This window comes from Phyllobates terribilis, unplaced genomic scaffold (genome assembly GCF_046119375.1).
Source record: "Phyllobates terribilis strain yellow unplaced genomic scaffold, ASM4611937v1 Scaffold_71__1_contigs__length_7168151, whole genome shotgun sequence".
In the NCBI taxonomy this organism is placed as follows: domain Eukaryota; kingdom Metazoa; phylum Chordata; class Amphibia; order Anura; family Dendrobatidae; genus Phyllobates; species Phyllobates terribilis.
Genome location: NW_027362831.1, coordinates 1,199,110 through 1,343,288, shown reverse-complemented (window position 1 = coordinate 1,343,288; position 144,179 = coordinate 1,199,110). Strand labels below are relative to the sequence as shown.

The window sequence follows — 144,179 nt, the reverse complement described above, 5'->3', positions numbered from 1 at the left end:
ATGCTACAAAGACTGTGTGCCAGATAGAGGGGACCTATCAAAATAATAGTGTCCCATAGAAAGTAGTAAAGACCCCACTGTGCTACCTAGCAAGTAATAACGTCAGATATGCTCTTAAGAAAGTTTCAATATCTGAAGTGTTCCCTCCAAGCAACAAATACCGTTGAGAATCCCCTTTAAGTAATAATGCCCCCTTAAAGCCACAATCAAACTACACCCAACTACAAAGTTCTTCTTCAAGTCTATGGAAGATGATTTCGGGGTGGTGAAAGAAGAAATTTCTGATGATGCACCCATTTAAAAGAAATAATGTCCTGAGTGCCCCCATAGCACCCTGTATATTGTATGATAGTCCCACAGCTCACTACACACTGTATGATGGTCCCCACAGCTCCCTATACACTGCATGATGGTCCCCACAGCTCCCTAGACACTGTATGATGGTCCCCACAGCTCCCTACGCACTGTATGATGATCCCCATAGCTCCCTATACCCTGTATGATGGTCCCCACAGCTCCGTGTGCACTGCATAATGGTCCCCACAACTCCCTATGCCCTGTATGATGGTACTGACAGTTCCATATGCACTGTATCATGGGCCCCACATCTCCCTACGCTCTGTGTGATGGTCCCCACAGCTCCCTATGCACTGTATGATGGTCCCCACAGCTCCCTATGCACTGTATGATGGTACCCACAGCTCCATATGCACTGGTAACATGGTCCCCACAGCTCCCTATGCTCTGTATGATGGTCCCCACAGCTCCCTATACACTGTATGATGGTCCCCACAGCTCCCAACACACTGTATGATGGTCCCCACAGCTCCTTAGATACTGTACGATGGTCCCCACAGCTCCCTAGACACTATATGATGGTCCCCACAGCTTCATACACACTGTATGATTGTCCCCACAGCTCCTTAGATACTGGATGAGGGTCCCCACAGCTCCCTAGACACTGTATGATGATCCCAACAGCTCCCCCATGCACTGTATGATGGTCCCCACAGCTCACTATGCATTGCATAATGGTCCCCACAGCTCTCTATGCTCTGTATGATGGTCCCCATAGCTCCCTATGCCATGTATGATGGAACCCACAGCTCCCTATGCACTGTATGATGGTCCCCACAGCTATCTACGCTCTGTATGATGGAACCCACAGCTCTCTACGCTCCGTATGATGGAACCCACAGCTCACTATGCACTGTATGATGGTCCCCACAGCTCCCTACACACTGTATGATGGTCCCCACAGCTCCTTAGACACTGTATGAGGGTCCCCACAGCTCCCTAGACACTGTATGATGGTCCCCACAGCTCCCTATGCTCTGTATGATGGTCCCCACAGCTCCCTATGGTCTGTATGATGGTCCCCACAGCTCCCTACGCTCTGTATGATGGTCCCCACAGTGCCCTATGCACTGTATGATGGTCTTCACAGCTCCCAATGCATTGTATGATGGTCTCCACAGCTCCCTATGCATTGTATGATGGTCCTCATAGCTCTCTACGCACTGTATGAAGGTCCCCGCAGCTCCTTATGCACTGAATGATGGTCCCCACGGCTCCTTATACACTGTATGACGGTCCCCACGGCTCCTTATGTACTGTATGATGGTCCCCGCAGCTCCCTACGCTCGGTATGATGGTCCCCACAGCTCCCTATACACTGCATAATGGTCCCCACAGCTCCCTATGCCCTGTATGATGGTCCCCACATCTCCCTATGCACTGTATGATGGTCCCTACAGCTCTCTACGCTCTGTATGATAGTCCCCACGGCTCCTTATACACTGTATGATGGTCCCCTCAGCTCCTTATACACGGTATGATGGTCCCCACAGCTCCTTATGTACTGTATGATAGTCCCCACAACTCCCTATGCACTGTATGATGGTCCCCACAACTCCCTATGCACTGCATAATGGTCCCCACAGCTCCCTACGCACGGCATAATGGTCCCCACAGCTCCCTACGCACTGCATAATGGTCCCCACAGCTCCCTATGCATTGTCTGATGGTCCCCACATATCCCTATGCACTGTATGATGGTCCCCACAACTACCTATGCACTGCATAATGGTCCCCACAGCTCCCTATGCACTGCATAATGGTCCCCACAGCTCCCTATGCACTGTATGATGGTCTCCACAGCTCCTTCTACACAGTATGATGGTCACCACAGCTCCCTATACACTGTATGATGGTCCCCACAGCTCCCTATGCACTGTATGATGGTCTCCACAGGTCCCTATGCATTGTCTGATGGTCCCCACAGCTCCCTATGCACTGTATGATGGTCTCTACAACTCCCTATGCACTGTATGATGGTCTCTACAACTCCCTATATCCTGTATAATGGTCCTCACAGCTCCCTATGCACTGTGTGATGGTCCCCACAGCTGCTTATGCACTGTATGATGGTCTCTACAACTCCTTATAACTGGCATGATGGTCCCTACAACTCCCTATATCCTGTATAATGGCCCTCACAGCCCCATATATACAGTACTGTATGATGGCCCCCGCAGCCCAATATATACTGTATGATGGCCCCCATACCCACTTGTACACTATATTATGGCCCCTACAGCTCCCTTTATACTGTATAATGGCCCCACAGCCCCTTATAAACTGTATTCTGGCACCCACTCCCCATTTTATATAATATGATGGCCTCACTGCCCCTTATATATAGCATGATGACTCCCATAGCCCCTTATAGTATGATGGCACCCACACCCCTTATATATACAGCTGCATCTCACTAAATTAGAATATCAGCAAAAAGTTTATTTATTTTAGTTCTTCAATGCTGAAAATGAAACTCATATATTATATAAAGTCATTACAATCAAAGTGATCTATTTCACGTGTTTATTTCTGTTAATGTTGATGATTATGGCCAGGGGCGCACATAGAAATCATGAGACCCCATAGCAGAAGCTCTAATTGGACCCCCCCCACCAAAAAAATAAAGAAATATTTGTCTGTGTCACAGAAGAGCCGATCTCACAACTTTCCAGCCTTTACTTCGATTTTCTCATTTTCCTCCTACTGAAGTCCTAGATCCCTCTTTCATTGCCCCCATGAAGTATGATGCCAATAAAAGTGCCCCCAAACACAGTATGATACCCCCATGGTGCATTCCTCCACATTAGCCTCTACATGAACAGTATAATGACCTTATTGTACCCCACTTCAACTCCCAAGGCAAAGTATGGTGACCCTAACACAGTATGATTCCCCCAACTGTGACTCCCATACAGCCCCCCATACAGTATAATGGGCCTACATACAGTATAATGGCCCACACTAGCCCTCCAAACAGTATAATGGCCCCACACAGCCCTCCAAACAGTATAATGGGCCTACATACAGTATAATGGCCCACACTAGCCCTCCAAACAGTATAATGGGCCTACACAGCCCTCCAAACAGTATGATGGACCCCACACAAACCTTCACACCGTATAATTGCTTTCATACAGTATAATGGGGCCCCCACATAGCCCTCAAAATATCATAATGGCCCCACATAGACTTCCATATAGTATAATATGCCACCCATAATCCTCCATATAGTATAATGCACCCTCCAAAATCCTCCATATAGTATAATGCACACCCCATAATCCTCCATATAGTATAATGCATCCCCCATAATCCTCCATATAGTATAATGAACTTCCCATGGTCCTCGATAGAATATAATGCACTCCCCATAGTCCTCCATACAGTATATTTCACACCCCAAAGGGCAAAATGCAGCCCCCATATAGTATAATGCACCACACAGTCCTGCAGTATTATGGGCACCACGTACTCACTGATTTTAAAATACTGTATGTTTTAAATAAGACGACCCGAGTATAAGCCGAGGCCCCTAATTTTACCACAAAAAAACTGGGAAAAAGTATTGAGTTGAGTATAAGCCTAGGGTAGGAAAGGCAGCAGCTACTGGAAAATTTCACCATCCTGGTATGTATGGCACCCCTCATCACCAATCCTGGTATGTATGGCACCCCTCATCCCCCAATCCTGGTACATATGGCACCCCTCATCCCCCAATCCTGGTATGCGTGGCCCCCTCATCCCCCAATCCTGGTATGTGTGGCCTCCTCATCCCCCAATCCTGGTATGTGTGGCCTCCTCATCCCCCAATCTTGGTATGTGTGGCCTCCTCATCCCCCAATCCCGGTATGTGTGGCCTCCTCATCCCCCAATCCTGGAATGTGTGGCCTCCTCATCCCCCAATCCTGGTATGTGTGGCCTTCTCATCCCCCAATCCCCTGGTGTGTGTGGACCCCTCAACCCCCAATCCTGGTATGCATGGCCCCCTCATCCCCCAATCCTGGTATGTGGGGCCTCCTCACCCCCCAATCCTGGTATGTGTGGCCCCATCACTGCACACTGTCTGTCATCACTGTATTCCTGTGACTGCCAGCCTGTTGCTAGTGTTCATAGGAGACCGTGATTTCTGCTATATATAGCAATGCTGTATATAGCACAAGCAATCAGATTGCAGGTTCAAGCCCCCTAAAGAGACGAACAAATACAGTGAAAAGTAAAAAAAAAAAATCAAAAAAGTATAAAAGTTCAAATCATCCCAGTTTTCCCCCCATTAAAAATTAAGAATTATAAAACATTTTAAAAAATACACATATTTGGTATCGCTGCGTTTGTAAAAGTCAGATCCATCAAAATATAAAATAAATTAATCCATTTAGTAAACGGCGTAACTAGAACATTAAATAAAATGCCAGAATTACAGATTTTCAGTCGTTGCAACAAGAAAAAAATAAATAATAACAGGCAATCAAAACATTGTATATACCCCAAAATGATATCAATATAACCATCAGTTTGTGGTGCAAAAAACTAGCCCTCACGCAGCCCCATTCCCGAAACATGGAAACGCCGCGGCTTTCAGATCTCGGAAAGTGGCGACACAAGAAAATTATTTTTACAAATTTCTGAATTTTTTTTTCATCACTTAAATATAAATGATATAAATCGTCACTTAAGTAGAAGAGATGAAGCTTTACTACCTCCTGCTCCAGCTCCAGCACTTCACCGCTGCCGCTGATCTTTAGTCACTGGCTTCAAGGGTGACATCATGACTGCAGCTCTGCAGCCAATCACTTGGCTCAGTGGCCACGCTGACAGAGCTTCTAAGCTCAGTGATTGGCTGCAGCAATGATGTGTGCTGAAGTTGAGCCATCACCCCTGCAGCCTGTCACAATAGAGCACAGGAAGCGCTGAAGATCCAGAGCTGGAGCAGCAGGAGAAAGTAAAGCTCTGTGTGTTTTCTCTACCACTGGGAACCTCCTATATATTACATAAAAACATTCCTGAAAACCCCTTTAATCTGACTTTATAGAAAAAGTCTATATCCGGCTACTGTCCTCCCCTCATGAATCACAAAATATGCCAAGTGTGAACAACTCCTGTCCCCAAATGAGGACTTGCAGGCGATCAGTTGATAGTCGGGGGTCCGGCAGTGAACCCCCTCAGCAATCAGCTGTTTTTTGCTGGACGTAGCGGCCTCTCCAGGACACATGTGGTATTACATGGAGCTCTTTCAGAATAATATGTAATATGTAATACATGATATCTTGAAGTCTTCCAGAAGAAGATATTGGCAGACAGGTAATGACTTATTACCTACCAGCCATTGTCTCTTTATCACTCGCTAGTTCTTATACACATTTGAATGATTTCACATCTTCGTTGGAAGCCGTATTAGGAACCTCCATCGCAGATTTTATCATATAGGACGAGTTCTCAGCCAACAGCTATTTGGCCATTGTTCACATTACGTAAGCCTATGTTATATACAGCAATATGCAGCAGGATACACGAGATCCAGGGAAATATCCAATCGCCAGAAATGGGGTCATCCCCCAATCCTGGTATGTGTGGCCTCCTCACCCCCCAATCCTGGTATGTGTGGCCCCATCACTGCACACACAAAAAATAAACACTTATACTCGCCTTCCTTCCTCACCTCTGCTCCAGAGCTGCTGTGTTCTGTCTGCCAGCAGCTCATGTTGGTATCTGAGCAGCGCGCACTCTCAGTTGTCGAGGTGAGCTGCTGCTGCTGCTGCCAGCATATTCACTCCTCTCCACGCCGGGACTATGAGCGTTGACAAGCGTGAATATGCGTTCTCTTTAGTAGCGGGCACTGTAAGCAGGAGCCATGGCTCAGCGCTCCTCCGTGCCCGCTACTAAAGAGAATGAATATTCCCTCTTCTCCACGCCCATGGAAGTGGAGAAGAGGTAATATTCATGTCCCTTTAGCAGCGGGCACACGTGGTAGCTACAGCAGCCGCTACTGAGTGTGCCCGCTCCTCCGCCGCCGCAACCTTCCACCCCCCAATACTCACCTATCCTCCTCGCTGCCCCGAGGCTCACGGGCCCCATAGCAGTGGTGTGGCCTGCCACCATTGGTGGTACGCCACTGATTATGGCTTACAGCCAATGAAATCACAAAAGTCATTATCTCAGTAAATTAAAATACTTCATAACATCAGCTTTAAAAATGTTTTTAAAATCCAAAATGTTGTCCTACTGAAATGTATGTTCAGTAAATGCACTCAATACTTGGTCAGGGCTCCTTTTGCATCAATTACTGCATCAATGCGGCGTGGCATGGAGGCGATCAGCCTGTGGCACTGCTGAGGTGTTATGGAAGCCCAGGTGGCTTTGATAGCAGCCTTCAGCTCGTCTGCTTTGTTGGGTTTGGTGTCTCTCATCTTCCTCTTGACAATACCCCATAGATTCTCTATGGGGTTAAGGTCATGTGAGTTTGCTGACCAATTAAGCACAGTGATACAGTTGTTTTTAAACCAGGTATTGGTACTTTTGGCAGTGTGAACAGGAGCCAAGTCCTGCTGGAGAATGAAATTTCCATCTCCAAAATGCTTGTGGGCAGAGGGAAGCATGAAATGCTGTAAAATGTCCTGGTAGACGGCTGCGCTGACTTTGGTCTTGATAAAACACAGTGGACCTACACCAGCAGATGACATGGCTCTCCAAACCATCACTGATAGTGGAAACTTCACACTAGACCTCCAGCAGCTTGGATTGTGGCCTCTCCACTCTTCCTCCAGACTCTGGGACCTTGATTTCCAAAGGAAAATTGGAACTCTGGGACCTTGTGGATGGTGTCAATGACTGCCTTCTTGGCATTTGTCAAGTCAGCAGTCTTCCCCATGATTGTGGAGCCTACTGAAACAGACTATTGGACATTTTTAAACACTTAAGAAGCCGTTTCAGGTGTTTTTTGTTAATTATTCTAATTTACTGAGATAATGACTTTAGTGTTTTCATTGGCTGTAAGCCATAATCATCAACATTAACAGAAATAAACACTAGAAATAGATCACTCTGTCTGTAATGACTCTATATAATATATGAGTTTCACTTTTTGTATTGAAGAATTGAAATAAATTAACTTTTTGATGATATTCTAATTTAGTGAGATGCACCTGCATATGATGACTGTTGCCCCCAGTGGAATATATGCGGTGTCTATTTTGGGATATTTTAGTACACCCATGATGATACTATAGACAGCCATTATACCTGGAATGGCCCCTTCCTTGCGTGCCTTGCTTTTTTTGGCTTACATGTCTAACAATCACATATGTGTTGTGTCCCTTCCCCCATCATCCTATTTTTCTATTGCTGAATAAATATGATAGATTTTATACTCCCTGGACTCCTTTGATGGTCTTTTACCCTGCGGGGTTTTCTCTCATATATGGACTCACTGTGTGGTGGTGATGGTGGAGGACATTGTGTAGCAGGATCATTTTGGCCTTGTATAGTAGTAATTTTGGTAATATTGGTCTTTGTATAGTGTATTTTAGATTAGTAACAGTGGTATACTGTAATTATATATGTATAAATCCTCTTTTAAGTGGCAGGGAGGTTATATGAGGAAACATGTACTTTGGGGCTGGGGTCCCTGATCTCTTAGGACCCCAGCAACGCTCCTGCACTGGGGAAAAGCAGGGTCTGGAGACCACTTTAATATGATCATTTTATGGATATGACGCCAAAGAAACTAATGAAGAGCTTTGCAAAGTGCCATAATTTTCACAATTCTGAAAACAAATTGTAAGTTTAGTTCCACTATAAGTGATGTTAATTCTGTTATGAGAGCTAACCTTCTGAGACAATTTATCACTGCGCTGTGTGAATTGTCACATTAAGCTTTGCTACATCTATACATAGTGAAGCTCAGGGTCAAAATGCTGCAGGTCCCATCTCTTCTACAGAACAATCCCATGGAAATAAAGCTGATCATTTTATCAGACGGGATCATTAGAACTTACCTGGTTGGATCCTTTGTTTCTGGTGGTTTCTTTCCCAGGTCGTCATTAAGGCCCTTTACAATAAGCTCCAAAAACTCATCGGACTTTCTGAATCTTTCAAGCGTTTTCTCCATCACAGAAAGGACAGAAAGGAGGCGCTTATCCTGGCAGAAGAGAATCACAGATATGTTGTTCTACATCTTCCAGATGTTTGGATTTATCTACAGACTAATGATTAATCTCGCATGAAGAATGATAATATTATAACAGATCACAATTTTTAGGTAAAATTTTTCAATTTTAAAAAAATATATATAGCAATTACATTATTCTGACAAGACCAATTTTTGTTTTTTTTCCTCCCCTTTTTCCCCAAAAATATAACTTTGTTTTTTCATTAACATAGACGGAGGGCTTGTGTTTTGTGGGACTAGTTGTTGTTTGGAATGAGAACATTCAATTTAGCACATAAAGTATTGAAAAATGGGGAAACAATCAAAGTAAGGTTATTATTTTTGTTTGTTTGGGTTTTTTTTATGAACATTTAAAAAAAAATGTGGTTTGTGAGACCATTTTCATCTTGCGAAGATCTAATTTTTTAAAATGATCCCATTGATGGAGTTGTCGGCTTTTTCTTGTGGAGAGATCAGTAGTTACAAGTTTCTGATTGCATTTTTGGGAGGGAAGTAGAGAGACCCAAAAACCACAACCACAACAATGGCACTTTACTGTCCTTTACAGCATTGACCCGACGTGTAATAGATTTATATATAATGAAAGATTGTACTTATGTCAGTGCAGCAGAAACAAATATTGCTTTATGCTTTGGCCAGAAAACCGCAGAACCTTAAGCAGAAAATGACATGAATGAGAACATCTGCCCGGCTTGTACCGGATCCGGGGGTGTTACGTACAAGGCGAAGTTCCCAGAATAAGGATTTGCTTCATTTTGGTGCAGAGTTTCTAGTAGTTTCTGGTTACTACTGTTACAGGCAGATGCCGTCTGCATAATACAGCCAGCACCGCCTCAACCCCTCCATGCATGTGGACCCCGGCACAAACACTCAGGCACATCCTTTTATACTAAGACATTAATAATTCTACAATTATCACACACAACTTATATACAGAAACCGCCCAACCGTCCCCGATCCAATGGGACTGTCCGGCTGTCGCTGGAGGTCGGGGCTATGTCCTGACGAGCTGTGTTCTGTCAGGACAGTCCGTGTAGTACAAGAACGTCTCATGCCGTGCTGCTGTGATCGCTCCTGGAGAGGGGCAGCATCCGCTCTGCACGCCTCGTACACGCCCTGCTCCGCTCCGTACACCTCGTACACGCCCGGCTCCGCTCCGCACGCCTCGTATACGCCAGGCTCCGCACCGTACACCTCGTACACACCCGGCTCCGCTCCGTACGCCTCGTACGCGAGCGGCTCCGCTCCGCACGCCTCGTACACACGCGGCTCCGCTCCGTACACACACGGCTCCGCTCCGTACACCTCGTACACGCGCGTCTCCGCTCCGTACGCCTCGTACACGCGCGGCTCCGCTCCCTACGCCTCGTACACGCGCGGCTCCGCTCCCTACGCCTCGTACACGCGCGGCTCCGCTCCCTACGCCTCGTACACGCTCGACTCCGCTCCGTACGCCTCGTACACGCGCGGCTCCGCTCCGTACGCCTCGTACACGCTCGACTCCGCTCAGTACGCCTCGTACACGCGCGGCTCCGCTCCCTACGCCTCGTACACGCGCGGCTCCGCTCCCTACGCCTCGTACACGCTCGACTCCGCTCCGTACGCCTCGTACACGCGCGGCTCCGCTCAGTACGCCTCGTACACGCTCGACTCCGCTCAGTACGCCTCGTACACCTCGTACACGCGCGGCTCCGCTCCGCACGCCTCGTACACGCTCGACTCCGCTCAGTACGCCTCGTACACGCGCGGCTCCGCTCCCTACGCCTCGTACACGCGCGGCTCCGCTCCCTACGCCTCGTACACGCGCGGCTCCGCTCCCTACGCCTCGTACACGCGCGGCTCCGCTCCCTACGCCTCGTACACGCTCGACTCCGCTCCGTACGCCTCGTACACGCGCGGCTCCGCTCCGTACGCCTCGTACACGCTCGACTCCGCTCAGTACGCCTCGTACACGCGCGGCTCCGCTCCCTACGCCTCGTACACGCGCGGCTCCGCTCCCTACGCCTCGTACACGCTCGACTCCGCTCCGTACGCCTCGTACACGCGCGGCTCCGCTCAGTACGCCTCGTACACGCTCGACTCCGCTCAGTACGCCTCGTACACCTCGTACACGCGCGGCTCCGCTCCGCACGCCTCGTACACGCTCGACTCCGCTCAGTACGCCTCGTACACGCGCGGCTCCGCTCCGCACGCCTCGTACACGCGCGGCTCCGCTCCGCACGCCTCGTACACGCGCGGCTCCGCTCCGCACGCCTCGTACACGCGCGGCTCCGCTCCGCACGCCTCGTACACGCGCGGCTCCGCTCCGTACACCTCGTACACACGCGGCTCCGCTCCGTACACCTCGTACACACGCGGCTCTGCTCCGTACACCTCGTACACACACGGCTCTGCTCCGTACACCTCGTACACGCGGCTCTGCTCCGTACACCTCGTACACACGCGGCTCCGCTCCGTACACCTCGTACACGCGGCTCTGCTCCGTACACCTCGTACACGCGCGGCTCCGCTCCGTACACCTCGTACACACGCGGCTCCGCTCCGTACACCTCGTACACACGCGGCTCTGCTCCGTACACCTCGTACACACGCGGCTCTGCTCCGTACACCTCGTACACACGCGGCTCTGCTCCGTACACCTCGTACACACACGGCTCCGCTCCGTACACCTCGTACACACGCGGTTCTGCTCCGTACACCTCGTACACACGCGGTTCTGCTCCGTACACCTCGTACACACGCGGTTCTGCTCCGTACACCTCGTACACACGCGGTTCTGCTCCGTACACCTCGTACACACACGGCTCTGCTCCGTACACCTCGTACACACGCGGCTCTGCTCCGTACACCTCGTACACACGCGGCTCTGCTACATCCACACTGTAAACCCCTCCTGACCCCACACATAAACTTCAGCTCATCCAGCACCATGACAACCAGCACAGCAGAGTCCTGCATCCACTGAGGCCCCTGATCATGTGACCCCTGACTCCTCCCCTCCTGTGACCTCATCACAGCTCCTGTGCGCACAGAGCAGCCATATATGTGGTGGCGGCTCTGCAGGTGGAGGTATGTGGAGACCCCCATTACTGGGCGCAGGGGTCATTAACCCCTTCAGCACCGAGACTCTTTTGGGGTCTTGTGTTGCCCCTTTATAAGAATCATAAGGTTTTTGTTCTGTTTCCTGTAATAGATACATACGACCCAACTATGGAGACAGGAAGGGAGGAAACGTATTGTTCTCATAGTACAGGACCCCTTTACTGCCCCCACAGTGTAATGCCCCCATTATGCACCTTATGCAGGATGTATGATGCCCCCACACAGTGTAATGCCCCCATTATGCCCCTTATGCGGGATGTATGATGCCCCCACACAGTGCAATGCCCCCATTATGCCCCTTATGCAGTATGTATGATGCCCCCACACAGTGTAATGCCCCCATTATGCCCCTTATAGAGGATGTATGATGCCCCCACAGTGTAATGCCCCCATTATACCCCTTATGCAGGATGTATGATGCCCCCACACAGTGTAATGCCCCCATTATGCCCCTTATGCAGGATGTATAATGCCCCCACACAGTGTAATGCCCCCATTATGCCCCTTATGCAGGATGTTTGATGCACCACAGTGTAATGCCCCCATTATGCCCCTTATGCAGTATGTATGATGCCCCCACACAGTGTAATGCCCCCATTATACCCCTTATACAGTATGTATGATGCCCCCACACAGTGTAATGCCCCCATTATACCCCTTATGCAGGATGTATGATGCCTCCACACAGTGTAATGCCCCCATTATGCCCCTTATACAGGATGTATGATGCCCCCATACAGTGTAATGCCCCTATTATGCCCCTTATGCAGGATGTATGATGCCCCCACAGTGTAATGCCCCCATTATGCCCCTTATGCAGGATGTATGATGCCCCCACACAGTGTAATGTCTCCATTATGCCCGTTATGCAGGATGTATGATGCCCCCAAAGTGTAATGCCCCCATTGTGCCCCTTATACAGTATGTATGATGCCTCCACAGTGTAATGCCCCCATTGTGCTCCTTATACAGGATGTATGATGCCCCCACAGTGTAATGCCCCCATTATGCTCCTTATACCGTATGTATGATGCCCCCACAGTGTAATGCCCCCATTATGCCCCTTATCCAGGATGTATGATGCCCTCCACAGCGTAATGCCCCTTATGCAGGATGTATGATGCCACCGCACAGTGTAATGCCCCCATTATGTCCCTTATGCAGGATGTGTGATGCCCCCACAGTGTGATGCCACCATTATGTCCCTTATGCAGGATGTGTGATGCCCCCACAGTGTAATGACCCCATTATGCCCCTTATGCAGGATGTATGATGCCCCCACACAGTATAATGCCCCCATTATGCTCCTTATGCAGTATGCATGATGCCCCCCACAGTGTAATGCCCCCATTATGCCCCTTATGCAGGATGTATGATGCCCCCATACAGTGTAATGCCCCTTATGCAGTATGCATGATGCCCCCCACAGTGTAATGCCCCCATTATGCCCCTTATGCAGGATGTATGATGCCCCCATACAGTGTAATGCCCCTTATGCAGGATGTGTGATGCCCCCACAGTGTAATGACCCCATTATGCCCCTTATGCAGGATGTATGATGCCCCCACACAGTATAATGCCCCCATTATGCTCCTTATGCAGTATGCATGATGCCCCCCACAGTGTAATGCCCCCATTATGCCCCTTATGCAGGATGTATGATGCCCCCATACAGTGTAATGCCCCTTATGCAGGATGTATGATGCCCCCCACAGTGTAATGCCCCTTATGCAGGATGTATGATGCCCCCACACAGTGTAATGCCCCCATTATGCCCCTTATGTAGTATGTATGATGCCCCCACACAGTGTAATGCCCCTTATGCAGTATGTATGATGCCCCCACACATTGTAATGTCCCCATTATGCCCCTGTAATCAGGTGACAGGATACAACGCACAGGTAAACAGAAACCCTTTAATCGTATATTACTTTACTGAAAAGGGTGATGGTCCGGGCACATATAGGCCATTATGTTCTCCCACGTGGAACACATATCTACGGCCATGCGCAGTCACAGGTACGAGTGGCGCGGCAGCAATCACTTTATCCGGCGTTTCAGTGTAAAGTGCGTCACTTCCTGACATGCACACTAGGGGATGGACATTATCGGACCTCTAGTTCATGAGAAGTAGCGCAGGCGCAGTACATTATTATAGACAGACTGCATTCTATATATCCTATGACAATTCACTTCTAGGAGGGGGAATGGGTCTCCTAGTCTGGGGAGGGGTTTTGGATGAATTGGGGTATTTAAACATGGACACCTGGCTATTAGGCACACTATGCTGAACATCATGAATTATCATCGCTGTATCAAGCCTCCTGATGAAGCTGTTGGGGAAACGCACTGAGGCGGATTATTGAACCGTTCTCTGATGACTATCATACCCTTTCCTTTATATATACCCTGAGATATATCTGGTCCTATTTAATGTATCAGTGTATTTTTTTGATATATGTCAGAGTTAACTAGGGCTTCTGAGGTACAGCCACCAGTGAGCAGGGGCACCATTGTCGTTCCTTAGGGTTGTAACCTCCGCGGCTAGGCAGTATCTGCTTTGATTAGGTACAGGATAGGGTACAGTAGTGACTGTATCAATTATTCAGCAGCATCATTGTTTACATCTGTTTGTATACATCCACAGAAAGCCATTGAGCTTGTAATTTTGCTAGTTTTAAGTATATATATATTGTTAGTCCAGTTTTCAATACATATATTTAAAAAGGGTTTAATTTATTTTAGGGGGGTTTTCCCACAGTATTGCCCCCTTCACACACAACATGGTACCATCCACCCCACCGACTACCCCACAACTAATGAATAAATACTCACTGAGCCCCATTCTTGGTGCAGATACTAATGAACCCAGGACCTATGAGATATTTACCACACAATAGTTGGCAGGGGCGTATCATCCATGGTGGAAGCCCTTGCGGCCTGTATGGTGCCCATGAATTGAGATGGCTCGGCACCGAGCATGCTCTCCTTACCCATCATCACAATTTCAGTGATATTCACTTTCCCATGATGGGGATACCATTGAATAGAATAGTAAATCAGGGAGTTGAAAGCTTGCCGATCCACCATTCATCTTTCGCCTGTGAGTCTGAGACTCCGTGCACTGCAGGCACAATGGCGTCACTACATCACACCTGTAGTATGGCACCTCAGTACTCACACTGCACAGACCGGAGCAGCGCATCTCAGGAAAGGGGTTGGTTGAGTAATGTGTGTGTTTTTTTTTTAATATCAGTAATTGTGGGGGCCATCTTACTGTGTGGGAGCCCTCATTCTGGGCTAGATGGGCACACATGAGAATAATATCCTGGTGATGAGTCAGATCAGGGATAAGTAAGTGAGAAATACAGACATTCAGTCCATCTGGTTGCAGACTTGAATTGATATGGTGTTGTGTGCAGGAGGGAGATATCAGATAGTATGTTCTGAAGGAAAGCAAAGATATAAGTGGGAATCTGGATTCCAGGCAGGGAGCGTAGCGGAGACAAAGAGCAGGACAAGGTCCTTAGCTCGGGCCAGGATGCCTGCTTAGATGGTACAGAACTTTGCCCTGAGTGAACAGTAGGTCTAATTAAAGGAGATTAACCCCATTACGTTCAGTGACGGGGATAGCCCGTCATGGCCAGGTGCTAGTTCGTGCACCAGGATGGGTTATCCCCTCACAGCATGGTCTCACAAGTATTCTACAAAGGTATAATGTACTGCAATGCTAGTGCATTGCAATACATTATACCTGTGAAAAAAGTGAAATTACCATATCGGGACTAAGTAAAAAAAATATTGTAAAAAAAAAATGTTAAAAATAATAGTAAAATATATTACACTAATAAATACACATTTTTATGTAAAAAAAAAATAAACAAAAAAAGTAAACATATTTGGTATCGCTGTGTCCAGAATGACCAGTGTCACACTAGTTAACCCCTTCAGTGAATAGCGTAAAGCCTTTTCATCATACTGCTGGAATAAAACGCGATCAAAAAAACAGATGTAAATAAAAATGGTATCGCTGAAAACGTCATCTTGTCTCATAAAAATCAAGCTGCCATACAGCTCCATCAGCCGAAAAATTAAAAAGTTACAGCTCTCAGCATACAGCGATGTCAAGATAAAAACTTTTATAGAATAAATAATTATGTAAAAGCGCAAAAACATAAAAAAAATTACATAAATGAGGTATCGCTATAATCGTACTGACCCGAAGAATAAAGCTGCCTTCTCAGTTTTACCACACAAGTAACGACAAAAAAAAAACAATTCCTGAATTGCTGGTTTTAGTTCATTCTGCCTCCCCAAAAATCAGAATAGAAAGCAATCAAAAATGTAATTTGCCCGAAAATTGTACCAATAAAAACGTCAACTTGTCCCTCAAAAAACAAGCCCATACATTCTCTGTCGGCAGAAATATGGAAAAATTATAGCTCTCAAAATATGGCAATGCAAAGACTAGTTTTTGCAAAAAAAACCATTTTTTAGTGTGTGGCAGCAGCCAATCATAAAACCCAATATAAGTCTGGTATCACTGTAATCGCACCGACCAAAGAATAAAGTCGCCCAATTACTTACATTGCACAAGGAACAGCGTAAAAAATAAATAAAACCAATTATTCACCTGCTGTTGATTTGTTCATTCTGCCTTCCAAAGATCGCACTAATGCTCAGTCACACATTCATCCTGCACTCTGTGCTGAGCGCTTACACCGGGGTTTCGGTGTAAATCTCTGAAATAAATAATTCAGACAGAACCACCAATGGAAGATTCCCTGTAATGAGGCAGATGGAGGCACTGTGGACGTCGTCTGACCTATGATTTGGCGGTGTCCTTTTTAGCCGTAGATAAAAGCACGGTCAGCCACAGATTTGTGCACCTCTGAAAAGAAGGACAACGCTGAAAAGAAAAAAAATACAGTAATTCCCCAGAGTAACTCTGCTGCCTCATCTCATTATAGTGAATGGATCTCTCGGGGATTTCATCTGAATCACATCATTCTGAGATTTAGATGGAAACCCCAAAGTAAGTGCTCAGCGTAGAGCTGGATAAATGTGATCCAAAATGTTATGTAAAATATTCCCAATTAAAGCTTCACATAAAAAGCCCCCACTCAGGTCCGTCATGTGTTAATGGAATTATAGGGAGCTTCCACCTTACTGTTAGTACAAAGGCTCTGGAAAAGCGAAATGTCTTCTTGCCCCCCAAAAGAAATTCAGCAAATTCTGCGCTCCCAAATCCCCCCTCCCTTCTGAGCACCACAGTGTGTTTTAACCTCATTTAGCGTCCACATGTTTGGCAGAGCAGTTTCTGCTCTTCTAGCACTTAGGGGCTCTGTATATGGAGTCCGCAAACTATTTTAGGAAAATCTGCCCTCCAGCAGGCAAATAGCTCTGTCCCTCCCAAGTCTCACTGTGTGGCTAAGCCGTACTGTACAGCCACATATGAGGTATTGCCACGTTCAGCAGAAAGTGTGTGACACATTTTGGTGCCATTTTTTTTTTTCCAATTTCCCCATGCGAAAATGTAAAATCTGGGGCTAAAACAAAATATTTATGGTAAAAATGTAATTATTTTTTCCTTCACTGCCCAATGGTATAAAATTCTGTGATATACCTGTGGTGTCAATGTGATAACTGCACCCTTAGATGAATTCATTGAGAGGTGTAGTTTGTAAAATGAGGTCACTTATGGGGGATTCTGCTGTCTTGGCACCTCAGGGGCTCTGCCAATGTCACATGGCATACTCAAACCATTCCAGCAAAATTTGAACTCCAAAATGGCGCTTCTTCCCTTCTGAGTTTTGCACTGTGCCTCAAAGGTAGTTTTCGACCACACATTGTATATTGGTGAACTGAGGAGAAATTGCACAACAACTTTTGAGGTCCATTTTTTCATGTTACCCTTGTGATAGTAAAAAATTTGGGACTAAAAGATCATTTTTGTAGAAAAAAATAGACTTTACATTTTCACAGCTCTACGTTATAAACTTCTGTGAAGCACCTGGGGGTTCAAGGTGTTCACCACACATCTAAATATTCCTTGAGGGGTCTAGTTTCCAAAATGGTGTCACTTGTGGTATGTTTCCACTGTTTAGGCACCTCTTTTAGAACTTTAAAACTGCTATCGTTAAGGGGCTTTATTCCCTCATTGCCGTTTTAAAACTGCAATTGGGAATAAAGGAATATTGCCACCCGGCGGTGGCAATTCTCGTGGGTGTCAGCTGTATCGGCCCCGGACGGTTTTGCAACCGATCAGGGCCGAGTAAACCCTTAAATACAGCTGTCAATTGCGACAGCAGTATTTAAGTTGTCACAAGACCCCCTTTGTAACCATGAGACCCCCGCGATGGAAATTGCCGGTCACGATGGTTACCATGGTACCCTGAGGTCATGTGATGACCTCAGGGTACGGTGGCCTTTGAGATCCCGCTTTAAGCTGACTACACTACACTAGTACTACAGTGCATGAGACCAGTGATAAAAATAAAAATTATACATGTCCCACAGTGAAAAAAGAAAAAAACGCACACGTGACAAAAAGCTGTTTCGCCATTCAAAACACAGCGTTTGTGATAAAACAAAAATAAACAAAAAAGTACACATAAAATTGATATCTCCGCGTCCGGAACGGCCCGCTCTATAAAACTGCCACATTATTTATTCCGTTTGGCAAACACCATAAAAAAAAAAGCCAAAAACTTTACTTTTTCATCATACTGACTCACAAAAAAGTGAATTAAAAGCAATCAAAAAGTTATGTAAAAAAAATGGTAAAAGTGAAAACGCCAAACTGCAAAAAACAAGCCCTAAAACAGCTCATTCGGCAAAAAAATAAAAGTTACAGCTCTCAGAATATAGCGACAAAAAATCTAGTATTTTATTAAAAAAAACATTTTTCCTGTGTGATGGCACTAAAAGCTTAAAAAAATATATACAGTATATATAAATCTGGTATCGCTGTAATCGCACCGACCCGAAGAATAATCTGCCTTATCACTTTTACCACACGGAAAACGGCGAAAAAATAAAAATAAGAACTATTCTTGTACTGCTGTCTATTTGTTCATTCTACCTTACAAAAATCGGAATAAGGCTCAACTCACATTTATCCTGTGCTCTCCACTGAGCGCTTACGTCTAGGTTTCTGTGTTAATTCCCCAATACCACGATTCAGACCAAACCCCAGACGGACCCACTTACTTATGAGGCTGATGGAGTCACTTTGGACTGGTCTCTGATCCAGGGTGTCCCATTATTTAGGACGTCTTTTTAGCGCACAAGTGTGGGCAACCACAGATCTTTGCACGCCTAAAAAGATGGAGACTACCGGAGCAGATGCCTAGCAGAGCCCAAAGTGTCTCCATCTGCGTCGTTATGGTGGGTGGGTCTATTGGGGGTTTCGTCTGTATCGCATTTTCGTGGAATTTACATGGAAACCCCATGGTAAGTGCTCAGCGTTGAACACAAGAATGTGATCCCAGCCTTATTCTGGAAGCGATCAAAAGATTTTATGCGTCCCAAAATGTTACCAATAAAACCCCCTAATTTATCCATACATAACCAGACTCAGGTCCTTCATCTGTCACTGAAACTATATGGGGTTCCCACGTTACTTGTAGAACAAACTGAAAAGCGACATGGCTCCCTCCCCCCTCAAATTAAATCCAGTGGCCAGATTCTGCTCTCCCAAATCAAAATGCCCCTCCTTCTGAGCCCCACTGTGCCTAAACCCCAATAAGCAGCCACATGTTTGGCATTGTTATAGTGGGAAGAGAGCACTTGACAGTTTACGGGCCGCGTATCGCCAGAAGCACAAGCTGGGCACAATGTATGGGGGCGCTACAATATATGGGGGCACATTGTGTTGGCACTAATCTGGCAGTTTTGCAATTCTCCAAAAAAAAAAAGCCTGGCATGGATGTTACAAAATAGTCACTGCAGCCGTAGATGAATTCATTGAGAGGTGCAATTTCTACAATGGGGTTACTTTGGGGGTTTTTCTGCTGTTCTAACACCTTCAGAGCTCCGAAAATGTCGCCCGCAAACTATTCTAGCTAAATCTGTGCTCCAAAAGCCAAATAGCTCCTTCCTTCTCAGCCCTGACGTGTGGCCTAAAAGTAATTTCTGACGACATAGGGGGCATCACCGCGTTCGGAAGAAATTGTGCAATAAATTATGGCGTCCAGTTTCACCTATTAACCCTTGTGTACCTGAAAATTTGCAGCAAATACAATAATTATATTTTTACCACTAAAATGTCATATTTCCATGTTTCAGTGTTATAAAATTCTGTGAGGCACCTATGAGTTCAAAATACTCACTACACCCCTAAATGAATTCCTTAGGCAGTGAAGCTTCAAATATGGGGTCACCTGGGGGGGGGGTTCTGCTGTTTTCGCATGTCGGGTGCTTTCCAAATGCGACATGGCATTCACAATTTATTCCAGACAAATAGTTCTCTTTCCTTTCCTAGCCCTGCCATGTGCCCAGACCGAAATTGTTGACCACATATGCTGTATCATCGCGTTCGGGAGAAATTGCGTAACAAATTATGTTGTCCATTTTCACCTATTATCCATTGTGAAAATTACAAATTTGAGGCTAAAACAATGTTTTTGTGAAAAAAAAATTAAAATTTTCCATATGACGACCTAATGTTATCAAATTCTGTGTAGTACCTGTGGGTTCAAAATGCTCACTACACCCCTGGATAAAATCCTTGAGGGGTCTAGTTTTCAAAATGAGATCACTTGTTGGGGGTTTCCACTGTTTAGGCACATCAGGGGCTCTCCAAACGCGACATGACACCCGCAGACCATTCCATCAAAGTCTGCATTCCAAAACGTCACTCATTCCTTCTGAGCCCTGCTGGGCACCCAAACAATAGTTTCCTCTATATATGGGGTATCAGCGTACTCATATGAGATTGAGCAACAAATTTTGGGCTCCAATTTCTCCTGTTAACCTTGTGAAAACAAAAAATTTGGGACTACAATTACATTTTTGTGGAAAAAATAGAATTTTTTATTTTCACCGCTCTACGCTCTAAACTTCTGTGAAGTACCTGGGGGTTAAATGTGATCCCCACATATCTAGATACAGTCCTTGAGGGGTGTAGTTTCCAAAATGGGGGCAGTTGTGGGGGGTTTCCATTATTTAGGCACATCAAGGGCTTTCCAAACGCGACATGGTGTCCGCTCTTATTTCCAGACATTTTTGCTTTCAAAAAGTCAAACAATGTTCCTTCCCTTCCGAGTCCTGCCGTGCGCCTAGACAGTGGTTTTCCCCCACATATGGGATATCAGCATGCTCAGAAGAAATTGCACCACAAATTTTGTGGTCCATTTTCTATTGTTACCCTTGTGAAAATAAAAAAATGTGGGTCTGAAGTAAAATTTTTGTGAAAAAAGTAAAATGTTTATTTTTTCCTTTCATGTTGCTTCAGTTCCTGTGAAGCATGTGACATAATGCTCTGATTTAAGGGCATAAATTCAAAGTTTGAAAATTGCCAAATTTTCGCCAAATTTTCATTTTTTTTTTACAAATACGAGGGGCGATCCAAAAGTAATGATAATCAATACTAAACACAATGAATATAGTCAAAAAAATTTTTTTTTCTACATAGTCTCCTAACAAGTCTATACATTTAGTTCATCTCTTTTCTAAACTTAGAATTCCCTTCGAAAAAAATTCTTGATCTTGACCCTCAAAAAAATCCCCAACAGCGGTTATCACGTCAAATTTCTTGCCCCGGAGGTGTTCCTTGAGCCGAGGAAAGAGAAAGAAGTCACTGGGGGCTAGATCTGGCGAATAGGGGGGGTGTTCCACCAGTTCAAAGCCCGCTTCTTGAATGGTAGCCATGGCAACTGCAGCTTTGTGAGCCGGCGCGTTATCTTGATGAAACAGCACTCCAGCCCACAGTTTGCCATGCCTTTTCTCCTTGATAGCCTCCCGCAATCATCTTATTTGTTCTGCGTAGTAGGAGCCCTTAATAGTGGCTCCCTTCTCCAAATAGTCCACCATAATAATTCCTTCAGCGTCCCAAAAAACGGACGCCATAACCTTCCCTGCTGAGCTTGACACTTTGAATTTCTTCGGCGTCGGTTCATTGGCTCGTTTCCATGTCATCGATTGTTGTTTCATTTCGGGATCAAAGTGGTGGATCCAGGTCTTGTCCATGGTCAAAAATGTGACAAAAAATTATCCTTGTTTGCTTGGAACTTTTCGAGATTTGCTATTGAAATGTCAACTTGTTTCTTCTTTTGCTCGTCGGTTAACATTTTTGGCACCCAACGCGCAGAGACCTTCCTCATATGCAATTCTTTTGCAAGGATTCTTTGAATACTGCCATATGAGATCCCTGTGACCTCAGCTACATGCCTGATAGTCACTCTTCGATCGGCCAATACAACTTCTTCAACTTTTTTTCACGTTTTCTTCAACTTTTTTCACCTTTTCTTCATTGAGGGACGTGGATAGGCGTTCATCTTCCGTCGATGTTCTTCCCAGCTTAAATTCCTTGGCCCAGCGTGCAACTGTAGAATATGGAGGAGAAGAGTCCCCCAATGTTTCCACCAAGTCGCTGTGTATGTCTTTGGTAGTCATTTTTTTCAAGCAGAGGTATTTGATGACAGCTCTGAGCTCGTTTTCTTCCATTTTGATGTTCACTCCTCGGCAGTTCCTATTCAAATGAATGTAGCTCCTGGGAATCGTGGCCTATTTAAGTGATTTTTTTTTCCTGGACTAGTGGGTACCTAAGAGAGAAGAAAACATTTTATTTTAATTTCTGTGTGCAATAGAAATAACCGATTATCATTACTTTTGGATCGCCCCTCGTAAATGCAGATCATATCGAATAAATTTTACCACTATTGTGAAGTACAATATGTCACTAAAAACAATCTCAGAATCAGTGGGATCCATTTAAGCGTTCCAGAGATATTGCCTCATAAGGTGACACTGGTCAGAATTGTAAAATTTGGCTTGATCATTAAGGTCAAAATTGGCTCCGTCATTAAGAGTCATTAACAACTCTCCTTAGTTCGATCATACAACATACAAGCCTCTGATTGCTCAGATGATGCACTGTACTTCTGTAGTGCCGTATATTATCCCTGCTCATCAATGTAATACTAACGGCCCCATACACATGAAATAAGTGTTGGCTGAACGGTCATTTGGCAGACGGCTATCTCTCCTAACTCCCCCATACACACAAGTATTCCAGCTTTCTTGTGATCTGTATGAGAGAGTCACCCCCAGACTCCTCTAGCGGAGGATTATCTACAGGAAGAAAAAACGGATTAGCCTATGAAATTCAGGATGCCAGATCCTTTTCTGCCCTGACCTCATCTGTCGGGAGGCCCCCAAATACATTATATAGTCAACCAAACCCCCGAAATCAGTGCTTTCATGCAACTTTAGTCTAATGTGTATGTGGATGTTACTTTTTAACTTATTGGACGCTGCCTCTGGCCCGGCCTAATTGACTTTTGTACATTGCAGGCCCAGACACCATTATTGGTCATTTAAGTATCTTAGTAACTAGACAGCCCTATCAAGTACTTGGGGGAGGAGGGGCATTCAGCTGAACTCTGTCAAACCTTAGATGCCATGTTTGCTTTAACCCCTCCTTGCACATAGCGTGCTGGAGGAAACTTAACGGTTTTAATTCACTGACGCCAATAGCCTCAGGGAAACATATCTCCCGTCCAGCACTTTACCAGTGACTTTGTCACATATCCCCCTCCCCTGCACAAAGCCGGGGATTTTGGCACCTTCACTTGCTAAACAGGGAAATCTAGACAGGGCATCTTCGTTTCCATGTAGTTTCCTGGGCCTGTGCTCTACCTGAAAATTAAAGTCGTGGGAGTGCTAGGAACCACCTAGTTACCCGGGCATTGATCCCCTTTCTTTCCCTCATCCATCTCAGGGGTGCATGGCCTGTCACTAGCTTGAATTTTCGGCCTAACAGATAGTATCTTAGGGTCTCAATGGCCCATTTGATGGCCAGGCACACCTTGTCTATGATGGCATAGTTCTTTTCACAGGAGGAGAGTTTCCTACTCAGGAATAGGACTGGATGTTCGTCCCCATCTATTTCCTGGGATAACACAGCTCCCAAACCGACCTCGGAGGCATCAGTCTGAACCACGAACTCCTTAGTGAAGTCAGGTGCTACTAAGACTGGCTGCTTACATAGGGCGAGCTTCAACTCCTGGAATGCCATCTCCGCTAGTGTTGAGCGAATTTGTTCGGCATTTCAGTTTCAGATTCGTGTTCCGGCTTGTTCGCGCCAAAAAATCGGCTCCGCCCATGAACATCCCTGATTTGCCACGCTGTCACGCCGATAACATCTGCATGACAGCGTGGCAAATCAGGGATGTTCATGGGCGGAGCCGATTTTTTGGCGCGAACAAGCCGGAACCCGAACACAAACCCAAAATTGGAATGCCGAACAAGTTTGCTCAACACTAATCTCCGCTTCAGGGGAACACTTCGCCATCGATGTTTTCGTCCCTTTAAGAAGATCAGTCAGGGAGACGGTTATCATGGGGAAATTTGGGATTAATCACCGATAATACCCTACAATTCTCAGAAACGAATGAACTTGCTTCTTGGAACTCTGTTGCGGGCAGTTATGGATAGCCTCCATCTTCTTTACTTGCAGCTTTATTTTACCCCTTCCGACAACGTAGCCCAAGTATTTTGCCTCTTTCTTCCCAATGGTGCACTTCTTTGGGTTTATTGTAAACCCTGCTTTCCTAAGCACATCCCGTACCGCCTGGACCTTCTGTAAATGACTTCCTCAATCCTGGCTGAAGATTACGATGTCATCCAGGTAAGCTGCAGCGTACTTCTTATGAGAGACTAGGATCCGGTCCATGGCCCTCTGTAAGGTAGCTGGGGCTCCCTGCAGACCGAATGGCATCCTGGTGTACTGAAAGCACCCTTAATGAGTAGAGAAGGCTGTTTTCTCCTTGGCACTTGGGGGAAAAGAGAATCTGCCAGCACCCTTTCGTTAGGTCCAGGGTTGTGATATTGAGAGGCTAGGGACAGCCAGATATAAGCTCATCGACGCAGGGCATCGGATACGTGTTGAACTTGACACCTCATACAGCTTCCTGTAATCATTACAGAACCGCCATTTTATATCTGGCTTCGGCACCAGGACAATGGGGCTGGACCAACCGCTCTTTGACTCCTTGATGACGCCCAGGCTCAACATTCTCCTCACCTCTTAAGGAATGCGATTCACCCTTGCATGAAGCTCTGTCAGGATTTCATGTTCATCCACCTGCGTACAACCTGGCAACTATGAAAACAGGTTCTGGTTCCGCTGAAGTAGCTCTCGGCACTATTGCTTCTGGGCCGGTGATAGTGTCTCTGCCACTGTGGCATCCTCGACTCGGGCTTCAGGATGGGCCCCCAGGCACGTAGCTTTCACTGGCTCCCTATCTCGCCAAGGTTTAAGCAGGTTAACGGGGATATACCTGATATGACTTCCTTCTTCCTGGTTGGTGGACCTTGTAGTTGACGTCACTCAATTTTTCCACCACCTTTTATGGCCCTTGCCACTTGCCAGGAATTTACTTTCCACCGTAGGGATCAACGCCAACACCCGGTCTCCAGGGCTAACTTGTCTCAGTCTCGCTGACCTATTATAGACCCTTGCCTGGGCCTCTAGGGCTTAAAGGAGGCTTTCTCTTACAATCGGCATCACCCTCACGATCCAGTCTTGCATGTGGGCCACATGCTCGATGATGCTCCAATGGGGTGTTACCTCTGCTTTCCAGGTCTCTTTCGCAATGTCCAATAGTCCCCGAGGGTGTCGTCCATAAATCAACTCGAAGGGTGAGAACCCAGTAGAGGCCTGGTGATCTTCCCTAATGGAGAATAGCAGGTAGGGGAGTAGGCAATCCCAGGCTCCTCCATCTTTCTCCACGACCTTTTCAAGCATGGACTTTAAGGTCTTGTTAAACCTCTCCACCAGGCTGTCCGTCTGCGGATGGTGCATTGCGTAATCTGTAGAGCCTTACACCACTCCCTCATCACCTTCAACACGAAAAGAGTTCCCTGGTCTGTCAGGATCTCCTTTGGCAGGCCCGTCCAGGAGAAGATGTGTACCAGCTCTCGGGCTATGCTCCTGGCAGAACAGTTTCCCAATGGTACCGTCTTTCGGTACGGTGTTGCATAGTCCAGCACAACCAATATGTATTGGTGACCCCTGGCAGACTTAACTATTGGCCCTACAAGGTCCATGGCAGTTCGGTGAAACGGGATCTCTATAATGGGTAACGGAACCAGGGGACTCCAGAAGTCAGACACGGGAGCAGTTAGCTGACAAGTAGTGTAAGACCGGCAGAAATTTAACAATGTCTCGGTGACACCCAGGCCAGTAGAACCTTTGCAAGACCCGCTCTTGGGTTTTGCCTACTCCCAGATGCCCCCCTAAGACATGCGAATTGGACAAATCTAATACCCTATGTCTATAGGGACCCGGCACCAACAACTGCTCTATCACTTCCCCTCTTGGTTTAGTGACCCGATAAAGCAGCTCGTCATTTAAGGTTAAATATGAGAACCTGGTGTCAGCCCCCGGGTCTTTGGCAACCCCATTTATTACAGTCACATTGTCAAATGCACCTTTTAACGTAAGATCCTGCATTTGCGCTGTACCAAAATTCCCCCCACAAACCCCCAGTTCAGGAATCTCATCCTCATGGGTCGCTGTCTCATCCTCGTCACCAGCCAGGACACACAGGGGGAACTCATCTTACTCTGGCTGTAATGGTGATTCTTCGTGGACAAACCGGATCCGGTCTGAGCTAGTGGGCACCCCTGCCTTTCCCCACAAGTCCCAGAACAGCCAGAATCCTGCCCGATTATAACCAGGTGTAACAAGCCCTCAACCACCCCAACCTCACAGTTAGTTTTTATTGTCACTCGGGCAACGGGGTAGTCCTTGGCATCCCCGTGGATACAGCGGACGCCCACGTACTTCCCTGCGATCAACTGGTGGGGAAGTGTAGCCTTTACCAGGGTCACCAAACTTCCGGAGTCTAGGAGTCCCGACACTAACACACCATTTATTGTTACGGTACACGACTGGGGCCACTCACAGGGCTGATAGTCCACACTGCAGGTGGGGTAGGCATTGTATGAGCAGCGTCTTCCTATGCTGCACTCCATCTGCTCAGAGGACAACTGGCAGCTATGTGTCCTGGACCGCGACACCTCCAGCAGATCATGTCTTTCCCAGTGGCCTTTGGCAGCCCCTCAGCAACCCCTTGGGACCTTAGATACCAGGTGGTCGAGAGGACCCTATCTACAAGGCTGACCAGGTCATTCGCATTCCGGGGGTCTCCCTGGGCAACCCAGGTCTGCCTGGGCCTAGGTAGGGAGTGCACAAATCTGTCCATGACAACCCGCTCGACCATCTGGGCTGGAGTGGAGGACTCCGGCTACAACCACTTCTGCACAAGATGGAGGAGATCGAACATTTGGGAGTGAGGGGGTTTATCACCGCAATACGCCCAGTGGTATTTTTTTGAGTTTAATATACTCCTGGGCATCCTGCACGGCCATGTCGTAATAAGCCTTTTGGGGCTCACCATTCAGATAGGGGGCCAACACCTCCGACCACTGCCCCGGCGGTAGCTTCTCCCGCTCTTCCACCCGCTCAAACACAGTCAAAAATGCCTCCACATCATCGCCCGGGGTGATTTATTTTGCATGGCGCGCCTTACCACTTTCCGGATGCTCGAGTCATCACCTGGAGTTGGGGGAGGGGCTGTCGGCCTTCCACGAACCACCTCTGCTAGCAATTCCATAAGGTGCTGCTGTCAGAGCTGGTCCTGTTGGTGCTGCTTCTGCTGTTGGTGGATCTGTTGCAATAGTAGCTTGCTTGTCTCCTGCTGTGCTATCACAAGATGCTTGACCAGGTCCTCCATACTGTCGGTCTTCATTTCCTGATTTATGGCCGCCTTTACCCAGGACATGTGGTTTGTCCTCATCCGTTACACGTGCCTCCTGGGGATCTTGCCCGCACTTCTACCGCCACCTGTGGTAGATTACTTACTTGGCTGCACACGGAGGTAGACACAGATACGCCGTCTCTTTAAATCTTTGGTTGATTTATTATAATTCTGCATAAACCAAACTTTAGTCCATAAAAATAAACATAGCTGGCTGAGCAAAACAGGAAAACAAAGCAAAAATGGTAACACATAGAACATTGTCCTTGGAGTAACAGGAATTCGTCTGCTGAGAGTTCAGCAACTTTGCATGGTTCAAACACAAGCTTACTTCTCCAGACATTGAACTCTGAATGCCTCAGCTGGCCAAGTGTTTAAACCTCCCCCAGACCACACCCTGGGGAGGAGATATGGAGAACAACCTCCCGCCCGCTCTATTGTGGTTCTCATAGAAACATGCCCTTTGGAAATGGAGATTTAACCCCTCCTTGCACATAGCGTGCTGGAGGAAACTTAATGGTTTTAATTCACTGATGCCAATAGCCTCAGGGAAACATATCTACCCTCCAGCACTTTACACAGTGTTAAAAAGTAACTTTTTACATGTTTTTTTTTTCTTTTTACAAGAATTGTTGGTGCCAATTTTTTTTTTTTTAATATATTCTTTTTTATGTATTTTTTTTGTAATATAGGAAAGCCTAAGCCCAGAAATAAACCCCATAAAACACTGTACATGGAGACTTTGGTATCAAATAACTCCTGTCTTGGTGTTCTTACAAACAAGCTTTTATAAATGCCTCAAACTTCTGAGTGTGAATCAGACCTGAGATCTAACGAGATAAAAGATTACAGTCCGGGGAAGACAAGAAACATATAGACGGCCGGAGGTGATGTAATCCGTGACGGACTCTGGCCAAATACGTTTATAGAGCCTTAGTAGAAGATGAATATGTCGTCCTCATCATGAAGTAGTTATTTCTCATGTCGTGTAATGAATATCTCCTGCAGTATTGCTAATGCTGATTCGGTAAATGAGAAGAGAATTAGCAATAAGGAAGATGAGTCTTTGAGAAAGGTATTCAGCTGCCGACTCCGAGGAAGAAACTGCTTGTTGTCTGTAGCCTAAAATATATAGTTTTTATTACTAGATGTAAAGAAGAAAACTAAATACTGTAAAAAAAAATAAATCTCAAATGTTTCCCTTTATTATCTCCAGTAATTGTATTATTACACAGGATTTTTATGACTTTACATTGGCTCATCATCTTCTCATTCAGGTCTCTACAATATCAGATCCTCTCAGTGAATATCTTCTACATAAGAGAATTTTCCTGATTTACCCATCAAACATGGATATGAACAGAGACAAGATGGCTGAGAAAATATTACACCTCACCCTAGAGATCCTCTTCCGGCTTACTGGAGAGGTGAGAGATTCTGATGATGTCACATTACATCATTCTTATCTATGGAAATAACAGATGGACAGAACTGGAGAGGTGAGGACTCTGGAAATGTCTGGAGTGAGATTTATTAATGTGTCTCTCCATAACCAGGATTACACAGTAGTGAAGAAGACCTCTAGTGAGCGCTGTCAGGACCCTGTGTCTGAGGGATGGGGAAGACCCCTGAGCCCAATCACGGGGCCTCCACCTCACCTCCTGATACATGATGACATCAATGACCAGAAGATACTAGAACTCACCTACAAGATGATTGAGCTGCTGACTGGAGAGGTGATACTGCTGGGAATGCTGGGACATTTTATAGTAAAGCTATCAAGGGATCGGGGGATGACGGTATCATTGTATGTGTCAGGTTCCTATAAGGTGTCAGGACGTCACCGTCTATTTCTCCATGGAGGAGTGGAAGTATTTAGAAAGACACATAGATCTGTACAAGGACATCATGGTGGAGGTTCCCCAGCCCCTCACATCACCAGGTAATAGACAGGACTAAATACACACGGCCTATAATTATCTGTATGTAAAGAATGAATTCAATCCCTGTATGTGTTTCCTCCAGATCTATCCAGTAAGAGGACAACACCAGAGAGATGTCCCCGTCCTCTTCTTCCTCAGGACTGTAAACAAGAAGATCCCAATGTTCCTCAGGATCATCAGGTAGATGGAGAGAAGGTGTCATGAGATATCCCCTATGATGTGTAGACGGCTGTGAAGGTCTTGTGCTCAGTCTTGTTTTATCCACCAGTATTATATGTTTTATACTTGTGTAACGAGAACGGTGGAGATGGCAGGATTATATTTATATAAATATTTGTTTCAGGGTGAAGATCTGACCCATATTATTACTACAGGGACATATGTGAGAGGTGGTGAGCGGTGTAAAAAGGAGATTCCTACATATGACTACCCAGGTGAGTAGTAACCACTAAATGCAGAGAAGTCACAGATTCTTCTCAGTCACCGGCTGTGGCTGGTTTACCAATCATGTAGTCCGGCCATGTCACAAACGTGTGATCACCATTTTGTATCTAGACCAAAACATTCTCCTCCACGAAAAACTTTTTAAATGACTTTGGGCATTGAAACCCCTTTTCTATAGAACTTGCAACTTGGAAGATCCACCTACCCCCTGGGATTAGATGATGCTGACCGTTACCTGTCCAGATCTGTAAACTACAAAGCCAAAAGGCAGTGTACGTAGAAAGTGCTGACAAGTTAGAAAATCACTCACAGAAAAATATTATGATGGGTCTGTAAGAGAAAGCGGAGGGTAATGATGCTGTTGGCTTCCTAGAACCCTGATAACTTATTACACTGTGTGCAGAATTATTAGGCAAATGCATATTTTGATCACATGATACTTTTTATACATGTTGTCCTACTCCAAGCTGCATAGGCTTGAGAGCCAACTACCAATTAAGTAAATCTGGTGATGTGCATCTCTGTAATGAGGAGGGGTGTTGACTAATGACATCAACACCCTATATAAGGTGTGCTTAATTATTAGGCAACTTCCTTTCCTTTGGCAAAATGGGTCAGAAGAGAGATTTGACGGGCTCTGAAAAGTCCAAAACTGTGAGATGTCTTGCAGAGGGATGCAGCAGTTTTGAAATTTCCAAACTTTTGAAGCGTGATCACAGAACAATCAAAGTTTCATGGCAAATAGCCAACAGGGTCACAAGAAGCAAAAAAAAAAAAGGTGCAAAATAACTGCCCATGAATTGAGGAAAATCAAGCGTGAAGCTGCCAAGATGCCATTCGCCACAAGTTTTGCCATATTTCAGAGCTGCAACGTTACTGGAGTATCAAAAAGCACAAGGTGTGTGATACTCAGGGACATGGCCGAGGAAAGGAAGGCTGAAAAGCGACCACCTTTGAACAAGAAACATAAAATAAAACGTCAAGAATGGGCCAAGAAATATCTTAAGACTGATTTTTCAAAGGTTTTATGGACTGATGAAATGAGAGTGACTCTTGATGGGCCAGATGGATGGGCCAGAGGCTGGATCAGTAAAGGGCAGAGAGCTCCACTCCGACTCAGACGCCAGCAAGGTGGAGGTGGGGTACTGGTATAGGCTGGTATCATCAAAGATGAACTTGTGGGACCTTTTCGGGTTGAGGATGGAGTGAAGCTCAACTCCCAGACCTACTGCCAGTTTCTGGAAGACAACTTCTTCAAGCAGTGGAACAGGAAGAAGTCGATATCGTTCAAGAAAAAGATGATTTTCATGCAGGACAATGCTCCATCACATGCATCCAACTACTCCACAGCGTGGCTGGCCAGTAAAGGTCTAAAAGAAGAAAAAATAATGACATGGCCCCCTTGTTCACCTGATCTGAACCCCATAGAGAACCTGTGGTCCATCATAAAATGTGAGATCTACATCGAGGGAAAACAGTACACCTCTCAGAACAGTGTCTGGGAGGCTGTGGTGGCTGCTGCACGCAATGTTGATCGAAAACAGATCAAGTAACTGACAGAATCTATGGATGGAGGCTGTTGAGTGTCATCATAAAGAAAGGTGGCTATATTCATCACTAATTATTTTTGTTTTTGCATGTCAGAAATGTTTATTTCTAAATTTTGTGCACTGATATTGGTTTACCTGGTGAAAATAAACAAGTGAGATGGGATTATATTTGGTTTTTATTAAGTTGCCTAATAATTCTGTACAGTAATAGTTACCTGCAAAAACAGATATCCTCCTAAAATAGCCAAATCTAAAAAAAAAAACCACTCCAACTTCCAAAAATATTAAGCTTGGATATTTATGAGTCTTTTGGGTTGATTGAGAACATAGTTGTTGATCAATAATAAAAATAATCCTCTAAAATACAACTTGCCTAATAATTCTGCACACAGTGTAGATAAATCTGCTCATATGGTCCCTGCAAGACCAGGTCCAGTCTTTATGACCAAACCTCGCTATTATGACCGACAACATTTGCCCAAAATTTTGAAAATGTAGCAATTTTCAAGCTTTGAATCCTTGTGCCCTTAAATCGGAGAGTTAAAATCACAAAATAGTTAATAAATAACATTTTCCACATGTCTAATTTACATCAGCTCGATTTTTGAAGCTAAATCTTTTTTTCTGTTAGGGAGCTATAAGGGTTAAAAGTTAACCAAGTTCTAATTTTTCCACCAAAATTTACAAAACCATTTTTTAGGGACCACATCACATTTGAAGTCACTTTGAGGGGTCTATATGAAAGGAAATACCCAAAAGTGACACCATTCTAAAAACTGCACCCCTCAAGGTGCTCAAAACCACATACAAGAAGTTTATTAACCCTTCACATGCTTCACAGGAACTGAAGCAATGTGGAAGGAAAAAATGAACATTTAACTTTTCTTGATAAAATGCTTACTTCGGACGCAATTTTTTTATTTTCACAAGGGTAACAAGAAAAAATGGACCACAAAATTTGTTGTGCAATTTATCCTAAGCATGCCGATACTCCATATGTGGGGAAAACCACTGTTTGGGTGCACTTCAGAGCTCAGAAGGTAAGGCGTACAATTTACTTTGGTGCAAAATTGGCTGGAATCGAGAGCGGACGCCATGTTCCGTTTGGAGAGTCCCTGATGTGCCTAAACACTGGAAACACCCCACAAACCACAAGTGACCTCCTTTTGGAAACTAGACCCCTCAAAGAATCTATCTATATGTGGGGTGAGCACCTTGAACCGCCAGGTGCTTCACAGAAGTTTATAACGTAGAGCCGTGAAAATGAATCAAATTTTTTTCCTACAAAAATTTACTTTTAGCTCCAGTTTTTTTATTTTCACGAGGGTACCAGGAGAAAATGGACCCTTGAGTATGCTGATACCCCATATGTGGGGTAAAACTACGGTTTGGGCGCACAGCAGGGTTCGGAAGGGAAGGAGCACTGTTTGACTTTTTGAATGCAAAAATGGCTGTAATCGAGAGCATAAGTCATTTTGCGTTTGGAGAGCCCCTGGTGTGCCTTTTTGACGGTGTTCGCCAAATGGAATAAATAACGTGACAGTTTTATAGAGCGGGTCGTTCCGGATGTGGCGATACCAATTATGTGTACGTTTTTTGTTTAATTGCAAACGCTGCATTTTGAGTGGCGAAATGGATTTTAGTGATTTGTGTGCATTTTTTTGTGTTTTTTTTTTTTACATATTTTATTTCACTTTTTTTTTACTTTTTCACTAAGTCCCACTGTGGGACATGTGTAATTTTTACTTTGATCACTGGTCTCATACACTGCAGTACTCCTGTACTGCTGTGTATGAGACCTATCAGTGAGTCATTGACTGCACCTGTGAGATCCAGCTTACTGCTGGATCTCACAGGCCACCGTACGCTGGGATCATCACATGATCTCGGGGTACCCTGGTAACCATCGAGACCAATGATTCACATCGCGGGGGTCCGATGGTTACTAAGGGGATCTTGCGACCCCCTTGTAACCACTTAAATAGCGCTGTCACGATTGACAGCGGTATTTAAAGGGTTAATCGGCATCTAAACTGGCCGGGGCTGATACTACAGGATGTCAGCTGTCGTAGACCTGCACCGCTATAAACTTATGTCTCAGTGCAGTGAAAGAGCGGCACTGAGTCATAAGTACCCTTAACTTCCGCCGTAAAAATGTGTTACAGCTGTTGTTAAGGGTTAAACCAAATAACTTCAAACAGAATCGTGATAAAGTATACAAAAAACATTACACCTGTGCCATGATATATCTCTAAGCTGTGCCTGGCTGATGGCTGTAATATACAGTACAGACCAAAAGTTTGGACACACCTTCTCATTTAAAGATTTTTCTATATTTTCATGACTATGAAAATTGTACATTCACACTGAAGGCATCAAAACTATGAATTAACACATGTGGAATTATATACTTAACAAAAAAGTGTGAAACAACTGAAAATATGTCTTATATTCTAGGTTCTTCAAAGTAGCCACCTTTTGCTTTGATGACTGCTTTGCACACTCTTGGCATTCTCTTGATGAGCTTGTCGGCCCTTTTGCCTTCACTCTGCGTTCCAGCTCATCCCAAACCATCTCGATTGGGTTCTGGTCTGGTGACTGTGGAGGCCAGGTCATCTGGTGTAGCACCCCATCACTCTCCTTCTTGGCCAAAAAGCCCTTACACAGCCTGGAGGTGTGTTTGGGGTCATTGTCCTGTTGAAAAATAAATGATGGTCCAACTAAACGCAAACTGGATGGAATAGCATGCCGCTGCAAGATGCTGTGGTAGCCATGCTGGTTCAGTATGCTTTCAATTTTGAATAAATCCCCAACAGTGTCACCAGCAAAGCACCCCCACACCATCACACCTCCTCCTCCATGCTTCAAGGTGGGAACCAGGCATGTAGAGTCCATCCGTTCACCTTTTCTGCGCTGCACAAAGACACGGTGGTTGGAACCAAAGATCTCAAATTTGGACTCATCAGACCAAAGCACAGATTTCCACTGGTCTAATGTCCATTCCTTGCGTTCTTTAGCTCAAACAAGTCTCTTCTGCTCGTTGCCTGTCCTTAGCAGTGGTTTCCTAGCAGCTATTTTACCATGAAGGCCTGCTGCACAAAGTCTCCTCTTAACAGTTGTTGTAGAAATGTGTCTGCTGCTAGAACTCTGTGTGGCATTGACCTGGTCTCTAATCTGAGCTGCTGTTAACCTGCGATTTCTGAGGCTGGTGACTTGGATAAACTTATCCTCAGAAGCAGAGGTGACTCTTGGTCTTCCTTTCCTGGAGCGGTCCTCATGTGAGCCAGTTTCTTTGTAGCGCTTGATGGTGTTTGCAACTGCACTTGGGGACACTTTCAAAGTTTTCCCAATTTTTCGCACTGACTTACCTTCATTTCTTAAAGTAATGATGGCCACTCGTTTTTCTTTACTTAGCTGCTTTTTTCTTGCCATAATACAAATTCTAACAGTCTATTCAGTAGGACTATCAGCTGTGTATCCACCTGACTTCTGCACAACACAACTGATGGTCCCAACCCCATTTATAAGGCAAGAAATCCCACTTATTAAACCTGACAGGGCACACCTGTGAAGTGAAAACCATTTCCGGTGACTACCTCTTGAAGCTCATCAAGAGAATGCCAAGAGTGTGCAAAGCAGTCATCAAAGCAAAAGGTGGCTACTTTGAAGAACCTAGAATATAAGACATATTTTCAGTTGTTTCACACTTTTTTGTTAAGTAGATAATTCCACATGTGTTATTTCATAGTCTTGATGCCTTCAGTGTGAATGTACAATTTTCATAGTCATGAAAATACAGAAAAATCTTTAAATGAGAAGGTGTGTCCAAACTTTTGGTCTGTACTGTACATTTATTCACGCCTGCAGGAGATGTATTGGAATTGCTCTAGCCCTGAATTCATGGATTCAATCCACGTCATAAATTATATTATATTATCGATCCTAAGGAATTCAGATACAATCTCTCCTGAAATGGGAAGCACTAATACTTTCTTTACTCTTCTGGTCAGGACTCATAGTAGCTCCAACGGTCCACCATAAATGAGTGCAACTCTGGTTTAGTGTTAGAGTTCTCCCCCAAAACATACATTCTTGTTGGGGATATAACGTGTTTTTTTTTTTATTTTCCTATCACCCATGACAGCACCACAACAAGAGAGGGGATCTGCCCTTCAAGAACAGGAAACCTACAGAATAAAGGGGTGGCGCCTCTCCACCACCTCAGTTGGTTCCCTGTCCTTGAGGGGGAATTTTGTTAAAATGACGGCAGAAGAAAGAAGAGAGGATTATTCCCACACCTGGGCCAGTCGGTTTGTAACGGGGCACAGTCTCTGCTGTGGCCTGCATCAGGAAAATGGAAGCGCCGCGGTGGGTCCAAGGGGGCCTGTTCTGTCAGACGGGCGTGAGCAGCAGCCGCACCATTAGCTTTGATGGCCTGGCGGCCACGCATCCCGTTTGCGCAGGCGCAGTACACTACCCAGGAAATCGCGCCCTAAGACGCACACTGGCAAAAAGAAGTAGCGGAGACCAATGTCTTCTAGCATGTTTCCGGCTACCGTCTTGTACCAGGCTGCACATATGCAGGGCGCGCTAGAAAGCTGTGCCCTGATGACGAGCTTGCCAGAGGAGCGGAGGAGGTGTCCCTGAGCTGTAGCTGGTCCCCCATTTGAAATGGGGTCTGACCGCAGTATGAGTGTGGAACAGCAGCGGGCAGTCGCTTGAGCCTCCAGAAAGGAACAGTCTTGTGACTTGGTCCAGCCTCCGAATTTTGTACAGCTGGCGGTGAGTGATCTTCGTGAATGTTCACCTTGTTTATGGGGCCCTTTCTTTGTTATGGTTACTAGGAAAGGCTTAAGGAAGTTAGCGCAAAACTCAAAAATGGGTGAGTGTGCGCTCTGTATGACCTCATCTGGTGCTTAAATTTGACTTCAGGACGGAAGCTGGACCTCTAGGCTAAAGTTAGCCACATGTCTGGGCTGCACAGAGTCTCATGATCGGGCTTCAGAGTTTACCACAAAAATGAGGATCGATTTGCTCAGTAAATGTTAAAGTAACACTCAGAGGTTTGGACTGTTGTCCTCCAGTCTGTTTACTCCATCCATAGGACGGCACATTGTGTTAATACAGGACATGGTTTCTGTGAAGGTCTGTTGTCCAGCTGCGTCTCATCAGTTGGCTCCTTCGGGTGGGGCTAGTCTGACAATTGAGAATTATCACCCAAAGTAAAGGTTTATCCTTCATTCAGATGGATTACTCTTTTAATGAAAATCTGAGCGCCTAATAGCGCTTCATAGTGTCTCATAGCACTTCACAATGCCGCATAGCGCTTCATAGCACATCATAGTGCCTCATGGCACATCATAGCATAGCACTTCATTTGCGCTTCACAGTGCCTCATAGCGCATCATAGTGCTGCATAGCGCCTCATAGTGCTTCATAGTGCCTCGTGGCACATCATAGCATAGTGTATCATAGTGTTTCATGGCTCTTCATAGTGCCTCATGGCACTTCATAGTGCTTTATAGTGCCTCATGGCTATTCATAGCACCTCATGGCTTTTCATAGCGCCTCATGGCTCTTCATAGCGCCTCATGGCATATCATAGCGCCGCATAGCATATCATAACATAACATATAGTGCCTCATAGCATATAATAGTGCCTCAAGACACATCATAGTGCCTCATGGTGCCTAATAGTGCATTCATAGTGCCTCATAGCACCTGTTAGTACCTCATAGTGCCTCATAGCGCTTCACAGTGCCTGTTAGTACCTCACGGTGCTTCATAGTGCCCCTGTGCCTTGTAGTGCCTCGTTGCCTCATAGCTCATAGTCCCTCATTGTAAAGGTACTGGTTGCACAACTAAGTTTATGTCTGACAAAACCAAGTTCAGCCACTGTTAACTGTGCATGGCAAGCTTATAGAATTCAAGGGGAAAAATATTCTAGCCTCTATTTGAGACAGAGGGTGGCAGTATTCCTGGCTGATGCTCAGCTGACTCAGTGGAATGCTGGTTGGATGATGTCTTGGAAAAGGCAGGTGACAATAAGAGCGCTTCCTTAGTTTTGCAGGTCAATAATAAACCTTGTAGGGTTTCACTCTCAAAGGTAGGAGGCATCGCATAGTGCTCATACAGCCATTCTGGGTTTGGTCCAAACAAGTGCAGTTTTATTTCTTTTACAGGTTGCACGGAAGTCATAAATATAATATTTCTGGCCTTGTACAAGCGCTGACTAAATAGGACAGACCCTGACTACTCATATACAGCTCAGCTAGCCCAGCTTGATCAAACAAAACAGCATTTATCCAGGGCAACCACTGATGCTTGCATACTCCGCTCAGGTGGAGCCTGGCCTATATCTCTGTTTAGTTCCAAGACACATATAGTCTGCTCTGCTTTTCAGCAGTCTGACTAAGATGAATGCCTAGCCTGCTCTGGTGCTTAGCTCTTCAGGCGCCCTAATCAAGACCTGTAAAGCTATTATTTAACCCAGCTCTACCTGGGTTTACTACAACCGGAAAGGGCTGTACAGATTCTTGAGAGTTAGATCATTTGAAATTGACTCTATAAGATCTGCTATTAAATCTGTAGTGCCAGATTGCTATATAGTAGTCTAGCAATTAAAGAAGGTATACAATCAGGTTCCAATTCACATGAAACATCAAATTTCCTGAGGATCCTGGCATAAAATGAGGATTTAGGCTTTCAGTTTGTGTCCTTCCCTTCAGATGTCAATGAGCCTTAAGGCTTTATCGAGACTTATAGTAGTTAGGACAACTCTCATATTGAAGGAAGAGGCATTGGCAATAGGTTACCTCAACTATTTTGGGATTATGGGCAGATCCATTGAGTGCTGCAGAACTCGCTGGGCAGTGAGCCAGAGTTGTGGTCTCCCAAGGGAGAATAAGGAGTCCTGTTAAATGTCAAAATTAATAAGCAGTCTGGCCACAACTCTAAACAAGGCAATATTGCTGTTAATAACTCTAATCTCCTACATTCCATATGTAGCATGGTCACAGGTATATACCCGTGTGTTGCCTCTAAAGATCCGGTTCCTCTAACCTAAAGAAGCTTTAGGCAGTATATAAGAAAGCTCCATTCATCTATACATGGTCACCATGTAAAGATCTTGTCATACAACAGAGGAGCTTTAGCTTACATAAACCAGTATAGAGGAACTCGGCCAAGATCTCTAATGACACTGTCTAATCAGTTCGGATGGCGAAGTCTCACCTTTTATCTTTAACAGCACCTCATATAAAGGGGAAGAGAATTAAAAGTGGACATTTTGAGCTGTATACAGCTGAAACAGTGTCCAACCTTCAATGAAGTATGGAATTTGAAAGTGAGCTTTGGATCTAGGCCCATTTCCAGTCCAAAGATGGCACTCTGGGATCTGAATCCAGTGCTTACGGCTCTAACAAGCCTTCGCTTGAACACATGGATTCAAGGTCTTCACATTAAAGACTATTATCCCGGTGGCTCTGACTTGAGCATGGTAAGTTAGTGACATTCAAGCTTTTGTCGGTTAATCCTCTATTTATACAGATCCTAGAATATAGGCTGGTTCTGGAACCAGCCTATCTTCCCAAGATGGCTTCCAATTTCCAAAGAAATCAGGAAATTGTGCACCGGATGTCCCCATCAAGCAATATGTAAGGTTGTTATTCAGTCTTCACCTTGCACCTTCTAAAGACACTATAGGCTTGATCTGGAATCTTCTGCTGTCCTTTCCTTTAGGAAAAGGGTTCTACAGGCTGTGGTCCCACCCTAACGTTAAAGTTTCTCTGTAAATCTCTCGTTGTGGTGCTGTCATGGGTGATAGGATAACACTAAATTACTTACTGGTAATTTGTTTTTCCTGAGCCTATGACAGCATCCTTATATTCCCTTTCGTCACTGGTAGAGGATGATCACTTAATTTCCTTTGTGGTGTTTGATTCACGCGGTGTGTAGGAGGAAAAATCATGGGGTATATAACTATTAAGTAGTGTCCTCTCATACTCTGTAAACAACTGAGATGGTGGAGACATGCCGCCCTTTTATTCTGTAGGTTTCCTGTCCTTGAAGGGTGGATTCCCTCTCTCGTTGTGGGGCTGTCATGGGCTCAGGAAAATCACATTACCGGTAAGTAATTAGTGAGACACATACTCCAATTACCCGAGAGAGGTTTCACCACTAGTTACTCTTTTTTTTTTCAATAGATGTGTTATTGCCTATTGTCAGGAAAACTTGCCAGCCGGTGGGTGCCGCTCTCTGGCGCCCTCTTACCTCTCAGGTCAGTCAAGGTACTGCACCTAGAGTAAGTAGTGCCAGGAAGCCGCCACCAGCGGGGGAAGACACTGTTGGGTGTTATCCCTTACACGTCACCAATCCGTGACGCCACAATACAGGCACAACTCTCTGGCGCCCCCTCGCCTCTCAGGTCAGTCAAGGTACTGCACCTAGAGCGAGTGGTCGCCGGAGAAGCTGTCCTGTAGCCCACTGGGTATTTGAAGCCCTCTGCAGTGAGGGCGGTATATATATATTTCGCTGGCTGCTCCAGTAATATATATCCACACCTCCGACCGTCACTGCCAGCCTTCCTCAAATCCCCCAGATGGTATGCTGCCACCAGTTCTGGTTTGATACAGCCCGGTGTCAATGGACTTGTATCGGGTCAGGAACCAACCCGGTAGCGTTTATGGCTTCGGGGAGGAGAACGATTACAGAACAAAAGAAACAGAACTATTAAATTTTATATTTGATCCAAAAGGGAGGCAGTGTTTAGGAAAAATATATACATAAGGATGCTACAAAGGGGGCATTAAAATACATAAGCAGATACATAAAATAAAACAAGATAAAGAGTGAAAATTACTTACACTACACGATCACGGAGACGATTCAGTATAGTGGGAGGGGGGGTTCTCCAGATTGCTGTTATTGAACAGGACCCTTTGCGTATAATTCGTATTCCCCCCAGCAATGAGTGCTTCTGTCTTCCCCCTAGATTACTTTATACCTAAGGAGAGACCTGGCCACAAGCCCCTTGCGGTGACATCATGTGGGCCGGTCTTCAGCCTGTAGATTTTTATTAGAAATGCTGACTTTTGCGATAACTCATCACCCGTTAATCGCAGAAGCTCGCAACATACGCCATATTTTCCCTCATGATTTTATCTTTCTTTTGATATCACGTATCCCAGAGCTGCAGTCTACTATTCGGGTGTTTTTGCGCTGCAGCTCCCTGATTGTGATTACAGCCGTGGAAAAATACCTGCATATTCTGGGGCTGTTTTGGTCACTACCCATTTGGGTCTCGTTATTGTCGGACCTATGGAACTCATATTATTTCATAACTAATATCGGAGTCAGTGAGTCTGCAAATTCCCCTTTGAAGCTCGGGGAAGACCCTTCACAGTTACACACAAATTAGGGAAATCTGCATTTTAAGTACCTCCTGCGTCTTTCAGGGACAAGAGGCCTGCTTCCTAACGAAGTTTTCACACTTCTTCCCTGGCCGTGTGTGAATAACTATTTATCAGTCGTGCATTAATTGGGGCTTTTGTGCTGAGCGGAAAGGGAATAAGGGAGGGGGTTGAACATGTGTGTCACGCAGATGGAGGGACATTTTCCTGATATTAATATTTTATAATATTCCTGACACCTATAGTCAAAGTTTTGCCCATCATCCTTTAATCCCTCTACTTGGATCAGGACTTACACCGAGGCCCCTAGGCTTGGACTACGGTGTTGCCTGCTGTTCTGTGGAGTTTGATGACAAGAAGAATTGTCAGGTAGCTGAGTCAGAACCAGGAGGGTAGAGAAGATACAAAATCAGAAGACACAAGAGTAGTCGGTAAACGGTCTGGGATCACAAGAAAACACAAAATACACAAGCCGAAAGCTGAGTACAGAGGACTGAACCAGAGGAGAACAAGGCTGTATCTAAGAGCTTCCGGTAATATGCTTTGAGATTTAGTAGGGTGTGGTGCTTTCTGTTTGGGTTAAGTAAGGAGCTTATTTGACTTTGGAAGAGCAGATTTTTCTGGGTTGGTTCATGGAAGCCATGTTGCTTTTCAAGAGCCTAAGAGCCACTAATGATGTGGAAACCTTTGTTTTTCCATTGAAAGATGATGGACCTGAGTGAGGGCTTGCTTTTTGTGAGATGAATAGAAGGTTTTATTGGTATCATTTTTGTCTACATATCATTGTTTGGATTTTTATTCCATATTTGGGAGGCAGAATGAACAAACAGTTGAAAACCACGCTCTACTGGTTCATGCTATGAGGTTTTCTATTAGACTGTGCACTGTCATTGTCTTGGTGAATATTCATTATTTTTATATAACTTGCCATTTCTACCGATACTTTAAGTAAAAATGTTCAAAAATATAAATTTCAAGAATATTTTATTCAAAAATAATATTTTTTTTTTACTTAGCAGATGACTGTGCCAGGAGATCAGAGGGACAGCTGACATCCTCAATTTTCAAATCAGATGATCTTGATATCCCACAGGATATAATTGAAGTGAATCCCATTACTCCAGATATACCATCATCCCTTCACAGCAAAGATCTGTCTCATCCTTTGAAACAGGTCCTGTCTTCTGATTCATTACCGACTACTAAGGAAAATCAAAGTCACAAAATAAGCATTAAAAAACGAACTACTCCTAAAGCTAAGAAGCCATTTTCACTGTCAGAATATGGAAATAGCTTTCTCCTCGAAAAATCTTTTCTTAAACATCAAAAAATTCACACAGCAGAGAAAATATTTTCTTGTTTCAAGTGTAGGAAATGTTTTAACCAGAAATCAAATCTTGTTAGTCACCAGAGAACTCACACAGGGGAGAAGCCTTTTTCATGTTCAAAATGTGCAAAATGTTTTAACTGGAAATGGAGTCTTGTTCTACACCAGAGAACTCACACAGGGAAGATGCCTTTTTCATGTTCAGAATGTGGGAAATGTTTTAACCAGAAATCAAATTTTGTTAAGCACCAGAGAACTCACACAGGGAAAAGGCCTTTTTCCTGTTCAGAATGTGGAAAATGTTTTACACAGAAATCACATCTTGTTATACATCAGAGAACTCACACAGGGGAGAAGCCTTTTTCATGTTCAGAATGTGGGAAATGTTTTAACCGGAAATGGAGACTTGTTATACACCAGAGAACTCACACAGGGGAGAAGCCTTTTTCATGTTCAGAATGTGGGAAATGTTTTAACCGGAAATGGAGACTTGTTACACACCAAAGAACTCACACAGGGGAGAAGCTTTTTTCATGTTCAGAATGTGGGAAATGTTTTAACCAGAAATCAAATCTTGTTAGTCACCAGAGAACTCACACAGGGGAGAAGCCTTTTTCATGTTCAAAATGTGCGAAATGTTTTAACTGGAAATGGAGTCTTGTTCTACACCAGAGAACTCACACAGGGAAGATGCCTTTTTCATGTTCAGAATGTGGGAAATGTTTTAACCAGAGATCAAATTTTGTTAAGCACCAGAGAACTCACACGGGGGAAAAGCCTTTTTCATGTTCAGAATGTGGGAAATGTTTTAACCAGAAATCAGATGTGGTTAAGCACCAGCGAACTCACACAGGCGAAAAGCCTTTTTCCTGTTCAGAATGTGGAAAATGTTTTACACAGAAATCAACTCTTGTTATACATCAGAGAACTCACAAAGGGGAGAAGCCTTTTTCATGTTCAGAATGTGAAAAATGTTTTAGCCGGAAGTGGAGACTTGTTATACACCAGAGAACTCACACAGGGAAAATGCCTTTATCCTGTTCAGAATGTGGGAAATCTTTTAACCAGAAATCATTTCTTGTTACACATCAAAGAACTCACACAGGAGAGAAACCTTTCTCATGTTCAGAATGTGGGAAATGTTTTGCGACTACATCAAATCTTTTTAGTCACCAGAGAACTCACACAGGGGATAAGCCTTTTTCATGTTCAGAATGTGGGAAATGTTTTACAGAGAAGTCAAGTCTTATCAAACATCAGAGAATTCACACAGGGGAGAAGCCTTTTTCATGTTCAGTATGTGGGAAATGTTTTAACCAGAAAGCGCATCTTGATAGACATCAGAGAAGTCACACAGGAGAGAAGCCTTTTTTATATTCTTAATGTGGAAAAAGTTTTACTTGGAAAGACACACTTTTAGCAAGAAAAAAACTTGCTAATAAATGAGTGCGTCCTATAGACTGGAGGTAGCTTCCTATGACTGAGAACAATGAGACAATGTCCTTTCTGATCAGTGAGAGAACTGCTCTCTCGTCCGGCCCCACAGTTATCTAACTGATTGGTGCAGAGCAGGAAAGTAAGGTACCGGGACCTGCACAGAGGCTGCACATCCTTAGTGAGCAGCTGAAGAACCTTCCACCTGACTAGCTTAAAGACCTTTGAGATCATGTAACACTGTTTTACATATTTTCAAAATTGTCAGGTTCAGTTATGAAATGAGCCCTTTCTTAATGATTTTCACTTCCTGAATTCAAATTGCATGATAAAAAATTTTAGTTGTCTCTTGTTTCTATATCAAAGAGTTTTCCTTTTGTTGCTGCTTATTTATTTTTACTTTTATGCGTTATATATTATTAATGCATAAAAGTATCAGTACTTTGAAATATTATTTTTTGTAAATATACAGATGCTGAATATTTTATGACAGTTTTCTGATATTTATTTAGAGGAAACTTAGCAACAATTTGGATAACTAAAACATGTCTAAACACTATTGCGAATTATAAACAGTTGCAGAAATTGCTCTACAAAAATTAGTCCTCATTCAATGACAGCTCTTTTTTGCTTGTTTCTTGTACTCCTGCATCGGATCATCTCTTACAATTGTGCAGCAGTAATCTGCAAGGATTGATGCATTCATTTTTCCTTGATATCTTTTCTCCATAGCCACAATATCTTGGTTAAATCTCTCACTGTGCTCGTCGTTCACTTCTCCTCCTTCTCCTACAACAAATGAAGAAACTCCTCATCTTGAAGAAGCTTACGAATCTGAGGTCCAATAAAGACGACTCCTTTTATCTTTGCTTCACTTAAAATTGGAAATTTATTGATGAGATGCATGAATGCTTTTACATTTTTATCCATTGCCTTTAGAAAGTGCTTCAACAGGCCCAACTTGATAAGATTTTGTTACCACCATTACCTAGGTGGATCAACAACTTCTGGATGCAGGACAGTTTTACTCCCTTGCTGAAGTGAATGTCAGAGAGGCCGGTCTCTTTTATTGTAGTGATATTTTTTGCGCGACTATCCCACTTACACAGAAAGCAGCAATACTTTTGTATATCTGCCATGAAGACTAAGTAGGTGGGCAACCACCTTAACGGCATGTGAGAACAAGCAGATGGAGAAGCTCCTGTCGAGCATCTAGCTATTTATCAAATATAGGACCCAACGATCATCCTGAAAATAGCTATCTATCTATCTACCGGATAACTTTGCTCCAGGGAAAAACAAAATAACCAGGAAAAGCCACAGAAAGACAGCGAGAGAAGCAGGCTTTCAGCTCCAAAATGACACCACGCTTGACATGCTGGAGACAGATGGAGGAGGGAAGTGGTGGCCAGGCTGGAGCAATTTGCCCGCACACAAATACAGGTCTCAGCAGATGACAGTGACCTTATAGCAGCTACCCCGCACCTGTGCATGGCCTCCAGAGCAGAGAAGTTGGATGAGGGGGAGATGGGAGAGGGATCCAGATTGATGGAGGGTCGAAAACTGCATGTGACAGAGTACTCGCTGCCCCACGGTCTAATTTGTGCCATTGGGACATACAGGTACCTGAGGAACCTACTTTAAAAGATGTTTTCATGGCAGAGGTACATGGAGAGGATTTACAATCTGCTTTGAATGTACATTTTGGTGGTCTTAAAGCGCACCTGTCAACAGGATTGTGCTTAGTAAACCACATACACTGTAAGGTGGGCGCTGTTATAGTGAGTAAAATGATACCTTTGTTAATGAAATCCATCCAGCATTTTTTTTTATAATCTTTACTTTCATTTATGACATAATGATATGCATGTGCTCTCATTATGTATTCATGTATGCCTATCTCTGCCTTGTGACAGGTCACTGTGCTTTCAGTGACCTGCCTACTATTTTACATACTGACTGTGTAATTTGTGTCACAAAGTGAAATTTACATTCCCCAAAATGGCCACGGCGGCCAGCGCATGCGCAGTAGCATCTCTTGTTTGCCAAGAAATGCTACTGTGCATGCCACATTGCTTTTGGAAAAATAATTTGGGTGCAGCAATATGGCACCGCACATGCGCAGTAGCATCTCTCGGCAACCGAGCGGGGGCCATATTGCTGCAGGAAAATTTATTTTTCCTCTAGCAAAATGTTTTCGGGTACTGTCTGCAAATTGAGTTTTTGGTTCTGGCTTATATCCTAAGTTATGTGATAAGGCTCGTTAAAGGGTCACTATTGACTTTTAGAATTGCTACTTCCTGCAGGTGGCACTCGAGTTCTGGTCCTCTTCCTCTCTGAAGAGACAATTTGCACAGTCAGTACGTAAAATAGTAGGCAGATCACTGAAAGTACAGTGACCTGTCACAAGGCAGAGATAGGCATACATTAATAGGTAATGAGAGCACATGCATATCATTATGTCAGAAATGAAAGTAAAGATTATAAAAGAACCGCTGGACGGATTTCATCAACTGTACTCAGTATAACGGCACCCACCTGATAGTGTATGTGGTTTACTAAGCACAATCCTGCTGACAAGTGCGCTTTAAAGATGAGATAGCAGGTATACAACACAAACTGCAGAAAATAGAGCAGGGGGAGCGTCAGCGCCATTGAAGATCAGATTGCCTATAGAAGCAATGAGAGCAGCTTTGCAGCACAGCAAATATCAGCACTTCTGGCGAAAACAGATGACCTTGAAATAGATCCAGGCTCAGTAATATACCACTTATTGGTGTGCCTAAAAAACTAGAAGGCTCTTCTCCTACTGAATTCTTTGACAACTTGCTGAAATTAATAATAGGGCTTGAAACCTTAACCCACCCCTATAGGCTGTAGAATGAGTTCATAGTGTACCTGTAGCGCCCCGAGGGTTCAGTTTCTACAGGGGTATTGCCCCTCAACCAGAGGTGTGATATTCCACTCCCAGGTAAGGATGGAGTGTGGACCAGGGCTCAGTTAGCTGCATACACACACTCACCCCATTTCCGGGGGACAGCTCGACGGTGCTCCCATTTATGCAGGCACAACTGACCATGTCCCTGGCTGGAGTGAGGAGGGGGGAGAGAACCCAGTGATGTAGGAGCAGAAGGGGAAGGTTTCTGGAGCATAGTAAGGAGCTCATTGGGTGCAGGTCACCTGAGCTCAGACACAGAGAAGCAGATAAAAGGTGGGAGCCATCTTAGTCAGGAAATAAGAAGTCGAGTCTGCTCAGCCTGAGCTCAGCTCCACGAAGCAGGCCTAGAGAGAAGGCCGGGGCCAGAGAGGGGAAGAGACAGAGGAGTAGAAAGGCTCCAGAAACAAGAAGGCAGAAGGGACCCTAAGAGAGCAGAACGGACAGCAACCGTTGCAAACCCGCGTTATATCGGGTGAAGGGTCAGGCTGTGGAAGGGTACCGGATTCCCAAGTTGGTGGAGGTAAATCATCCCTCAGCCAAGAACCGGAGATCGTGATCATTTATTGGTGCGACCCCCCGCCAAACCTGCTAGAAAGGCACCATATAGGATAGCGGGAAGCGGAGGCTAACGCTTACCCGACACGGTCCACGGTAGTTGGACAGAAGTTTGGTCACTGGTGGGGCACGAGAGGCCAGAGAAAGGACAGAAGGGGGTCCTGTGCCATACTCCTGAATTGCCTGGGGGTTGACCCAGCTCCTCACCTGGTGGACGCAGCACGGCTTGGGCAGTCATTGCTGACAGAAGTGACATGGATAACAACTGTGAGTAAAAACCCTGGACTGCTCCATTGGACTTAGTGTGATCTTTGCTGCGCCTGCACCATCACCCCCAGCATCCACCTATACTGCCCTGAGGCTACACTCTTCCCGTGGGGAAGCACCCCTGTGCTGCACACCAACACCAGCCTCAGCGGTCTGCATTGCAGCGGCGGTTATCTCTGACTGCAATCCACGGGTGGCGTAGTCGGACATTCAAAACACTGATAAATAGATTGCCACAATTTGGTCTGACCACCCTGAGCCACGGGATCGGGTTGCCACTACTACCCCCATCAGCACCGTACACCAGAAGGCCCGGTTCCGGGTACCCCACGGCCCAGGGGGCGAGTCATACCGACCCGTCCTCTTCCTCCTGGGCTTCCACCAAGACTTGTGCTGGCTAAAATTGTACACTACCGGGACAAATATATTATCCTGCGGCAGGCAAGGGATCACCCAGCTCTAACGATTAATAGATCCAAAATCTAGATCTTTCCAGATTATTCTATAGAAGGGCCGAAACAAAGAGCCAGATTCCTTGATATCAAAAACATCTGAGAGATCTGCACGTTCTATATTCAATGATATACCCTGCCAAGTTAAGGGTGGTAGCCGGAGGTACTGCACACTTTTTTTCAAGATTCAAAAGAAGTCCTTCGCTAGCTGGATTTGAATGAGAGGCAAATACACCGGGATCAAATTTGGGATACTACAAGTTGAAGATCCTTTGGTACAAACCCTAATTCTTTAAAAACGCGATGATTCGTGAGTATATGGGAAGAAGTGTGTTGCTGCTTGTTGGACAGTTCTTTACAAATGTTTTTTTCCTCAGGTTCTATTATGATTATATCGCAGTTTTTATGCCTAATTGGGGTTGAATTATCCCCGAGGAGCCTTACATTCTAGGCGGGATTCTCCCATACGTTCAAAAGTGACCGAGCCACCATTTTTTCTACTTTAAAAGAGACCGCTATGGAAATACTTTGCCCAGTCTCTCACCTGGAAAAAAGGTGTTTTATATCTGCCTTTTGGGGTTGGGGTTTTATGGGGGTGGGGGTCTCTTTTTTTTTTTTTTTGGGTATGCTTTATATTGTTGACACTAGCTATGTAAAACGTAAATGCTCTGCTAATAGGATATTGGAAACAACATATGTACTACATTAAATATGGCGGGGTTGGTGAAATGAATTAGTTGGAATGTGAGGGGTCTTTCTTCTAGTGTTAAAAACGGCAATCTTTCAGTATCTTTAAACAGCAAAACCTGCTCTGATTTGTCTGCAAAAAACACATCTTACCTCTGAGAAACTTCATCTGCTAAACAAGAAGTGGTTACAGCCGACTATCACTCAACGCACTCTACTAGATATGTCACTAGATATGTTTGTTCTGTAAGTTACTTACTAAATCTCTATTACTAATCTCTATCTACATACCACCACTATATTCCAGGATAGTCATACATAAAATTCTCACTATTATTTCCGGCTTCTCGCAAACCCCCCTATATTATAATAGGGGACTTTAATAATATACTGGACTCTCAATGGGATAGAGGGAGGCATGAAGCTAAGAGGGTAGAAAGCAATTGTACCCCTTTTGGTCACTTACTTAAGGAGACAGTTATAATTGCTCTTTGGAGAGACCGTCCTCCTAATGTATACCAATACTCCTGCTTCTCATCCACGTTCTCCTCTTTGTGGAGAATGGATTTGTCTCTTGGAAATGAACTGATGCAGGGTCTTATATCTGACATCAGCTCCTGCCCAGAGCGCTCTCCCACTCTCCCATCATTCTCCTCTGTGTGTCCCTAAGCTTAATCTCCCAATGCAGTACAGACCCACAGGGAAATTAAACCCCTTTTGGTTGCAAGTTATAGACCTTGAGAAAATTGATGGAAAACTAAAGGAGTATCTTGTGATTAATAAAAATACAACTTCTATCTTTATATGTATGGGAAGCCATGAAGGTGAACCTTAGAGGTATTTTTATTAAATAAATTTCAGCAGCTAAATCCCGGACTAAGCAGCAGGATCCATTGGTGTTTCAGGAATTGGGAGATGCAGAGAGTACGATGATTACAGATCCAACGCCGGCTGCGCAAAACAGGCTGAAAGCAGCTCAGGACCTGCTGAATCAGGGAACATTGCAGCTGCAGGAAGGAAGAAGATGTTTCCCAAGATGCAATATTGTGAAGAGGGGGATAAAACAGGTCACTTATCTGTGATAGCTGCTGCCCAGAGGGACTCCGCCTTTATATACAGTCTGCAGACTAGGAGGATAATGTGGTACAGTCCACAGTGGACATACTGAAAGTGTTGGAGGAATACTATGCAAAGCTGTATACTTCTCAGGTTCAACCCTCAGAAGAACAGACCCAGACCTTCCTAGATAAAACTGAGCTCCCGGTCCTTTCCTTAAACTCTCGGAATTTATTAGATGAACTGCTTGATGTACAAGAACTAGAATGGGCACTGAGATCAATAGCCAACGATAAAGCACCGGGAATGGACGGTCTTCCAGTGGAAGTATATGAAAGATATAAGGAAGAATTACTACCAGTGTTATTGGAGGTATACAATTCCTGTTTTGGAGGAGGATCATTGCCCACGTCCATGCAGGAAAGCCATAATTATTGTGTTGCCTAAACAAGGCAAAGACGCCAGCTTGCTGGCATCCTATAGACCCATCTCACTTTTAACAGTAGACGTCAAACTTCTTGCTAACAGACTTTCAAAAGTGATCTCAATAATACACCCAGATTAGTCTGGGTTTATGTCCATTAAGTCCACCACTCCGAAAGCTTTATTTAATATGCAAGCTAGGGCTGATAATATTGGTCATTGAGTGATCCTGTCTTTGGACGCCGCTAAGGCCTTTGACAGTGTAGAATGACAATATTTGTGGTCTATGTTACAGCAGATGGGCTTTGGTGACAAATTTATAAAATGGTTGCAATTGCTTTATTCGATGCCAAAGGCCAAAATAAGAGCGAATGGCTGTCTAATCAATTTTTATTTCACAGAGGTACAAGACAAGGGGCCCCCTGTCTCCCTTATTGTTTGTAATAGTAATTGAACCTCTTGTGACAGTAATTAGTAAAACGTCTGAGATAAATAGATTTAAATATGGGATCAATATAGTGAAGTGAAGAAAACTGGAAAGGATAAAAATCGCAAATAGGGTCTTATCTGGTTAAAATTGTAGAGAGAACATGCGCAGCGGAGCTCACCTGGTTTGTTGTGTGCACACAACCACTGATAGAGCTGAAGGCTGCTGCAGACCCATGAGATTCAGAAGATAAAAACTGGAAACAAAGGGGTTAATCTGCTCTGCCGTTGAAGAAAAGTGAAGAGATGTAGAATCCAATGTGAGCGGTTTATTCGTCAACGCGTTTCAACGTTTTACAACTTCTTCATCAGGACAAACCACGATATAGTCACAATCAGCAGAAGCAGGAATATATAGACAAGGCGTTAAATAAAGGCGCTAAAAATGGGGTCAACAAGATCATATGAACACGACGTCACATTTATCCTGCAGGTCAAGAGTTGCCATTTACATGTTTATATAATATTGTAAAAATGATGACAAAACACAGTGTTACAGATGGTAGTAAATATGAGACAAACAACTAATGAAGTGAAGAAAGAAATATATAATAAAAATAAAATAAATGGAATTGAACTTGTCTTGGAGCTTTCTTTGACAATGAGGAGATATATGAATGGTCATGTGAAGCCACGCAAGTGTTTGGAATTTCTATTCGTACAAAAAACAATAAAAGAACATATAGAAATGTATTTATATAATGAGCATGATAATTATAGTTATAAATTAGGTATATATGAATATACATGAAAAACTGGAGAGAACGCGCCTATAATCATAGTATAAATAAATATAGTCGATGGAGAAGCGAAGAACTAGGATATTCACACACAAAAGCATGTGGTAACACTCCTAGCTGTATGTTCTGTACCATTAGTTCAGTATAAATACACTGCTCAAAAAAATAAAGGGGACACTCAAATAGCACATCCTAGATCTGAATGAATGAAATATTCTCATTGAATACTTTGTTCTGTACAAAGTTGAATGTGCTGACAACAAAATCACACAAAAATCATCAATGGAAATCAAATTTATTAACCAATGGAGGCCTGGATTTGGAGTCACCCCCAAAATTAAAGTGGAAAAACACACTACAGGCTGATCCAACTTTGATGTAATGTCCTTAAAACAAGTCAAAATGAGGCTGAGTATTGTGTGTGGCCTCCACGTGCCTGTATGACCTCCCTACAACGCCTGAGCATACTACTGATGAGATTGCGGATGGTCTCCTGTGGGATCTCCTCCCAGACCTGGACTAAAGCATCCGCCAACTCCTGGACAGTCTGTGGTGCAACGTGACGTTGGTGGATGGAGTGAGACATGATGTCCCAGATGTGCTCAATCGGATTCAGGTTTGGTGAACTGGCGGGCCAGTCCATAGCTTCAATGCCTCCATCTTGCAGGAACTACATGGAGGGCTGTGCGGCCCTTCAAAGAAAAGCCACCCCACACCATTACTGACCAACTGCCAAACCGGTCATGCTGAAGGATGTTGCAGGCAGCATATCGCTCTCCACGGCGTCTCCAGACTCTGTCACGTCTGTCACATGTGCTCAGTGTGAACCTGCTTTCATCTGTGACGAGCACAGGGCGCCAGTGGCGACTTTGCCAATTCTGGTGTTCTGTGGCAAATGCCAAGCGTCCTGCACGGTGTTGGGCTGTGAGTTATATTCTGTTGTTTAAGTGTTCCCTTTATGTTTTTGAGCAGTGTATATTTGTAAAATGACAATTGATGGGACGCACAAGTCAGTGGAGTACAGGAACCCCGGCTACTAGAGGATGATTAACAGCAGAGAGATGCTCGTGTAGAGGAGGTGAGATATAATGGAGGCTATGGTGGGAAAAATAATTCCCCCGGTCATCAGAGATCACTAGCGTGAGAAATCATACATGAGTGATTTTTATGATTTACTCCAAATAAATCCACAAGTTTTAACCTATTGTGTTTCACTCAACCCCTGATCGCACGAAACATCTGAACTTTTACCAATGATTTGGGAACTCGCCCTCCAACGGGAGCGCCTCTAGGAACCATTTGCCATTTTAGACCCAAACTGCTGGAATTGATCCAGGTAATAAAGTTATGTACATCAGTACTAGAGTTATCCCAGATGATGAACAGGTCATTGATATAGCGTTTATAGAAAATATTATTATTAAAATTAGTATAATTAAAAATATTCTCAAAAATCCCCATAAATAAATTAGCTTAAGTTGGTGCTACTTACGAGCCCATCACTGTACCATGAATCTGATTATATGTTTTTTCTAGGAAAGTAAAATAATTTTTTTCTGGATAAAAGAAAGCCCCATAAGAAAGTCAGGAGTGGGTGAAAAATTCTGAAGTAGTGCACGTGTTTCTATTATACTTTTCTTCTGACTGTTCCACTCCTTGGCTTGGCTTACAAATACCGAGGTAAAAAACTCACCAAGTACTCAACATGTGCACGTGGCCTTAGAGGCGAACTCAGTAAGAAGTAAGAATGAAGACCAGTCCTCCTGCTGAGCCGCAACAAAACACCTTAAAGTTTGTTCCAAAGATTGACTTGTCCTTTCTGTCTGACCGGTTTCAGGGTGGTAGGCACAGGAAAATGACAAGTCAATCTCCAGTTTTTTACAAAAAGCTCTCCAGAATTTGGAAACAAATTGCACTCTACTATCAGACAATATGTTAGGAGCAATTCCATGCAATCTCACAACATGCCAAACAACCTGAGTGTCTCGGCATTAGGTAACCCTGACAAGGGAACAAAATGAGCCTGTTTACTGAATCAGCCAACCACCATCCAAATAACCATGTTCCCACCAGAAAGAGGCAAATCCGTGATGAAATTCAAGGACAGATGAGTCCACTGTCTTTCTGGAATTGGCAATGGAGCCAATTTCCCGGCCGGCCGATTATGATAGACTTTAGCGTGTGCACAAACTTCACAGGCGGATACAAAATCTTCAAGATCATTATTCATAAATGGCCACCAAAAAACCTAGTAATAGCATTCCACATAGCTGTGACCTCAGGATGACCACTCAAGATGCAATAATGCAACTCCTGAAACAGATCCAATATTAGGTACACAGCTACAAATAATTTGGACCCAGAAGTGGTGGAAGGAGCCAACGATTGGACTTTAAGGATCTCAGCTTCCAAATCCGAGGATACAGCAGAAACCACAATATCCTTAGGAATAATGGAGGATGAAAGAGAAACTGAACTAAAACTGCGATATAGTATGTCAGCCTTCACATTCTTAGATCCTGGCCTAAAAGTGATAGAGAAGTTGAATCTAGTGAAAAATAAGGACCCTCTGGCCTGTCTAGGAGTTAGCTGTTTAGCTGAATATACGATCAATAAATGTTAAATTCTTCTGGTCAGTGACCACAGTGACTTTATGAACTGCCCCCTCGAGAAAATGTCTCCATTCCTTAAAGGCTAATTTAACAGAGAGTAACTCACAATTCCCAACAGCATACGAAAATGTTCTCGAGAAAAAAGCACATGGCCGCAAATTAGTCAGAGTTTGGCAACACCTGAGATAAAACAGCCCTGACCTCCGAATCATCCACCTCCAGAATGAATGGTTCTTGGAGATGGGGTTGGATTAGAACAGGAGCAGACATAAAACACTCTTTCAATTTTTCAAAAGCCCCAATAGCATCCGGTGGCAAAACCTTTAAATCCGCCCCCTTCTTCATTCGTTCTCAAAAGTCTTCCCCACTTTCTCTGGTCAGATCATGCTCGATGTAGCATAGTGTTCGGGTGTTGGCAGTCACATACTGTTACTTTACATGATGTGTCCCTCTCACATCTCCAGCCTTTGCTTTAGTCAAAGCTTCTAAATCTCTCCAGGTACAGTTATAGGTCACTCGTATCTCCTGTAGGGATCTGACAAATGCTGCCAGACTCTTTTCAGGGTTTGTGAGCTGTTTTAGCATGGAAAGCTGGACCCCTGGGCTCCATGTACGGTATTCAGTCACCCTAACCTCCCTTGTGTCACCCCTATCCCACACCAGTTTCAGTGTCTCAAAAGATGTCGAGGTCTCGCCCTACATCGTCTCCTGTATGTCCTGTCTGATCCAGGGTAGTAATTTTTGCAGCAGTGGTGGAGGAAGCGTCTAGTCCACGCTGTGGGGAATCTGTTTTTATGACACGGGTCTGGGTGTACAGTGGGTACATGTGGACAGTACGTCCAATATTTGTCGGGTATTCACCTTTTGCTGTCTTATGTCGAGGAGCACCACAGGCACAGCAAGTGTCTCTACAGTCTGGTTTCTGTTGTCCACAGTTCCAACATGTCCATCCTACAGGTCCATTGAACGAAGGAGGCACCTGAGGAGTAGCTCTGGCAACAAGACTACTCAGAGTGGTAGTCGGCTGAATTGTTTGGGGGTCATACACATGATAACAATACTTATTGCCTGTCTTAACTTCTTTGCAACCACCAATCAGCACATCCTTTGAAACTATCAACTAATTCTTGGCGGTGCCCTCCAAACCGTGATCTTTCAACCAACCACTATTATTCTCTATAAACCTTTCCCATTTAACTTCACTTATAACACCACTTGAAGGCATTCTGCTCCGTACACCTCGTACACACATGGCTCCGCTCCGTACACCTCGTACACACACGGCTTCGCTCCATACACGCACGGCTCCGCTCCGTACACCTCGTACACACCCGGCTCTGCTCCGTACACCTCGTACACGCGCGGCTCTGCTCCGTACACCTCGTACACGCGCTGCTCTGCTCCGTACACCTCGTACATGCGCGGCTCTGCTCCGTACACCTCGTACACACACGGCTCCGCTGCGTACACCTCGTACACACACGGCTCTGCTCCGTACGCCTCAGACACACACGGCTTTGCTCCCTACAGCTCGTACACACACGGCTCCGCTTCATACACACGCGGCTCCGCTCTGTACACCTCGTACACGTGCGGCTCCGCTCCGTACACACACGGCTCTGCTCTGTACACCTCGCACACACCCGGCTCTGCTTCGTACACCTCGTACACACGCGGCTCTGCTCCGTACGCCTCGTACACACGCGGCTCCGCTCCGTACGCCTCGTACACACGCGGCTCCGCTCCGTACGCCTCGTACACACGCGGCTCCGCTCCGTACGCCTCGTACACACGCGGCTCCGCTCCGTACGCCTCGTACACACGCGGCTCCGCTCCGTACACCTCGTACATACGCGGCTCCGCTCCGTACACCTCGTACACACGCGGCTCCGCTCCATACACCTCGTACACACACGGCTCCGCTCCGTACACCTCGTACACGCGGCTCCGCTCCGTACACCTCGTACACACACGGCTCCGCTCCGTACACCTCGTACACGTGGCTCCGCTCTGTACACCTCGTACACGCGCGGCTCCGCTCTGTACACGCACGGCTCCGCTCCGTACGCCTCATACACACGCGGCTCTGCTCCGTACACCTCGTACACACGCGGCTCCGCTCCGTACACCTCGTACACACGCGGCTCTGCCCCGTACACCTCGTACACACGCGGCTCCGCTCCGTACACCTCGTACACACGCGGCTCGGCTCCGTACACCTCGTACACACGCGGCTCGGCTCCGTACACCTCGTACACACGCGGCTCGGCTCCGTACACCTCGTACACACGCGGCTCCGCTCCATACACCTCGTACACACGCGGCTCCGCTCCGTACGCCTCCTACACGCTCGGCTCCGCTCCGTACGCCTCGTACACACGCGGCTCTGCTCCGTACACCTCGTACACACGCGGCTCTGCTCCGTACACCTCGTACACACGCGGCTCTGCTCCGTACACCTCGCACACACGCGGCTCTGCTCCGTACACCTCGTACACACGCGGCTCTGCTCCGTACACCTCGTACACACGCGGCTCTGCTCCGTACACCTCGTACACACGCGGCTCTGCTCCGTACACCTCGTACACACGCGGCTCTGCTCCGTACACCTCGTACACACGCGGCTCCGCTCCGTACACCTCGTACACGCGCGGTTCCGCTCCGTACACCTCGTACACGCGCGGCTCCGCTCCGTACACCTCGTACACACACGGCTCCGCTCCGTACACCTCGTACACACACGGCTCCGCTCCGTACACCTCGTACACGCGCGGCTCCGCTCCGTACACCTCGTACACGCGCGGCTCCGCTCCGTACACCTCGTACACGCGCGGCTCCGCTCCGTACACCTCGTACACGCGCGGCTCCGCTCCGTACACCTCGTACACACACGGCTCCGCTCCGTACACCTCGTACACACACGGCTCCGCTCCGTACACCTCGTACACACGCGGCTCCGCTCCGTGCACCTCGTACACACGCGGCTCTGCTCCGTACGCCTCGTACACACACGGCTCCGCTCCGTACACCTCATACACACACAGCTCTGCTACATCCACACTGTAAACCCCTCCTGACCCCACACATAAACTTCAGCTCATCCAGCACCATGACAACCAGCACAGCAGAGTCCTGCATCCACTGAGGCCCCTGATCATGTGACCCCTGACTCCTCCCCTCCTGTGACCTCATCACAGGTCCTGTGCGCACAGAGCAGCCATATATGTGGTGGCGGCTCTGCAGGTGGAGGTATGTGGAGATTCCCCATTACGTATTGTTCTCATTAGTGATGAGCGAGCGTGTATTGTTAACCCTTCGGTGAGCACGCTCGGGTGCTCGGCATCTATGTTAGTGCCGCTGAGGCTGCATGTGTCAGGGTTGTTAGACAGCTGTGACACATGCAGGGATTTCCTAACAAACAGACAATTCATCAGACATGGTTCCATTAACAGACACCTTGGCTGAGGGTATTGTATAAAGGGCTCTAATGAAGTGAATAATTGGACCCAGAAACCCAAACCTATTTAACATCGAGAAGACAAACGACCAATTGAATTGGTCAAACACCTTCTCAGCGTCAATTAAATGACATTTTATTGCATGAAATAAGTAATTGATCACCTACCAACCCGCAAGAATTCTGCCTCTCACAGACCTGTTAGTTTTTCTTTAGGAAGCCCTCCTACTCTGCACTCATTGTCTGTATTAATTGCATCTTGTTACATGTATAGAAGACATCTGTCCACACACTCAATCAATCACACTCCAACCTCTCCACCATGGCCAAGTCCAAAGAGCTGTGTAAGGACATCAGGGACAAAATTGTAGACCTGCACAAGGCTGGGATGGTGTCATGGGTGTGTCAGATGTGACAGTCACCCTGCAGGTGGTTGCAGGAGATATATTAATTTAGCATTACATACACCTTCTTAGATCTGTCTCACTCTAGGACCCAGCGGCTACCTCCCTCTTGCTAATTAACACCCTGGCCTGGGTGTTTAAATACTTTCAGTCTGCAATAGGGAGGCGCCGGTGATATTCACATGTTTCCTTGTGAAAGCTTGGAGCAGGTGCAGTCTGCTTACTTCCTCTCTGGAGCAAAGAGGACATGTGTGTTATCTCTCTGAAGTCGGCTCAAGCCAAGTTATTTTCCCCCATATCTGTCTACCTTGTTGTCTTTAGTGTTTAGTGGGGACTGACTAGTGCTCACCCCCCCCCCATTCCCTAGCCAGGGCCAAGCGCTAGGTAAATACAGGGGTAGATTCCTGTGCGGCGATTGGCGAACAACCAATATAGGGACAGTAGGGGAGACAGGGTGATGTCAGATCAGTCTAGGAGGTCTCCACTCCCCCCTTCCCCTAATCCCTTCGTGTTGTATTTAGTCTTTCCCTCACCTTGCGTGATATTATCACTGGCTGTGCACATTTAGAGACAAAAAATAACAACTGACATTTGGGTTTAATTGTGTGTTGTTTTTTTTCGTGTGTGGGTTTTTTTCCTTTCTCCTTAGTATGGGTTCTGTTGCAGAGCTTACAGAGTGGCTGCACGGTCTGTCTCTGGAGGTGAATGACCTCCGTTGTGAGGTTCAGCAACAGCATCAGCGGCTACAGGTCGCTAATGTGGGGGTCTCTTCAGGTAGGCCTGTCCAGCCTGAACCCAAGGTTGCCCTCTTGGACAGGTTTTCAAGAGGTAGGGACAAGTTTTTTTGTATTCAAGGAGGCCTGGAAACTGTATTTTATACTTCGTCCTTACTCCTCCGGAAGTGAGGAGCAACGAGTAGGAATTGTGATCTCACTGTTGCAGGTCCACGATCCTGGGCTTTTTCTTTACCGCAGGATTCGGTTTGTCTCCAGTCTGTGGAGGTTTTTTTTGGGGCCCTGGCCCTCATCTGTGATGACCCTGACTGAGTCGCCTTTGCTGAGTCTAGGCTACGTCGCCTTTAGCAGGGCAATCGGTCAGTGGAGATGTTTAGTTCTGAATTCCGTAGATGGGCAACGGATTCTAAATGGAATGACTCAGCCCTTAGAAGCCAATTTTGTGAAGGTCTTACTGAAAGATTGAAAGATGCCTTGGCAGTATATGAAACCCCTCAGTCCTTGGAGGCTACCATGTCATTGGCCATACTTCTTGATAGATGCCTTCGGGATAGATGGGTGAGACCACCTTCTTTTTTTTGTGGGAAAAAGGGACATTTTATTGGGACCTGTCCTTCAATTCCTAAACAAAAGGACATCTCACAGCAGAGAGGATTCTCTTAAAACATAACCTTTACTTATAAAACTTTATATCCTATATAGTCATTACTGACTCAACATAATCCCTTTTAAACTCGGGACACAAAAAGACTTGTTACAGATATTTACAGGATACAGTCTCCTGATGAATATATCCAGTCCTGACTGTTAAATAACATTAATCATAATCTAAAGTGCTATTGTGCAATATAGAAAGAAAATGTGTGGATCTCACCCATTTTGCATGTAGACTCCATCCGGGATTTTCTATCTGTCTCAGTTGATCTTTTTCTGAGGACTGATGCTGCCCCGTCGTGCCCGTGGTGTTAGCTCACGCCCTAACAAGGGCAGTACCCAAGTGCACCTTCTAACATATCCCACAAAAATCCCTCCCGACACATTTCTTTTTTCTTACAGAGAGTTCATCAGAGGAGTATGTTTAGAATTTTGGGGAAGGCACAAATAATGCAAAGAGAGAAGGTGATTCTGTGCCAATAAAGTGTCAAAGTGAGTAAAACAAAAAATTCAATGAGCCTCACAATGGTGAGTGTTCATTACAGTGGTGCAGAGTGCTGCCACCACTATTGTTCCAAAAAATGTATGGGGAGATAATCCCACACACTCACTTCCTGTATGTAAATAGGTTTACTTTCCCTCCTTTCCAGGGAGTCCTATGTCACTTCCTGGGCGGGCTTATATCTCTTTTATATTTTGGTTGCTATAATTCCAGGGTTTTTCTATATAAAACCCATTGCTTTTTCAAATACATTATCCCATAATAGTGCTCTCATCAGACTCATTCCATTTTGTCCACCTTATATGTATTCCCACTCTTTCAAAACATGTAATTTCCTGCAGCGCGGAGTCTCGCAATCACATGACACGGCTGGGTCACATGACAAAATCCCCACGATCACAGGCTGTGACTCACCCGATCGAATAATTTCCACCGATTGGCAAGCCGCGGCCACATCTGGCCTCGCAAAGATGCCATCCACCCCCTAGACCTTTGTTGCCTGCTGCCCACAGCTTCTGGGACCCGAGGAGCCCGACAAAGAAAGCTGCAGAAGCCTTACCGCTCGCCCCAGGTGGGTTTGCATTGTGACCCCCCCCACCGCCCCTCGCCATCTTGACCTGGCGTGCACGCAGACTTGCTCCCTGAGAGGAGCGCGGCCTGGACGACACATCCGCGTCTGCCTCCGGCTCCAACAACCGGCTGATCGCGCGGCTCGCTCGGCGGGAGTGACGGAGAGACGGGAGGGGCGACGCCATTGAAGAGCGGTGAGAGCTCCGGAGATCACGGAGGCCTGAGATTCCCTTCAGCCCCGTCGCCAGAGCAAAGGGAACCAGACTGGGGGCGTGGGACTTAAGCAGTGCTGGGGAGAAGTGGAGACTCCTGCGACTGAGGCTGCAGCTCTTCTATTAAAATTAGCACTACAGACTCTGGCCAAATCTGAGCAGGGCTGAAGAATAATTAAGGACACAGAGGCTGAGGCTGCTACTTTTATATATAAAACAATACAGCAGGCCCCAGTGTCACCTGGACACCCACTGATATTCTATCACCAGCCCACTGTTCTAGCCCCAATTGAGCCTGCAAGCTATGTCCTGGGACTGATGTCTTGTGCATCTTAGAGGCAATAGAGAGGCTGTGCATAGAGCTTTATTGCACACTAATATAATCTCTCACCCTAGTGGATTGTACAGCTTTTTATTCTCTATTTCTGGTGTACTACAACTCCCACCAGTAGGATCTACCAGTAATATATTCGGATTCTGACCATATAACACTGCCTGATAAGATATGTCGTATTAAACACCCCTAAACCAGCAGGTGGAGCCATCGCACCATAACTTGACAATATTCTCCTCTACAGAGCTTTCCAGTAACACTATGGGGAAGTCCAGTGTTAAGCCCCCTAAAAATGCATCTAAAGCTGTGAAATCCGTCACCCAAGCTGATGTTGACCAATTCTTAAGGAAACAGGGCACTACAACAGAATCAACAAAGACCGCCAAGTTCTTAGTTATGACAAACATAGACGATTCTGACTCTGAGGTGGAAAGTGACTCGGATGGAGAATGCTCAGATAAGGATTCCACGGTTACTCGCTCTTTCATAAAGCGAATATTGGCTAAAACCCTTGAACCAATTAGTCGAGAATTGGCAGAGATAAAAAATGACCTTACCCAACAGGGCCACAGGATGGAGACGCTTGAACAATCCCAAACTGCACTCTCACAACAAGCCAATGCGCTGCTTGACAACTTAAATGCTCATGAACGACAACTACATCTGATCCATAATACCCTGGAAGATCACGAGAATCAGGAGCGACGCAGCAATATTAGAATTAAAGGCCTTCCCGAATCTGTGGCATTTGAAGCTCTGGGCAAAGCTGCAGTAGAGATCTTCAGGGGCATACTTGCTGATGATGACCCCCGAGAAATCGAACTAATCCGGGTCCATAGGGCCCTCCGACCCAAACCGCCCCAAGGAGAGGCACCCCAAAATGTATTATGTCGCTTTTTGGATTACCGAGTTAAAGATCTGATCCTCCGCAGAGCAAGGGAACAACAGGAGATCTCCTATGAAGACACACGGATCCAGCTCTTTCAAGATCTGTCGGCTATCACTTTGAAAAAACGAAGGTTGTTGAAACCTTTCACGGATGCTATACTGCAGAGGGGTCACCGTTTCCGTTGGTTATTCCCCTTCGGAGTCCACGTGACAGCAAGAGACATGAAGATCGTCGCCAGATCATCTGCCGATGTTAAAGCTGCCTGCAAAACCCTTGACATAACTCTTGCATCCTACCGTGATCTGGAGACATTTCATTCTGCGACGCTGATTCAACCCTTTCCGAGCCCAATCCCTTGGCAACAAGCGACCCCGAAAACACAACGCGCGAGGAGAAAGTCAGCTAAATCTCCGACTCCTAAAAGGCCTGATGATATCACCTGAGCGGTTTTGACACTCGCTGCTGTCCCATCTCTTCGTCGGTCCTTTTCGGGACAATTGAGAAAGAGTAAACTGTTTTGTTTCTTTCTCCTGGACTCTGTTGGTCTCGGTCAAGGAATTCGGAAACAGGCTTCGACCTCTCCCCTTTTTTGAATTCCTAAGTATGTGGTTTGACTCATCATACCATTCCCCCCTTCAGGTCTTGGCCTCGCTATTTGTTACTCCACGTAACTCTTGTTATGCCATGCTCTACAAGGATGTTTTCGTTGAATATAAATTTGTAAGTTGGGCATGCTCCCCTAAACTGGCTACTAATGCCAATCATTATATATGTGGTTTGAATTTGAATCTGGAATTGTTATATATTGTTTTCAATCAACTAAACTAATACTTACCTTTTTCCATTTCTCTTTGATCTCTAGTCTTTCCTCCCCTCCTTCCCCTCTTCCTATTCCCTTCCATCTCCTAATCCCTATAGGCACAAATAGCTTCTTTCCACGGGAAGTGCCACCTGAGAAAGACCTATACCACCATGACAGACGCCGATAAGGTAATTACTTTTGCATCCTTAAACGCCCATGGTCTAAACTCGCCGAGCTCCAGACACCCAACACTGCATAGACTTAAAAAACAAAACGCGGATGTGCTATTCATCCAAGAGACCCATTTTAAACCCAACAGATTGCCAAACTTTGAGCGTTCACTCTATGACACATGGTACCATGCCACATCAACTCAATCTGGCTCGAGAGGAGTCTCCATTGCTATGCTGCGGGGAGTCCCATTCCAGTTCAGAGAATCCCTCGTAGATCCTCAAGGGCGCTACATATGTGTTAAGGGGTTACTCAGTGGGTCATTGGTAACCCTATGTAGCCTGTACACACCCAACAAAAAATTGGTTAAATGGTTAATATCGATTCTAAAAAAGATAGAGAGCTTTAGAGAGGGTGTTCTCTTGATTGGAGGAGACCTCAACATTGCTCTGGAACCTATGCTGGACACTTCCAAACAAAAAAGCGCCATCTCTTCTAGAGATCTAGTGAGACTGCGTACCACTCTTAATTCTATGCAGCTAATTGACTCATGGAGATACTTAAATCCCTCCGTACGAGATTACACTTTCTATTCCAATCCTCATAAATCCTACCACCGTATAGATTACATTTTTGTACCAAGATCGCTCCTGCCTAGACTTTCTACTTCAAATATAACCCCGAACGTTTATTCAGACCACGCCACTGTATTACTTTCAATAATTACAGCCGGAATGCGCTCAGGTCCCAGATCTTGGCAGATAAATGAAGCACTACTGGGCTTACCTGCTATCCAGGCGCGACTGAGTAATAAACTTCACCAATACTTCCAACAAAACGAAATAGAGGGGACCTCCCCCCAGACCCTTTGGGAAGCACATACAACTGTGCTAAGAGGCGAACTTATCTCCATTGCATCTTATTATAACAAAAGGAGACATCAAGAAGTCCAAAACTTATACGACGATATAGCATAGCTGGAGCTGAACCACAAAAAAACCAATGACAATATAACTTTGGCCACCATCACTAGTAAGAGACAAAAATTGAAAGATATTCTTAATGTCAGTTCGGTGAAAATGTATGCGTTGTGGAAAAACAGGACGTTTGTACATGGAGATAAGGCCTCCAAATTTATTTTATCCCGGCTCCGCAAAAGACAAGCCCGCACCCACATCCACTCCATTGTGAACTCCAGCGGTGTTACAGCACAGAACCCCACTCACATTGAGACGGCCTTTCTGGAATACTATTCACAGCTATATAATCTTCGCCCAAATGACACAGAAGCTCATGAGATACAGAGAAAGTCAGATACTGCTCACTTTCTGCGAACACTGAATCTCCCTGTATTAACAACATCTAAACAAAACAAACTATCTAAACCCTTCACACTAGAGGAACTTCAGTCCACCCTGTCGAGGTGCCCGAAAGGCAAAGCCCCTGGTCCAGATGGGTTCTCTGCGCAATACTACAAAACTTTCGCCCCTCTCCTCTTGCCCCATCTTCTGAAGATTTTTAATGAAACATTAGAGGGTCAACCCTTTCCACAAGAAATGCTCGAAGCCAAAATATCATTAATACATAAAGATGGCAAGGACCCGACCCTATGTGGCAGCTACTGACCTATATCCCTATTGAATGTTGACCTGAAACTGCTGGCCAGTATGTTTGCACGTAGAATTGCCGAGTTCTTGCCAAATCTTAATTCATTGAATCAAACTGGATTTGTGGACAGGAGAGAGGGAAAGGACAATACTCACAAAATTTTGCACCTTCTTCAATATGCCAAAGCCCACAAGATCCCTTTGGTACTACTGGGTACAGATGCTGAGAAAGCCTTCCACACGATGAACTGGATCTACTTGGAGGAGACACTTCTACGCTTCAGCTTACCACCTGCACTGGTTACTGCCATTATGGCTATGTATCATAACCCGACTGCACGCATCAAAATCAACGATTCCTTGTCAAACACATTCACCATACGCAATGGGACCAGACAAGGCTGCCCGTTGTCTCCACTGTTGTTTGTCTTGGCAATGGAACCTTTATTGATCTCAATACAAGAAAATCAGGGGATAGAGGGCATCAGAATACACAACTCACATTTTAAAACAGCAGCTTTTGCTGATGACCTTCTGGTCCTCTTAACCAATCCTCTAAAGGGTCTCCCTGCCTTGATGGCGCTGGTGGAGCAATATGGCAGTCTCTCTAATTTCAAAATAAACCTCTCCAAATCGGAAGCTCTGGACTTTCATGTCCCCACACATTCCCTAGCAAAACTGGAAAACTTATACCCATTCACTTGGCCTAAGACCCATATCACATACCTTGGGGTGAAGATAGGCAGAAGGGAGATTTATTTAAATTGAACTTTCCCCCTCTGCTTGACTCCACAGTAAATCTCATTAAGCAGTGGAGAGACTCTTATCTATCGTGGATGGGGAGGAAAATTATATATATATTGATTGATATATATCCCACAGGACACCATCCGCAACCTCATCAGGAGCATGCCCAGGCGTTGTAGGGAGTTCATACAGGCACGGGGAGGCAACACACAATGCTGATCCTCATTTTGACTTGTTTTAAGGACTTTACATCAAAGTTTGATCAGCCTGTAGTGTGTTTTTCCACTTTAATTTTGGGGGTGACTCACTAAAAAAACACACTACAGGCTGATCCAACTTTGATGTAATGTCCTTAAAACAAGTCAAAATGAGGCTCAGTATTGTGTGTGGCCTCCACGTGCCTGTATGGCCTCCCTACAATGCCTGGGCATGTTCCTGATGAGGTTGCGGATGGTCTCCTGTGGGATCACCTCCCAGACCTGGACTAAAGCATCCGCCATCTCCTGGACAGTCTGTGGTGCAACGTGACGTTTGTGGATGGAGCGAGACATGATGTACCAGATGTGCTCAATCGGATTCAGGTCTGGGGAACGGGCGGGCCAGTCCATAGCTTCAATGCCTTCATCTTGCAGCAACTGCTGACACACTCCAGCCACATGAGGTCTGGCATTGTCCTGCATTAGGAGGAACCCAGGGCCAACCGCACCAGCATCAGGTCTCACAAGGGGTCTGAGGATCTCATTTCGGTACCTAATGGCAGTCGGGCTACCTCTGGCGAGCACATGGAGGGCTGTGCGGCCCTCCAAAGAAATGCCACCCCACACCGTTACTGACCCACTGCCAAACGGGTCATGCTGAAGGATGTTGCAGGCAGCAGATCGCTCTCCACGGCGTCTCCAGACTCTGTCACGTCTGTCACATGTGCTCAGTGAACCTGCTTTCATCTGTGAAGAGCACAGGGCGCGAGTGGCGACTTTGCCAATCCTGGTGTTCTGTGGCAAATGCAAAGCGTCTTGCATGGTGTTGGGCTGTGAGCACAACCCCCATCTGTGGACGTCGGGCCCTCATACCACCCTCATGGAGTCGGTTTCTAACCGTTTGTGCGGACACATGCACATTTGTGGCCTGCTGGAGGTCATTTTGCAGGGCTCTGGCAGTGCTCCTCCTGTTCCTCCTTGAACAAAGGCAGAGGTAGCGGTCCTGCTGCTGGGTTGTTGCCCTCCTACGGCCCCCTCCATGTCTCCTGGTTTACTGGCCTGTCTCCTGGTAGCGCCTCCAGCCTTTGGACACTACGCTGACAGACACAGCAAACCTTCTTGCCACACCTCGCATTGATGTGCCATCCCGGATGAGCTGCACTACCTGAGCAACTTCTGTGGGTTGTAGAGTCCGTCTCATGCTACCACGAGTGTGAAAGCACAACCAACATTCAAAAGTGACCAAAACATCAGCCAGAAAGCATTGGTACTGAGATGTGGTCTGTGGTCCCCACCTGCAGAACCACTCCTTTATTGAGGGTGTCCTTATAATTGCCAATAATTTCCATCTATTGTCTATTCCATTTGCACAACAGCATGTGAAATTGATTGTCAATCAGTGTTGCTTCCTAAGTGGACAGTTTGATTTCACAGAAATCTGATTTACTAGGAGTTATATTCTGTTGTTTAAGTGTTCCCTTTATGTTTTTGAGCAGTGTATATTTTTTCGAGGGGCTCAATTTCAGCTATTGCTGTTGGATCTGTGATTTCTATCTACGTCACAGTGTATATGATGTGTATAGGATAACTGAGTATAAGAAAGTTGTTATGGACGTGACTTAACTAACATTGTGCAGTGAGTCTGGTCTCCGTATAGTGACAGATATTTCTTGTTGCAAAATCTGTGATATTTTTTCACTTTAAATCTTTTTTTAAACAACTCTCCTTCGTGCGATCATACAACTTACAAGCCTCTGATTGCTCAGTTGATACACCTCCGTACAGAAGAACAGTGCATCATCACTGCCTGTCAGTATAATACTAACGGCCCCATACACATGAGATAATTGTTGACTGATCAGTCATTTGGCAGACGGTTATCTCTCCCGACTCCCCCATGCACACAAATATTCCAGCTTCCCTGTGGTCTGGATGAGCGAGTCGACAGGATTATCTACAGGAAGAACAAAAGGATTCGTTTCTGAAATTCAGGATACCAGATCCTTCTCTGCCCTGACATCATCTGTCGATCGGCCCCAAAATACTTCATATAGTCGACCAAGCCCCCCGAAATCAGTGCTTTCATGCAACTTTAGTCTGGGTATGTGGGCGTTAAAATGTAACTTATTGGGTGCTGACTCCGGCCTAATAGACTTTCATACATTGCAGGCCCAGACACCATTATTAGTCATTTAAGTATCGTAGTAACTAGGCAGCCACATAATATCAAGTACTTGGGGGAGGAGGGGCACAGAGCCGGACTCTGTCACACCTTCTTAGATGCCATATTTGCTTTTGTCAGCAGCAAGTGGTTAAACTGCCAGGATTTTGTTGCAGCCGAACCTGTGCCATCTCTGCGGTGAACATCTATGTTCTGGTGCCTAAAAGTTGTTTGTTTGTTTTTTAAACAAATTAAAGTGTTAAAAAATAGCAATGTGTCTTACGCTTTTTGTATGGCTTCTTTTTACCAGAATTGTTGGTGCCAATTTTCTTTTGAAACATTTTAATATCTGCTTTTTTCTTGTAATATTGGAAAGCCTAATGCCAGAAATAAACCCCATAAAACACTGCACATGGAGACCTTGGTATCAAATAAGAACTGTCTGCGGTGTTTGTGCAAACAAAAAAGCTTTTATAAAAGCCTCAAACATCTGTGTCTTAATCAGACATGAGATCTAACGTGATAGAAGATTACAGTCCGGGGAAGACGGGAAACATTTATATAGACGGCCGGTGGTGATGTAGTCAGTCACTCTCTGGCCAAATATGTTTCTAGAGCCATAGTAGAAGATGAAGAAGTCGTCCTCCTCATGAAGTAGTTATTTCTCATGTCACGTGTAATGAATATCTCGTGCAGTATTACCAATGCCGATTCCAGTGTCGGTAAATGAGACAAGAATTAGCGTCACCAAAGATGAGTCTATGAGAAAACATATTCAGCTGCAGACTCTGAGGAAGAAACTACTTGTTGTCTGTGGTCTAAAATATGTAGATTTTATTACTAGATGTAAAGAATAAAACTAAGCACTGCAAAATAATAAATCTCATATTTTTTCCCTTATTATCTCCAGTAATTGTATTATTACACAGGATTTTTATTATGTTACATTGGCTCATCATCTTCTCATTCAGATCTCTACAATATTATATTCTCTCAGTGAAGATCTTCAATACAAGAGAATTTTCCTTATTGATCCATCAAAGATGGATATGGACAGAGACAAGATGGCGGAGAGGATATTACACCTCACCCTAGAGATCCTCTTCCGGCTTACTGGAGAGGTGAGAGATTCTGATGACGTCACATTACATCATTCTTATCTATGGGAATAACAGATGGACAGAACTGGAGAGGTGAGGACTCTGGAAATGTCTGGAGGGAGATTTATTAATATGTCTCTCCATAACCAGGATTACATAGTAGTGAAGGAGACCTCTAGTGAGCGCTGTCAGGACCCTGTGTCTGAGGGATGGAGAAGACCCCTGAGCCCAATCACAGGGCCTCCACCTCTTTCCCTGATGCATGAAGACATCAATGACTGGAAGATCCTAGAACTCACCTACAAGATGATTGAGCTGCTGACTGGAGAGGTGACACTGCTGGGAATGCTGGGACATTAAACAGTATCGCTATGAAGGGATCAGGGGGATGATGGTATCATTGTATGTGTTAGGTTCCTATAAGGTGTCAGGATGTCGCCGTCTATTTCTCCATGGAGGAGTGGGAGTATTTAGAAGGACACAAAGATCTGTACAAGGACGTCATGATGGAGGTTCCCCAGCCCCTCACATCACCAGGTAATAGACAGGACTAAATACACACGGCCTATAATTATCTGTATGTAAAGAATGAATTCAGTCCCTGTATGTGTTTCCTCCAGATCTATCCAGTAAGAGGACAACACCAGAGAGATGTCCCCGTCCTCTTCTTCCACAGGACTGTAAACAAGAAGATCCCAATGTTCCTCAGGATCATCAGGTACATGGAGATAAGGTGTCATGAGATCTCCCCTATGATGTGTAGACGGCTGTGAAGGTCTTGTGTTCAGTCTTGTTTTATCCACCAGTATTATATGTTTTCTATTTGTGTAATGAGAACGGTGGAGATGGCAGGATTAGAGCTGATCATAGATGGGACTTCTCCATCTGTCTGTGACTTTCACAATATTTGTTTCAGGGTGAAGATCTGACCCATATTAATACTACAGAGACATATGTGAGGGGTGATGAGCGGTGTAAAGAGGAGATTCCTACATATGACTACCCAGGTGAGTAGTAACCACTAAATACAGAGAAGTCACAGATTTTTCTCTGTCACCGGCTGTGGCTGTTTTTTCGGTAGTGTAGTCCGGCTGTATCACAATCTTTTGCCTCTAGACCACAACATTCTCCTCCACCCAAAACTGTTCAAATGAATTTGGACATTGAAAACCCTTTTCTAGAGACCTTTAAAACCTGGAGGATCCACCTACCCCCTGGGATTAGTCTCTTACCTGCTGACTCTTACCTGCCCATATCTGTAAATTACAAATTACAAAGCTAAATGACAGCGTACGTAGAATGTGCTGACAAGTTAGAAAAAAGTAGAAAATTACTTGAAGAAAAATATTATTGGACGTCTTAGAGAAAGCGGAGGGTAATGATGCTGTTGGCTTCCTAGGACTCTGCTATCTTATTGGATTAATCTACCTTCTGTCACTTCTGTGCTGCTGAATGTGCTCATATGGTCCCTACAAGACCAGGTCCAGTCTTTCTGGCCAAATTTTGCATTTAGGATCGACAATATTCAATGTGCAGTGAGGGCCAAGTGTTAATTTCTGTACAATAAGAACAGTCTCCTTTTTTTCTGACTTTTCAATTTCTCTTAAAAACCGACTAACTTCAAACAGGATTGCAATAAGCTATACAAAAAACATTACACCTGTGCCATGATATATCTCTAAGCTGTGCGTGGCTGATGGCTGTAATATACATTTATTCCCGCCTGCAGGAGATGTGTTGGCTCCAGCCCTGGTTTCATGGATTCACTCCACGTCATAAATTCCATTATGTTTTCGATCCTAAGGAATTCAGATTACTACACAATCTCTCCTGAAATGGGGGCGCTAATATTTTCTCTACTTTTCTGGTCAGCACTCATCATAGCTCCACTGGTCCACCATAAATGAGTGCAACTCCGGTTTAGTGTTGTACATACGTTGGTGTTTGGGATGTAACATATATTTTTATTCTTGTATTTTATTTACATGTTCATTCTGTATGATAGTTCATTTGTGGCGGGATTGGCCTAAATTATGTGAGTCTGTAACTACCTGGTAGTTACAGACTGAAGTTTTTTTTTTTATGGAAGAATACTGTTCAGCTTGATCATTTCAGTCGGTGTTATTATCTATAGTCACAGTTTTGCCCATTACTCTTTAACCCCTCCTAATGGATCTGGAGTTACACAGAGACCCCTAGGCTTGGGCCATAGTGTTACTTGCTGTTCTGTTGAGTGAGATGGGAATAATAGTCAGGTAACCGGGTCAGAACCAGGAGGTCAGAGAAAATACAAAATCAGAAGACACAAGAGTAGTCAGTAAACGGGCCGAGGTCACAACAGGAAACAAATACACAAGCCGGGAGCTGAGCACAGAGGACTGAACCAGAGGAGAACAAGGCTGTATGCTTCCAGCTTTAGTAGGGTGCGGTGCTTTCCAGTTGGCTGAAGCAGGGAGCAGATTACTGCAGCTGGACAGCACACACACCCATACTGCCAGACTGGATGGTACTACAGGTCCCAGGCACCCTTATCTTAGTGTCAGGACAGCGCCTGCACCGCGCAAAGTGAAAATTACAAATATGCCATTTTATTACCCAACACATAGTGCCCAGATTGTGCTCCAGGAGACCCACACCGTAAATTAAATGGGTTCTTCTCACTATAGTAATGCCAAATACATGGAGGCTGAATGTGGTTTGGGCGCACTGCAAGGCTCAGAAGCGAAGGGGGGATTTGACTTTGGGAGAGTGGATACTGCTGGATTGGTTTATGGAAGCCATGTTACCTTTCAAGAGCCTTTCAGCCACTAATAATGTGGAAACCTCTGTTTTTCCACTGACAGATGATGGACCTGAGTGGGGACTTGTTTTTTGTGAGATGAGTAGAAGTTTTTATTGGTATTATTTTTGCCTACATAACATTGTTTGGTGGCTTCTTATTCCATATTTGGGAGGGAGAATGAACAATCAGTTGGACACTACGATCCACTGGTTCATCCTATGAGGTTTTCTATTAGACTGTGAATGGTCATTTTGTTGGTGAATAATTCAATATTTTACATAAATTGCTATTTTTACATTTTGAGTAGAAATGTTAAAAAATATATAATTCGAGGATATTTTATTCAAAAATAATAATTGATTTTCTTCTTGGCAGATGACTGTACCAGGAGATCAGAGGGACAGCTGACATCTTCAATTTCTAAATCTAATGATCTTGAGATCCCACAGAATACAATTGAAGTGAATGCCATTACTCCAGATATACCATCATCCCTTCACAGCAAAGATCTGTCATCTGATCCTTTGAAACACGTCCTGTCTTCTGATACATTGCAGACTACTAAGGAAAATCAAAGTCACAAAATAAGCATTAAAAAACAAACTACTCCTAATTCAAAGAAGCCATTTTCACATTCAGAATATGGAAATGGTTTTCCCCTCGAAAAGTCTTTTCTTAAACATCAAAACGTTCACACAGCAGAGAATAGATTTTTTTGTTTCAAGTGTGGGAAATGTTTTAACCAGAAATCAAATCTTGTTAATCACCAGAGAAGTCACACAGGGGAGAAGCCATTTTCTTGTTCAGAATGTGGAAGATGCTTTACAGAGAAATCAGGTTTTATCGCACACCAGAGAACTCACTCAGGGGAGAAGCCTTTTCCATGCTCAGAATGTGGGAAATGTTTTCAACAGAAAGTGCATCTTGATAACCACCAGACAACCCACACAGGCGAGAAGCCATTTTCTTGTTCAAAATGTGGAAAATGTTTTACATTTAAATCAAGTTTTATCAGACATCAGAGAATTCACACAGGGGAGAAGCCTTTTTCCTGTTCTGAATGTGGGAAATGTTTTAACCAGACATCAGTTTTGATCAATCACCAGAGAACTCACACAGGGGAGAAGCCTTTTTCCTGTTCTGAATGTGGGAAATGTTTTAACCAGACATCAGTTTTGGTCAATCACCAGAGAACTCACACAAGGGAGAAGCCTTTTTCTTGTTCAGAATGTGGGAAATGTTTTACCCGTAAAGCGATTCTTGATAGCCATCAGAGAACCCACACAGGGGAGAAGCCTTTTTCCTGTTCAAAATGTGGGAAATGTTTTAACCAGAAATCAAATTTGGTCAATCACCAGAGAACTCACACAGGGGAGAAGCCTTTTTCCTGTTCAGAATGTGGAAAATGTTTTAACCAGAAATCAGATCTGGTTAAGCACCAGAGAGCTCACACAGGGTTGAAGCCTTTTTCTTGTTCAGAATGTGGGAAATGTTTTACCCGTAAATCAGATGTTGTTATACACCAGAGAACCCACACAGGGGAGAAGCCTTTTTTTTGTTCAGAATGTGGGAAATGTTTTACCCGTAAAGCGATTCTTGATGGCCACCAGAGAATCCACACAGGGGAGAAGCCTTTTTCATGTTCAAAATGTGGGAAATGTTTTAACCAGAAATCAAATTTGGTCAATCACCAGAGAACTCACACAGGGAAGAAACCTTTTTCCTGTTCAGAATGTGGAAAATGTTTTAATCAGAAATCAGATCTGGTTAAGCACCAGAGAACTCACACAGGGTTGAAGCCTTTTTCCTGTTCAGAATGTGGAAAATGTTTTGTGAACAAATTCTCACTTCTTCGTCACCAAAGTGCTCACACAAGTGAGAAGTAGTGATGAGCGAGCATGCTTTCCACTGCTCGGTACTCGCCCGAGCATCTCAGTAACGAGATGCTCGGAGCTCGCCGAGTACTTGCGCGATGCTCGGACGGATGCTCGGGTCCCCGTCCTGCATGTTTGGCGCTATTTAGAGTGCCAAACAACATGCAGGGAATGCCTGCCACTAACTGTAATGCCGCAGCCATGTTGGTTTGGGCATTACAGTGATTGCCCAAATCGATAGGAACAGTGCTCACAGTGAAACATGAAAAGCCGGCAATTCATCAGCGGCAGATATCGGTACCCGACAATTTAGAACAGAAAGAATAAAGCATCACTCATTGATTAGATAGATAGAAACATGTCAGTCACATATATATGAAGTACAGTGACAGTGTTGGTTACTGTATTTGTCATTTAGTTTTAAAATAAAGGATTTATAAAAAAAAAATTGTTGTGGGGTCCCCCGTAATTCTAGTCTCTAGCGGAGGTTAAGCAGATGGCTGGGGCAGATGTTTGAAGCCTGGGAAGGGGGTAATACCCACGGAGCTTCCCAGGCTACTAATATCAGCTCCCAGCTGAATACTTAGCCTTTACTGGCTATTAAAATGGGGGACCGAAAAAAAAATGACGTGGGGTCCCCCTATTTTAATAGTTAGCAAAGGCTAGGCAGACAGCTGGGGCTGATATTAATAGCCCAGGAACGGTGCCATAAATATTGGCCCCCTCCCAGCCTAGAAACACCAGCCCTCAGCCGCCCCAGAAATGGCGCATCCATACGATGTGCCAATTCTGGCACTTAGCCTCGCTCTTTCCACTGCCCTGTAGTGGTGGCAGTGGGGTAGTAATAGGGCTGGGGTTGATGTCAGCTTATAATGTTAGCTGACATCAAGCCCAGGTTAGTAATGGGGAGGCGTCTATAAGGCAAATGTAAGGCAAATGTAAAATAAAAACACCAACACCCAGAATAAAATCTTTTAATTGAAATAAACACACAATACTTTAATATTCTAAATTAAACTCTACTTACCATCGTACACATTCCAGCTGAATCCCATGTCTCCTGCAATAAAAGTAAAATAATAAACCAACCTCATCCTTACCTTTCCATGGTTCCCACGACGGCTCCAGCTCTGCTACATTCACATGACAGGCTGGATCGCAGCCGAACGCTGCTATCCAGCTTGTCATCCTTCAGAGACACTGCAGAGCGGAGGCATGCTTGCGCTCCACAGTGTCTCGCTGCGACGGCATCCAGATGAGCTGAGTTCATGTCCAATGAACTCGGCTCACCTCATGCACGTCACTGACAGCGTGGGAGAATTCTCCTGCACATGCGGTGCCAGCAAATGACATCATCCTATGGATGCGCCATTTCTGGGGCGGCTGAGGGCTGGTGTTTCTAGCCTGGGAGGGGGCCAATATTTATGGCACCCTTCCTGGGCTATTAATATCAGCCCCCAGCTGTCTGCCTAAGCTTTGCTAGCTATTAAAATAGGGGGACCCCATGTCATTTTTTTGGGGGGTCCCCCATTTTAATAGCCAGTAAAGGCTAGGTATTCAGCTGGGGGCTGATATTAGTAGCCTGGGAAGCTCCGTGGGTATTACCCCCTTTCCAGGCTTCAAACATCTGCCCCAGTCATCTGCTTAACCTCCGCTAGAGACTAGAATTACGGGGGACCCCACGCTAATTTTTTTTTATAAATCCTTTATTTTAAAACTAAATGACAAGTACAGTAACCAACACTATCACTGTACTCATTATATATATATGACTGACATGTTTCTTTCTATCTAATCTATGTGTGATGCTCTATTCTTTCTGTTCTAAATTGTCAGGTACCGATGTTATAACTGTATGCAGCTGCTGAATTGCCGGCTTTTTTAAAGAGAAGGGTGCGTGAAAATTGGAGGGCGCTAGTGTGTTCCGAGTGCCCTGCTATGTTTTTCATGCACCCTCCTATATACCCTGCCTGCCTGTCTGCCTATATATTCTGCCTGCCTGCCTGACATGTTTCATTGAGCACTGTTCCCATCAATTTTGGCAATTTTTTACCTTCTGCAGACCGCAGGGGGAACTGCCAGAAAAATGCTCGAGTTTCCCATAGACTTATATTGGGCTCGTTGCTCGGGTCGAGCACCCGAGTATCGCGATGTGCTCGGCCCGAGCTTCAAGCATCCGAGCATTTTAGTGCTCGCTCATCACTAGCGAGAAGCCATTTTCATGTTCTTAATGTGGGAAATGTTTTACACGGAAATCAACTCTTAATAAACTTCACAAAAGTCACATAGAGGGGAGAAGCCTTTTTCATTTTTAACCGAAAATTGTATCTTTTTAAAAAGGTTTTCCACTACTAGGACAACTCCTTCTCATTCTTCATGTTTGGCCTTGTTAAAATAAAAACACTTATACGCACCTCCCGTTCTGGCTCCATTCCATTGGTGTCACAACTCACTTTCCTGGGGCTCACATAAGGTTGTTACATCACACAATCCTGTCCCCAATCAACACCACCTTTGGATGTATTGAACATCAACAGGAAGGACATGGCCTGGACATAGCACCGAGAGAAGGCACACACTGAAAGCACTCTCTTCAGACCGTGTTCCTGGGGGAATTATAAGCAATTTACAGCCTCAAACATGACGTCTGATATGAGAAAGAAACACGAGATTAGAGGTCATCTGAGGTCCTCCACCTCCGTCAGCATGTCTGGTATGCAGCGTTTCTTATGGAAGGTCTTATCATCCTGCTCCGGAGCCATTACTGCCTCACCTCAGCGTGGAAAAAGAAGCAGTCTTAACCCTCATGATGCCAGACAGCTCCAGCCTGTAAGTCCTGCTCCAACTTCTCTCTTAGGCTGAGTTCTCACGATGCGTTTTTCATGCGTTTCCGCGGCGTTTTTGCAGTTGCGTAAACGCCGCGGAAACGCATGAAAAACGCATGGTAGAAGGGCAGCAATGTTCCCCAATGGAAATCCGCATGTGCTGTGCCCATGATGCGGATTTTTCCGCAGCGTAAACGCTGCGGTCAAAAATCCGCAGCATGTCAATTAATTTTGCGGAAACGCTGCTCTTTTGCCGCCATTGACTTGCATTAGACCGCATGGAATCCGCATCACTGTATATGTTGATGCGCTTTTCATGCGGTCTAATGTGCGGATGGTACCCGGGTGTGGATGAGAGGACTCTCATCCAGACCCAGGTACCATTAAAAAAAAAAAGAAGAAAATAAAAAATATATATATTCTCACCTTCTGACGGCCCGCGCTGCGTCCTGCCGGCTTCCCGCGCACTTCGCGGTTGAATGAAGGACCTTCGCTGACGTCAGAGTCATGTGACGGGTCACGTGACGCTGACGTCGGAAGGTCCTACAGTCTTCACTGCCGGCAGCCGGGACCGATGAAGCAGGACACCGGGGGCCATCAGATGGTAACGTATAGATTTATTTTTTATTTTTTGACATCACACACTATATAAATCCATGCCGGTTGCATGGATTTATATAGTGTGAAGTTGACAAGCACTTTCCAAGTGATGCTAAAATCGCTTGGGAAGCGCTTGTCAACCCGCATGCGGAAATGAAAGTGAAGACCGCTTCATTTCCGCATGTCCCTGGCAGGAAACCGCATGTACAATCCGCATGTACAATCCGCATGCGTTTTTTCCTGCCAGAGAGATGCAGAAACGCTCAGGAAAAAATCCTGAGCATTTCTGCATCGTGTGCACATACCCTTAATGTAGACTTCACAAGAAAACATCTCCACAAATCTCCCTGTACTCTCACCAAAGCCCCCATGCTGAGCAGTGCTTGCTTCACAGGGACATTTACCCCCCAGCCACAGGTTATTCTGATATGGGGAACAACATAACATATTAGGCAATCATGGCTCAGATCTGTCATTTACATCTTTTTCAATGTAAAAGAGGCCATTGTGATGAAAGCAGAGGAGTTGGATCCTGGTGATTTCAATGGAAAACGTATACAATTGCTCATAGACCTATCCTGAATGACACTTGCTAAAAGAAGGGTATTGAAACCACTACTTGATGCTCTATTGTAAAATGGCCTGATATACTCCTGTAGTACCCTTTCCAGCTACAGGTCCAAAAAATGGAACATTGAATACTTTGAAAGATCAAAGTGACGAGACCTTTCTGTGATGCCCTGGACATTCCATATATCTGACTGGCCACCTGCTCCACCATTGCCACAGAGAGTTCCAGCATGTCACAGAAGGTGTTCAATGGGTCAGGAACTTGATGGTGATGCAGCCAGATGGGAAAGGAACCTGCCAATCATATGAGCTCCTGAAATGAATCTGGTCTTCCCTGATGAGAGACAGTTTGCAGATACTTATTTCTTTAAGCATATAATTAGATATATCTAAATAGAGTATTTGGTGCCACTCTTCCACTATATAGAATGTCTAAGTTCATATAAGATCTTAGACCAGGATATAAGTTAAGTTCACATGATACTACTGTAATATCAGGCTGTATTACTTTACTCGCTATATATTCCATGGTTCCACCTAATAGGAATCCTAGGACTGAAAGTTTGACTTACGCCTGTAAAGACATCCCCCAGTTAGGGACTTGCATTGGGATCTGCTTGTTTTGCAATTTCCTACTGTTTTGATATATTCATTATCTATACTTCTTAGACACTGAGAGGTAGACGTTACTATCTACCGTCTATACTTCCTCCTTGCTCTTAATCTTTCTATCCTTGTTTCCCCCACCACCACCACTTCTTTTCATATAATATGGCACAACGCAAAACTTATTTATTAAATGTCAGAGGACTTAATGTTCCAGAGAAAAGAGCTCAAGTGTTGTATCATCTGCATAAACAGCACGTACATTTTCTTTTTCTTCAAGAGCACCACTTTAGATGCGATCATACACTTCAGTTTACTAACAGATATTATTCATTTTGGCGTCACAGTACAAATGCAGTTTTGAAGTCTAAGGTGCTGAGTATAGGCCGCCACAGATCACTGCCGCGTACTATTGTAGAAACACTGTCTGACACGGAGGGTACTGTATGTGTTTGTTAAGATTTCGATCTATTCCAAAATTTTGACTTTGGCAAACTTCTAGCTGCCTAATTGTGACCTAATTAAGACATGTCGTCATTACTTAAACAAACTACAACATTTTGCGGAGGACCTTATCATCATTGGAGGTGACTAATTTTTTCTTGGATCCTTCTTTAGACGCTTTCTTGGGCTGGAGTCACCAATCTAAATCACAATAAAAAGCTTTGCTAAATGTGCTCCGTTCTCTCCAACTGGTCGATGTATGAAGTATACTACATCCAGACTTAAAGGATTATATGTATTATTCTTCTTTACACAATATGCATAGCCATAGAGACTTTTCCTTAAAGAAGTTGCCTACTACTTTCACATTGATGTCCTCTCCACAGGGTAGGGCATCAATGTATGATCGGCCGGGGTCCTGTACACGGCACCCCCACCAATCAGTTGTTATGTGTGCCGGCGTCGGCCGGAAGTGCTTACCTGCGGCGCTTGGCAATCCATCTGTAGTAGCCACCGCGGGGTACTGTACATCCACCTCCCATTCAATTGAATGGGAGGTGGATGTGCAGTAACCAGCGCCGGCCACTACAACTTGACGGCCAAGCTCCGCAGATAAGGACTTCCCGCCAGCGGCCGCCGGCACCGATAACAGCTGATCGGCGGGGGTGCTGCGATACAGATAGGGCATCAATGTGAAAGTAGTGGACATCCCCTTTAATTAGCCATCACTTGCTTACATGGCAGCCTATATCTCTGATAGGGACTGCTATATGGTCAGATCATGGTCCTGTATATTGTAATCTGACTATACCTGACTCCACCAAGGCTTCAGCTGTTGGAACTTAAATGATAATCTGCTCAAAGACTGACTGTGTCTCAGACCTTCTTGAGACTATAGACTCCTTCAAATATGTGAGCATGATGAAAACACCTTACCATTTCAATTGGAAGCACTCAAATGCGTCCTCAAAGGGATAATAATAAAACATGGATCCAGGCTAAAAAGAGAAAGCAGCTAAAGTCTCCCATTTGCTTGAGTGGATTGATCTCCTTGACAAACAACATAAACGATCTGCTTCCCACCAGGTATACGCAGATTTGCTTAACACTAGAATGGAGCTAAAGTGGTTTCATGGATGAGGTATTTGTAAATATTGTGTAATTTCAGGGCACCTACTTATGGAAGGAACCAAGTAAAAGCTTCCATTCTCAGTACTAGATATGGGGCCTCCTCGAGAAAATGACTTAAAATGTCCTACACTAAAGTTAATATATAAGGTGTGGGATAGGGATAAAAATAGTCTAGGGATTGGAAAGTACTTTATGGCACAACTCTAACTTACCAGAGCTACAGAAACTAAAAGATGTTAGTAAGTGGAAGGATCGGGATATATGTTTGGTGTCACAACTCTTGAGGGATGGATTATTCAAGAACTTTGAACAAATAAAGGTAGATTTTAACCTTCTGCATAGGGTGTTTTATCAACATCTGCAGATACGTCATGAGTATAGTACACAACTAGAATAAACACCATACTGATTGACATCACCCAATAGATACCATTACTACATCGTTGGATACAAAAGGTCTAATATCCCTTATTTATAGGCAGTTACTGGCCCTACATTTGGATAAATATCCTTTAATAGTTAAGACAAAATGAGAAGAGGATGTGGGCCCCTTATCTGAGGAGCAATAGGGGAAATACTGGATTTGACACCGAAATTTTCATTGTCGGAGTCACAAGATTGTCCCGAATTCTTCTGATTCATAGGGTATATAGAACCCCAAGTATTTTATTTAAAATTGAAATACAAACGAATGACACATGTCCTAGATATGGTCAAAATGACGCCCACCTGATACATATGATGTGGGAATGTGTAAATATTGGCGACTACTGGAAGGGGGTGATCGCTCTTGTACTATCTGTATTTGGGATACAACTTCAGTTGGAACCTAAAATCTGTATCCTAGGACTCCTGGGAGAAGACGTAGATCCAGACTCCCATATGGCAGTAGATAGCTCCAGAATATTATTCCAAGCCAGAAAGTTGGCACTACATTGGATAGACAATTCTCCCCCAACGATAACAGAACTAAAATCCAGGATAAATAACACTCTATGCTTGGAAAGTGGATCTTATATTAAAGGAAAGCTCTCAAGAAATTCATACAAATATGGGAGCAATGGTTAATTACCCCAGGTATTGCTTCAGAAAACCTTCACAGAAATACTATACTGGATCGTTTGTCCATTTCCTTCCAGTAAACCAGGAATTTATATCCTTATACCCAAGGTGTCAGCAAATAATAATTGTCTCAGTCCACACAATTGCCTCTTCTTAGATATATTCATTTTCTTTTGATGTCTCAATAGGGGAAAAAAATAAACAGTCAGGAATATTTCAGATATTTATGTACAAATGTAAAATTACTATTCCAAAACATTGTACTATAGAGCAATATTGGGATTTATATCATTGTAAACCGGTTCTTGTATTGTTTACTGGTTTTTCTTTCTTTTTATTGTTTTTATCACAAAGTTTGTATAAGAAAAAAGAAATGTTGGTAATTCTTTGTTTTGTTCAATAAAAACAATCTGATCAAAAAAGAAAGGAGTGAAGGTCTTTAATAGATCAAATGTATAGAAAATGCCAAGATCACATGTGAAGGTACTCGTACGAATTCGAAGATAAATGTGGTCGCTCATTGGCAAGGAGGTTACACCCACTTGTCTAATGGACATACGTATCCAACATAAAAGGGGCACCCGGGCCAGAAATTCATAACCCCACTGACAGAGCTAAAGCATTTCGTTGCTGTTATAGCTCACTATATAGTATTCATGGACAATACCACGACATGCCACCTAATATTCTTGAAACAAAAATTGATAAATATATTATGGACACTGCCTTTCCTTCCTTACAGACCCCTGAGCAGGAGGTACTAGACAAAGCTTTCACTGAACAACAGATAGGAGAGGACATTAAATCATTCCCTATCGGGAAGAGCCCTGGGCCAGATGGATTCAATAATAGATTTTATAACATGTTTGCACCTCTGTTATTACAATTTTTAGGCAAAGTGTTCAATAATATCTCAGAAGACTCCCCCTTTTGCCCCAATCACTTAAGGCTCATATAACAGTTTTATCAAAGCCTGGAAAAGAACCAAATACCTGCCCTAATATTCATCCAATATCATTCATTAATATAGACGTCAAAATATTTTCTAAAATAATTACAACATGGTTCTCCCACTATATACATTCAATTGTTAGCAACGATCAGGTTGGCTTTGTTAGGGTAGAGAAGCTTGTGATAATACAGAGAAAACGTTGTTAATTTCACATGCAAAAAAACAGGGGATCCCAATGTGCCTTGTTTCTGTCAATGCTAAAAAAGTGTTCGACACAGTGCATTGGACTTTCTTGAAGAGCAACCTACCACAAATTGGGTTAGGCTCTTTCTTGTTATCTAAAATTCGATCCTTATACGCTGACCCTAAAGCGATAGGGTAAACCGCCTTCTAACTGACACCTTTTCTATTAAAAAAGAGACAAAGCAAGGGTGTCCCTTATCACCTCTCCTATACACATTGGTAATGGAACATTTCGCAGTAGCATTACACACAAATCCAGATATTAGTGGAGTTACTATAGACTCACATCACTATAAACTAGCTCTATACGCAGATGACTTGTTGCTCTGTTTCAAACCCAATTATCTAATTTCCTTCTATACTAAAGGATTTAAAAGAATTCGGCCATGTAAGCAATTTTAAAGCCAACTACTCTAAATCAGAAGCCATGAACATAACTTTTAACGCTGAACCGACACAATAACTAATTTCTAACTTCCCCTTAAAGTGGCAGAAAGATGCTAGAAAGTACCTGGGTATACAAATTCTGGGGAACTTGGATGATCTGTATCATTTAAATTATATCCTCCATCCTTGAACAAACGATTCAAAATCAAATTAATTAGAACTTAAAACCCTTGTCCTGGTTTGGTCGTTTTAATGTGATCAAAATTGGCATTTTACCAAATCTTCTTTATATATTCCAGACCGTTCCTGTCAGCTTTCCTCAGACCTTTTTCTCCCATCTAACAGCAAGTTTGTATGGGGAACATCGAGGCTTAGAATGTGTGTTACAATATTTTGTCGTCCCAAAGAATAAAATGGGGTACTAATCTGCCAGATCTAAAAAAAAATCCCATCAATCTTCGATTCTTATGAGAACAATGGACTGGTTTAGGTCTATGGAAAATAAGCAGTGGATGAAACTGGAAGAGGACCTCTCTCTCTGGACACTCCCATCTCAACCTTGGATTGGTAAAATACATGGAGAAACTAAACTATTAATAACACTCACTTTTTCCATACATGGGAGCAAGTCCTAATCTCATCATCTATATCACATAGGTTGGGTCCATTAACACCCTTGTTTGACAACCCAGATTTCCCACCTGCTTCAGGTGTGGCCTCATTTCTAATCTGGGCCAAATTTGATGGGGTTAGATTGAGACACGTTCTTATGGGATCAGGCTCTTTTCCATCCTTTACAAAACTTGGTGGCTCCTGACCAGGTAGGGGTCTATCCTGACCAGGTAGGGGTCTATCCTGTTTGGCTTATTTCCAGCTCAGGTCATTTAGAAATTCTCACATATTTCTGACTAGTATAAAGGATGAACTCACTCCGATTGAACCCTTAATCACTCAAGTAGGTCCTTGTACTAAACTTCTATCTTATATACACAAAACAACACAAATGGACACCAGCAATGACCTTCTACCCTTTACAGGGGTTGGGAGAAGGAATTGGGTAGTTAAATTTCAGAGGAGGATTGGCAAAAAACATTCATACTCTGCCACAAATTATCTATTGCCGTTCTCAGAAGAAAAACTAAAAGATTCTATCTACATGATACCGCTGTCCCACTATGCTACATAGGATGTTCCTCTCTGTGTCGGACTTGTTCTGGCGGTGTGCTGGTGAAGCTGAGTCTGTGTTACATATTAGGAGGAGGATTTTAATAAATTAGTGAACCAGGAAAAATGTCGGTGAGTGTTTATTCAAATTAAATATTTTTTTGTGTTTTTATTTTTGGTTACTGGGTCAGTAATGGGGTTGTCTGATGGACACCTCTCCATTACTAATACCAGGGCTTGATGCCAGCTGTGATTTTTGACAAATCACAGCTGTCATCAACTCCAAGATGCATTACACTGATTGTCAACGCATCAGGGCAATTGGGAAGAGCAAAGGCAAAAAGCCATATTTGGTGCATCTCATGTGCTGCTCCACTTCTGGTGCTGCTCCACTTCTGGTATGGCTAAGGGCTGGTATTTTTAGGCTGGGGATGGCCCCAATCTCCAGGGACCTTCCCAACCTGATAATATCAGCTCTCAGCTGTCTGCTCTCCCTTTGCTGGTTACAAAAAATAGGGGGACCCCATGCCGTTTTTTAAATTATTTATTAGGTTAAACAAGGCTAAACACCCTTTAGTTCCACATGAAAGGCTCTAAAGGCTGCAGATTTATGATATATAGGGGGTTGTGAGATTTTATATCTGCAGGACATCTATCTATTATCTATCATATATCGATATCTGTATATAAGATTGTTTTCTTAGTTTTGTAATCAGATTAAAGTTACATAGAGGATTATAGTAAGTAAAAGACGATGTTAATAACGTATTGTATATGGATGTGTAGCACCCCGAGGACTCGGCTGCTACAGGGGTAGTGCACCTCGAGCCAGAGGTGTGGTATTCCACTCCCGGGTAAGGATGGAGTGTGGGACTGAGCTCAGCTAGCTGCATGCACTACACTCATCCCATTTCCGGGGGACAGATCAATGGTACTCCCACTAGGTGAATGTGCAGGTACGACAGTGTCTGTCCCTGGCTGGAGTGGGAGGGGGGGTGGAACATCCCAGTAGTGTAGGGGCAGATAGGGGAGGGGCTCTGGGCATAGAGATAGGAGCCCATTGGGTGCTAGTCACCTGGGCTCACACATAGAGGGAGTATATATGGTGGGCACCATCTTAGGACAGGGTCAGTCAGTCAGTCAGTCTGAGGAGAAGCAGAGCAGAGGAGCTCAGCCAGGAGGGCTGACAGGGAGCTGTGGCTCCGGCTGGGCCCAGCTCCAGGGCCAAGCCTGCAGTGGAGAGTGAGGAGGAAGAAAGGCCCAGAGACGCAGAGCCAGAGGGAACCCTGAGATCCCACAAGTTACCGGGTGAAGGGTTGGCGGAAACGGGTACCGGAACCCAAACTGGTGGAGGCTAATGATCCTCAGCCAGGAACCGGAGGTCGTGGTCAAGTTTTGCCACGACCCTCACCATATCCACCAGGAAGGCACACCACGAGTAGGGTCAGGAAAGCCAGAGAAGGTTTAACCACCAAGAGGCCCGAGGGAGCCGGACAAAGGTGGATCCCTGGTGGGGACGGCCAGCAGAAAGAGAGAGAGGGGAGCTCAGGACCACGCTCCGGAACTGCCTGGGGGTTAGCCGAGTCCCGCACCTGGTGAACGCAGTATGGCTCGGGTGGTCACTCCCGGCCGAAGTGACTGAAGTACCATCTGTGAGTAAAAACCCTGAAACTGCACCATACGTTTTTGACTCTCCTTGCTCCACCATCACAACCTCCATCATCTACACCTGCTGCCCTGAGGCCATACCCCTCCCGTTGGGGGTTATACCATCCCCGCTGCACCATCCTTCCACCGGCCTCAGCGGTCTGCCCTGCAGCGGCAGCTCCAAAGCTGCATTCAACGGGTGGCGTAGTCATCCAACATCTACTGCTAATAGACTCGCCACTTAGTTTGACTCCCTGGGCACGGACCGGGTCACCGCCACGAGACTACTACCCCCATCTGATCCGGCTCCGGGTAAGCCCCCGTGCGCGCGATGCCGCACGACACAGAAGGCCCAGGGGCGCGTCAACTTTGGCGTAGTCGGCAGGATCACGTGCCCGCCACCACCGGGTACTGCGTGCCTGAAGAAAAGTTTATCTGTACCGTAAGAAGAAGTCTCCCGCCGGTTCCGGAGGGTCCCCGCCATCGGACGCCATCTCGGATCGTTTCCCGCCGTTTGCCCGCCATCTGCAGTCTTTTCCCGCCATCCACAGAGTTTCCCGCCATTGGGAGACGGTTCCCGCCATCTGAGAAGATTTCCCGCCCTGGCAGAGCGGACGCCATTATGGGCGTGCCAGAGGGTGGCAAGAGACTACCTCCCATCGTGGGCCTGGTCCCAGAAGAGCGCCAAAAGCAAAGACCGCCCCCACCAGCAGAGACTGCAATGATAGAGATGTCCATCAGCGTGGGGGGACTGCCCCTGGAACTGACAATCACCAAGTTGCCCCGGGACCACCCTCAGTGTGGGCGGATCAAGAACAAAAGAGTGAGGATGGGTGCAGCCTGGAGGAGTCTGGAGAGTTCGCACCCGGAGATGGAGGGAGAGTCAGGCAGCACCGACCCTGTGGTCAGGAGCCTGCTGCAGGCCGCCACCCCAGAAGGCCTGGTGGAGATTCTGGCACAGCTCCCCAAAGATCGGGAGCATGCACGGACCGCGCTGGAGGGCCTGGCTCGGAAGATGGCCCGAGTACAGCGAGAAGTACTAGCTGAGTGGAGCAGAGAGATGGCCCTGCAGGCTGGAACCCGCCAGCAAAGGACACCACCCGCAACGAGGAGCACGCCTGCCCCTGAAGCCGGTGCGGAAGGGATGAAGGCCGGAGACGACGCCGTGGAAGGAGCTGAAGAGACGGAGGCAGGTAAAGGGGACGTTACTACCCCAAGCCCAGCAACCGTAAGCCTGCCCCAGCTCCCCGTCGCAGAGCCCGAAATCCCACCGACCGTGCCCGTTGCTGCACCGCCACCGCTCCAGACTAGGCCTCAAGCAGGAGCCGCGGCCAAGCCCCCTGTGACGTCATGCGCCTCAACCTCGAGCGCGGCCAAGCAGGAGACGCCACCGGCCTGGTCGCAGGGCCGAGTACCCCCGGACGCCGCAGTTCCAACAGAGCCCTCTATCTCCACCAAGTCACTGGCCTGGTCGCAAGGTCGAGTACCCCCGGGCGCCGCCGTCTCCACAGTGCCCTTCACCTTTAAGGTGCCACCGGCCTGGTCACAAGGCCTGGTGAATCCGGGCGCCGCTGCCATCACCGCGCCCTCAACCCTCAAAGTCCTGCCCTTGGGTGAAGACCTGTTCGCCCAGCATGCTTGCCCGGATGGGCAGCCCTTTGAGTGGCCACCGGAGTACTACCATCCCCGACTCCGGAAGGAAGGGCCCCTGTGTGAGCCCCTGATCCCGGCTCCGGCACCCGCCAAGATCACCCCACTCCCGTTGGAGGAGGCGCAGTTCGCATGGGACCCCACTGGAGAAAACCTCATCGGCTTCACCCAAGAGACCCGGGCGGCCGCAGCCGAGCGTGCGGAGTGCTGCCGGCAACAACTGGAGGTCTTCGACAGGGAGCGGCGAGAGAGGCGGGTCCGCGAGGAGCGGCTGCAAGTTCAGAGTGCGGAGCAGAAAAGCCGGACCCGGCGAGACCGCCGTGCGGCCCACGGTCCCCGCGCCACCGGGACCGTAATCAAGTTCCAACTGGAGCACGGTTGGGGCTTTATCCGGGATCACCGAACCCCCGGCGACGTCTTTGTCACCCGCAGGGATGTCGAGTCTCATCTGCCGGAGGGACATAGCGGACGTGACCTTTACCTGGGTGACGAGGTCACTTTCACCCGGCACCAGTGTGCCAAAGGACCGTACGCCCTTCATGTACACCTGTTGACGGAGGAAGAGCTGCGGTATGAGGAGAATCAAGAGGACCCGGACGGGTTTGAAGATTACCCTCAGGAAGGAGCAGGAGGACGCCGTTACTGAAGTACGGTAAAGTGGAACTGTACATAGTTACCCGTAGGGTACTTGTCATGCTGCTAGAGTAAAGTGAGTTCCCCGTTGGGACAAGTGTGAACTGTTACCTGCGTCCCCTATCCTTAAACAGGCTGAGGACTGTGAGCAGCCATTCCCCTATTCCCACTGACCGAGGACTGAGAGCGGTCGTTCTTTCCCTTTACCTGGCCGAGGACTGAGAGCGGCCATACCCTGTATATAGTTGTGCTTTCTAAAGCGCCCCCTACCGGTTTTAAAGAAAAACTGATTTTCTACAAGTGACTGTTGCACTTTACCTGGTCACAAGTTGCACGGTGGCCAGGGATCAAGAATGTTTCTTATGAAAAAGTTTTTATTATGCTAAAAGAGTTAATGATATTTTATAAATGTGTGTGTTCGTAATGTTTTATACTTGTAACGTTAAAAGAGAAAAGTACCTCCCATAAAGGGATGAGTGAAAGTTAATATATCTTATATGTAAGTGCACTTTAAAAATTTTTTGTATGTTTGTATGTTTTGCTCTTTTACAGCCCGAGGACGTGCTGTGGTTTACCAGGGGGGAATGTAGCACCCCGAGGACTCGGCTGCTACAGGGGTAGTGCACCTCGAGCCAGAGGTGTGGTATTCCACTCCCGGGTAAGGATGGAGTGTGGGACTGAGCTCAGCTAGCTGCATGCACTACACTCATCCCATTTCCGGGGGACAGATCAATGGTACTCCCACTAGGTGAATGTGCAGGTACGACAGTGTCTGTCCCTGGCTGGAGTGGGAGGGGGGGTGGAACATCCCAGTAGTGTAGGGGCAGATAGGGGAGGGGCTCTGGGCATAGAGATAGGAGCCCATTGGGTGCTAGTCACCTGGGCTCACACATAGAGGGAGTATATATGGTGGGCACCATCTTAGGACAGGGTCAGTCAGTCAGTCAGTCTGAGGAGAAGCAGAGCAGAGGAGCTCAGCCAGGAGGGCTGACAGGGAGCTGTGGCTCCGGCTGGGCCCAGCTCCAGGGCCAAGCCTGCAGTGGAGAGTGAGGAGGAAGAAAGGCCCAGAGACGCAGAGCCAGAGGGAACCCTGAGATCCCACAAGTTACCGGGTGAAGGGTTGGCGGAAACGGGTACCGGAACCCAAACTGGTGGAGGCTAATGATCCTCAGCCAGGAACCGGAGGTCGTGGTCAAGTTTTGCCACGACCCTCACCATATCCACCAGGAAGGCACACCACGAGTAGGGTCAGGAAAGCCAGAGAAGGTTTAACCACCAAGAGGCCCGAGGGAGCCGGACAAAGGTGGATCCCTGGTGGGGACGGCCAGCAGAAAGAGAGAGAGGGGAGCTCAGGACCACGCTCCGGAACTGCCTGGGGGTTAGCCGAGTCCCGCACCTGGTGAACGCAGTACGGCTCGGGTGGTCACTCCCGGCCGAAGTGACTGAAGTACCATCTGTGAGTAAAAACCCTGAAACTGCACCATACGTTTCTGACTCTCCTTGCTGCACCATCACAACCTCCATCATCTACACCTGCTGCCCTGAGGCCATACCCCTCCCGTTGGGGGTTATACCATCCCCGCTGCACCATCCTTCCACCGGCCTCAGCGGTCTGCCCTGCAGCGGCAGCTCCAAAGCTGCATTCAACGGGTGGCGTAGTCATCCAACATCTACTGCTAATAGACTCGCCACTTAGTTTGACTCCCTGGGCACGGACCGGGTCACCGCCACGAGACTACTACCCCCATCTGATCCGGCTCCGGGTAAGCCCCCGTGCGCGCGATGCCGCACGACACAGAAGGCCCAGGGGCGCGTCAGATGCAGGAGAGAAAAACATCGCACACTCGTCTAACTCTTCGGGATGAACATTAGCCGGACTCTTGTTTGCATTCTGTGCAATTTAAGGGTGTGGCATCCCCTTTGTTGAGCTGATTAGTATATATGTAGCTTACCACGGGCCTAGGTGGTCTGGAGTTGGGACCCGGTCCTATTTGTCTACCCTTTTATATGCATTACTTCAACTTTGATATACAGTAAGGTTTTTAATATAGACAGTATAGGTACCGTCCCAATTTAGGGTCACCTTGCCGCTGGTGGGACGGCTTGTATACTTTTTTTGATCAAAATTAGTTCACTAAGTACCCTATATTTATTATGCAACTTTGCTTTACATTTATATATAATGATGGTAGGGTATGAGATATATTTTTGTCTTTTGTAGGTTTTGGACTCTGAACATAGTCTATCAAGGCCGCCCTCCCTGGAAGGAGTTAAACACTCCTGGTATGAAGTGGATAGCACAATCATATGCCGCCATATAGTAGACGTCCGGTAACTGGTGATAATCATCTCATGTGTCGTCTATTTGTCTCCAAGCAGGAAAATCCCACGTTACATTCACACATAAAACTGTAGAAAAGGCGGCGCGGGGTAATTGTGCCAGTAGTGAGGGGCAAATAATGCCGGAAATGTCACTGACTGCGGAGACGTCTCCATGTAGCGTCTTCACTCTGGATATCACTGTACAGGAGCCGCACAGTTCACACTGTGCATCCACTGAGGCCCCTGATCATGTGACCCCTGACTCCTCCCCTCCTGTGACCTCATCACAGGTCCTGTGCGCACAGAACAGCCATATATGTGGTGGCGGCTCTGCAGGTGGAGGTATGTGGAGATCCCCCATTACTGGGCGCAGGGGGCATTAACCCCTTCAGCACGGAGGCTCTTTTGGGGTCTCTGTGTGGTGTGAACAGTGAGGTAACAGCTGTGGACAGAATGCGGCTTAGCTGGTTCCCGTCCACATTAGATCCATTCAGACGACTGCAGGATGAAGGACAGAAGCCCAGAGAAGTCCTCACACAACGCCATTATTCCTCTCCTAGTACTATCACAGTAATGTAGATAGTAGTGATAACCGTCCACATATCCTCTTTATACCCTGCGGTACGATGGATTTGGCCTCAGTGTCCAGGAAGCTTCACGGTTCAGCAATGCCCCTCTGCCATCTCCCCTCCACCTGAACGATTTACCCTTTCTCCAGGTTCTCGTTATTTGTTTCTCTTGCGATTAAACTAGGAGACAGGAGTTGTGAAAGGGTCGGGGCTGAGAACAACCAACCATCTCGTAAAACCATCAAACAACCATCTTGTGAGAAACTTTTTCAGCTGCAGACTGCGGAGAAGTAACTACTTGGTGTCTGTGGCCTAAAATATAAAGGTTTTATAAGTAGATGTCGAGGAAAAAAACTAAATACTGTAAAATAATAAATATCATATGTTTCCCTTATTATCTCCAGTAATTGTATTATTACACAGGATATTTATGATGTTACATCGTCTCATCTTCTCATTCAGGTCTCTACAATATCGGATCCTCTCAGTGAAGATCTTCTACATCAGAGAATTTTCCCAATTTACCCATCAAGGATGGATATGGACAGAGACAAGATGGTGGAGAGGATATTCCACCTCACCCTAGAGATCCTCTTCCGGGTTACTGGAGAGGTGAGAGATTCTGATGATGTCACATTACATCATTCTTATCTATGGAAATAACAGATGGACAGAACTGGAGAGGTGAGGACTCTGGAAATGTCTGTAGTGAGATTTATTAATGTGTCTCTCCATAACCAGGATTACATAGTAGTGAAGAAGACCTCTAGTGAGCGCTGTCAGGACCCTGTGTCTGAGGGATGGAGAAGACCCCTGAGCCCAATCACAGGACCTTCATCTCACCCCCTGATACATGAGGACATCAATGACCTGAAGATCCTAGAACTCACCTACAAGATGATTGAGCTGCTGACTGGAGAGGTGACACTGCTGGGAATGCTGGGACATTATACAATAATGCTATGAAGGATCAGGGGATGACGGTATCATTGTATGTGTCAGGTTCCTATAAGGTGTCAGGATGTCGCTGTCTATTTCTCCATGGAGGAGTGGGAGTATTTAGAAGGACACAAAGATCTGCACAAGGACGTCATGATGGAGGTTCCTCAGCCCCTCACATCACCAGGTAATAGACAGGACGAAATACACACAGCCTATAATTATCTGTATGTAAAGAATGAATTCAGTCCCTGTATGTGTTTCCTCCAGATCTATCCAGTAAGAGGACAACACCAGAGAGATGTCCCCATCCTCTTCTTCCACATGACTGTAAACAAGAAGATCCCAATGTTCCTCAAAATCATCAGGTAGATGGAGAGAAGGTGTCATGAGATCTCCCCTATGATGTGTAGACGGCTGTGAAGGTCTTGTGTTCAGTCTTGTTTTATCCCCCAGTATTATATGGTTTATACTTGTGTAATGAGAACGGTGGAGATGGCAGGATTAGAGCTGATCATAGATGTGACTTCTCCATCTGTTTGTGACTTTTACAATATTTGTTTCAGGGTGAAGATCTGACCCATATTAATACTACAGAGACATATGTGAGGGGTGATGAGCGGTGTAAAGAGGAGATTCCTACATATGACTACCCAGGTGAGTAGTGACCACTAAATACAGAGAAGTCACAGATTCTTCTCAGTCACCGGCTGTGGCTGCTTTATCGGTGGTTTAGTCCGGCCGTATCACAATCGTGTGATCACTATTTTGCCTCTAGACCACAACATTCTCCTCCGTCCGAAAATGTTCAAATGACTTTGGGCGTTGAAAGTCCTTTTCTATAGAATTTACAATCTGGAGGATCCACCTTCCCCCTGGGATTAGAAGACGCTGACCCTTACCTCCTTACCTGCCCAGATCTGTAAACTACAAAGCCAAATGACAGCGTACATAGAATGTGCTGACAAGTGAGAAAATCCCTTGAAGAAAAATATAATGATGGGCCTGTAAGAGAAAGCGGAGGGTAATGATGGTGTTGGCTTCCTAGATCCCTGATATCTTATTGGATGAATCTACCTTCTCTCCCTTCTGTGCTGCTGAATGTCCTCATATGGTCCCTACAAGACCAGGTCCAGTCTTTCTGGCTAAACTTCACTTTTATGATCGACAACATTAAATGTGCAGTGAGGGCCAAGTGTGAATTTCTGTACAATAACAACAGAGTTTCCCTTTATCCTGAGTTTTCAATTTCTTTTAAAACCAACTAACTTCAAACAGGATTGTGACAAACTATACAGAAAACATTACACCTGTGCCATGATATATCTCTAAGCTGTGCGAGGCTGATGGCTGTAATATACATTTATTCACGCCTGCAGGAGATGTGTTGGCTCCAGCCCTGGTTTCATGGATTCACTCCACGTCATAAATTCCATTATGTTTTCGATCCTAAGGAATTCAGATTACTGCACAATCTCTCCTGAAATGGGGGCACTAATACTTTCTCTACTCTTCTGCTCAGGACTCCGTAGCTCCAATGGCTCCACCATAAATGAGTGTGTTGGAATTCTCCCCTCATACATACTTTGTTGTTGCGGATGTAACATTTTTTATTCTATGTCTTTTTTTACAGCTTCATTCTGTATGATAGTTTGATTGTGGTGGGATCGGCCTCACTTATGTGAATCTATAACTCCTTGGTGGTCTTTAAAAAAATGCCTCTTCCCAATGCCTGAGGTCCAAATTTAAGACACCTCAGCTCTGCAGTATTATAAAAAGTTCTCTTTGATCGTCTAATATTTCTTTTTAAAACTCATCTGACAGAAAATATTGTCCCTTACGATAGTTTACATTGTCAAGAGCCCCCGAGCCCCATACTCTAATTACCACAGAGAGGTTTCACCACTAGTTACTCATTTATTACTGATGGAGACTGTTGAGTTTGATCATTTCAGTAGATGTGTTATTGTCTATACTCACAGTTTTGACGACAGCAGTTAAATATTTAGCTATTTGAATGCCGATTTTGCTGGAATAGTTTGCAGACACAGCGTATTGGGGATACTGTTCATTGTCACCTGGCAGCTCAAAAGATGGCCACCACAAACCGGCTTGGCGCTATCTACTCCATTTTCCAGATCCCATGGATTACTTTATCACCCTTTAACCCCACTACATGGATCTGTTCTTACACAGAGACCCCTAGGCTTGGGCCACGGTGTTACCTGCTGTTCTGTGGAGTGAGATGGGAAGAAGAATAGTCAGGTAGCCGGGTGAGAACCTGGAGGGCAGAGAAAATACAAAATCAGAAGACACAAGAGTAGTCAGTAAACGGGCCGAGGTCACAACAGGAAACAAATACACAAGCCGGGAGCTGAGCACAGAGGACTGAACCAGAGGAGAACAAGGCTGTATCTGGCAGCTACCGGCAATATGCTTCCACCTTTAGTAGGGTGCGGTGCTTTCCAAATGGCTGAAGCAGAGAGCAGATTACTTCAGCTGGACAGCACACACACCCATACTGTCAGACTGGATGGTACTACTGGTCCCAGCAATCCTGATCTTAGTGGCTGGACAGAGCCTGCGCCGCCCAGAGCTTCTGGTTCTGACGTCTCTTCCATCACCAGCGCCGCCTGCAGGATGAATAAGGCGGCTCCTGCTGAGAGAAGCAGACGTCCCAGGAGCAGATCCCGGAGGAGATGGGACCCACCATTTGCAGAAGCCCTAATATGACAAAATGTCAGAAAACCAGAGCAGTGGAAATCCCCATAAAGTGAATACATTTTATAACCCTCAGTGAATTAATCTGTAGGAGTAGTGACTATTTTGACTCCTCAGGCACTTCCCGGAAATTAGCAAACAGTGGAAATCACAAATATGCCATTTTATTACCCAACACATAGTGCCCAGATTGTGCTCCAGGAGACACACACCATCAATTAAGTGGGTTCTTCTCAGTATAGTAATGCCAAATACATGGATGCTGAGTGTGGTTTGGGCGCACTGCAAGGCTCAGAAGGGGGAGATCTGACTTTGGTAGAGCTTATATTGCTGGATTGGTTTATGGAAGCCATGTTGCTCTTCAAGAGCTTTTGAGCCACTAATAATGTGGAAACCTCTGTTTTTCCACTGACAGATGATGGACCTGAGTGGGGACTTCTTTTTTGTGAGATGAGTAGAAGTTTTTATTGGTATTATTTTCACCTACATAACATTGTTTGGTGGCTTTTTATTCCATATTTGGGAGGCAGAATGAACAAACAGTTGAACACCACGGTCTACTGCTCCATCCTATGAGGTTTTCTATTAAACAGTGAACTGTCATTGTCTTGGTGAATAAATCAATATTTTTTAAATAACTTGCCATTTTTATAGACAGTAGAAATGTTAAAAAATATAAAATTCAAGGATATTTTTATTGAAAAATAATAATTGATTTTCTTCTTGGCAGATGACTGTACCAGGAGATCAGAGGGACAGCTGACATCTTCAATTTTTAAATCAGATGATCTTGAGATCCCACAGGATACAATTGAAGTGAATGTCATTACTCCAGATATACCATCATCCCTTCACAGCAAAGACCTGTCATCTGATCCTTTGAAACACGTCCTGTCTTCTGATACATTGCAGACTACTAAGGAAAGTCAGAGTCACAACATAAGCATTAAAAAACAAATTGCTCCTAAAGCAAAGAAGCCATTTTCATGTTCAGAATATGGAAATAGTTTTCCCCTACAGAAGTCTTTTCCTAAACATCAAAAAATTCACACTGCAGAGAATAGATTTTCTTGTTCCAAGTGTGGGAAATGTTTTAACAAGAAATCAAATTTTGTTAGTCACCAGAGAATTCACACAGGGGAGAAGCCTTTTTCATGTTCAGAATGTGGGAAGCGTTTTACACAGATATCAAGTTTTATCAGACATCAGAGAACTCACACAGGGGAGAAGCCTTTTTCATGTTCAGAATGTAGAAAATGTTTTACACAGATGTCAACTTTTATCAGACATCAGAGAACTCACACAGGGGAGAAACCTTTTTCATGTTCAGAATGTGGGAAATGTTTTACCAGGAAAGCTTATCTTGATACCCACCAGAGAACCCACACAGGAGAGAAGCCTTTTTCATGTTCAGAATGTGGAAGATGTTTTGTGAATAAATCATCTTTTCTTAGTCACCAGAGAATTCACAAAGGGGAGAGGCCTTTTTCATGTTCAGAATGTGGGAAATGTTTTAATCAGAAATCACATTTTGTTAAGCACCAGAGAATTCACACTGGGGAGAAGCCTTTTTCATGTTCAGAATGTGGGAAATGTTTTACACAGATATCAAGTTTTGTTATACACCAGAGAACGCACACAGGGGAGAAGCCATTTTCATGTTCAGAATGTGGGAAATGTTTTACACAGATATCAAGTTTTGTTACACACCAGAGAACCCACACAGGGGAGAAGCCTTTTTCATGTTCAGAATGTGGGAAATGTTTTACCAGGAAATCCTATCTTGATAGCCACCAGAGAACCCACACAGGGGAGAAGCCTTATTCATGTTCAGAATGCGGGAAATGTTTTAACCAGAAATCACATTTTGTTAAGCACCAGAGAATTCACACTGGGGAGAAACCTTTTTCATGTTCAGAATGTAGAAAATGTTTTACACAGATATCAAGTTTTGTTATACACCAGAGAACCCACACAGGGGAGAAGCCTTTTTCATGTTCAGAATGTGGGAAACATTTTTACCGGAAATCAGATGTTGTTATACACCAAAGAACCCACACAGGGGAGAAGCCTTTTTCATGTTCAGAATGTGGGAAATGTTTTAATCAGAAAGTTCATCTTAATATCCACCATAGAACCCACACAGGGGAGAAGCCTTTTTCATGTTCAGAATGTGGAAAATGTTTTGTGAAGAGATCATCTCTTCTTACTCACCAGAGAAGTCACACAGGGTAGATGCCTTTTTTATATTCTTAATGTAGGAAATGTTTTCCTTGAAAATCAACTCTTAATAAACTTTAGAGAATTCACACAGGGGAAAAGCCCTTTTCATGTTCAGAACGTTGGAAATTTTTTAATCGAAAATTGTATCTTCTTAAAGAGGTTGTCCAATACTAGGACAACCCCTTGTCATTCCTCAAGTTTGTACTCGTTAAAATAAAAACATTCATACTCAGCTCCCGTGGCGGCACTGTTCCTGCGGTGTCGGGACTTGGGGTTGTTACATCACATGAACCCTGCGCCCAGTCAGTGCCCCTGCCTGTCCCTGCCTTCGGACATATTGAACATCAACAGGAAGCCAGGGCTACGGCTGCTCTCAGATTTCCTTGTGATGCTCGATTTTTCTGAAGGCGAGGACAGTGATTCTAGCGCTTATTGGGCTCACAAGACTTAAAAATCTCAAATGAGCCCCGGGAACTCACGTACCGACACCACTGGAACGACATCTTGGGTATTTGCTGGGACTGTTCTATCTGTTTATTGCCTCTTTTGTGGTTCAATAAAGTATTGCCACACTGTTTTACCCTCACCCTGTGTTGTCTGAGTAGTGTTCTGCCCACTGAAGACTCCGGGTCTTCATATTTTGGTGGCAATGGTGGGATACTACTCAGCCCAGCAGATTTGGGGGAGCTGCAAGGGTACTGGTGTTAGCACACACCGTCCAAAGGGCTCCAAAGCCAGGGAGACATATAAGTAGACCACAAGTATACACAGCGGGTTTTGGATGCTCCCATGTTCAACCCCACCAGCCCGGCCTTGGGAGGAGGACCATGAGGATATACAGCAGCAACAAGAAACGGCAACTACAGGAGCTGTGCCAGCTTCAACGGATTGAATACCAGGCCACTGACACTCATCGGATTTAATTCAGGAACTACGGAATGCTGAGGAAGGCTTGTCTGGACGCAATGAATACAAGTGTGTTCTCGTCAATTACGTGAGGAGTTTATTCTCAAGGAAGACACGGAATATGCTCTGAGGGAACTGGATGATACAAAATTTTGTTCTCATGAAGGTGAGACCTCTTACATTCATGGCTGTGCTTAAAGACATGCTGATGGACTGTCTCCAATAAGTGGAGAAGGATGATTGGGATCCTAGCTTGTCTGGCTGATTTAAGATGGGAGAGCAATGTGACAAAACAGCTTCTTATAGACGTATAGATTTGTGAAGCCAAGAGAAATACACTACTGTGTTTATGTTGACTTGTGAATGTATGTGTATTTCTGTGGCTGGTCAAGAAGGACAGTGACTTGGTGTTTGGGAACAATGATGTTTGTTCCTATGCTTACTGCATATTGTACTAAACCAGCTAGTTTATTTACAAAAGCAGGGGGATTAGCTCAAACAATGAGACCTGAGTGAGCCCTGCCATTACTCCTAATGCATGGGGGGCCCGAACATCCAGTGTTTGCCACGCTATCATGTGCATGACAATGCAGCAAACACTACCTCTGATCAGTGGTAAGGTTAATACCACCAGACAGAGAGCTGCGGTTCCCACACTGTCAGATGACAGTGTGAGCCCGCAGCTGTGACCAGAGGTAAAATGTTAACCTCCTGTCACAGGGGTCAGCAGATGGGATTACTACACCCACCAGCCCACGCCTGCTGTCACTGTTAACAGCAAGAGTGGGTGCCGCTGATGGGTGTATTCATCTGCCAGCACCTGTGCTATAAATAAAAAAATGGCGTGGGTTCCCCTGTATTTTTGATAACCAGCCAGACAAAACTGAAAGCTTCGGGCTGCAACCCAGCTGTCAGCTTTAGCAAGGCTGGTTATCAAGAATAGAGGGGTCCCATGACATTTTTATTTTAATTATTTAACTAAATAATTTAAAAAAATGTCATGGGGTCCCCCCCATTTTTGACAACCAGCCAAACTAAAGCAGACAGTTGGGGGCTGGTATTCTCAGGCTGGTAAGGGGCCATAGATATTGGCCTAAAAATAGCCCGCAGCTGCCTCAGAAAAGGCGCATCTATTAGATTAGCCTATTCTGGCACCTTGCTCTTTCCACTTGCCCTGTAGCGGTCTATCACCTTTGTATTGTCCGGTGACATCAAACACACGGGTTAATAATGGAGCAGCATCTATAAGACGCCTATCCATTGCTAATCCTATAGTTATATTGTAAATAAAGACACAGCCAGAAAAAAATCCTTTATTTGAAATAACAAGACAATTCTTTATTAATAATTCTTAGTTTAACAAAAAAAATACTTACCTAACGCCCATTGCATTGAAGCCCTCGTCTCCTGTAACAAAAATAAAATAAAGAAAAATACTCACCTAACACCTAATCCGCTGAAGCATTGTCACCTGTAAGAAAAAAACAAACAAAAAAAACAACCATATCCCTCACCTGTCTGACGTGATGACATAATCCAGAGTGTCCCACGAAGATCTGGGTCACCTCTAGAGCAGTCACATCAGCAATTACTGATGTGACTGTTCTTGAGGACAGCACTGTATACACTGACACAAGAATGTAATCACTCCTGTGTCAATGTATAACGCTTAGCTGCCAGGACAGAGGTTACTTGAGTTCATGAGCTGATGATCAGCTGATGAACTTAGGTCACCTCCCTTACTGCATTGGTGCTGCGTGAGAAAATTTCCACACAGCACTGATGCTGTAAATGAGGTCACTGGGGCTCATCAGCTGATCATTAGCTAATGAACTCAAGTAACTTCAGTCCTGGCAGTTCAGTGCTATACACTGCCGGGAGCGATCGCGCTCCTGTCAGTGTATCACCGGCTGCCGGGTGATCGAATCGCCATGTCACATAGGCTTAGAGCGGACAGGTGAGTATAACGTGTTCATTTATTTCAACATTTATTTTAAAAAAAAATTTACACTATGAGCACAGACGCTGGCTGATGAGATTACTCTTCCCATCAGCCGCATCTGCTCTTACTGTTGTCAGAGGGAGTGGCCGTAGGCTGATGGGAGGAGTAGTCCCTCATCAACTGACACCTGTCACCCGCTGTCAATTCTTTGTGCGTCTTGCCGCATTTTTCACTCATTGACTGTAATTGGGTCAAATATGCAGCAAAACTTTGCAGCAAATGCGCAAATATTTTTATACCAGCGTTTCTCCTGCGGATTTGACTGGCACAATTGAAGCCAATGGGTGAAAAACACTGCAGAAACGCACAAAGAATTGACATGCTGCAGATTTAAACGCAATGACAAACCTGACAGGAAAATTCCTGATCATATGCAAAGCACTTCAGGATTGTCATTGCTGGCACACGGATTCCCTAGCATTTTTGGCCCATTTCCGCAAGGAAAAAACGTCACGAAAACGCACCAGAAACGCACCGTGTGCACATAGCCTTAGTCTTCTTGTTGTCTCTTTTGTTGAAAATTTCAGGATATCTCCGTGTTCCCTTGTTGCCGCTCTAGTGTATTGATAGTGATCCTAAGTGGTCTCAGACTCACTACTAGAAGTGCTACTTTCGGACACCGGGGTATTGCTGGGAGTGGCTTGATGGCTGAATGTAGCATTCTGTAATGATTTCCTTTTTGGATTTTGCCACTTAAAGATACAATCATTTTCATCATCCTTAAGATTTCTTTGGTATTTGTAATATTTAATTTGGCTAGTGTCGTTCTCCCATTTATCCACATCTTTTTCTATCGTTTTCAGGTGTGTTTCTAGGATGTCAGGTTGAACATCCTTTTTTAGTGTCTTCTGTAATTCCTCAGTTTCTCTATCCATATTCTTAAGTGTGGCTGTATTTTTGTCCACGATTATTTTGATAAACTCCAATGAGCAGGTGGTAGCTGCCAATTTCCATCTTTGAACCAAATCCAAGTCCTCAAGTTCAAAGGAGGAAAAATCCTGCACTCATAATCCTCTTGGGATAATCTTTTGATCCATATCATTTTCCAAAGAGGTCCTATTCCACCCTCCTCTGACTTTCTTCTGTAGTGCTGCTTTGTATTGTATCAGATCCCTATCATTGGAGACGATATCCTGGGGGGCGCCATTGGCTTCCTGCTTAACTAGATCTAAGGACTTTGTACGCCAAGAAATCTCAATGGCTTCTAAATTCATTTAATGGATTTTATGTGGACAATCTGTATGATAAAACATTAATAAATAGTAATTAGCACATGTCCAAGTGTCAAAATCGGTGCATACCACATCAAATCAAATAAAACAACACAGCCCAAGATATTCTCCTCATACACAGAAGAACTGATGTTTAATCTATATTCCATCTTTAATTAATGGTGACAACAATCTCTGTGTCGCTGCTGATTTCCATCAGATACAGACTCCTCCCCTTTGTATACTGCACTGCTCAGGTTAGTGCCATCCATACCATTGTCCTGAGACTGTGTGCACATCTCTGTGTCACTGCTGATTTCCATCAGATACAGACTCCTCCCCTTTGTATACCGCACTGCTCAGGTTAGTCCCATCCATACCATTGTCCTGAGACTGTGTGCACATCTCTGTGTCACTGCTGATTTCCATCAGATACAGACTCCTCCCCTTTGTATACTGCACTGTTCAGGTTAGTCCCATCCATACCATTGTCCTGAGACTGTGTGCACATCTCTGTGTCACTGCTGATTTCCATCAGATACAGACTCCTCCCCTTTGTATACCGCACTGCTCAGGTTAGCCCCATCCATACCATTGTCCTGAGACTGTGCGCACATCTCTGTGTCACTGCTGATTTCCATCAGATACAGACTCCTCCCCTTTGTATACTGCACTGCTCAGGTTAGTCTCATCCATACCATTGTCCTGAGACTATGTGCACATCTCTGTGTCACTGCTGATTTCCATCAGATACAGACTCCTCCCCTTTGTATACTGCACTGTTCAGGTTAGTCCCATCCATACCATTGTCCTGAGACTGTGCGCACATCTCTGTGTCACTGCTGATTTCCATCAGATACAGACTCCTCCCCTTTGTATACTGCACTGTTCAGGTTAGCCCCATCCATACCATTGTCCTGAGACTGTGCGCACATCTCTGTGTCACTGCTGATTTCCATCAGATACAGACTCCTCCCCTTTGTATACCGCACTGCTCAGGTTAGCCCCATCCATACCATTGTCCTGAGACTGTGCGCATATCTCTGTGTCACTGCTGATTTCCATCAGATACAGACTCCTCCCCTTTGTATACCGCACTGCTCAGGTTAGCCCCATCCATACCATTGTCCTGAGACTGTGCGCACATCTCTGTGTCACTGCTGATTTCCATCAGATACAGACTCCTCCCCTTTGTATAATGCACTGCTCAGGTTAGTCCCATCCATACCATTGTCCTGAGACTGTGCGCACATCTCTGTGTCACTGCTGATTTCCATCAGATACAGACTCCTCCCCTTTGTATACTGCACTGCACAGGTTAGTCCCATCCATACCATTGTCCTGAGACTGTGCGCACATCTCTGTGTCACTGCTGATTTCCATCAGATACAGACTCCTCCCCTTTGTATACTGTACTGTTCAGGTTAGTCCCATCCATACCATTGTCCTGAGACTGTGCGCACATCTCTGTGTCACTGCTGATTTCCATCAGATACAGACTCCTCCCCTTTGTATACCGCACTGCTCAGGTTAGCCCCATCCATACCATTGTCCTGAGACTGTGTGTACATCTCTGTGTCACTGCTGATTTCCATCAGATACAGACTCCTCCCCTTTGTATAACGCACTGCTTAGGTTAGTCCCATCCATACCATTGTCCTGAGACTGTGCGCACATCTCTGTGTCACTGCTGATTTCCATCAGATACAGACTCCTCCCCTTTGTATACCGCACTGCTCAGGTTAGTCCCATCCATACCATTGTCCTGAGACTGTGTGCACATCTCTGTGTCACTGCTGATTTCCATCAGATACAGACTCCTCCCCTTTGTATAACGCACTGCTCAGGTTAGTCCCATCCATACCATTGTCCTGAGACTGTGTGCACATCTCTGTGTCACTGCTGATTTCCATCAGATACAGACTCCTCCCCTTTGTATAACGCACTGCTCAGGTTAGTCCCATCCATACCATTGTCCTGAGACTGTGCGCACATCTCTGTGTCACTGCTGATTTCCATCAGATACAGACTCCTCCCCTTTGTATACTGCACTGCTCAGGTTAGTCCCATCCATACCATTGTCCTGAGACTGTGCGCACATCTCTGTGTCACTGGTGATTTCCATCAGATACAGACTCCTCCCCTTTGTATAACGCACTGCTCAGGTTAGTCCCATCCATACCATTGTCCTGAGACTGTGTGCACATCTCTGTGTCACTGCTGATTTCCATCAGATACAGACTCCTCCCCTTTGTATACTGTACTGCTCAGGTTAGTCCCATCCATACCATTGTCCTGAGACTGTGCGCACATCTCTGTGTCACTGCTGATTTCCATCAGATACAGACTCCTCCCCTTTGTATAATGCACTGTTCAGGTTAGTCCCATCCATACCATTGTCCTGAGACTGTGCGCACATCTCTGTGTCACTGCTGATTTCCATCAGATACAGACTCCTCCCCTTTGTATACCGCACTGCTCAGGTTAGTCCCATCCATACCATTGTCCTGAGACTGTGCGCACATCTCTGTGTCACTGCTGATTTCCATCAGATACAGACTCCTCCCCTTTGTATACTGCACTGCTCAGGTTAGTCCCATCCATACCATTGTCCTGAGACTGTGCGCACATCTCTGTGTCACTGCTGATTTCCATCAGATACAGACTCCTCCCCTTTGTATACTGCACTGTTCAGGTTAGTCCAATCCATACCATTGTCCTGAGACTGTGTGCACATCTCTGTGTCACTGCTGATTTCCATCAGATACAGACTCCTCCCCTTTGTATACCGCAGTGCTCAGGTTAGCCCCATCCATACCATTGTCCTGAGACTGTGTGCACATCTCTGTGTCACTGCTGATTTCCATCAGATACAGACTCCTCCCCTTTGTATACTGCACTGTTCAGGTTAGTCCAATCCATACCATTGTCCTGAGACTGTGTGCACATCTCTGTGTCACTGCTGATTTCCATCAGATACAGACTCCTCCCCTTTGTATAATGCACTGTTCAGGTTAGTCCCATCCATACCATTGTCCTGAGACTGTGCGCACATCTCTGTGTCACTGCTGATTTCCATCAGATACAGACTCCTCCCCTTTGTATACTGCACTGTTCAGGTTAGTCCCATCCATACCATTGTCCTGAGACTGTGCACACATCTCTGTGTCACTGCTGATTTCCATCAGATACAGACTCCTCCCCTTTGTATACCGCAGTGCTCAGGTTAGCCCCATCCATACCATTGTCCTGAGACTGTGTGCACATCTCTGTGTCACTGCTGATTTCCATCAGATACAGACTCCTCCCCTTTGTATACCGCACTGCTCAGGTTAGCCCCATCCATACCATTGTCCTGAGACTGTGTGCACATCTCTGTGTCACTGCTGATTTCCATCAGATACAGACTCCTCCCCTTTGTATACTGCACTGCTCAGGTTAGTCCCATCCATACCATTGTCCTGAGACTGTGCGCACATCTCTGTGTCACTGCTGATTTCCATCAGATACAGACTCCTCCCCTTTGTCTACTGCACTGCTCAGGTTAGTCCCATCCATACCATTGTCCTGAGACTGTGCGCACATCTCTGTGTCACTGCTGATTTCCATCAGATACAGACTCCTCCCCTTTGTATACTGCACTGTTCAGGTTAGTCCAATCCATACCATTGTCCTGAGACTGTGTGCACATCTCTGTGTCACTGCTGATTTCCATCAGATACAGACTCCTCCCCTTTGTATACTGCACTGCTCAGGTTAGTCCCATCCATACCATTGTCCTGAGACTGTGCGCACATCTCTGTGTCACTGCTGATTTCCATCAGATACAGACTCCTCCCCTTTGTATACCGCACTGTTCAGGTTAGTCCCATCCATACCATGGCCCTGAGACTGTGTGCACATCTCTGTGTCACTGCTGATTTCCATCAGATACAGACTCCTCCCCTTTGTATACTGCACTGTTCAGGTTAGTCCAATCCATACCATTGTCCTGAGACTGTGTGCACATCTCTGTGTCACTGCTGATTTCCATCAGATACAGACTCCTCCCCTTTGTATACTGCACTGCTCAGGTTAGTCCCATCCATAACATTGTCCTGAGACTGTGTGCACATCTCTGTGTCACTGCTGATTTCCATCAGATACAGACTCCTCCCCTTTGTATACCGCACTGCTCAGGTTAGCCCCATCCATACCATTGTCCTGAGACTGTGCGCACATCTCTGTGTCACTGCTGATTTCCATCAGATACAGACTCCTCCCCTTTGTATACCGCACTGCTCAGGTTAGTCCCATCCATACCATTGTCCTGAGACTGTGTGCACATCTCTGTGTCACTGCTGATTTCCATCAGATACAGACTCCTCCCCTTTGTATACCGCACTGCTCAGGTTAGTCCCATCCATACCATTGTCCTGAGACTGTGCGCACATCTCTGTGTCACTGCTGATTTCAATCAGATACAGACTCCTCCCCTTTGTATACTGCACTGCTCAGGTTAGTCCCATCCATACCATTGTCCTGAGACTGTGTGCACACATCTCTGTGTCACTGCTGATTTCCATCAGATACAGACTCCTCCCCTTTGTATACTGCACCGTTCAGGTTAGTCCCATCCATACCATTGTCCTGAGACTGTGCGCACATCTCTGTGTCACTGCTGATTTCCATCAGATACAGACTCCTCCCCTTTGTATACTGCACTGCTCAGGTTAGCCCCATCCATACCATTGTCCTGAGACTGTGCGCACATCTCTGTGTCACTGCTGATTTCCATCAGATATAGACTCCTCCCCTTTGTATACTGCACTGCTCAGGTTAGTCCCATCCATACCATTGTCCTGAGACTGTGTGCACATCTCTGTGTCACTGCTGATTTCCATCAGATACAGACTCCTCCCCTTTGTATACTGCACTGTTCAGGTTAGCCCCATCCATACCATTGTCCTGAGACTGTGCGCACATCTCTGTGTCACTGCTGATTTCCATCAGATACAGACTCCTCCCCTTTGTATACCGCACTGCTCCGGTTAGTCCCATCCATACCATTGTCCTGAGACTGTGTGCACATCTCTGTGTCACTGCTGATTTCCATCAGATACAGACTCCTCCCCTTTGTATACCGCACTGCTCAGGTTAGTCCCATCCATACCATTGTCCTGAGACTGTGCGCACATCTCTGTGTCACTGCGGATTTCCATCAGATACAGACTCCTCCCCTTTGTATACCGCACTGCTCAGGTTAGTCCCATCCATACCATTGTCCTGAGACTGTGCGCACATCTCTGTGTCACTGCTGATTTCCATCAGATACAGACTCCTCCCCTTTGTATACCGCACTGCTCAGGTTAGCCCCATCCATACCATTGTCCTGAGACTGTGCGCACATCTCTGTGTCACTGCTGATTTCCATCAGATACAGACTCCTCCCCTTTGTATACCGCACTGCTCAGGTTAGTCCCATCCATACCATTGTCCTGAAACTGTGTGCACATCTCTATGTCACTGCTGATTTCCATCAGATACAGACTCCTCCCCTTTGTATACTGCACTGCTCAGGTTAGTCCCATCCATACCATTGTCCTGAGACTGTGCGCACATCTCTGTGTCACTGCTGATTTCCATCAGATACAGACTCCTCCCCTTTGTATACCGCACTGCTCAGGTTAGTCCCATCCATACCATTGTCCTGAGACTGTGTGCACATCTCTGTGTCACTGTGATTTCCATCAGATACAGACTCCTCCCCTTTGTATACTGCACTGTTCAGGTTAGTCCCATCCATACCATTGTCCTGAGACTGTGCGCACATCTCTGTGTCACTGCTGATTTCCATCAGATACAGACTCCTCCCCTTTGTATACTGCACTGCTCAGGTTAGTCCCATCCATACCATTGTCCTGAGACTGTGCGCACATCTCTGTGTCACTGCTGATTTCCATCAGATACAGACTCCTCCCCTTTGTATACTGCACTGCTCAGGTTAGTCCCATCCATACCATTGTCCTGAGACTGTGTGCACATCTCTGTGTCACTGCTGATTTCCATCAGATACAGACTCCTCCCCTTTGTATACTGCACTGTTCAGGTTAGTCCAATCCATACCATTGTCCTGAGACTGTGTGCACATCTCTGTGTCACTGCTGATTTCCATCAGATACAGACTCCTCCCCTTTGTATACTGCACTGCTCAGGTTAGTCCCATCCATAACATTGTCCTGAGACTGTGTGCACATCTCTGTGTCACTGCTGATTTCCATCAGATACAGACTCCTCCCCTTTGTATACCGCACTGCTCAGGTTAGTCCCATCCATACCATTGTCCTGAGACTGTGCGCACATCTCTGTGTCACTGCTGATTTCCATCAGATACAGACTCCTCCCCTTTGTATACCGCACTGTTCAGGTTAGTCCCATCCATACCATTGTCCTGAGACTGTGTGCACATCTCTGTGTCACTGCTGATTTCCATCAGATACAGACTCCTCCCCTTTGTATACCGCACTGCTCAGGTTAGTCCCATCCATACCATTGTCCTGAGACTGTGTGCACATCTCTGTGTCACTGCTGATTTCAATCAGATACAGACTCCTCCCCTTTGTATACTGCACTGCTCAGGTTAGTCCCATCCATACCATTGTCCTGAGACTGTGTGCACATCTCTGTGTCACTGCTGATTTCCATCAGATACAGACTCCTCCCCTTTGTATACTGCACTGCTCAGGTTAGTCCCATCCATACCATTGTCCTGAGACTGTGCGCACATCTCTGTGTCACTGCTGATTTCCATCAGATACAGACTCCTCCCCTTTGTATACTGCACTGCTCAGGTTAGCCCCATCCATACCATTGTCTTGAGACTGTGCGCACATCTCTGTGTCACTGCTGATTTCCATCAGATACAGACTCCTCCCCTTTGTATACTGCACTGCTCAGGTTAGTCCCATCCATACCATTGTCCTGAGAGTGTGTGCACATCTCTGTGTCACTGCTGATTTCAATCAGATACAGACTCCTCCCCTTTGTATACTGCACTGCTCAGGTTAGTCCCATCCATACCATTGTCCTGAGACTGTGCGCACATCTCTGTGTCACTGCTGATTTCCATCAGATACAGACTCCTCCCCTTTGTATACTGCACTGTTCAGGTTAGCCCCATCCATACCATTGTCCTGAGACTGTGCGCACATCTCTGTGTCACTGCTGATTTCCATCAGATACAGACTCCTCCCCTTTGTATACTGCACTGCTCAGGTTAGCCCCATCCATACCATTGTCCTGAGACTGTGCGCACATCTCTGTGTCACTGCTGATTTCCATCAGATACAGACTCCTCCCCTTTGTATACTGCACTGTTCAGGTTAGCCCCATCCATACCATTGTCCTGAGACTGTGCGCACATCTCTGTGTCACTGCTGATTTCCATCAGATACAGACTCCTCCCCTTTGTATACCGCACTGCTCAGGTTAGTCCCATCCATACCATTGTCCTGAGACTGTGCGCACATCTCTGTGTCACTGCTGATTTCCATCAGATACAGACTCCTCCCCTTTGTATACCGCACTGCTCAGGTTAGTCCCATCCATACCATTGTCCTGAGACTGTGCGCACATCTCTGTGTCACTGCTGATTTCCATCAGATACAGACTCCTCCCCTTTGTATACCGCACTGTTCAGGTTAGTCCCATCCATACCATTGTCCTGAGACTGTGTGCACATCTCTGTGTCACTGCTGATTTCCATCAGATACAGACTCCTCCCCTTTGTATACCGCACTGCTCAGGTTAGTCCCATCCATACCATTGTCCTGAGACTGTGTGCACATCCCTGTGTCACTGCTGATTTCCATCAGATACAGACTCCTCCCCTTTGTATACCGCACTGCTCAGGTTAGCCCCATCCATACCATTGTCCTGAGACTGTGCGCACATCTCTGTGTCACTGCTGATTTCCATCAGATACAGACTCCTCCCCTTTGTATACCGCACAGCTCAGGTTAGTCCCATCCATACCATTGTCCTGAGACTGTGCGCACATCTCTGTGTCACTGCTGATTTCCATCAGATACAGACTCCTCCCCTTTGTATACCGCACTGCTCAGGTTAGTCCCATCCATACCATTGTCCTGAGACTGTGTGCACATCTCTGTGTCACTGCTGATTTCAATCAGATGCAGACTCCTCCCCTTTGTATACTGCACTGCTCAGGTTAGTCCCATCCATACCATTGTCCTGAGACTGTGTGCACACATCTCTGTGTCACTGCTGATATCCATCAGATACAGACTCCTCCCCTTTGTATACTGCACCGTTTAGGTTAGTCCCATCCATACCATTGTCCTGAGACTGTGCGCACATCTCTGTGTCACTGCTGATTTCCATCAGATACAGACTCCTCCCCTTTGTATACTGCACTGCTCAGGTTAGCCCCATCCATACCATTGTCCTGAGACTGTGCGCACATCTCTGTGTCACTGCTGATTTCCATCAGATACAGACTCCTCCCCTTTGTATACTGCACTGCTCAGGTTAGCCCCATCCATACCATTGTCCTGAGACTGTGTGCACATCTCTGTGTCACTGCTGATTTCCATCAGATACAGACTCCTCCCCTTTGTATACTGCACTGCTCAGGTTAGTCCCATCCATACCATTGTCCTGAGACTGTGTGCACATCTCTGTGTCACTGCTGATTTCCATCAGATACAGACTCCTCCCCTTTGTATACTGCACTGTTCAGGTTAGCCCCATCCATACCATTGTCCTGAGACTGTGCGCACATCTCTGTGTCACTGCTGATTTCCATCAGATACAGACTCCTCCCCTTTGTATACCGCACTGCTCAGGTTAGTCCCATCCATACCATTGTCCTGAGACTGTGCGCACATCTCTGTGTCACTGCTGATTTCCATCAGATACAGACTCCTCCCCTTTGTATACCGCACTGCTCAGGTTAGTCCCATCCATACCATTGTCCTGAGACTGTGCGCACATCTCTGTGTCACTGCTGATTTCCATCAGATACAGACTCCTCCCCTTTGTATACCGCACTACTCAGGTTAGTCCCATCCATACCATTGTCCTGAGACTGTGTGCACATCTCTGTGTCACTGTGATTTCCATCAGATACAGACTCCTCCCCTTTGTATACTGCACTGCTCAGGTTAGTCCCATCCATACCATTGTCCTGAGACTGTGTGCACATCTCTGTGTCACTGCTGATTTCCATCAGATACAGACTCCTCCCCTTTGTATACTGCACTGCTCAGGTTAGTCCCATCCATACCATTGTCCTGAGACTGTGCGCACATCTCTGTGTCACTGCTGATTTCCATCAGATACAGACTCCTCCCCTTTGTATACTGCACTGCTCAGGTTAGTCCCATCCATACCATTGTCCTGAGACTGTGCGCACATCTCTGTGTCACTGCTGATTTCCATCAGATACAGACTCCTCCCCTTTGTATACTGCACTGCTCAGGTTAGTCCCATCCATACCATTGTCCTGAGACTGTGTGCACATCTCTGTGTCACTGCTGATTTCCATCAGATACAGACTCCTCCCCTTTGTATACTGCACTGTTCAGGTTAGTCCAATCCATACCATTGTCCTGAGACTGTGTGCACATCTCTGTGTCACTGCTGATTTCCATCAGATACAGACTCCTCCCCTTTGTATACTGCACTGCTCAGGTTAGTCCCATCCATAACATTGTCCTGAGACTGTGTGCACATCTCTGTGTCACTGCTGATTTCCATCAGATGCAGACTCCTCCCCTTTGTATACCGCACTGTTCAGGTTAGTCCCATCCATACCATTGTCCTGAGACTGTGTGCACATCTCTGTGTCACTGCTGATTTCCATCAGACACAGACTCCTCCCCTTTGTATACCGCACTGCTCAGGTTAGTCCCATCCATACCATTGTCCTGAGACTGTGTGCACATCTCTGTGTCACTGCTGATTTCAATCAGATACAGACTCCTCCCCTTTGTATACTGCACTGCTCAGGTTAGTCCCATCCATACCATTGTCCTGAGACTGTGTGCACACATCTCTGTGTCACTGCTGATTTCCATCAGATACAGACTCCTCCCCTTTGTATACTGCACCGTTCAGGTTAGTCCCATCCATACCATTGTCCTGAGACTGTGCGCACATCTCTGTGTCACTGCTGATTTCCATCAGATACAGACTCCTCCCCTTTGTATACTGCACTGCTCAGGTTAGTCCCATCCATACCATTGTCCTGAGACTGTGCGCACATCTCTGTGTCACTGCTGATTTCCATCAGATACAGACTCCTCCCCTTTGTATACCGCACTGCTCAGGTTAGTGCCATCCATACCATTGTCCTGAGACTGTGCGCACATCTCTGTGTCACTGCTGATTTCCATCAGATACAGACTCCTCCCCTTTGTATACTGCACTGTTCAGGTTAGCCCCATCCATACCATTGTCCTGAGACTGTGCGCACATCTCTGTGTCACTGCTGATTTCCATCAGATACAGACTCCTCCCCTTTGTATACCGCACTGCTCAGGTTAGTCCCATCCATACCATTGTCCTGAGACTGTGCGCACATCTCTGTGTCACTGCTGATTTCCATCAGATACAGACTCCTCCCCTTTGTATACCGCACTGCTCAGGTTAGTCCCATCCATACCATTGTCCTGAAACTGTGTGCACATCTCTATGTCACTGCTGATTTCCATCAGATACAGACTCCTCCCCTTTGTATACTGCACTGCTCAGGTTAGTCCCATCCATACCATTGTCCTGAGACTGTGCGCACATCTCTGTGTCACTGCTGATTTCCATCAGATACAGACTCCTCCCCTTTGTATACCGCACTGCTTAGGTTAGTCCCATCCATACCATTGTCCTGAGACTGTGTGCACATCTCTGTGTCACTGTGATTTCCATCAGATACAGACTCCTCCCCTTTGTATACTGCACTGCTCAGGTTAGTCCCATCCATACCATTGTCCTGAGACTGTGCGCACATCTCTGTGTCACTGCTGATTTCCATCAGATACAGACTCCTCCCCTTTGTATACTGCACTGCTCAGGTTAGTCCCATCCATACCATTGTCCTGAGACTGTGTGCACATCTCTGTGTCACTGCTGATTTCCATCAGATACAGACTCCTCCCCTTTGTATACTGCACTGCTCAGGTTAGCCCCATCCATACCATTGTCCTGAGACTGTGTGCACATCTCTGTGTCGCTGCTGATTTCCATCAGATACAGACTCCTCCCCTTTGTATACTGCACTGCTCAGGTTAGTCCCATCCATACCACTGTCCTGAGACTGTGCGCACATCTCTGTGTCACTGCTGATTTCCATCAGATACACACTCCTCCCCTTTGTATACTGCACTGTTCAGGTTAGTCCCATCCATACCATTGTCCTGAGACTGTGCGCACATTTCTGTGCCACTGCTGATTTCCATCAGATACAGACTCCTCCCCTTTGATACTGCACTGCTCAGGTTAGTCCCATCCATACCATTGTCCTGAGACTGTGCGCACATCTCTGTGTCACTGCTGATTTCCATCAGATACAGACTCCTCCCCTTTGTATACTGCACTGCTCAGGTTAGCCCCATCCATACCATTGTCCTGAGACTGTGTGCACATCTCTGTGTCGCTGCTGATTTCCATCAGATACAGACTCCTCCCCTTTGTATACTGCACTGCTCAGGTTAGTCCCATCCATACCACTGTCCTGAGACTGTGCGCACATCTCTGTGTCACTGCTGATTTCCATCAGATACAGACTCCTCCCCTTTGTATACTGCACTGCTCAGGTTAGCCCCATCCATACCATTGTCCTGAGACTGTGTGCACATCTCTGTGTTGCTGCTGATTTCCATCAGATACAGACTCCTCCTCTTTGTATACTGCACTGTTCAGGTTAGTCCCATCCATACCATTGTCCTGAGACTGTGCGCACATCTCTGTGTCACTGCTGATTTCCATCAGATACAGACTCCTCCCCTTTGTATACCGCACTGCTCAGGTTAGTCCCATCCATACCATTGTCCTGAGACTGTGTGCACATCTCTGTGTCACTGCTGATTTCCATCAGATACAGACTCCTCCCCTTTGTATACCGCACTGCTCAGGTTAGTCCCATCCATACCATTGTCCTGAAACTGTGTGCACATCTCTATGTCACTGCTGATTTCCATCAGATACAGACTCCTCCCCTTTGTATACCGCACTGCTCAGGTTAGTCCCATCCATACCATTGTCCTGAGACTGTGTGCACATCTCTGTGTCACTGCTGATTTCCATCAGATACAGACTCCTCCCCTTTGTATACTGCACTGCTCAGGTTAGTCCCATCCATACCATTGTCCTGAGACTGTGCGCACATCTCTGTGTCACTGCTGATTTCCATCAGATACAGACTCCTCCCCTTTGTATACTGCACTGCTCAGGTTAGTCCCATCCATACCATTGTCCTGAGACTGTGTGCACATCTCTGTGTCACTGCTGATTTCCATCAGATACAGACTCCTCCCCTTTGTATACTGCACTGCTCACGTTAGTCCCATCCATACCATTGTCCTGAGACTGTGTGCACATCTCTGTGTCACTGCTGATTTCCATCAGATACAGACTCCTCCCCTTTGTATACCGCACTGTTCAGGTTAGTCCCATCCATACCATTGTACTGAGACTGTGCGCACATCTCTGTGTCACTGCTGATTTCCATCAGATACAGACTCCTCCCCTTTGTATACTGCACTGCTCAGGTTAGTCCCATCCATACCATTGTCCTGAGACTGTGTACACATCTCTGTGTCACTGCTGATTTCCATCAGATACAGACTCCTCCCCTTTGTATACCGCACTGCTCAGGTTAGCCCCATCCATACCATTGTCCTGAGACTGTGTGCACATCTCTGTGTCGCTGCTGATTTCCATCAGATACAGACTCCTCCCCTTTGTTACTGCACTGCTCAGGTTAGTCCCATCCATACCACTGTCCTGAGACTGTGCGCACATCTCTGTGTCACTGCTGATTTCCATCAGATACAGACTCCTCCCCTTTGTATAATGCACTGCTCAGGTTAGCCCCATCCATACCATTGTCCTGAGACTGTGCGCACATCTCTGTGTCGCTGCTGATTTCCATCAGATACAGACTCCTCCCCTTTGTATACCGCACTGCTCAGGTTAGCCCCATCCATACCATTGTCCTGAGACTGTGCGCACATCTCTGTGTCACTGCTGATTTCCATCAGATACAGACTCCTCCCCTTTGTATACCGCACTGCTCAGGTTAGCCCCATCCATACCATTGTCCTGAGACTGTGCGCACATCTCTGTGTCACTGCTGATTTCCATCAGATACAGACTCCTCCCCTTTGTATACCGCACTGCTCAGGTTAGTCCCATCCATACCATTGTCCTGAGACTGTGCGCACATCTCTGTGTCACTGCTGATTTCCATCAGATACAGACTCCTCCCCTTTGTATACTGCACTGCTCAGGTTAGTCCCATCCATACCATTGTCCTGAGACTGTGTGCACATCTCTGTGTCACTGCTGATTTCCATCAGATACAGACTCCTCCCCTTTGTATACTGCACTGCTCAGGTTAGTCCCATCCATACCATTGTCCTGAGACTGTGTGCACATCTCTGTGTCACTGCTGATTTCCATCAGATACAGACTCCTCCCCTTTGTATACCGCACTGCTCACGTTAGTCCCATCCATACCATTGTCCTGAGACTGTGTGCACATCTCTGTGTCACTGCTGATTTCCATCAGATACAGACTCCTCCCCTTTGTATACCGCACTGTTCAGGTTAGTCCCATCCATACCATTGTCCTGAGACTGTGTGCACATCTCTGTGTCACTGCTGATTTCCATCAGATACAGACTCCTCCCCTTTGTATACTGCACTGCTCAGGTTAGCCCCATCCATACCATTGTCCTGAGACTGTGCGCACATCTCTGTGTCACTGCTGATTTCCATCAGATACAGACTCCTCCCCTTTGTATACTGCACTGCTCAGGTTAGTCCCATCCATACCATTGTCCTGAGACTGTGCACACATCTCTGTGTCACTGCTGATTTCCATCAGATACAGACTCCTCCCCTTTGTATACCGCACTGCTCAGGTTAGCCCCATCCATACCATTGTTCTGAGACTGTGTGCACATCTCTGTGTCACTGCTGATTTCCATCAGATACAGACTCCTCCCCTTTGTATACTGCACTGCTCAGGTTAGTCCCATCCATACCATTGTCCTGAGACTGTGCGCACATCTCTGTGTCACTGCTGATTTCCATCAGATACAGACTCCTCCCCTTTGTATACTGCACTGCTCAGGTTAGTCCCATCCATACCATTGTCCTGAGACTGTGTGCACATCTCTGTGTCACTGCTGATTTCCATCAGATACAGACTCCTCCCCTTTGATACCGCACTGCTCAGGTTAGTCCCATCCATACCATTGTCCTGAGACTGTGTGCACATCTCTGTGTCACTGCTGATTTCCATCAGATACAGACTCCTCCCCTTTGTATACCGCACTGTTCAGGTTAGTCCCATCCATACCATTGTCCTGAGACTGTGTGCACATCTCTGTGTCACTGCTGATTTCCATCAGATACAGACTCCTCCCCTTTGTATACCGCACTGCTCAGGTTAGTCCCATCCATACCATTGTCCTGAGACTGTGTGCACATCTCTGTGTCACTGCTGATTTCCATCAGATACAGACTCCTCCCCTTTGTATACCACACTGCTCAGGTTAGCCCCATCCATACCATTGTCCTGAGACTGTGTGCACATCTCTGTGTCACTGCTGATTTCCATCAGATACAGACTCCTCCCCTTTGTATACTGCACTGCTCAGGTTAGTCCCATCCATACCATTGTCCTGAGACTGTGCGCACATCTCTGTGTCACTGCTGATTTCCATCAGATACAGACTCCTCCCCTTTGTATACTGCACTGCTCAGGTTAGTCCCATCCATACCATTGTCCTGAGACTGTGCGCACATCTCTGTGTCACTGCTGATTTCCATCAGATACAGACTCCTCCCCTTTGTATACCGCACTGCTCAGGTTAGTCCCGTCCATACCATTGTCCTGAGACTGTGTGCACATCTCTGTGTCACTGCTGATTTCCATCACATACAGACTCCTCCCCTTTGTATACCGCAGTGCTCAGGTTAGTCCCATCCATACTATTGTCCTGAGACTGTGTGCACATCTCTGTGTCACTGCTGATTTCCATCAGATACAGACTCCTCCCCTTTGTATACCGCACTGCTCAGGTTAGTCCCATCCATACCATTGTCCTGAGACTGTGCGCACACCTTTGTGTCACTGCTGATTTCCATCAGATACAGACTCCTCCCCTTTGTACACCGCACTGCTCAGGTTAGTCCCATCCATACCATTGTCCTGAGACTGTGTGCACATCTCTGTGTCACTGCTGATTTCCATCAGATACAGACTCCTCCCCTTTGTATACTGCACTGCTCAGGTTAGTCCCATCCATACCATTGTCCTGAGACTGTGTGCACATCTCTGTGTCACTGCTGATTTCCATCAGATACAGACTCCTCCCCTTTGTATACTGCACTGCTCAGGTTAGTCCCATCCATACCATTGTCCTGAGACTGTGCGCACATCTCTGTGTCACTGCTGATTTCCATCAGATACAGACTCCTCCCCTTTGTATACTGCACTGCTCAGGTTAGCCCCATCCATACCATTGTCCTGAGACTGTGCGCACATCTCTGTGTCACTGCTGATTTCCATCAGATACAGACTCCTCCCCTTTGTATACCGCACTGCTCAGGTTAGTCCCATCCATACCACTGTCCTGAGACTGTGTGCACATCTCTGTGTCGCTGCTGATTTCCATCAGATACAGACTCCTCCCCTTTGTATACCGCACTGTTCAGGTTAGTCCCATCCATACCATTGTCCTGAGACTGTGCGCACATCTCTGTGTCACTGCTGATTTCCATCAGAAACAGACTCCTCCCCTTTGTATACCGCACTGCTCAGGTTAGTCCCATCCATACCATTGTCCTGAGACTGTGTGCACATCTCTGTGTCACTGCTGATTTCCATCAGATACAGACTCCTCCCCTTTGTATACTGCACTGTTCAGGTTAGTCCCATCCATACCATTGTCCTGAGACTGTGTGCACATCTCTGTGTCACTGCTGATTTCCATCAGATACAGACTCCTCCCCTTTGTATACTGCACTGTTCAGGTTAGTCCCATCCATACCATTGTCCTGAGACTGTGCGCACATCTCTGTGTCACTGCTGATTTCCATAAGATACAGACTCCTCCCCTTTGTATACCGCACTGCTCAGGTTAGTCCCATCCATACCATTGTCCTGAGACTGTGTGCACATCTCTGTGTCACTGCTGATTTCCATCAGATACAGACTCCTCCCCTTTGTATACTGCACTGTTCAGGTTAGTCCCATCCATACCATTGTCCTGAGACTGTGTGCACATCTCTGTGTCACTGCTAATTTCCATCAGATACAGACTCCTCCCCTTTGTATACTGCACTGCTCAGGTTAGTCCCATCCATACCATTGTCCTGAGACTGTGTGCACATCTCTGTGTCACTGCTGATTTCCATCAGATACAGACTCCTCCCCTTTGTATACCGCACTGCTCAGGTTAGTCCCATCCATACCATTGTCCTGAGACTGTGCGCACATCTCTGTGTCACTGCTGATTTCCATCAGATACAGACTCCTCCCCTTTGTATACTGCACTGCTCAGGTTAGTCCCATCCATACCATTGTCCTGAGACTGTGCGCACATCTCTGTGTCACTGCTGATTTCCATCAGATACAGACTCCTCCCCTTTGTATACCACACTGCTCAGGTTAGCCCCATCCATACCATTGTCCTGAGACTGTGTGCACATCTCTGTGTCACTGCTAATTTCCATCAGATACAGACTCCTCCCCTTTGTATACTGCACTGCTCAGGTTAGTCCCATCCATACCATTGTCCTGAGACTGTGTGCACATCTCTGTGTCACTGCTGATTTCCATCAGATACAGACTCCTCCCCTTTGTATACCGCACTGCTCAGGTTAGTCCCATCCATACCATTGTCCTGAGACTGTGTGCACATCTCTGTGTCACTGCTGATTTCCATCAGATACAGACTCCTCCCCTTTGTATACCGCACTGCTCAGGTTAGTCCCATCCATACCATTGTCCTGAGACTGTGTGCACATCTCTGTGTCACTGCTGATTTCCATCAGATACAGACTCCTCCCCTTTGTATACTGCACTGCTCAGGTTAGTCCCATCCATACCATTGTCCTGAGACTGTGCGCACATCTCTGTGTCACTGCTGATTTCCATCAGATACAGACTCCTCCCCTTTGTATACTGCACTGTTCAGGTTAGTCCCATCCATACCATTGTCCTGAGACTGTGTGCACATCTCTGTGTCACTGCTGATTTCCATCAGATACAGACTCCTCCCCTTTGTATACCGCAGTGCTCAGGTTAGTCCCATCCATACCATTGTCCTGAGACTGTGTGCACATCTCTGTGTCACTGCTGATTTCCATCAGATACAGACTCCTCCCCTTTGTATACCGCAGTGCTCAGGTTAGTCCCATCCATACCATTGTCCTGAGACTGTGTGCACATCTCTGTGTCACTGCTGATTTCCATCAGATACAGACTCCTCCCCTTTGTATACTGCACTGCTCAGGTTAGTCCCATCCATACCACTGTCCTGAGACTGTGTGCACATCTCTGTGTCGCTGCTGATTTCCATCAGATACAGACTCCTCCCCTTTGTATACCGCACTGTTCAGGTTAGTCCCATCCATACCATTGTCCTGAGACTGTGCGCACATCTCTGTGTCACTGCTGATTTCCATCAGAAACAGACTCCTCCCCTTTGTATACTGCACTGCTCAGGTTAGTCCCATCCATACCATTGTCCTGAGACTGTGTGCACATCTCTGTGTCACTGCTGATTTCCATCAGATACAGACTCCTCCCCTTTGTATACTGCACTGCTCAGGTTAGTCCCATCCATACCATTGTCCTGAGACTGTGTGCACATCTCTGTGTCACTGCTGATTTCCATCAGATACAGACTCCTCCCCTTTGTATACCGCACTGCTCAGGTTAGTCTCATCCATACCATTGTCCTGAGACTGTGCGCACATCTGTGTGTCACTGCTGATTTCCATCAGATACAGACTCCTCCCCTTTGTATACCGCACTGCTCAGGTTAGTCTCATCCATACCATTGTCCTGAGACTGTGCGCACATCTCTGTGTCACTGCTGATTTCCATCAGATACAGACTCCTCCCCTTTGTATACCGCACTGCTCAGGTTAGTCCCATCCATACCATTGTCCTGAGACTGTGTGCACATCTCTGTGTCACTGCTGATTTCCATCAGATACAGACTCCTCCCCTTTGTATACTGCACTGTTCAGGTTAGTCCCATCCATACCATTGTCCTGAGACTGTGCGCACATCTCTGTGTCACTGCTGATTTCCATCAGATACAGACTCCTCCCCTTTGTATACCGCACTGCTCAGGTTAGTCCCATCCATACCATTGTCCTGAGACTGTGTGCACATCTCTGTGTCACTGCTGATTTCCATCAGATACAGACTCCTCCCCTTTGTATACTGCACTGCTCAGGTTAGTCCCATCCATACCATTGTCCTGAGACTGTGTGCACATCTCTGTGTCACTGCCGATTTCCATCAGATACAGACTCCTCCCCTTTGTATACCGCACTGTTCAGGTTAGTCCCATCCATACCATTGTCCTGAGATTGTGCGCACATCTCTGTGTCACTGCTGATTTCCATCAGATACAGACTCCTCCCCTTTGTATACCGCACTGCTCAGGTTAGTCCCATCCATACCATTGTCCTGAGACTGTGTGCACATCTCTGTGTCACTGCCGATTTCCATCAGATACAGACTCCTCCCCTTTGTATACTGCACTGTTCAGGTTAGTCCCATCCATACCATTGTCCTGAGACTGTGTGCACATCTCTGTGTCACTGCTGATTTCCATCAGAAACAGACTCCTCCCCTTTGTATACTGCACTGCTCAGGTTAGTCCCATCCATACCATTGTCCTGAGACTGTGTGCACATCTCTGTGTCACTGCTGATTTCCATCAGATACAGACTCCTCCCCTTTGTATACTGCACTGCTCAGGTTAGTCCCATCCATACCATTGTCCTGAGACTGTGTGCACATCTCTGTGTCACTGCTGATTTCCATCAGATACAGACTCCTCCCCTTTGTATACCGCACTGCTCAGGTTAGTCTCATCCATACCATTGTCCTGAGACTGTGCGCACATCTGTGTGTCACTGCTGATTTCCATCAGATACAGACTCCTCCCCTTTGTATACCGCACTGCTCAGGTTAGTCCCATCCATACCATTGTCCTGAGACTGTGCGCACATCTCTGTGTCACTGCTGATTTCCATCAGATACAGACTCCTCCCCTTTGTATACCGCACTGCTCAGGTTAGTCTCATCCATACCATTGTCCTGAGACTGTGCGCACATCTGTGTGTCACTGCTGATTTCCATCAGATACAGACTCCTCCCCTTTGTATACTGCACTGCTCAGGTTAGTCCCATCCATACCATTGTCCTGAGACTGTGCGCACATCTCTGTGTCACTGCTGATTTCCATCAGATACAGACTCCTCCCCTTTGTATACCGCACTGCTCAGGTTAGTCTCATCCATACCATTGTCCTGAGACTGTGCGCACATCTGTGTGTCACTGCTGATTTCCATCAGATACAGACTCCTCCCCTTTGTATACCGCACTGCTCAGGTTAGTCCCATCCATACCATTGTCCTGAGACTGTGCGCACATCTCTGTGTCACTGCTGATTTCCATCAGATACAGACTCCTCCCCTTTGTATACAGCACTGCTCAGGTTAGCCCCATCCATACCATTGTCCTGAGACTGTGTGCACATCTCTGTGTCACTGCTGATTTCCATCAGATACAGACTCCTCCCCTTTGTATACCGCACTGTTCAGGTTAGTCCCATCCATACCATTGTCCTGAGACTGTGTGCACATCTCTGTGTCACTGCTGATTTCCATCAGATACAGACTCCTCCCCTTTGTATACTGCACTGTTCAGGTTAGTCCCATCCATACCATTGTCCTGAGACTGTGCGCACATCTCTGTGTCACTGCTGATTTCCATCAGATACAGACTCCTCCCCTTTGTATACCGCACTGCTCAGGTTAGTCCCATCCATACCATTGTCCTGAGACTGTGTGCACATCTCTGTGTCACTGCTGATTTCCATCAGATACAGACTCCTCCCCTTTGTATACTGCACTGTTCAGGTTAGTCCCATCCATACCATTGTCCTGAGACTGTGCGCACATCTCTGTGTCACTGCTGATTTCCATCAGATACAGACTCCTCCCCTTTGTATACCGCACTGCTCAGGTTAGTCCCATCCATACCATTGTCCTGAGACTGTGTGCACATCTCTGTGTCACTGCTGATTTCCATCAGATACAGACTCCTCCCCTTTGTATACTGCACTGTTCAGGTTAGTCCCATCCATACCATTGTCCTGAGACTGTGTGCACATCTCTGTGTCACTGCTGATTTCCATCAGATACAGACTCCTCCCCTTTGTATACTGCACTGCTCAGGTTAGTCCCATCCATACCATTGTCCTGAGACTGTGCGCACATCTCTGTGTCACTGCTGATTTCCATCAGATACAGACTCCTCCCCTTTGTATACTGCACTGCTCAGGTTAGTCCCATCCATACCATTGTCCTGAGACTGTGCGCACATCTCTGTGTCACTGCTGATTTCCATCAGATACAGACTCCTCCCCTTTGTATACTGCACTGTTCAGGTTAGTCCCATCCATACCATTGTCCTGAGACTGTGCGCACATCTCTGTGTCACTGCTGATTTCCATCAGATACAGACTCCTCCCCTTTGTATACTGCACTGTTCAGGTTAGTCCCATCCATACCATTGTCCTGAGACTGTGTGCACATCTCTGTGTCACTGCTGATTTCCATCAGATACAGACTCCTCCCCTTTGTATACCGCACTGCTCAGGTTAGCCCCATCCATACCATTGTCCTGAGACTGTGCGCACATCTCTGTGTCACTGCTGATTTCCATCAGATACAGACTCCTCCCCTTTGTATACCGCACTGTTCAGGTTAGCCCCATCCATACCATTGTCCTGAGACTGTGTGCACATCTCTGTGTCACTGCTGATTTCCATCAGATACAGACTCCTCCCCTTTGTATACTGCACTGCACAGGTTAGTCCCATCCATACCATTGTCCTGAGACTGTGTGCACATCTCTGTGTCACTGCTGATTTCCATCAGATACAGACTCCTCCCCTTTGTATACTGCACTGCTCAGGTTAGTCCCATCCATACCATTGTCCTGAGACTGTGCGCACATCTCTGTGTCACTGCTGATTTCCATCAGATACAGACTCCTCCCCTTTGTATACTGCACTGCTCAGGTTAGTCCCATCCATACCATTGTCCTGAGACTGTGCGCACATCTCTGTGTCACTGCTGATTTCCATCAGATACAGACTCCTCCCCTTTGTATACTGCACTGCTCAGGTTAGCCCCATCCATACCTCTGTCCTGAGACTGTGTGCACATCTCTGTATCACTGCTGATTTCCATCAGATACAGACTCCTCCCCTTTGTATACCGCACTGTTCAGGTTAGTCCCATCCATACCATTGTCCTGAGACTGTGCGCACATCTCTGTGTCACTGCTGATTTCCATCAGATACAGACTCCTCCCCTTTGTATACTGCACTGTTCAGGTTAGTCCCATCCATACCATTGTCCTGAGACTGTGTGCACATCTCTGTGTCACTGCTGATTTCCATCAGATACAGACTCCTCCCCTTTGTATACCGCACTGCTCAGGTTAGTCCCATCCATACCATTGTCCTGAGACTGTGCGCACATCTCTGTGTCACTGCTGATTTCCATCAGATACAGACTCCTCCCCTTTGTATACTGCACTGCTCAGGTTAGTCCCATCCATACCATTGTCCTGAGACTGTGTGCACATCTCTGTGTCACTGCTGATTTCCATCAGATACAGACTCCTCCCCTTTGTATACCGCACTGCTCAGGTTAGTCCCATCCATACCATTGTCCTGAGACTGTGCGCACATCTCTGTGTCACTGCTGATTTCCATCAGATACAGACTCCTCCCCTTTGTTTACTGCACTGCTCAGGTTAGTCCCATCCATACCATTGTCCTGAGACTGTGCGCACATCTCTGTGTCACTGCTGATTTCCATCAGATACAGACTCCTCCCCTTTGTATACCGCACTGTTCAGGTTAGCCCCATCCATACCACAGTCCTGAGACTGTGTGCACATCTCTGTGTCACTGCTGATTTCCATCAGATACAGACTCCTCCCCTTTGTATACTGCACTGCTCAGGTTAGTCTCATCCATACCATTGTCCTGAGACTGTGTGCACATCTCTGTGTCACTGCTGATTTCCATCAGATACAGACTCCTCCCCTTTGTATACCGCACTGCTCAGGTTAGTCCCATCCATACCATTGTCCTGAGACTGTGCGCACATCTCTGTGTCACTGCTGATTTCCATCAGATACAGACTCCTCCCCTTTGTATACCGCACTGTTCAGGTTAGCCCCATCCATACCACAGTCCTGAGACTGTGTGCACATCTCTGAGTCACTGCTGATTTCCATCAGATACAGACTCCTCCCCTTTGTATACTGCACTGCTCAGGTTAGTCTCATCCATACCATTGTCCTGAGACTGTGTGCACATCTCTGTGTCACTGCTGATTTCCATCAGATACAGACTCCTCCCCTTTGTTACCGCACTGTTCAGGTTAGTCCCATCCATACCATTGTCCTGAGACTGTGCGCACATCTCTGTGTCACTGCTGATTTCCATCAGATACAGACTCCTCCCCTTTGTATACCGCACTGCTCAGGTTAGTCCCATCCATACCATTGTCCTGAGACTGTGTGCACATCTCTGTGTCGCTGCTGATTTCCATCAGATACAGACTCCTCCCCTTTGTATACCGCACTGTTCAGGTTAGTCCCATCCATACCATTGTCCTGAGACTGTGCGCACATCTCTGTGTCACTGCTGATTTCCATCAGATACAGACTCCTCCCCTTTGTATACTGCACTGCTCAGGTTAGTCTCATCCATACCATTGTCCTGAGACTGTGTGCACATCTCTGTGTCACTGCTGATTTCCATCAGATACAGACTCCTCCCCTTTGTATACTGCACTGCTCAGGTTAGTCTCATCCATACCATTGTCCTGAGACTGTGCGCACATCTGTGTGTCACTGCTGATTTCCATCAGATACAGACTCCTCCCCTTTGTATACCGCACTGCTCAGGTTAGTCCCATCCATACCATTGTCCTGAGACTGTGTGCACATCTCTGTGTCACTGCTGATTTCCATCAGATACAGACTCCTCCCCTTTGTATACTGCACTGTTCAGGTTAGTCCCATCCATACCATTGTCCTGAGACTGTGCGCACATCTCTGTGTCACTGCTGATTTCCATCAGATACAGACTCCTCCCCTTTGTATACCGCACTGCTCAGGTTAGTCCCATCCATACCATTGTCCTGAGACTGTGTGCACATCTCTGTGTCACTGCTGATTTCCATCAGATACAGACTCCTCCCCTTTGTATACTGCACTGTTCAGGTTAGTCCCATCCATACCATTGTCCTGAGACTGTGCGCACATCTCTGTGTCACTGCTGATTTCCATCAGATACAGACTCCTCCCCTTTGTATACCGCACTGCTCAGGTTAGTCCCATCCATACCATTGTCCTGAGACTGTGTGCACATCTCTGTGTCACTGCTGATTTCCATGAGATACAGACTCCTCCCCTTTGTATACTGCACTGCTCAGGTTAGTCTCATCCATACCATTGTCCTGAGACTGTGTGCACATCTCTGTGTCACTGCTGATTTCCATCAGATACAGACTCCTCCCCTTTGTATACCGCACTGCTCAGGTTAGTCCCATCCATACCATTGTCCTGAGACTGTGTGCACATCTCTGTGTCACTGCTGATTTCCATCAGATACAGACTCCTCCCCTTTGTATACTGCACTGTTCAGGTTAGTCCCATCCATACCATTGTCCTGAGACTGTGCGCACATCTCTGTGTCACTGCTGATTTCCATCAGATACAGACTCCTCCCCTTTGTATACTGCACTGCTCAGGTTAGTCCCATCCATACCATTGTCCTGAGACTGTGTGCACATCTCTGTGTCACTGCTGATTTCCATCAGATACAGACTCCTCCCCTTTGTATACTGCACTGTTCAGGTTAGTCCCATCCATACCATTGTCCTGAGACTGTGTGCACATCTCTGTGTCACTGCTGATTTCCATCAGATACAGACTCCTCCCCTTTGTATACTGCACTGCTCAGGTTAGTCCCATCCATACCATTGTCCTGAGACTGTGCGCACATCTCTGTGTCACTGCTGATTTCCATCAGATACAGACTCCTCCCCTTTGTATACCGCACTGCTCAGGTTAGTCCCATCCATACCATTGTCCTGAGACTGTGCGCACATCTCTGTGTCACTGCTGATTTCCATCAGATACAGACTCCTCCCCTTTGTATACTGCACTGCTCAGGTTAGTCCCATCCATACCATTGTCCTGAGACTGTGCGCACATCTCTGTGTCACTGCTGATTTCCATCAGATACAGACTCCTCCCCTTTGTATACCGCACTGCTCAGGTTAGCCCCATCCATACCACTGTCCTGAGACTGTGTGCACATCTCTGTGTCACTGCTGATTTCCATCAGATACAGACTCCTCCCCTTTGTATACCGCACTGTTCAGGTTAGTCCCATCCATACCATTGTCCTGAGACTGTGCGCACATCTCTGTGTCACTGCTGATTTCCATCAGATACAGACTCCTCCCCTTTGTATACCGCACTGCTCAGGTTAGTCCCATCCATACCATTGTCCTGAGACTGTGTGCACATCTCTGTGTCGCTGCTGATTTCCATCAGATACAGACTCCTCCCCTTTGTATACCGCACTGTTCAGGTTAGTCCCATCCATACCATTGTCCTGAGACTGTGCGCACATCTCTGTGTCACTGCTGATTTCCATCAGATACAGACTCCTCCCCTTTGTATACCGCACTGTTCAGGTTAGTCCCATCCATACCATTGTCCTGAGACTGTGTGCACATCTCTGTGTCACTGCTGATTTCCATCAGATACAGACTCCTCCCCTTTGTATACCGCACTGTTCAGGTTAGTCCCATCCATACCATTGTCCTGAGACTGTGTGCACATCTCTGTGTCACTGCTGATTTCCATCAGATACAGACTCCTCCCCTTTGTATACTGCACTGTTCAGGTTAGTCCCATCCATACCATTGTCCTGAGACTGTGTGCACATCTCTGTGTCACTGCTGATTTCCATCAGATACAGACTCCTCCCCTTTGTATACTGCACTGTTCAGGTTAGTCCCATCCATACCATTGTCCTGAGACTGTGTGCACATCTCTGTGTCACTGCTGATTTCCATCAGATACAGACTCCTCCCCTTTGTATACTGCACTGCTCAGGTTAGTCCCATCCATACCATTGTCCTGAGACTGTGCGCACATCTCTGTGTCACTGCTGATTTCCATCAGATACAGACTCCTCCCCTTTGTATACTGCACTGCTCAGGTTAGTCCCATCCATACCATTGTCCTGAGACTGTGCGCACATCTCTGTGTCACTGCTGATTTCCATCAGATACAGACTCCTCCCCTTTGTATACTGCACTGTTCAGGTTAGTCCCATCCATACCATTGTCCTGAGACTGTGCGCACATCTCTGTGTCACTGCTGATTTCCATCAGATACAGACTCCTCCCCTTTGTATACCGCACTGCTCAGGTTAGCCCCATCCATACCATTGTCCTGAGACTGTGCGCACATCTCTGTGTCACTGCTGATTTCCATCAGATACAGACTCCTCCCCTTTGTATACCGCACTGTTCAGGTTAGCCCCATCCATACCATTGTCCTGAGACTGTGTGCACATCTCTGTGTCACTGCTGATTTCCATCAGATACAGACTCCTCCCCTTTGTATACTGCACTGTTCAGGTTAGTCCCATACATACCATTGTCCTGAGACTGTGCGCACATCTCTGTGTCACTGCTGATTTCCATCAGATACAGACTCCTCCCCTTTGTATACTGCACTGTTCAGGTTAGTCCCATCCATACCATTGTCCTGAGACTGTGTGCACATCTCTGTGTCACTGCTGATTTCCATCAGATACAGACTCCTCCCCTTTGTATACCGCACTGCTCAGGTTAGCCCCATCCATACCATTGTCCTCAGACTGTGCGCACATCTCTGTGTCACTGCTGATTTCCATCAGATACAGACTCCTCCCCTTTGTATACCGCACTGTTCAGGTTAGCCCCATCCATACCATTGTCCTGAGACTGTGTGCACATCTCTGTGTCACTGCTGATTTCCATCAGATACAGACTCCTCCCCTTTGTATACCGCACTGCTCAGGTTAGCCCCATCCATACCATTGTCCTGAGACTGTGCGCACATCTCTGTGTCACTGCTGATTTCCATCAGATACAGACTCCTCCCCTTTGTATACCGCACTGTTCAGGTTAGCCCCATCCATACCATTGTCCTGAGACTGTGTGCACATCTCTGTGTCACTGCTGATTTCCATCAGATACAGACTCCTCCCCTTTGTATACTGCACTGCACAGGTTAGTCCCATCCATACCATTGTCCTGAGACTGTGTGCACATCTCTGTGTCACTGCTGATTTCCATCAGATACAGACTCCTCCCCTTTGTATACCGCACTGCTCAGGTTAGTCCCATCCATACCATTGTCCTGAGACTGTGCGCACATCTCTGTATCACTGCTGATTTCCATCAGATACAGACTCCTCCCCTTTGTATACCGCACTGCTCAGGTTAGTCCCATCCATACCATTGTCCTGAGACTGTGTGCACATCTCTGTGTCACTGCTGATTTCCATCAGATACAGACTCCTCCCCTTTGTATACCGCACTGCTCAGGTTAGTCCCATCCATACCATTGTCCTGAGACTGTGCGCACATCTCTGTGTCACTGCTGATTTCCATCAGATACAGACTCCTCCCCTTTGTATACCGCACTGCTCAGGTTAGCCCCATCCATACCACTGTCCTGAGACTGTGTGCACATCTCTGTATCACTGCTGATTTCCATCAGATACAGACTCCTCCCCTTTGTATACCGCACTGCTCAGGTTAGTCCCATCCATACCATTGTCCTGAGACTGTGTGCACATCTCTGTGTCACTGCTGATTTCCATCAGATACAGACTCCTCCCCTTTGTACACCGCACTGCTCAGGTTAGTCCCATCCATACCATTGTCCTGAGACTGTGCGCACATCTCTGTGTCACTGCTGATTTCCATCAGATACAGACTCCTCCCCTTTGTATACTGCACTGCTCAGGTTAGTCCCATCCATACCATTGTCCTGAGACTGTGCACACATCTCTGTGTCACTGCTGATTTCCATCAGATACAGACTCCTCCCCTTTGTATACCGCACTGCTCAGGTTAGCCCCATCCATACCATTGTCCTGAGACTGTGTGCACATCTCTGTGTCACTGCTGATTTCCATCAGATACAGACTCCTCCCCTTTGTATACTGCACTGCTCAGGTTAGTCCCATCCATACCATTGTCCTGAGACTGTGCGCACATCTCTGTGTCACTGCTGATTTCCATCAGATACAGACTCCTCCCCTTTGTATACTGCACTGCTCAGGTTAGTCCCATCCATACCACTGTCCTGAGACTGTGTGCACATCTCTGTGTCACTGCTGATTTCCATCAGATACAGACTCCTCCCCTTTGTATACCGCACTGTTCAGGTTAGTCCCATCCATACCATTGTCCTGAGACTGTGCGCACATCTCTGTGTCACTGCTGATTTCCATCAGATACAGACTCCTCCCCTTTGTATACCGCACTGCTCAGGTTAGTCCCATCCATACCATTGTCCTGAGACTGTGTGCACATCTCTGTATCACTGCTGATTTCCATCAGATACAGACTCCTCCCCTTTGTATACCGCACTGTTCAGGTTAGTCCCATCCATACCATTGTCCTGAGACTGTGCGCACATCTCTGTGTCACTGCTGATTTCCATCAGATACAGACTCCTCCCCTTTGTATACTGCACTGTTCAGGTTAGTCCCATCCATACCATTGTCCTGAGACTGTGTGCACATCTCTGTGTCACTGCTGATTTCCATTAGATACAGACTCCTCCCCTTTGTATACCGCAGTGCTCAGGTTAGTCCCATCCATACCATTGTCCTGAGACTGTGTGCACATCTCTGTGTCACTGCTGATTTCCATCAGATACAGACTCCTCCCCTTTGTATACCGCACTGCTCAGGTTAGTCCCATCCATACCATTGTCCTGAGACTGTGTGCACATCTCTGTGTCACTGCTGATTTCCTTCAGATACAGACTCCTCCCCTTTGTATACCGCACTGCTCAGATTAGTCCCATCCATACCATTGTCCTGAGACTGTGCGCACATCTCTGTGTTGCTGCTGATTTCCATCAGATACAGACTCCTCCCCTTTGTATACTGCACTGCTCAGGTTAGTCCCATCCATACCATTGTCCTGAGACTGTGTGCACATCCCTGTGTCACTGCTGATTTTCATCAGACACAGACTCCTCCCCTTTGTATACTGCACTGCACAGGTTAGTCCCATCCATACCATTGTCCTGAGACTGTGCGCACATCTCTGTGTCACTGCTGATTTCCATCAGATACAGACTCCTCCCCTTTGTATACTGCACTGCACAGGTTAGTCCCATCCATACCATTGTCCTGAGACTGTGCGCACATCTCTGTGTCACTGCTGATTTCCATCAAATACAGACTCCTCCCCTTTGTATACCGCACTGCTCAGGTTAGTCCCATCCATACCATTGTCCTGAGACTGTGTGCACATCTCTGTGTCACTGCTGATTTCCATCAGATACAGACTCCCCCCCTTTGTATACTGCACTGCTCAGGTTAGTCCCATCCATACCATTGTATTGAAACTGTGTGCACATCTCTGTGTCACTGCTGATTTCCATCAGATACAGACTCCTCCCCTTTGTATACCGCACTGCTCAGGTTAGCCCCATCCATACCATTGTCCTGAGACTGTGCGCACATCTCTGTGTCACTGCTGATTTCCATCAGATACAGACTCCTCCCCTTTGTATACCGCACTGCTCAGGTTAGCCCCATCCATACCATTGTCCTGAGACTGTGCGCACATCTCTGTGTCACTGCTGATTTCCATCAGATACAGACTCCTCCCCTTTGTATACCGCACTGCTCAGGTTAGTCCCATCCATACCATTGTCCTGAGACTGTGTGCACATCTCTGTGTCACTGCTGATTTCCATCAGATACAGACTCCTCCCCTTTGTATACTGCACTGCTCAGGTTAGTCCCATCCATACCATTGTCCTGAGACTGTGCGCACATCTCTGTGTCACTGCTGATTTCCATCAGATACAGACTCCTCCCCTTTGTATACTGCACTGTTCAGGTTAGTCCCATCCATACCATTGTCCTGAGACTGTGCGCACATCTCTGTGTCACTGCTGATTTCCATCAGATACAGACTCCCCCCCTTTGTATACCGCACTGCTCAGGTTAGTCCCATCCATACCATTGTCCTGAGACTGTGTGCACATCTCTGTGTCACTGCTGATTTCCATCAGATACAGACTCCTCCCCTTTGTATACCGCACTGCTCAGGTTAGCCCCATCCATACCATTGTCCTGAGACTGTGTGCACATCTCTGTGTCACTGCTGATTTCCATCAGATACAGACTCCTCCCCTTTGTATACCGCACTGCTCAGGTTAGCCCCATCCATACCATTGTCCTGAGACTGTGTGCACATCTCTGTGTCACTGCTGATTTCCATCAGATACAGACTCCTCCCCTTTGTATACCGCACTGCTCAGGTTAGTCCCATCCATACCATTGTATTGAAACTGTGTGCACATCTCTGTGTCACTGCTGATTTCCATCAGATACAGACTCCTCCCCTTTGTATACTGCACTGCTCAGGTTAGTCCCATCCATACCATTGTCCTGAGACTGTGTGCACATCTCTGTGTCACTGCTGATTTCCATCAGATACAGACTCCTCCCCTTTGAATACTGCACTGCTCAGGTTAGTCCCATCCATACCATTGTCCTGAGACTGTGTGCACATCTCTGTGTCACTGCTGATTTCCATCATATACAGACTCCTCCCCTTTGTATACCGCACTGCTCAGGTTAGTCCCATCCATACCATTGTCCTGAGACTGTGTGCACATCTCTGTGTCACTGCTGATTTCCATCAGATACAGACTCCTCCCCTTTGTATACCGCACTGCTCAGGTTAGTCCCATCCATACCATTGTCCTGAGACTGTGTGCACATCTCTGTGTCACTGCTGATTTCCATCAGATACAGACTCCTCCCCTTTGTATACCACACTGCTCAGGTTAGCCCCATCCATACCATTGTCCTGAGACTGTGTGCACATCTCTGTGTCACTGCTAATTTCCATCAGATACAGACTCCTCCCTTTTGTATACTGCACTGCTCAGGTTAGTCCCATCCATACCATTGTCCTGAGACTGTGTGCACATCTCTGTGTCACTGCTGATTTCCATCAGATACAGACTCCTCCCCTTTGTATACCGCACTGTTCAGGTTAGTCCCATCCATACCATTGTCCTGAGACTGTGTGCACATCTCTGTGTCACTGCTGATTTCCATCAGATACAGACTCCTCCCCTTTGTATACTGCACTGCTCAGGTTAGTCCCATCCATACCATTGTCCTGAGACTGTGTGCACATCTCTGTGTCACTGCTGATTTCCATCAGATACAGACTCCTCCCCTTTGTATAATGCACTGCACAGGTTAGTCCCATCCATACCATTGTCCTGAGACTGTGCGCACATCTCTGTGTCACTGCTGATTTCCATCAGATACAGACTCCTCCCCTTTGTATACTGCACTGCTCAGGTTAGTCCCATCCATACCATTGTCCTGAGACTGTGCGCACATCTCTGTGTCACTGCTGATTTCCATCAGATACAGACTCCTCCCCTTTGTATACCGCACTGCTCAGGTTAGTCCCATCCATACCATTGTCCTGAGACTGTGTGCACATCTCTGTGTCACTGCTGATTTCCATCAGATACAGACTCCTCCCCTTTGTATACCGCAGTGCTCAGGTTAGTCCCATCCATACCATTGTCCTGAGACTGTGCGCACATCTCTGTGTCACTGCTGATTTCCATCAGATACAGACTCCTCCCCTTTGTATACCGCACTGCTCAGGTTAGTCCCATCCATACCATTGTCCTGAGACTGTGTGCACATCTCTGTGTCACTGCTGATTTCCATCAGATACAGACTCCTCCCCTTTGTATACCGCAGTGCTCAGGTTAGTCCCATCCATACCATTGTCCTGAGACTGTGTGCACATCTCTGTGTCACTGCTGATTTCCATCAGATACAGACTCCTCCCCTTTGTATACTGCACTGCTCAGGTTAGTCCCATCCATACCATTGTCCTGAGACTGTGTGCACATCTCTGTGTCGCTGCTGATTTCCATCAGATACAGACTCCTCCCCTTTGTATACCGCACTGTTCAGGTTAGTCCCATCCATACCATTGTCCTGAGACTGTGCGCACATCTCTGTGTCACTGCTGATTTCCATCAGAAACAGACTCCTCCCCTTTGTATACTGCACTGCTCAGGTTAGTCCCATCCATACCATTGTCCTGAGACTGTGTGCACATCTCTGTGTCACTGCTGATTTCCATCAGATACAGACTCCTCCCCTTTGTATACTGCACTGCTCAGGTTAGTCCCATCCATACCATTGTCCTGAGACTGTGTGCACATCTCAGTGTCACTGCTGATTTCCATCAGATACAGACTCCTCCCCTTTGTATACCGCACTGCTCAGGTTAGTCTCATCCATACCATTGTCCTGAGACTGTGCGCACATCTGTGTGTCACTGCTGATTTCCATCAGATACAGACTCCTCCCCTTTGTATACCGCACTGCTCAGGTTAGTCCCATCCATACCATTGTCCTGAGACTGTGTGCACATCTCTGTGTCACTGCTGATTTCCATCAGATACAGACTCCTCCCCTTTGTATACCGCACTGCTCAGGTTAGTCCCATCCATACCATTGTCCTGAGACTGTGTGCACATCTCTGTGTCACTGCTGATTTCCATCAGATACAGACTCCTCCCCTTTGTATACTGCACTGCTCAGGTTAGTCCCATCCATACCATTGTCCTGAGACTGTGCGCACATCTCTGTGTCACTGCTGATTTCCATCAGATACAGACTCCTCCCCTTTGTATACCGCACTGCTCAGGTTAGTCCCATCCATACCATTGTCCTGAGACTGTGCCCACATCTCTGTGTCACTGCTGATTTCCATCAGATACAGACTCCTCCCCTTTGTATACCGCAGTGCTCAGGTTAGTCCCATCCATACCATTGTCCTGAGACTGTGTGCACATCTCTGTGTCACTGCTGATTTCCATCAGATACAGACTCCTCCCCTTTGTATACCGCAGTGCTCAGGTTAGTCCCATCCATACCATTGTCCTGAGACTGTGTGCACATCTCTGTGTCACTGCTGATTTCCATCAGATACAGACTCCTCCCCTTTGTATACTGCACTGCTCAGGTTAGTCCCATCCATACCATTGTCCTGAGACTGTGTGCACATCTCTGTGTCGCTGCTGATTTCCATCAGATACAGACTCCTCCCCTTTGTATACCGCAGTGCTCAGGTTAGTCCCATCCATACCATTGTCCTGAGACTGTGTGCACATCTCTGTGTCACTGCTGATTTCCATCAGATACAGACTCCTCCCCTTTGTATACCGCACTGCTCAGGTTAGTCCCATCCATACCATTGTCCTGAGACTGTGCGCACATCTCTGTGTCACTGCTGATTTCCATCAGATACAGACTCCTCCCCTTTGTATACTGCACTGTTCAGGTTAGTCCCATCCATACCATTGTCCTGAGACTGTGTGCACATCTCTGTGTCACTGCTGATTTCCATCAGATACAGACTCCTCCCCTTTGTATACCGCACTGCTCAGGTTAGTCCCATCCATACCATTGTCCTGAGACTGTGTGCACATCTCTGTGTCGCTGCTGATTTCCATCAGATACAGACTCCTCCCCTTTGTATACTGCACTGCTCAGGTTAGTCCCATCCATACCATTGTCCTGAGACTGTGCGCACATCTCTGTGTCACTGCTGATTTCCATCAGAAACAGACTCCTCCCCTTTGTATACTGCACTGCTCAGGTTATTCCCATCCATACCATTGTCCTGAGACTGTGTGCACATCTCTGTGTCACTGCTGATTTCCATCAGATACAGACTCCTCCCCTTTGTATACTGCACTGCTCAGGTTAGTCCCATCCATACCATTGTCCTGAGACTGTGTGCACATCTCTGTGTCACTGCTGATTTCCATCAGATACAGACTCCTCCCCTTTGTATACCGCACTGCTCAGGTTAGTCTCATCCATACCATTGTCCTGAGACTGTGCGCACATCTGTGTGTCACTGCTGATTTCCATCAGATACAGACTCCTCCCCTTTGTATACCGCACTGCTCAGGTTAGTCCCATCCATACCATTGTCCTGAGACTGTGTGCACATCTCTGTGTCACTGCTGATTTCCATCAGATACAGACTCCTCCCCTTTGTATACCGCACTGCTCAGGTTAGTCCCATCCATACCATTGTCCTGAGACTGTGTGCACATCTCTGTGTCACTGCTGATTTCCATCAGATACAGACTCCTCCCCTTTGTATACTGCACTGTTCAGGTTAGTCCCATCCATACCATTGTCCTGAGACTGTGCGCACATCTCTGTGTCACTGCTGATTTCCATCAGATACAGACTCCTCCCCTTTGTATACCGCACTGCTCAGGTTAGTCCCATCCATACCATTGTCCTGAGACTGTGCGCACATCTCTGTGTCACTGCTGATTTCCATCAGATACAGACTCCTCCCCTTTGTATACTGCACTGCTCAGGTTAGTCCCATCCATACCATTGTCCTGAGACTGTGCGCACATCTCTGTGTCACTGCTGATTTCCATCAGATACAGACTCCTCCCCTTTGTATACTGCACTGCTCAGGTTAGTCCCATCCATACCATTGTCCTGAGACTGTGCGCACATCTCTGTGTCACTGCTGATTTCCATCAGATACAGACTCCTCCCCTTTGTATACTGCACTGCTCAGGTTAGTCCCATCCATACCATTGTCCTGAGACTGTGTGCACATCTCTGTGTCACTGCTGATTTCCATCAGATACAGACTCCTCCCCTTTGTATAATGCACTGCTCAGGTTAGTCCCATCCATACCATTGTCCTGAGACTGTGCGCACATCTCTGTGTCACTGCTGATTTCCATCAGATACAGACTCCTCCCCTTTGTATACTGCACTGTTCAGGTTAGTCCCATCCATACCATTGTCCTGAGACTGTGCGCACATCTCTGTGTCACTGCTGATTTCCATCAGATACAGACTCCTCCCCTTTGTATACTGCACTGTTCAGGTTAGTCCCATCTATACCACTGTACTGAGACTGTGCGCACATCTCTGTATCACTGCTGATTTCCATCAGATACAGACTCCTCCCCTTTGTATACTGCACTGCTCAGGTTAGCCCCATCCATACCATTGTCCTGAGACTGTGTGCACATCTCTGTGTCACTGCTGATTTCCATCAGATACAGACTCCTCCCCTTTGTATACCGCACTGCTCAGGTTAGCCCCATCCATACCATTGTCCTGAGACTGTGTGCACATCTCTGTGTCACTGCTGATTTCCATCAGATACAGACTCCTCCCCTTTGTATACCGCATTGTTCAGGTTAGCCCCATCCATACCATTGTCCTGAGACTGTGTGCACATCTCTGTGTCACTGCTGATTTCCATCAGATACAGACTCCTCCCCTTTGTATACTGCACTGCACAGGTTAGTCCCATCCATACCATTGTCCTGAGACTGTGTGCACATCTCTGTGTCACTGCTGATTTCCATCAGATACAGACTCCTCCCCTTTGTATACCGCACTGCTCAGGTTAGTCCCATCCATACCATTGTCCTGAGACTGTGCGCACATCTCTGTGTCACTGCTGATTTCCATCAGATACAGACTCCACCCCTTTGTATACTGCACTGCTCAGGTTAGTCCCATCCATACCATTGTCCTGAGACTGTGCGCACATCTCTGAGTCACTGCTGATTTCCATCAGATACAGACTCCTCCCCTTTGTATACCGCACTGCTCAGGTTAGCCCCATCCATACCACTGTCCTGAGACTGTGCGCACATCTCTGTGTCACTGCTGATTTCCATCAGATACAGACTCCTCCCCTTTGTATACCGCACTGTTCAGGTTAGTCCCATCCATACCATTGTCCTGAGACTGTGCGCACATCTCTGTGTCACTGCTGATTTCCATCAGATACAGACTCCTCCCCTTTGTATACTGCACTGTTCAGGTTAGTCCCATCCATACCATTGTCCTGAGACTGTGTGCACATCTCTGTGTCACTGCTGATTTCCATCAGATACAGACTCCTCCCCTTTGTATACCGCACTGCTCAGGTTATTCCCATCCATACCATTGTCCTGAGACTGTGTGCACATCTCTGTGTCACTGCTGATTTCCATCAGATACAGACTCCTCCCCTTTGTATACCGCACTGTTCAGGTTAGTCCCATCCATACCATTGTCCTGAGACTGTGTGCACATCTCTGTGTCACTGCTGATTTCCATCAGATACAGACTCCTCCCCTTTGTATACTGCACTGCTCAGGTTAGTCCCATCCATACCATTGTCCTGAGACTGTGCGCACATCTCTGTGTCACTGCTGATTTCCATCAGATACAGACTCCTCCCCTTTGTATACTGCACTACTCAGGTTAGTCCCATCCATACCATTGTCCTGAGACTGTGTGCACATCTCTGTGTCACTGCTGATTTCCATCAGATACAGACTCCTCCCCTTTGTATACCGCACTGCTCAGGTTAGTCCCATCCATACCATTGTCCTGAGACTGTGCGCACATCTCTGTGTCACTGCTGATTTCCATCAGATACAGACTCCTCCCCTTTGTATACTGCACTGCTCAGGTTAGTCCCATCCATACCATTGTCCTGAGACTGTGCGCACATCTCTGTGTCACTGCTGATTTCCATCAGATACAGACTCCTCCCCTTTGTATACCGCACTGCTCAGGTTAGCCCCATCCATACCATTGTCCTGAGACTGTGCGCACATCTCTGTGTCACTGCTGATTTCCATCAGATACAGACTCCTCCCCTTTGTATACCGCACTGCTCAGGTTAGCCCCATCCATACCACTGTCCTGAGACTGTGTGCACATCTCTGTGTCACTGCTGATTTCCATCAGATACAGACTCCTCCCCTTTGTATACCGCAGTGCTCAGGTTAGTCCCATCCATACCATTGTCCTGAGACTGTGTGCACATCTCTGTGTCACTGCTGATTTCCATCAGATACAGACTCCTCCCCTTTGTATACTGCACTGCTCAGGTTAGTCCCATCCATACCATTGTCCTAAGACTGTGCGCACATCTCTGTGTCACTGCTGATTTCCATCAGATACAGACTCCTCCCCTTTGTATACCGCACTGCTCAGGTTAGTCCCATCCATACCATTGTCCTGAGACTGTGTGCACATCTCTGTGTCACTGCTGATTTCCATCAGATACAGACTCCTCCCCTTTGTATACCGCACTGCTCAGGTTAGTCCCATCCATACCATTGTCCTGAGACTGTGTGCACATCTCTGTGTCACTGCTGATTTCCATCAGATACAGACTCCTCCCCTTTGTATACCGCACTGCTCAGGTTAGCCCCATCCATACCATTGTCCTGAGACTGTGTGCACATCTCTGTGTTGCTGCTGATTTCCATCAGATACAGACTCCTCCCCTTTGTATACTGCACTGTTCAGGTTAGTCCCATCCATACCATTGTCCTGAGACTGTGCGCACATCACTGTGTTGCTGCTGATTTCCATCAGATACAGACTCCTCCCCTTTGTATAATGCACTGCTCAGGTTAGCCCCATCCATACCATTGTCCTGAGACTGTGTGCACATCCCTGTGTCACTGCTGATTTTCATCAGACACAGACTCCTCCCCTTTGTATACTGCACTGCACAGGTTAGTCCCATCCATACCATTGTCCTGAGACTGTGCGCACATCTCTGTGTCACTGCTGATTTCCATCAGATACAGACTCCTCCCCTTTGTATACTGCACTGCACAGGTTAGTCCCATCCATACCATTGTCCTGAGACTGTGTGCACATCTCTGTGTCACTGCTGATTTCCATCAGATACAGACTCCTCCCCTTTGTATACTGCACTGCTCAGGTTAGTCCCATCCATACCATTGTCCTGAGACTGTGTGCACATCTCTGTGTCACTGCTGATTTCCATCAGATACAGACTCCTCCCCTTTGTATACCGCACTGCTCAGGTTAGTCCCATCCATACCATTGTCCTGAGACTGTGTGCACATCTCTGTGTCACTGCTGATTTCCATCAGATACAGACTCCTCCCCTTTGTATACTGCACTGCTCAGGTTAGTCCCATCCATACCATTGTCCTGAGACTGTGTGCACATCTCTGTGTCACTGCTGATTTCCATCAGATACAGACTCCTCCCCTTTGTATACCGCACTGCTCAGGTTAGCCCCATCCATACCATTGTCCTGAGACTGTGCGCACATCTCTGTGTCACTGCTGATTTCCATCAGATACAGACTCCTCCCCTTTATATACCGCACTGCTCAGGTTAGTCCCATCCATACCATTGTCCTGAGACTGTGTGCACATCTCTGTGTCACTGCTGATTTCCATCAGATACAGACTCCTCCCCTTTGTATACCGCACTGCTCAGGTTAGTCCCATCCATACCATTGTCCTGAGACTGTGTGCACATCTCTGTGTCACTGCTGATTTCCATCAGATACAGACTCCTCCCCTTTGTATACTGCACTGTTCAGGTTAGCCCCATCCATACCATTGTCCTGAGACTGTGTGCACATCTCTGTGTCACTGCTGATTTCCATCAGATACAGACTCCTCCCCTTTGTATACCGCACTGCTCAGGTTAGTCCCATCCATACCATTGTATTGAGACTGTGTGCACATCTCTGTGTCACTGCTGATTTCCATCAGATACAGACTCCTCCCCTTTGTATACTGCACTGCTCAGGTTAGTCCCATCCATACCATTGTCCTGAGATTGTGTGCACATCTCTGTGTCACTGCTGATTTCCATCAGATACAGACTCCTCCCCTTTGTATACCGCACTGCTCAGGTTAGTCCCATCCATACCATTGTCCTGAGACTGTGCGCACATCTCTGTGTCACTGCTGATTTCCATCAGATACAGACTCCTCCCCTTTGTATACCGCACTGCTCAGGTTAGTCCCATCCATACCATTGTCCTGAGACTGTGTGCACATCTCTGTGTCACTGCTGATTTCCATCAGATACAGACTCCTCCCCTTTGTATACTGCACTGTTCAGGTTAGCCCCATCCATACCATTGTCCTGAGACTGTGTGCACATCTCTGTGTCACTGCTGATTTCCATCAGATACAGACTCCTCCCCTTTGTATACCGCACTGCTCAGGTTAGTCCCATCCATACCATTGTATTGAGACTGTGTGCACATCTCTGTGTCGCTGCTGATTTCCATCAGATACAGACTCCTTCCCTCTGTATACTGCACTGCTCAGGTTAGTCCCATCCATACCATTGTCCTGAGATTGTGTGCACATCTCTGTGTCACTGCTGATTTCCATCAGATACAGACTCCTCCCCTTTGTATACCGCACTGCTCAGGTTAGCCCCATCCATACCATTGTCCTGAGACTGTGTGCACATCTCTGTGTCACTGCTGATTTCCATCAGATACAGACTCCTCCCCTTTGTATACTGCACTGCTCAGGTTAGTCCCATCCATACCATTGTCCTGAGACTGTGCGCACATCTCTGTGTCACTGCTGATTTCCTTCAGATACAGACTCCTCCCCTTTGTATACCGCACTGCTCAGGTTAGTCCCATCCATACCATTGTCCTGAGACTGTGCGCACATCTCTGTGTTGCTGCTGATTTCCATCAGATACAGACTCCTCCCCTTTGTATAATGCACTGCTCAGGTTAGCCCCATCCATACCATTGTCCTGAGACTGTGTGCACATCCCTGTGTCACTGCTGATTTTCATCAGACACAGACACCTCCCCTTTGTATACTGCACTGCACAGGTTAGTACCATCCATACCATTGTCCTGAGACTGTGTGCACATCTGTGTGTCACTGCTGATTTCCATCAGATACAGACTCCTCCCCTTTGTATACTGCACTGTTCAGGTTAGTCCCATCCATACCATTGTCCTGAGACTGTGCGCACATCTCTGTGTCACTGCTGATTTCCATCAGATACAGACTCCTCCCCTTTGTATACTGCACTGCACAGGTTAGTCCCATCCATACCATTGTCCTGAGACTGTGTGCACATCTCTGTGTCACTGCTGATTTCCATCAGATACAGACTCCTCCCCTTTGTATACCGCACTGCTCAGGTTAGTCCCATCCATACCATTGTCCTGAGACTGTGTGCACATCTCTGTGTCACTGCTGATTTCCATCAGATACAGACTCCTCCCCTTTGTATACCGCACTGCTCAGGTTAGTCCCATCCATACCATTGTCCTGAGACTGTGCGCACATCTCTGTGTCACTGCTGATTTCCATCAGATACAGACTCCTCCCCTTTGTATACTGCACTGCTCAGGTTAGCCCCATCCATACCATTGTCCTGAGACTGTGTGCACATCTCTGTGTCACGGCTGATTTCCATCAGATACAGACTCCTCCCCTTTGTATACTGCACTGCTCAGGTTAGCCCCATCCATACCATTGTCCTGAGACTGTGTGCACATCTCTGTGTCACTGCTGATTTCCATCAGATACAGACTCCTCCCCTTTGTATACCGCACTGCTCAGGTTAGCCCCATCCATACCATTGTCCTGAGACTGTGTGCACATCTCTGTGTCACTGCTGATTTCCATCAGATACAGACTCCTCCCCTTTGTATACCGCACTGCTCAGGTTAGTCCCATCCATACCATTGTCCTGAGACTGTGCGCACATCTCTGTGTCATTGCTGATTTCCATCAGATACAGACTCCTCCCCTTTGTATACTGCACTGCTCAGGTTAGTCCCATCCATACCATTGTCCGGAGACTGTGCGCACATCTCTGTGTCACTGCTGATTTCCATCAGATACAGACTCCTCCCCTTTGTATACCGCACTGCTCAGGTTAGTCCCATCCATACCATTGTCCTGAGACTGTGCGCACATCTCTGTGTCACTGCTGATTTCCATCAGATACAGACTCCTCCCCTTTGTATACCGCACTGCTCAGGTTAGTCCCATCCATACCATTGTCCTGAGACTGTGCACACATCTCTGTGTCACTGCTGATTTCCATCAGATACAGACTCCTCCCCTTTGTATACTGCACTGCTCAGGTTAGTCCCATCCATACCATTGTCCTGAGACTGTGTGCACATCTCTGTGTCACTGCTGATTTCCATCAGATACAGACTCCTCCCCTTTGTATACCGCACTGCTCAGGTTAGTCCCATCCATACCATTGTCCTGAGACTGTGCCCACATCTCTGTGTCACTGCTGATTTCCATCAGATACAGACTCCTCCCCTTTGTATACCGCACTGCTCAGGTTAGTCCCATCCATACCATTGTCCTGAGACTGTGTGCACATCTCTGTGTCACTGCTGATTTCCATCAGATACAGACTCCTCCCCTTTGTATACTGCACTGCTCAGGTTAGTCCCATCCATACCATTGTCCTGAGACTGTGCGCACATCTCTGTGTCACTGCTGATTTCCATCAGATACAGACTCCTCCCCTTTGTATACCGCACTGCTCAGGTTAGCCCCATCCATACCATTGTCCTGAGACTGTGTGCACATCTCTGTGTCACTGCTGATTTCCATCAGATACAGACTCCTCCCCTTTGTATACTGCACTGCTCAGGTTAGTCCCATCCATACCATTGTCCTGAGACTGTGTGCACATCTCTGTGTCACTGCTGATTTCCATCAGATACAGACTCCTCCCCTTTGTATACCGCACTGCTCAGGTTAGTCCCATCCATACCATTGTCCTGAGACTGTGCGCACATCTCTGTGTCACTGCTGATTTCCATCAGATACAGACTCCTCCCCTTTGTATACCGCACTGCTCAGGTTAGTCCCATCCATACCATTGTATTGAGACTGTGTGCACATCTCTGTGTCACTGCTGATTTCCATCAGATACAGACTCCTCCCCTTTGTATACCGCACTGCTCAGGTTAGTCCCATCCATACCATTGTCCTGAGACTGTGTGCACATCTCTGTGTCACTGCTGATTTCCATCAGATACAGACTCCTCCCCTTTGTATACTGCACTGCTCAGGTTAGTCCCATCCATACCATTGTCCTGAGACTGTGCGCACATCTCTGTGTCACTGCTGATTTCCTTCAGATACAGACTCCTCCCCTTTGTATACTGCACTGTTCAGGTTAGTCCCATCCATACCATTGTCCTGAGACTGTGCACATCTCTGTGTCACTGCTGATTTCCATCAGATACAGACTCCTCCCCTTTGTATACCGCACTGCTCAGGTTAGTCCCATCCATACCATTGTCCTGAGACTGTGCACACATCTCTGTGTCACTGCTGATTTCCTTCAGATACAGACTCCTCCCCTTTGTATACTGCACTGCTCAGGTTAGCCCCATCCATACCATTGTCCTGAGACTGTGCGCACATCTCTGTGTTGCTGCTGATTTCCATCAGATACAGACTCCTCCCCTTTGTATAATGCACTGCTCAGGTTAGTCCCATCCATACCATTGTCCTGAGACTGTGCGCACATCTCTGTGTCACTGCTGATTTCCATCAGATACAGACTCCTCCCCTTTGTATACTGCACTGCTCAGGTTAGCCCCATCCATACCATTGTCCTGAGACTGTGTGCACATCTCTGTGTCACTGCTGATTTCCATCAGATACAGACTCCTCCCCTTTGTATACCGCACTGCTCAGGTTAGTCCCATCCATACCATTGTCCTGAGACTGTGTGCACATCTCTGTGTCACTGCTGATTTCCATCAGATACAGACTCCTCCCCTTTGTATAATGCACTGCTCAGGTTAGCCCCATCCATACCATTGTCCTGAGACTGTGTGCACATCTCTATGTCACTGCTGATTTCCATCAGATACAGACTCCTCCCCTTTGTATACTGCACTGCTCAGGTTAGCCCCATCCATACCATTGTCCTGAGACTGTGTGCACATCTCTGTGTCACTGCTGATTTCCATCAGATACAGACTCCTCCCCTTTGTATACCGCACTGCTCAGGTTAGTCCCATCCATACCATTGTCCTGAGACTGTGCGCACATCTCTGTGTTGCTGCTGATTTCCATCAGATACAGACTCCTCCCCTTTGTATAATGCACTGCTCAGGTTAGCCCCATCCATACCATTGTCCTGAGACTGTGTGCACATCTCTATGTCACTGCTGATTTCCATCAGATACAGACTCCTCCTCCTTGTATACTGCACTGTTCAGGTTAGCCCCATCCATACCATTGTCCTGAGACTGTGTGCACATCTCTGTGTCACTGCTGATTTCCATCAGATACAGACTCCTCCCCTTTGTATACTGCACTGCTCAGGTTAGTCCCATCCATACCATTGTCCTGAGACTGTGTGCACATCTCTGTGTCACTGCTGATTTCCATCAGATACAGACTCCTCCCCTTTGTATACTGCACTGCACAGGTTAGTCCCATCCATACCATTGTCCTGAGACTGTGTGCACATCTCTGTGTCACTGCTGATTTCCATCAGATACAGACTCCTCCCCTTTGTATACTGCACTGCACAGGTTAGTCCCATCCATACCATTGTCCTGAGACTGTGTGCACATCTCTGTGTCACTGCTGATTTCCATCAGATACAGACTCCTCCCCTTTGTATACCGCACTGCTCAGGTTAGTCCCATCCATACCATTGTCCTGAGACTGTGTGCACATCTCTGTGTCACTGCTGATTTCCATCAGATACAGACTCCTCCTCTTTGTATACTGCACTGTTCAGGTTAGCCCCATCCATACCATTGTCCTGAGACTGTGTGCACATCTCTGTGTCACTGCTGATTTCCATCAGATACAGACTCCTCCTCTTTGTATACTGCACTGTTCAGGTTAGCCCCATCCATACCATTGTCCTGAGACTGTGCGCACATCTCTGTGTCACTGCTGATTTCCATCAGATACAGACTCCTCCCCTTTGTATACTGCACTGCACAGGTTAGTCCCATCCATACCATTGTCCTGAGACTGTGTGCACATCTCTGTGTCACTGCTGATTTCCATCAGATACAGACTCCTCCCCTTTGTATAATGCACTGCTCAGGTTAGCCCCATCCATACCATTGTCCTGAGACTGTGTGCACATCTCTGTGTCACTGCTGATTTCCATCAGATACAGACTCCTCCCCTTTGTATACCGCACTGTTCAGGTTAGTCCCATCCATACCATTGTCCTGAGACTGTATGCACATCTCTATGTCACTGCTGATTTCCATCAGATACAGACTCCTCCTCTTTGTATACTGCACTGTTCAGGTTAGCCCCATCCATACCATTGTCCTGAGACTGTGTGCACATCTCTGTGTCACTGCTGATTTCCATCAGATACAGACTCCTCCCCTTTGTATACTGCACTGCACAGGTTAGTCCCATCCATACCATTGTCCTGAGACTGTGTGCACATCTCTGTGTCACTGCTGATTTCCATCAGATACAGACTCCTCCCCTTTGTATACCGCA

The 144,179-nt window shown here is 46.3% G+C and overlaps 1 protein-coding gene across 1 annotated transcript; it reads left to right on the top strand.

The window, feature by feature from the left end:
- Positions 1-29,105: 29,105 nt before the first annotated feature.
- On the top strand, positions 29,106-95,952 carry LOC141194451 (uncharacterized). The gene is made up of 10 exons (XM_073662373.1): positions 29,106-29,351; positions 29,434-29,557; positions 29,641-29,738; positions 68,352-68,501; positions 68,631-68,810; positions 68,894-69,017; positions 69,101-69,198; positions 69,397-69,487; positions 71,638-73,033; positions 94,888-95,952. Exons 1-10 carry the CDS (start codon positions 29,130-29,132, stop codon positions 95,834-95,836), a joined length of 3,432 nt encoding a protein of 1,143 aa, XP_073518474.1. The 5' UTR covers positions 29,106-29,129; the 3' UTR covers positions 95,837-95,952.
- The last annotated feature ends 48,227 nt before the right edge of the window (positions 95,953-144,179 follow it).

Coding starts and splice junctions, on each gene's coding strand:
- LOC141194451 (XM_073662373.1), top strand. CDS start 29,130: ATGTCTGGAGTGAGATTTATTAATGTGTCTCTCCATAACCAGGATTAC. Junction 29,558..29,640: donor CCAGCCCCTCACATCACCAG/GTAATAGACAGG, acceptor TGTTTCCTCCAG/ATCTATCCAGTAAGAGGACA. Junction 29,739..68,351: donor ATGTTCCTCAGGATCATCAG/GTAGATGGAGAG, acceptor CTTCTCATTCAG/ATCTCTACAATATTATATTC.